Source organism: Lytechinus pictus, chromosome 7, assembly GCF_037042905.1.
Source record: "Lytechinus pictus isolate F3 Inbred chromosome 7, Lp3.0, whole genome shotgun sequence".
Lineage (NCBI taxonomy): Eukaryota > Metazoa > Echinodermata > Echinoidea > Temnopleuroida > Toxopneustidae > Lytechinus > Lytechinus pictus.
This window is the reverse complement of record NC_087251.1, coordinates 46,313,617-46,432,959: the sequence shown is the minus strand read 5'-3', so window position 1 is coordinate 46,432,959 and position 119,343 is coordinate 46,313,617. Positions and strand designations below refer to the sequence as shown.

Genomic DNA, 119,343 nt, shown 5'->3' with positions numbered 1-119,343 from the left:
ACTTTCTCAAGAGTGGTTTAAGAAGTCATTTATAAACAAGAAAGAAAGAAACTGTCTGTTTGTTTAAGGCTAGAAAATACACAGCTTCGAAAGAAACCAAGTATCTACATACAAACAAATGCACACGTGGGACTGTGATGTACTTGCCTATGTGTTTTTATGTGTATTAATTCATGTGGAAATCGGTCTTTTTGAGTCAAAAGAGAGGTCATAATTCCTCTTCTTAATACTTGCAAATAATCAGGGTACACCAGATTTTCGTAATATAGACTGTAGAATTTCATTTCATTGGTGTAAAAGGTGACTTTGACTTAGATTTTCAAAGTTCTGTGGAAGATTTCTCAGCAGCAACATTTTTTATCGCAGCTCCCTGAGTCTGAATAGGCTGAGCTAGATCTAGAGCACAGCTGTATGCAGTGGCTTCATGCAAAGCTCACGCCAGCCGGCTGGCGCGGCTGGCTGGATAATAGCTACTGTATGCTATAGCTGTAGGCCTAATATGCAAACTGTGTGTGTGTGTATTTGTGTGTAGATCAACAAAAAAGGCGCATGACGATCTGGCTTGCAATTTGAGCTGTAGAAAGTTGATAAATGTGTGCAAAATTGGGAGAAAAATTGCGCTACTTTGAAAATTATTGGTTGCCCGATTCGGGCCACCAAAACTTAACATTTTATCAATAATGGTTGCCCGAGGTGAATTTTTGGTGGCCCCGGGCCACCGGGCCACCGCTAATGTCGAGCCTTGCAATATATCTTTAAAATTGTTAGAAAATTAAATGTTTTAGAATAAATAATAATATTTCAAAGCAAGACAATGTCCAGGCCTACAATGTCAAACTAAAAAAATTAGATGAATCATCAAGCATCACACACACATAGCTACAAGTTTGCACTAATCACAAGACTTAAAACGAAAGCTGAAACAACTAGTTATGAAAACTCGATTACTTGCTCCTCCGATCACATCACCAAATCAGTAATCTGAAAATCCATTTATCTAATTCTAAAAAAATCCTGCCGATTTGTGATTATTTTGGTGGAAAAACTATTTTTCATGTGAGATTGTTCGCTCTGATTGATCGGGGATGTACAGGTCCTGCCTTCATGCCTGCCACACACAGGAGGAAGGCCCGGCCACGTGCACCAGCTATAGTACATGTTTCTATGCTGACTTTGTGTGTGTGTGTCTTTGTGTGTAGATCTAAGAAAATAGCGCAAATCGGCTCGCAATATGAATTGAGGGAAGTTGTTAACTTTGTTTTTTCTCTATCTTTTCTGTATTTTTTCTTGTGAAATATGGGAAAACTTTGTAAAATTTCATTTCACAGTGAGAATTTTGCTTGCCCGATTCGGGCAAGCAGTTTTTGTTTTTACTTCAAAACACTTGCCCGACTCTAACTTTTACTTGCCCCGGGCAATCGGGCAAGTGCTTATGTCGCACCCTGCCCTTAGATATATGCTTCAAGCTGATACATTGTTTCTCAAATAAAATCTATTTGGATTTTACTGCCATTTTTGTCAAAAATGTTCCAACTAACCCCATCTCCCCCTAGTCTTGAGGACGCAATGATGATGACTTTTTAAATAATGATATATACTTCTTCATCATTGACGTCTTGACACTCTCGTCATAGTCTCATAAGAGAAGATCCAAAACAAAGATGGATTTCCCTCGGAATCCATCTTTTTAAACATAAATGAATTTAAATTTATGAATTTTATTGATTTTTACACCTTCCAACGCCTAATGCGTAGGAAGGTTTTAAAAATTTTCACTAGAAAAGTATACAAAATTAAGGTTTCTTACCAGACTGATGTCGCGTAGACCCCTCGATCCACATGTAAACAACGCAAATACAATGGTGACGACCCTTGAACCGCTTATGTATTACGTACTTCTGATACGCAATGCCGTTTGAATAACAATTTATAGATAAAAAATATTATTTTACAAATATTAAAAAATTTTACGTGATTATAAAAAACTGACATAATACAACTAATTATTTATAATCACGTAAAAATGTTTAATATTTGTAAAATAATATTTTTTATCTATAAATTGTTATTCAAAACGGCATTGCGTATCGGAAGTACGTAATGGTACGTAATACATAAGCGGTTCAAGGGTCGTCGCCATTGTATTTGCGTTGTTTACATGTGGATCGAGGGGTCTACGCGACATCAGTCTGGTAAGAAACCTTAATTTTTTATACTTTTCTAGTGAAAATTTTTAAAACCTTCCTACGCATTAGGCGTTGGAAGGTGTAAAAATCAATAAAATTCATAAATTTAAATTCATTTATGTTTAAAAAGATGGATTTCCGAGGGAAATCCATCTTTGTTATGGGTCTTCTCTTATGAGACTATGACGAGAGTGTCAAGACGTCAATGATGAAGAAGTATATATCATTATTTAAAAAGTCATCATCATTGCGTCCTCAAGACTAATCTCCCCCCATCTTAATTTTTGGGTAATATAGCTACCAGCTGTCTAGGCCTAACCTACATTAGCTTTAGGCCCATGGGTGCATTACTGTCGCCGTGTACAGGAAAATTGAAGGCACGGCGCATGCAAAATTGCAACAAACTCCCGCGAATTTCAGGCGAGGTTTAATCAAATCAAGTGCTTCTACAAAACGATGTGGAGTCAATTCCCCCTATAGTAATATGATGAATATCCCTCAAATCACTCACACGTATTGCGAGAAAAACTCGTTTAGGGGGTGTTTGGAAATAATTTGGCCACGCGTTTGTACAGCAATTTTGCCCTCAAATAGCATAATTTAAGGGTTGATTTTTCTTCTCGTTGACAAAATTTGGACCTTGCTTCCATTTCCCAAATTGTTCGTCTAATTAGCTAAAGAGGGCGCACGATTTACCTTCATATCAAAGACATTACAAGGGAAAGACTGTAGGTCTACTACGCATTGCTAGGCACAAAAACTATTTTACACGTAAATCGATGCAAAGCGTGAGTGCTTTGTTTACAGTTTAGAACTTTAGGTCTAGGCCTACCTTCAAAAAAATGAAAGCACTTGCAGATTTTAATTGTGACTTAGGCCTAGATATACATGAAATAACGAATAATTTTTTTTGCCCTAAATAAATATTTGACATGATACAAGCAAGATTTTATCAACATCAACAATGCACGCACGTCACAGCACAGATTGTACAACAAACAAATTCGAACCATACACAAATATGAATACACTGGACTGAACAGAAGCAAAATCGTAAATTACTCACCGCTAAACTTGGATTTGACTTGGTAATATACACTACGGATGGATAAAATTGCTTCTTCTGAGCATATGCATTTCCAAGGACAGCAGCTGTAAGCGCGAAGCTGGTGACTGTTAGCATAATTCCCCTCATCTTGAATTTTTGTTAATGATCCCGGCTGCGAAATGTTTCTAATTTTATCTCTCTGTATCGCATAACATTAATATCCGTGTCGTTTCATCTCGTAAGTATACAACTCGTATAATCACGAGCCTAAACTCGAAATCCGACCAAAACAGCTCGGTACAAAATTTACCTAGGAGGGATGCCGCTATCGAAACTTGTGGTTGGGAGAAGCAGGGGAGAAGCCCGAGAAGGGATAATGACATGACCTAAATTCAAATATAATGACCATAATAATAATTTAAATTTTACATACATACAAAAAAAAATTGCGGGTTTTTTTTTGTCAGTCAACAGCGCAAATTTGGCTAGTCAGTACCGAGTGGGTGGTCTTTGTGGTCGAATTTAAAGATACCGAGATTTATTACTATTGAGTTGTATGAAATCACTCTGTTAAAGCTACGTGTACAAAATGTAGCAACTGAATGGAGCTGAGCAGAAAAAAAGCCGCCCCGCGCGCCTAGTAAATAAATTTCTAGGAATCAAATCAAAAGTCCAGACTCCAGAGGTTGACTTGTATGTTTTTTAACAATTGATTAATTGATAAACAAATAAAGTAAATGAATTGGTGAATAAATAAATGAATGAATATATAACTTTAAAAATGAATTTAACAAACAAATAATTAAGTAGCTATGAATAAATGATTGAATGTATATAAATTGCTTTATTAATTAATGAATGTTTATAAGCAATTTATGAATGAACCCAAATAAATGAATTAATGAAAATAATAAATAAGAAATAAACAATAGATAGATAGATAGATAGATAGATAGATGGATGGATGGATGGATCTGGATAGATAGATAGATAGATAGGTAGGTAGATATATAGATAGATAGATAGATAGATAGATAGATAGATAGATAGATAGATAGATAGATAGATAGATAGATAGATAGATAGATAGATAGATAGATAGATAGATAGATAGATAGATAGATAGATAGATAGATAGATAGATAGATAGATAGATAGATAGATAGATAGATAGAATAGATAGAAATAGATAGATAGACAGATGGATGATGGATAGATGAATGAATGGATGGATAAATAGATAGATAGCTATCTTATATTGTACCTACATTATTTTATATTGTTTGTATGATTAAATTTAATTTGAAAATGTCATTGTAATCATATCTGACTATTGTATTTTGTTCTGCAGAAAATGAAATAAAACAATTGAATTTGAATAGATAAAATGAGAGAGATAGATAAATAGATATATGTATACATACATACATCCATAAAAATATTTATATCTCTATTCATATTCTGTAAAACAGTTATTGTTAGAATATTGTTTTCTGGAATATGTAGTATCATTCTTTAATATCAACAGGAGACATGTGTGTATATATATATATATAAACCCCTCAAAAAAGTTTGGAAATCTGTGTTTGGACATTAATTTCTCCCAACTCCCAATTTTACACAATGCATATTTGACATCATTCAAAAGATCATTTAATTCTCTTTTAAATGGTACTATGCGTGTTATGATCATGCCATCATGAAAAGAGCAGGATTCAAAAGTGTTGGGTGAGGTCTGATTTAAAAGCTGCAAAACGAGCAAAAAAAGTTTGGAAATCTGAATTTGGCCATTCATTTCTCCCAACTCCCAATTTTACACAATGCATATTTAATATCATTCAAAAGATCATTTAATTTTCTTTAAAATGATACCATGCTTGTTATGATCATACTATCACGAAAAGAGCAGGATTCAAAAGTGTTGGGTGAGGTCTGATTTAAAAGCTGCAAAACGAGCAGAAATAGTGATGAAGGGTCAATACAGAACATGATTTTTTGTCTGTGTCAATAGAGATGAAAATCAATTCAAATCAAGTCCCTGCTTTTTCATTTTTTATGTTTTGTTGTGGTTTATGTTGTGATGGTTCTGTGAGATAACATGGTTTGAGTTGTGGTTTGAAATACCCATGCATGTTTGTTTGTTGTGTGTTTGCTTGTGCAGAGGTGTGTTTGACTCCATGTAAATGTTGCATGATGTTAAGGTGCATGAACACAATTAAAAGAAACCACTGAGAAACTCACTAAGTGACTTTCAATATTGTGTCATTTTGCAACTTTTTGAATTTTGACCTTGCCCCACATTTCAAGGCACTGCACCTCCATGTGAACCATAATCATATCATGTAGCATAGGCGGATCCAGGGGGGCCCGGGCCCCCCTATTGGCGGAGCAAAAAAATAAAAAAAAGGAAAGAAAGAAAGAAAAAGAAAAGGGGGAAAGGAGGGAAAAGAAAGGAGAAAAAGAAGAGGAGGAAGACGAGTGAATGCAATAAGATGAGGGGAAGACTTGGAAATTAAAAAGAATCTTTCATGTCACTGTATAACATTTTTCGCTCGCGCTTCGCGCTCACATTGCCTGTCAGTAGGTGATTATCATATCTTGTTCAATATGGAGTTTAAATATCAAGTTTGGAAGTCAATATACAAACATATTTCACCTCGGAAATCGAACTTTCATTATTTTGTGTGATTTACAAATTGTTTTTAAAAAGTGCCCTGTAAAAATGTCAGTTTTATGGTCTGAATAATAACATTTTCTGCTCGTGCTGCGCACTCGCAAATTTTGATTTATCAGGTACCTACCATTTTTGTGTATTCCATAAAGTTTTCAAAATATCCCTTTTCAGGTCTGATTGTCAAAACGTATCAGCTAGCGCTGCACGCTCGCATTTTGATTGGCGAGTTATGGATGTCTCAATATTGATTATACAACAAACTACTTAAACTCTACTTTTCATGGCAGTTTTTTTTTTCCAAAAAATTTGGCTCGCGATTTGCGCTCGCATAAATGGTTAAAATATATTAACTTGATTTATAATTACAAAAGTGCTTGAAATGTCCAGTTTTCAGGCCATAATATCATCAGATTTTGCGCCCTCATTAGGCATTAATGGATAAGATATTAATTTAATAATGAAATTGTCCTTTGTTTCATCTCGCACTTAGCAAGAGGAATAGGAAGATAGTCATCATTTTCATATGCATGTCCTCACTCAGGATGTCCCGGTCCTATGTTAAAACTCAAAGTAATAATAATGATTTAAAAATATCAGCTCTCTATTGAGTGCGATCCATATCCACCTCACAATTTTCCTACAAAGTGCTTGAAATATAGAGCTGAAATTGACTCTTTTTCAGATCGGAATATCAAATAGTTTAATCTCGCGCTTCGCGCTCGCTTTAATTTTCATGATAAAAGATGTATTTAGAATGCCTATAGACTCTAGGTCTAAATATGAAACACGCGCGCGCATGTTACTTTATTCAGATAGTCAACTTGTTCTCTATTTAAATCATTATCCCGTTTCAGATCACAATATCATAAATTTTCTGCTCGCACTTTGTGCTCGCATTATTAATGTAGGAAGATCCCTTATTACTCATTCTTTTCATGATTTACAAAACATGAATAGAGTGTCCCGTTTTTAGGTCTAAATCTCGATTTTTTTCCGCTCGCATCAATTGTTTAGTTATATACCTATTCTGTTCACGATTACAAAAATTGATTAAAATTTTACATCCTTTATATAGAAATGTCAATTTTTTTTCAGCTCGCGCTCGCATTATTTGATTGTTGAAATATGTAATGTCTTCATGGCTAAGTGCAAGCAGTCCTTAACAGGTACATTTTCGATCAGTTCAAAACGTATATAAAACTTTTCTGCTCGCGCTTTGCGCTCGCATTATTAATGTAAGGAAGTTCCCCAATTACTCATCCTTTTCATGATCTACAAAACTTGAATAGAGTGTCTCGTTCAGCAGGTCTAAATCTCGAAATTTACCGCTCGCGCTTCGCGCTCGCATCAATTGTTTAGTTATATACCTATTCTGTTTAAGTTACAAAAAGTGCTTAGAATTTCAATTCCTGCGGTAAAAATGTCAAAAAAATTCAGCTCGCGCTTCGCGCTCGCATTATTTGACTTTAAAAATATGTAACGTCTTCATGGCTAACTGCAAACAGTACCTTTTCCATCAGTTCGTTTCTGCTCGCGCTTCACGTTCGTAGTAATTATTAGGTTGCATACACATCTTTTTCAGGATAACAAACATTGCCCAGAATGTTCAAAATTTTAGAAAAAAATCATATGATCTCCCAAAAAATTTAGCTCGCGCTTCGCGCTCGCATTACGTGTATATAAATAAGGATTATGGTATTATATATTTATGTTAATTCATAAGAATATAAGCTAAGAAGTGACTTTTAGGACTACCCCTTCAAAGAAACCAAAAATATGGCTGAAAAAAATTCCGGGCCCCCCCCCCTATTGATGAAGGCTGGATCCGCCCCTGTGTAGGGTATCATTTTAAAGAGAATTGAATGATCTATTCATTGATATTAAATACACATTGATATTTACTAAAACCGAGGAGGGATTATCGATCAAAATCAAAAGAAACCGCTGAGAAACTCTCTCGTTACCACGGAAAAATAAACAGTGACTTTCAATATTATGTCATTTTGCAACTTTTGAATTTTGACCTTGCCCCACATTTCAAGTCACTGCACCTCCATGTGAACCATAATCATATCATGTAGGGTATCATTTTAAAGAGAATTAAATGATATATTCATTGATATTGATATTTACATTGATATTTACTAAAAAGAGGAGGGATTATCGATCGAAGTCAGATTTCCAAACTTTTTTTTGGGGAGTTTATATATACAGTGCGTCCCAGAAAAAACGAAACCGAGATTTATCGATGATTTTTCATAACTTAATCGCAAATACAATAGACAAGTGACCTACCATTGTAAAGCTTAGAATCCCCTCTTTCATCTGAAATTACTTAAATTATTTTTTCATTCACGCATGAGTGAGCATAAACAATTTGAGGGGATACCAAAAAGTCACTTGGCGGGCTGTATCTGGGTTTAAAAAAGAAAACCACATTTTTAAAAATTTCAATATCTGCTCTTTAATTTGATACCTAAATTACAGAAAATGGCCAAGAAATAACAAAGTTCTGGTTATTTGAAATAAAGCTTGAATGTCAATAATTTCATAAAATGAAGAGCTTTTACAGGCTCGCGTTCCGAGTCACTCGACACTTCGTTTTGTTGACGATCAGCCATGCATTAAGACTTGTGTTAACCGTGCGATAGCTTCTGTGGGAACCGGTGAAAACACATTTATTTTATGAAATTATTGAAATACAAGCAATGTTTCGAGGGAACAGAACTTTTTTACTTCTTGACCATTTTCTGTGATTAAGGTATCAAATTAAAGAGCAGATATTGAACTTTTAAAAATGTGGTTTTCTTTTTTAAATTCAGATACCCCCGCCAAATGAGTTTTTGGTATCCTTTCTTCAAATTGTTTTTGCTCACTCATGCGTGAATGAGGAATAATCTAAGTACATGTAATATCAGATGAAAGAGGGGATTCTAAGCTTTACGATGGTAGGTCACTTATCTACTGTATTTGTGATTAAGTTATGATAAATCATCGATAAATCTCGGTTTCGTTTTTTGTGGGACGCACTGTATATATATATATATATATATATATATATATTGTTTCTATCACTTATCTTTTTTTTTTTATTGTAATATACAGTGCGTCCCAGAAAAAACGAAACCGAGATTTAGCGATGATTTATCATAACTTAATCACAAATACAATAGACAAATGACCCACCAATGTAAAGCTTAGAATCTCCTCTTTCATCTGATATTACTTAGATGATTCCTCATTCACGCATGAGTGAGCAAAAACAATTTGAAGTAAGGATACCAAAAACTCATTTGGCGGGGGTATCTGAATTTCAAAAAGAAAACCACATGTCTTAAAAGTTCAATATCTGCTCTTTAATTTGATACCTCAATCACAGAAAATGGTCAAGAAATAACAAAGTTCTGGTTATTTGAAATAAGGCTTGAATTTCCATAATTTCATTAAATAAACTGTTTTCACTGGTTTCCCACAGAAGCTATCGCATGGTTAACAAAAGACTTAATGCATGGCTGATCGTAAACAAAACGGAGTGTCGAGTGAGTTTGAACGCTAGCCTGTAAAACCTCTTCATTTTATGAAATTATTGAAATTCAAGCCTTATTTCAAATAACCAGAACTATGTTATTTCTTGACCATTTTCTGTAATTGAGGTATCAAATTAAAGAGCAGATATTGAACTTTTTAAATATGTGGTTTTCATTTTGAAAGCCAGATACAACCAGCTAAATGACTTTTTGGTATCCCCTCTTCAAATTGTTTTTGCTCACTCATGCGTGAAGGAGAAATAATCTAAGTAATATCAGATGAAAGAGAAGATTCTAAGCTTTACATTGGTAGGTCATTTGTCTATTTTATTTGTGATTAAGTTATGATAAATCATCGCTAAATCTCGGTTTCGTTTTTTCTGGGACGCACTGTATATCTTTCTAAACAGGACCATTCAATATACTAATGGCTCTGTATCTAAATATAGTATGGCGCCAGCTAAAGTTAAAAACATTATAATGTTGTCAAAAGGAGGAAAAGAACTTTGAGTCCTTCTTCTTAATCAAAATTAAGGATGTGTTTCAGCTTGAAATCAAGCTATGCATTCAAAATTCTATACCTAGATTAATACCATGTATTTTTTTATAAACTGATGGACAAATTTTGCCTCTTCTTCAATTTTGAGCTATCATAATTTTTGTTGTTTCATGGCCATTGCGTTCCTACTTCCTGTGTATTTCCTTTGTGTAATGTGTTACTGGACTTTTAATCCCTGTTACCATTGATTTTGAAACATCACTCTTAATATATTGTTTCTTCCAAATGAATGGGAGCACTTAGTGAATCATTCTCCTTAAAATATTGACCATGTAACCCCCAAATCACTGTAACTCTAAATGAAAGCATTCGGTAAATGGCTAAAAATCATTGCCATGGGAAAGTTTCATATGAACTCTGTGACCTTTGACCTATACCCCAAATCTGATCAGATCATTGTCACTCCTATATGCAAACTATGATCCATATTTGACAGTGAGAACAAGAACAAGATATTTTCAAGTATACAATGGCCTCTCTCACCCTGAACTTTGATCTCATGATGACCCCAAACTATATCAGGGTCACATAACACAAATGTTACGAATTAATAGTACGCTGATATCCACAATTAATTTGACAATGTAGTCAATGCAATCAATCATTAAAAAATTATGTAATGATTGCTAACCTTTGTGTTATGGGCCCCATGTCATTGTGACTCCTATAAGTATACTTAAAACCAATTTTGACAAAATATGCATAATTTATATTTAGACTTAGTTCTTAGAAAAAACCCTGGATGGATTAACAACCCTCCTCCAATATGCCTCAAGCCACCACACATGGTGGACAGAATCGTACAAGCTAACCTATTTTTCATACAGAAAACACATTTTGACATACATGCTATAGGAATTTGAACATGAATAAGTCTGTAGACGAAGGAATTATACCACTCATACAAAAGGGACCATAACAACACATGTGCATGTTAATGAATTTGATTTATTGAATACCTAGGAAATATAGACCTTGTACACGAACTTCACCACTTTCATAAATATAATTCCATATCTTGATATAAACGTTCTTGATTATTTCATAATCATATAAAAATCACCCATCTATGATCTCTTCGATGAATACACAACAATGAATAAACACACATGACTCAGGCACTGCATTTCATTTCAGAATCTGTCCAAATAAAAACAAAAATAGTTGAAATAAAACTACAACATTGTTAAAATGTACTGCAACTTTGCACAAGAAGTTACATTCTGTGTCGCTAATAAAGTTTAACATCACTGTTGTACAAACCACTATGAAATAAAAGTGCAGTAAAAACTTCCCTTATACAGCAGGGTGCTATACATAACTTTTTAGAAGCACTTGCCCAGTTGGGCATGTAGATCTTTAAATAGTTGAAATATACTTACCCAAATATCTATTTCACTTGCCCGAAAAAATCCTTGAAAAAAGTTTTACCTTTTCAAAAGAAAGTTGGTCATTCTACTGTGAGAATTTTGCTTGCCCAATGCGGGCAAGTAGTTTTGGTCTTTACTTCAAAACACTTGCCCGACTCTTACTTTTACTTGCCCCGGGCAATCGGGCAAGTGCTTATGTAGCACCCTGTACACAAAAATGAATAAATGTTTACCAGTGCTAGGTAGAAAGGTGTTAGTGTTAGAGGCACACTCCGGCTAAATAGGGGCAACATATTGTTATGCAACAAAGGATCACTAATAACTTGAGTCCAATACTGAGAAAATTCTGCAAGCCTACATTGAGAGCTGCATCAATCTAATTCCTAAGTCATAATATGTCCAATGTCACTATATACATGAATATTTAACAAGGGGAATTAAAAGTGCAGACAGATGCCTTTGTCATTATTTACTACTATTCCATCTGTTGGAATAACATAAAACAGATTAAAGTTTCACATGATTTGCGAAATACTGTTTTGATGCTAGGATTTAACAATGCTCATGATCATGTGTATGAAACACACAATTGTAGATCATCAGTATACCCCAGGTCATATTTTAGCTGTGTGAGGGTGTTTATTGCACATATGTTGGAACAAACAGGCACCATACAATTACAATTCAAAAAATGAAATTTGGCTTTAAAAATGACAATGGATAACTAGTGTGGGAAAATTAAGAATTACTATGTAATCGATAACAGTCAATTTTGAATGACAGATTAGCATACTTAGATGGCAAAATTGTGTAGTAATTCAATATAGGTGCAAAACTTTACATGTGTACATACTTTCTATGATTAACTAATTTAACTTTATTTGTAATCAAAGAAGAAAAATATAAATACCTGAAAGGACAATACATATATTTCTAGCATGTTTCATTGACATATTGAGCGCATACAATAAATATTTCTTTGAACAAGAAGAATAATTTTTTTGTTAAATACCAACACAATATTTTAATTGGCTCATGGGAATATAATAATGTATTTGCATGATATATCAACTTAACCATGCAAAGTTGTGCATGTTAATGACATAAATAATACAAAGGATAAAATAAAAGTACATAAAAACTACCTACAAATGCTTGGAAAAATGAACGTGAAAGGTTAAATCAAGTCAATATAAAACATATATTTAAGCACCTATAAAACAAAAGCATTAAGATATCACAAAATTACCCTTCTGAAAATACCCTTGGAGGTGGGTGAAGGACATTGTCATGATTTTGGCACTTCAAAAACAAATGGTCTCCCACATATCCACACACCAGTATCTATAAGACAGTGATAAAGATAAATTACATGTATTTGGCATTTCTATGAGGCGCCGAATGTACCAATATTATATAGAACAATTATTTGTTATATAATCATTATTTATTAAATAATAACTATTATTTATATATAATTTACATTTTATTTGTAAATAACTACTATTATATAAAATATCATTTCTAATTATTTATATATAATTCCAAGTAATACTTCATTATTTGTAAATAATAATAGTTCGACATTCCATTATTTATAAATAATGATTATTTGTTTTTCATTATTTATAAATAATGATTATTTGTTTTTCATTATTTATAAATAATGATTATTTGTTTTTCATTATTTATAAATAATGATTATTTGTTTTTCATTATTTATAAATAATGATTATTTGTTTTTCATTATTTATAAATAATGATTATTTGTTTTTCATTATTTACAAATAATGATTATTTGTTTTTCATTATTTATAAATAATTTGTTGAGTTTTCCATTATTTATAAATAATGATTATTTGTTAAATAATGAAAACGTCTACTTCATTATTTATAAATAATTTTTTCGAGTGCACCATTATTCTCATTATTTATAAATAATCATTATTTAATGTTCGAGTTTTCCATTATTTATAAATAAAGATTATTTGTTAAATAATGAAATATCTACATTATTTATAAATAATAATTTTGTTTCAATATCCCATTATTTATAAATAATCATTATTTATAAACAATTTTTACAGTTTGCCATTATATACAAATAATCATTATTTATATACAAATAACCATTATTTATTAAATAATGCCATTATTTATTAAATAATGCCATTATTTATTAAATAATGGAAAACTCGCTATAACATGCAAATGTGGGACCGCCCATGATATGAATATTCATGATGCGATTTCCTTTTTCGTGATTTTTCTTCACAAATTTTTGTCCATTTCCTCTTCATAATGACATTTCTTGAAGCAATTTTCTAGGGATATGGTCTGATTGTAATATTCTTTATTTTCTATATAACTTCGTCTTCGTAGAAATATCAAAAAGTGTAATTTTATACGATTTTTCCTACAGTTCACAATCCCCATAGGCGCGCGTGTACGGTAGGGACAACCGGTGAATCGACGGAGTGCTCTTCATCGAAATACTACGTTGGTTGGTCCCCGGAAGTGGCGGGCGGAATTTAGCCCGAATCCTCGATGGAAGTCGATCAAGTGCATATGAGCTGAGAGAGTGAAATATCAGTGTACTTGTACTTGTACAGGCCCTTCTACTTTTTATAAATATTTCTTGTTGCTTTTTTTGTTAAGTTAATTTTTCCTGGTGTAGAGATAAGTTTCAGTTCTAATAATGCACTTCAAATACATTTTGGAGTGTCTGTTTGAGGCGTTTGGGGCGATTTCACCCTGGCCCCAAAATACTCGCAACGACAATACGGGGGCATGATGACCCCTAATTTTTTAAAAACTTATTTTTCTATTGAAAATTATTACAAAATTCACCAAAAGTGTGCACGAAAGCCTTCGTATTTCACTTTTAAAACTCCAAAAAGTGCCCAAATGACAAGCTTGGTCGCTTCGCTGTGTCGCTTTCAACTTGAGAAAGTGTACGCGTCTGCTTCCCCCCCCCCCTCCTCCGAAAGAAATTCTGTATACGGCCAAGCTCTAAAGAGCCTGGCACATTGATTTATGTATACTTCATTTTCATTATTTTTATCTCATTATCATCATGGCCTTACGCAGAATTTTTTCCGGGGGGGGGGGGGGGTGGGGGAAGCAGGACGCGCGTAAACTTTCTCATAAAAATCTTGAAAAAGCGAAGCGACCAAGCTTGTCATTTGGGCACTTTTTGGAGTTTTAAAAGTGAAATACGAAGGCTTTCGTGCACACTTTTGGTGAATTTTGTAATAATTTTCAATAGAAAAATAAGTTTTTAAAAAATTAGGGGTCATCATGCCCCCGTATTGTCGTTGCGAGTATTTTGGGGCCAGGGTGAAATCGCCCCAAACGCCTCAAACAGACACTCCAAAATGTATTTGAAGTGCATTATTAGAACTGAAACTTATCTCTACACCAGGAAAAATTAACTTAACAAAAAAAGCAACAAGAAATATTTATAAAAAGTAGAAGGGCCTGTACAAGTACAAGTACACTGATATTTCACTCTCTCAGCTCATATGCACTTGATCGACTTCCATCGAGGATTCGGGCTAAATTCCGCCCGCCACTTCCGGGGACCAACCAACGTAGTATTTCGATGAAGAGCACTCCGTCGATTCACCGGTTGTCCCTACCGTACACGCGCGCCTATGGGGATTGTGAACTGTAGGAAAAATCGTATAAAATTACACTTTTTGATATTTCTACGAAGACGAAGTTATATAGAAAATAAAGAATATTACAATCAGACCATATCCCTAGAAAATTGCTTCAAGAAATGTCATTATGAAGAGGAAATGGACAAAAATTTGTGAAGAAAAATCACGAAAAAGGAAATCGCATCATGAATATTCATATCATGGGCGGTCCCACATTTGCATGTTATAGCGAGTTTTCCATTATTTAATAAATAATGGCATTATTTAATAAATAATGGTTATTTGTATATAAATAATGATTATTTGTATATAATGGCAAACTGTAAAAATTGTTTATAAATAATGATTATTTATAAATAATGGGATATTGAAACAAAATTATTATTTATAAATAATGAAGTAGATATTTCATTATTTAACAAATAATCTTTATTTATAAATAATGGAAAACTCGAACATTAAATAATGATTATTTATAAATAATGAGAATAATGGTGCACTCGAAAAAATTATTTATAAATAATGAAGTAGACGTTTTCATTATTTAACAAATAATCATTATTTATAAATAATGGAAAACTCAACAAATTATTTATAAATAATGAAAAACAAATAATCATTATTTGTAAATAATGAAAAACAAATAATCATTATTTATAAATAATGAAAAACAAATAATCATTATTTATAAATAATGAAAAACAAATAATCATTATTTATAAATAATGAAAAACAAATAATCATTATTTATAAATAATGAAAAACAAATAATCATTATTTATAAATAATGAAAAACAAATAATCATTATTTATAAATAATGGAATGTCGAACTATTATTATTTACAAATAATGAAGTATTACTTGGAATTATATATAAATAATTAGAAATGATATTTTATATAATAGTAGTTATTTACAAATAAAATGTAAATTATATATAAATAATAGTTATTATTTAATAAATAATGATTATATAACAAATAATTGTTCTATATAATATTGGTACATTCGGCGCCTCATACATTTCAAGACAATTCCAAGCATGAAGAATGAAAAGAGAATAGTGGATATGACAGTAATCACCATAATATATAAATTAGATGGATCAAAGTGGGCGAGATTGTTTAAGGACGTTCCACATTTATGCCTGTGTGCATCATGATCTGCGCATATTTTACACTCTGCGCGCTGACGTCACAATGGATGAACATGTGACTAATCAGCTGTAGGTATAAGCTGATTTTTCTCATTATCTGCACTCTAACTGCAGATCTGATGTGTTATTTCATGAAGCTAATAAACTGGAATTATTCTATGGACCATTTTTTTATACCTTTAAAAATTTCAAAATACTTTACATTGCAGTGCTGCAAAGTACGACAAATATGACAGCGAGTTTGAATAAATGGTAGAGTGGTTTGGAATTTTCCCTTACATAGATACAAAGCATTTGGCTTGTTTTTGTATTTTAAAAAGCACTTTTGCCCTAATAAAAGTGCTAATAGTTTGAAAACAAGCAAATGAACCCCTATTTTTGCACCTCTTAGGTATACCTTCCTCTACAACTATGCAAAGTTTGGTTAAGATGACATGGGTTTTGAATAAAGTGCACAATTTTTTGTACTTCTCAAGTTTCTTATTGAAATTCCACATTTTTTTAGATTGGGTTTTTGTGATCTTTCACACCATTTTTAAGAACTGACAGTGCTGTTAGACTTGAAAGAGCAAACAAATATCAATATAAATAGATCCTCCATCTTAATGATACAATTATCAACTACATTGCGAAATTTGATGAAATTTCCATCGATTTTGACTGAGTTAATAGAGGTTTAAACTCATTGTAGTGATCTTGTGAGGTCTAAAAAGGCAAAATTCTTTTGAATGCGCATTTCTTAAGAACATCCATTTGGGTGAACTTTGAAGCTCTATAGCAAAAAAATCAAGCACATGGACCCGTGTTAATTTTTTGCATATTTGGAATATTCAGGTGCTAAAATATCTATGTGCAAAGTTTGGTGAAATGACATGGATTTCACTTTAACTGTGGAACGTCCTTAAATGTAACAATATTAACAGTAACGATATTAAAAATAATAATTAAGGAGATGACTTGAAAAAAAAATTGCATTGATGGCTACAAATAAAGAAAAAATCAAAAATCACATTATTTATCAAAAAAAGGAACCCTAATGACTTAATGCAAACATTTCAGTTTTAGTAGCTTCCATGGGTCATTCACATTAACTTTGTACAATTACGAAACATAACCAGTGTTCATTAGATAAAAAAATCAAAAGCGATACTCATCATTTTTGTGCTACTAATCTTCATGAATATTGGTATTAATCATCTGTTGGTTATAACAGATTCATATGCTGTGTGTTCATCACACATGTAAATTTGGATGATATCAGGATTTCAATAAATCATCACAACAGCGTGAAGCTTGGGGCTCCTGTAATGATTCTAAAACCCCCACAAAAATGCAAATACGATCCATTTCTTATATGTTTGTAGTCAGTGGAAATGAACTTCCTCATATTTGTGCCCTTGAGAATATCACTACGACAAGGCATCCAATCAAGATGTCACAACTCTTGCCTCATCGATGCACCGATAAATAAAATATTCTCTTGACGAGATAAAAAAAGCTTGGCAGTTCATGGAGCATAATACTACCGTCACACCAACGAAACTGACTCAAATTAAATGGTATGTCATTTGATATGATGTAACAGCTTCCGTCTGAATGGACTCGGTTTCATTGTGGCTGTGGCTGTGCCATAGGTCTAACACTTTACATTATAAAAAGAGCATCAATTGGCAACTCAAGGAGCACAATGATGCAGTCACACCAACGAAACCAACTCCAAACCGATCGCTGGTATGTCATTGGAAATGACTTAACAGCTTCCGTCAATCAGGACTTGGCTTTGCCAGTGTGACTGTCCCCTAAGTGTAACACCGTCTCTAGTCTCGATGAAGAATTTGTACATCTTTGAGCGTGGAGGCAGCAGACTGTAGCACAAAGGCAACAACTGACATGTGCTGTTTTAAGGCTTCCCAATCCTTGCTGACATCTCCGTCCGGATTGTTGATGTCGAACATGAGATCTACGATGCCTGGGAATGCATCACCTTTGTAGGCATCCTTGCTGCTAGGGGCAAAGACAACGTGCCTGGAAGGAAGAGAGTAGAAATGAAGTAGGAAGATGATGACAAGAATGTTAGGAATCATGATATCAACCACCCTATATCAAAATATAAACATCACCACAAATGCCCTTCGACTACCAACAGTAGACTCAGCCTAAACCAACCTTCCATAAATTGAATGTTTGACAATAGCATTTGTTTCATACAAGAATATGCAGACGTGTAGTTTACATCTTCACAGTCAAATTTGCCCTGGTGGAACGGAATTATGTGGTCCCAAAACATTCGGCTTAAGCATACTCACCAGCATAATCTAGCAAAGTCCTGTTTTTCCTATAAATCTCACACTGTTTTTCTGTGATATTATGACTAGAAAATCTGGAAAATTATTTCTTTATTGCAGTATAAAAACCTGGAGATAGTAATGATGAATTCTAAATTCTTTTCTATTAAAGAAAGATAGAGAGGAATACTTCATGAACCATTGTTTCAAATACCTTGTAATAAACAACATATTTTCCATTGTTATGATACGTGACCCATCAAGAAATATAGCTTGTCTTAAACCGAGACTGAACTGACCAACACTGCGTGTGGTTTCTCACTGATTATGTGTTCTGATTATGTATTATTCTTAAAATATACCATTTAAGATAACTATTAATAATAAAGTGTACAAATTAGCCCATATTTTTATTTGTCTGGAGAAACTAAAATGTTTTTTTGGAAGTGTACTTGTTTTGCTACTTTGCAACATTGGTATGAATGTGTATTGGTGGATTAGTGCATTACAATTCAAATGGGTCTAAATTATAAACACTAACTAAACTGCTAAGAATGTTGCATTATGAGTCAGGAACCTGGCCTATTATTATGCTTTTCACACTGTACTTTTTTCCTTAACCCCGGGAAATTGGTGGGGCTAAGGGGGGGCCTTAGCCCCACCAATTTCCTGGGGTTCCTTAGCCCCACCAATTTCCCGGGGTTCCTTAGCCCCACCAATTTCCCGGGGTTAAGCTTAGCCCACTTCGTTTTCACACTACGTTTTAGCAAAGTGGGCTAGCACGGTAAATAGTATGGTACTATCTGGCCCTGCAAAAAAGCAGGGTTAGCCGGCTTATTGTGGTGCTAGCACCCCAATTGCGGTGCTAAGAGATGCAGTGTGAAACGAAACTGGGCTAAGGAAAAGTGGGGCTAAGCAATAGCCAATCACAGAAGTCGAACTAGCACGTTAATCACGCTCTGTATGGGAAAATCATCAATATTCATGAACTGTGGGATAGTCCTGGTTTAAGGCATTAACCCCGGCTAAGCACATAGTATGGGGTTAAGAAAGACAGTGTGAATCCGAAAAAAGATAGTATGGGGTTAAGGATAGTCCGGGGTTAAGGATAGTATGGGGTTAAGGAAATGCAATGTGAAAAGCATATTAGATTAGCGGAGGATTTCAGGTGGTGCTTTACAGGGCTGCTGGTTCATATCGCCTTCAACAGTAACCAAAGGCAATTTAGAGAAGCATCAGCTTTGTCCTACCTTTGAAGGTTCCTCCCTGGTAAACCAAGTGGATCAATGAAAGCACGCTCAAACTGTAGAAGCTGATCATTGACACGGCGTACAGCAAAGGGACTACAAAACGAAAGAGAAATAAAATTATTTGATTGTCCTGGTCATTTTAGTCCAATTCAAAGGGCAAATTATATTACTACTAATTAACAGACTTAGAAGTGGGATTTAATATAGGAAATCTTTAAAATTGAGTGTAGAAGAGGCTTAAAAATAGTTAAACACCAAAATAAATCTTTAGGTGGCTCTATACACATCACATCAATCAATTGTTAAAAATTATGTTCACAGATACAGATATGTATTGCATCTCTTTGAACAAATTAAACTCACTCATTTTTCTCCATATTTTCCACATCGTTCTGAAAAGCTCTGGCTGCTGTAGTAAGATTACTGGATGCTGATTCAATGGTATCTGCGTAAAAAAAAAGGTTTTTTTATTTTGCATGATCCAATATCCAAACATGGAAAATAACTACAGAATATCAAACTTATGCCACCATAATCAATGAGGATAGCAGTACAAGAATCATCCAAGCATTGCCACCATAATCAATAGGATAGCAATAAAAGGAATAATATCCCACTGCTGCCACCATAATCAACTAGAGATGCTCGGCAGGTCGCGCAACCAAGCACATGTATCCCCCGAACCCACCGCGTCATCAGTCATTGCGATATAGAGCTCACACAGAAATTTGACAAATAAATACAATTATCATGGCGACAATGACCCTGCCCACATTTTGCCTGTGGGTACCAAATTTGATGACAATAATATGACGTAGCAGTGTGACTCTGCAGAACCTAAAGTATTGTCCAGTATCACCTGTTGGGGAATACAATTATAGAGTAATCTGGACATATTTTGTAAAACCTAACCCTAAGACCCCCCCACCAAAAATGATAGACATCTTCGCTTCACCTTCTAATATTGCTTCTGTATGCCAACTGTTATGACAAACTGGAAAAAAAGCAGAAGTTACAGGTTTTACCAAATTTTCCACAAAAATATGGTTACCATGGCAACCATGTCTCCATCCACTCCAAAATCATTAGGCAGCTTTGCTTTAGCATAATGAACCTTCATGACAAATTTGAAGATAATTGGAGAAGAAATCCTGCCAGTAGAGCACTCACAAGGAAATCTCTGCTTTTTCTACAAAAACTCTTGTTACCATGGCAACGATGTCTCCGCCCACACCAAAATCAATAGGCGGCTTTGCCCAATGGACCTTCATGGAAGTTCATGCCACATTTGAAGATGATCGGAGAAGAAATGCAGCTGGTAGAGCGCTCACAAGGACATCTCTGCTATTTCCGCAAAAACTCTTGTTACCATGGCAACTATGTCTCCGCCCACACCAAAATCGATAGATGGCTTTGCTATACCATACTCGACCTTCATGCTAAATTTGAAGAGGATCGGAGAAGAAATGCAGCTGATAGAGCGCTCACAAGAAATCTCTGCAGCGGCGCAACGAGGCAAAATCCATAGTATCCTCCAAACTCTGTTCGGGGGATACAATTAGGATAACAATACAGGGGGGTGTTTCACAATGATTAAGTATGACTTAAGTCGCACTTAAATGCCGATGCGTATATGATATGCAACGCGTGATCTTATTGATATATACGCATTAGTGCGCGTCCTCATGACACGATCTGACCAATGCGGTCAAGCCTTTCATACCATACGCAACTCTGTATTTAAGTGCGACTCTAAGTCATTCTTAAATCTTTGTGAAACACCCCCCTGGGATCATATCCCACTGCTACCACCATAATCAATTAGGATAACAATACAGGGATCACATCCCACTGCTGCCACCATAATCAATTAGCATAGCAATACAGGAGTTATATCCCACTGCTGCCACAATAAACAAACAAGATTTCAATACAGGAATAATATCCCACTGCTGCCATCATAAACAAATAAGATTTCAATACAGGAATAATATCCCATTTCTGCCAACATAATCAATTAGGATAGCAATACAGGAATCATCCCACTGCTGCCATCATTATCAATTAGGATAGCAATACAGGAATAACATCCCACTGGTGCCACCATAAACAATTAAGATTTAAGTACAGGAATAATATCCCACTCCTGCTACCATAATCAATTAGGATATCAATACAGGAATCATATCACACTGCTGCCACCATAATCAATTAGGATAGCAATACAGGGATCATAACCCACTGCTTGCTACCATAATCAATTAAGATTTCAAAACAGAAATCTAATCCAACTGCTACTGCCTTAATCAATTTGGATAGCATCACAGGAATCATATCCCTCTGCTGCAACCATAATCAATTAGGATAGCAAATACAGGTATCATATCCCACTGCTGCCACCATAATCACATCCTACATATGCCCCTATGATCAATTAGGATAACACTGCATAAACGCTTTTATCCTTTTGGAACTATGATCAATTAATATAACCCTGTGTAGGATAAGAAAATATAGACAATACCCTGGCAAGGTTTAATGAGTTACTATACCATTGGTAGATAGGATAAGAACACAAAATGTTATCCCATCAATACCACTTTGATCAACTGCAGGATAACAACACAGAAATCCTATCCTTTCCAAAAAAAGGCTACCATGATCAACTTTTACATTTGAATAGTTTATTTTTTTAACACACATCAAAATTCTTTTGTACAATGCTTTGATAGTTAGACCACAACAAGGTAATCGTCAAGGATACTTACCCCACGTAATGCCTTGCTCTGCCATCTGATCTTCATAGAAGCCTTTCAGAGTGGCAATGGAGCTGGTGATCTTCTCAGCGGTATCAACGACATTGATGGGCAAGATCAGACTATCGGCAAGACTACGAGCCAGCTCCGCCCACACTCTGGTGACGGCCAAGTGGTACTCAAAGGAGTGGTCCATGATCTCGCTAACAAGGAAGAATGTCTCGTACATGGAGTGGTACAGAGGGTAGCTTGATAGGCCAAGACCCTGTATTTGAAATGAGTGTGAAATCAGGATCATGGTATAACAAATTGTTTGTGAGATCTTTGTGACAATTTTATTTTGGATAGTTGCATTATTTTGCAGAAAAAATTATTTGAAATACGTAGAAAACTAAGGACATAAGTGGTGAATCATCAAATACAGGATCTCATGGTGTATTAATAAAGTAAAATCTTATCTAAAAATGATTTAAAAAGTTATGTTATTTCTTTAAGGCAATTAAAACAGAATAATGCAATTTTTTGTACAAATGAATTAAACATTTGAGCTTCATTACGTTAATTAAGCTTACCGAATCAAAGGTATATCTAAGATCCACACACGGAACACCAATCTCTCCCATAAAGGATGCATAGTCACTCCCTGAACCTACATTCCGAACACTGATAGGGAGAACAGGTAAGGAATGGATAATTAAAAAAAATTAATGAAATTACATAATCTCATAATCTGTAACATAAAGATCAATGTTACAATAATGTATTGTCATGGTCCTGCTCCACCACCCATCATGTGTATTAGGTTTTCGGTTCCTTGTTTTTATATTATAAATAAATAAATATAAAGTATACAAATGTTATCCATACAATTTTGCAGGAATTTCATACTTGTGATTGTAAAATATATTGATACACATCACATAAACTGCTCTGAGAAACATGGTGAATAATAAGGACAATATCAATTGTACATGTCACAAACATTAATATCGCTTGTCAAAGATCATCTGTGTTGGTAGAAGATATTGATGAATTAATAAAAAAACTCCAAAGTTGGTTCAATCAGCAAGAATTGAGATCTAATGAATTACAGAAAAATATATTATGACTGTAATCTATGAGTACCTACATATAAAAGTTAGAGCAACCTATATACCTTGGTTTGTCACCTCCATTTCCAGTTCGTTTCAACCACGTGTCATACACGGTACTGCTATGGCCCTCAAATGGAACATCAGGTACCTGATAATTTATAATGGAGACTGCAAAATAACTTCTCCTCCTCCTTCTTCTTCCTCCTCCTTCTTCATCATAATAATAATAATATGAATAATAATAATAACAATAATAATACATAATGATAATGATGATGATGATAATAATAAAATAATTATAATAATAATAATAAATTCACATCATGACTTTTGAAAAGTATTAAGAAAAGCTTATGACTGTAGCACATTGCAGACAAAATGGCTCTGTAAACTGAATTGAAGCAATTATTTTCTCATATACATGATTCAACATAAATGCCAATCATCCATTTTTAATACACATGAAATATATCTTTCTTGGCAGAAATCAAATGAATGAATCCCAACTTATCCTTTTAGTTGCAGAGTAAACAGCCTAACAGAGGTTTGTATGCCAATGATGCATTTTCAATATGCATGAAATATTGTTTTTCTTGGTGGAAATCTAATGAATGAATCCCACCTTATCCTTTTGCTTGCAGAAAAAACAGCCTCATAGAGATTAGGATTGATGCCAATTATGCATTTTCAAAATACATAAAATATTATTTTTCTTGGTGGAAATCAAAATGAATGAATCCCTTCTCACATTTTTTGTTGCAGAGAAAACAGCTTCGTAGAGGTTTGGTGTTGATTTAAGCCTGAAGGTATAATTCCCTTCTACAGAGATGTCAACATTGAGATAAGCCACTGTCCTGGAACCAAGGTTTTTCACAAATTCCTGCAAGGGAAACAAAGAGTGTGATCTGGATAAGTACCTTGGGGAGCATTTCATGAAACAAATAATCAGTAATTTTAACTCATTATTGTTATAAGCTACTGAAATTCTAGCATTTGATTGGCTGAAAGCAAATTAGTCAGGGGAAATCAATGACTTAACTTTTCCAGGGAAGGGTGCTAAAAATGTAGGATGATTTAAAATAATTTTCTTAGTTATTAATGAAGGGATTTTCATGATCATAAGAATTTGATGCATCAAGAATCTTTGCATATAATGGGAGAAATATGCACTTCAAATTGTAGTTTAGGCATAAACGCCAGTTGTGGTAACAATCTGAAAATGACTTTGAAAAGAAGCCAATGAAACTATCCCCAAAGTGTTTACATGTATGATTACGCAGAGTGACATTTTTGTCAATAAACTGGATTTAAATCATGATATGGAGACAATTAACCCTGATTTCAAAGACTTTCACACGAGATCATTGTTTGTGGCAGCTACTTTCCTTTAGTTTTAACTCTGATTTGCATTATGACAATGCAAATGGTCTTATTAGTAGACTAAATTGGACAGTTAATATTCCTCTCTAGTAAAGAATGACCTGAAATATCGACTAACCTCAACCCATTCTGTGGATCCAATTAAAGAGTACTCCTCTGCGGCCCAGCTGGCAAACACAATGGAACGACGAGGGCGCCATTTACCTGAATGTTAAAAAACATGAATATTTCAGATTATTCTATCTTCATCATCATCATCATCATGTTACGAGGTGAGGTAATCCTGTTGACCTCAATCTCTTCATCTGAATCTACAGTCATCCATCTCCATACGATGTGTAATTATACAAGAGCAAAATCTTGCACACGTGGAGAGTAGAGACGGTTTTGATCATTGAAGATTGAAACGCTCAGACCACCAAAACATATCGAGTCTTAATTTGAATACATCAATAGAGCCTGAGTCAATAACTTCTTGGGGGAGGCTATTCCAGTCATTCACTCCCCTGCTACTAAAAACGCATTTGCGTATGTCGAGTCTAGATTGCTCTTTGAATATCTTTAACGTATGACCTCGAAGATTTGAACTTGTTTAGGCAAGAAAAAGTGACTTGAGTCCATCTTGACCATTCCTTTCAGTATTTTAAATACCATAATGGCATCTCCTCTCCTTCTTCTATAGTACAGGAAGAATAAGTCCAATACTTTTAATATATCCGTGTAGGGGAGTTCTTTTGATCTCCTGCACCATCTGAGTATTTTCTTCAAGTTTATCTGCATCTTCTTTCCAACAAGTGTTCCACAAGATTTTGCCATACTCAAGGTGTGGTCTTACCAATGTCTTAAACAAAATTGGTAGGGTCCTTGTGTCCAGTTGAGTGAAAGTACATCTGATAATACCAAGGAGCTGATAAGCTTTGCTTAATATTTAAAGACTAAGTTATAAAATATTTTTCTCTAGACTATAAAAAAATGAGTATTTACTATAAAAAGGATACAAACTTGCAACAAATTGTAACAAGCATATGCAAGGTTTCAAAAAAATATCTCATATAACTAAGAAATGCAATAGACACTTGCCCAACAGATTTTGTACAAAGAAAGGGGCAAACAGACTAAACAGTCCCAATATAAGTGTTGAAATATCAAGAAATTGGGAATTTGAGATAAATTAGATTTTAATGAGAAAGGTAGTATGAAGGCCACTTACCATCTTTGACAAGCTTTCCCATTGCTCTGGACATTTCTAGCATGGCTGCGGTACCGCTCGAAGGATCAACTGCACCGTACACCCAGGCATCACGATGGTTACCCGCTATGATGTACCGATCTAATACAAACAGAGAGGAAATGGTACCATTTCAATACTTGGATAAGAATTCACAAAGGCTTCCTGGTTAGCCAGACAGACTAAGGCCGCATTTGGATTCTTAGCTGATATAATTATAATAATAACTTAGTCTTATATAGCGCTTTTCATGAAATCATATCATAGCGCTTTACAATGTAGATCATACGAAATATACAAACAAAAGTGAAATTAGAAATTATATAACTAAAAAAAATTTATATATATATCAGCACCATGTGCAGTTATGAACCTTGTAACATCAGTTTGGCAATCAATGATGGGCTGATTTTTATGATCAATAAATACACAGTAAATAATCAAGGCATACAATCACAGGAATCGGCCCATGATCAATCGCTAAGCTTTATGCTACAGGGCCCTGATGTAGGTTTCTCCATTAAGACAGGGTCGCGTACATTCAACCCTGGACCTGATAACATTAAGCTCTGCAGTTGATCATAAGGCTGATATCTATGATTGATCATACACAATAATCAATGCAATCAATCACAGGAAGCAGCCCTATGATCAATTGCTTAGCTTTATGCTACAGGGCCCTGGTGTAAGTGTCTCCATTAAGACAGGGTCCCGTAACTTCAACCCTGGACCCAATAACATAAAGCTGTGCAGTTGATCATAAGGCTGATATCTTTGATTGATCATACACAATAATCAATGCAATCAATCACAGGAATCAGTCCCATGATCAATCGCTAAGCTTTATGCTACAGGGCCCTGGTGTAAGTTTCTCCATAAGACAGGGTCGCGTACCTTCAACCCTGGACCCGATAACATAAAGCTTAGCGATTTATCATAAGGCTGATATCTATGATTGATCATACACAATAATCAGTGTAATCAATTATAGGAATCAGCCCCATGATCAATCGCTTAGCTTTATGTTTACAGGTCCTTAGTCAATTTGCGCTCAGGGGATGCCTACTATTAGGGAGTCCACCAATCACAAGCATATATGCCTTGTGTGTATTAGCACTTTGGTCTTTAATTCCAGGTTTATACTCTAGAATTTTCAATATTCATTTAAACTTTTTCACTTTTCACAGGCAGGAACAAGAAAAGCAGATTCCATATGACAACTGTAGAGCAGACGGCTTACTCACGTAAAAGTGTGTGTATTGATATACAATACAATAATGGTTATATCTCAAAATATATGGAAGATAGATCTTTATGCTTGTATTAAGATTGTTTCCTTATGCATTAAAATATGAACTATAAATTTCCCATAATACAACAACTGTCACTCTCAAAGCTGAATTTATTAAGTGAAACTATGGGTTTTATGTGCATACTGCATAGTAACAACAAAACACAATAAACCATAAATCTTCATTCTATCACACTGTTGATGTTGCTATCATTTGTGCCTCATCATGTGTCGAGCCGTGAGTCGATTTTAATGCAAACAAACCGGCAGGTGTTTCCTAAATATGTTCACAATTTACCAGCGAATTTACGAATCACACTCTCTTGTGGTAAATAATGCACACCAGATTTTCATTGATGTTGAATTGGTTCCCAGAAATGGATCACCAGCCATTGGTTAAGTTGAAGGTTATTTACAAAATGTTTTTTAACACACCCACTTGGCAGGTGTTTCCTAGAGTTCTCTGTGAGTTAGTTAAAGGGGATGTTCACCCTTACCAAATTTTATTACAAAAATATCAGAAAAAATAATAAAAGATATTGGTGAACTAGGTTGGAGGAAATTCCATCAAAGATTAAAAAAGATCATTAGTGACGTCGTGAATGTAGAATATAAATGAAATGTTATTTCTCAAAAAATTGTACATTGTTTTGTTTAATTGCACTTTCAGTATAGCAACAGACAAATCGTTTCACAACCTGCTCCTGAAAAAAAATATTTTCGTCATCTTTAACCATTAACAAAAACGAAATTCATACATTCAATATTACGTAACATATGGAACAGCTGCTTGTATATATAAGGCTGTCTAGCAATAAATTAAACAACATATTTTGGTCTGCACGATTTCCTTATGCAATATCAGAGCATATTGCATGATGTGCCGAAAACTGGCAAATTCCCCATAGGCTTATGTACAAAACTTGATGTGCAATATCATGCATTATTACCTGGTTCCAATGAGCCTCTGATGATGCCTATTGTGTTGTAAGTTAAACGCTCCTCGTTGCGAGTATTGACCTCTAGCTTTACAGTTCTATTTCAAAAGTAAATCATTCAGGTAAATCTTAAAAGATATTTTGCTAGTCAAGGGGAAATAAATCACTGCTAACAACCAAACAGAAATAAAAAATAAACTTTTTTTTATTGGATGGTAGATTAATGTTTTCCTTCTACACTGAGAATACGAAGACAGCTCTTTGTTCAATATGTCCAATATGTTAAGCATGCACATTAACCAACTTCAATTTCCATTTTCAGAACAATTTTTTAAATGTGATGCATTGTAAAATAAAAAATGGGCTGCCATTTTGATTGGCCTCTCGTGAATCTTTTCGATTCGCACTGTTAAAAAAATGTAGAAATGCTCTTTAAATTTTTAAGCATATTGTTCAAGCCTTTCCCTCTAACTCTAAACTTTAAAATCATTCAGGTAAATCTTAAAAGATATTTTGCTAGTCAAGGGGAATTATCACTGCTAACAACCAAACAGAAATAAAAAATAAACTTTTTTTATTGGATGGTAGATTAATTGAATTGCTTTGGTTCTAGGTTTCAAAAGATCATACATAATACATTTTCTAAATATATCAATGGAGAAACTCATAACAAGATTGTATAGAAAACAACAATATGCAAACAATAATGATCAGGGTTCCCACAGAAATTTAAAAACAGAATTCCATGACTTTTCCATGACTAAATTGCTGCTTTCCATGACTTCCTGTGATGTCCCACGAGTTAGGTAGGATGTTACAAAACTGGGAAAAATGGAAATCATGAACACCAATTAAAATAGCAGAGTATGATCATAGAGTATGAGTTGCAACACACAACAAACTGGAAAGCTGCCATAGCTAAGAGGTAAATGCAATTCCATGACTTTTCTCAAATTTTCCAAATTCCCTGTCTTTCCATGACCACAAATTTTTCCACGATTTCCATGACTGTGAGAACCCTGATAATCCTTAAATTATTTTTGGGAGTGGGGGAAAACCTTGATATTATAAACTACCAGCCAATAACATAGGTTTCTTTAGTCTTTGGTCTACCAAATTGTTTTCTAAATATTACTTCTCTATTTATATACATGTATGTATGATTCAAATCATTTTCTAAACATTACTTCTCTATTTATATACATGTATATATGATTCAAATCATCTTCCTTTTCCCGCTGAATGTAATTTCTCAACTACTTACCCTATATTTTGAAGTAAGAGAAAACAAATAAAGTCCTTTTTAATTTTAGAAAGTTAACTACTAAACCAACTTTGGGAAGAGTCTTAAAAAACAGCTATAAAAGGAAGAATTTTAAATATTTGCTAAACCAGTGTAATCTACAGAAAGCGTGCAATTTATTTAATGGACTCTGGATAGAGTGTTATTAACATTTCGGTCCAATAAACTGCCAAATGTAAAAACTTTTCTTGATTCTGATTGGCTGAGAAACAGGCTTGAGTGTCAGTGCAGGAACAAAATGCCCCCAGTAGTCAATGAATTAAGTGCTACACTATCATCGGGTGCATAAACGTCATGGGTTGACTATATATAACACTTCCTCCCTGGGTCCATAAATAAAATGAACATAGAGAACTAACTGACCAATTAGATATTATTCCTGGATGTCACTCTCCTCTTTCACCACCCTGGGACTATCTGAATCAGTAATCATTTACAATTAACTCACCTTCCTCCTGTGAAACCGGGTCCTAGCTTGTATGTCAGATTCTGAATATTCCCCTGCCAGTCAGCAGGTGCTTCCGTGCCTCCAAGTTGTCTATTAAAGAAGTATCCAAAGAAAGGGGAATTCTTCAAGTTTACACAATGGTAAAGTAATAAATGCACATGGCAGTTGATAGGTAAATGGGTACCGACAGGAAGTAATTCCTGAAAAAGCTGTGTGCACCGAATAGGTAGCCTAGTTTAGCCGGGTAATAATAGCAGGGCCCGCTGGGAGAACAGTTTTCGGAACTGAAGTGGCTACCCTGGGTAAATATACCTTTATTATTATTATTATTATTATTATACATCAAAGAAATATTTGAAGGAAATCTAATCTTAAAAATATTAAACACATGCAGTGATTTCTTCAGCCTTTTGATCACGGCAGGCTGAGGGGGTGGGGGCAGCAAGACCAATCCCATAGACTGCTGTACAAAATCTAAAAATATGAGGGGACATGTCCGCCCATTCCCTGGAATTTCTCCCATGTTTAGTAGAGAGCTTTACATTACAACAAACACAGAAAACAACAAGAATTTCCAGTACCGGTGACAAATATTCTTTTTTTAAATTCATTTTGTATGAATCGTTAATTTCAATGGGTTTTTCTTTCCCATTCGTATTAAAATGTATTATTTGGCAGTTACCTTCAAGATAATTCATGCTCTTATATCATCAACAGCACTCCACACAAGAAGTGAAATCAATATGCCTACATGTAGGTACTATGTAACAAGTTGCAACAAAATTACTAAAATGAAAAGGATGTCGTTTTAGAAATATTGCATTTCAAAATATAACACTCCTACAATAAAACAAAACAAACTATATCTATCTCTTATTATTAGTTTTTTTGCTTAATGAAAAGGATGGATTGTCATTTGACAAAGTAAAAAAGATAGTTCTAAAAAGATCTACTTGCATAACTGGTTTACCGAGCTGTACAATGGATCATTTATGATTTAAAAAAAGATGAGTACCAATATGATTACATAAAATTTCATCCACAACTCTATAAATAATGGCCTTATCTTGAAAAAGGATATTGCTATATCTTTCGCAAGATATTTTCTGCTTAAGGGCAAGGTTTAGATTGTCATTTAATGAAGTAAAAATGAAAATTTACCCAATAATTTTACACTTTTACAGAGCAACATAAGCAAAGGTTTTTCACGATTTCCAAATATATGGTGAGACCCAATGTGATAACATAAAATTACACTACAAATCTTTGTCTTATCTTGAAAAAGATTATTGCTATATCCTTCGTACATTTTCTGCTTTACGACAAGGTTTAATACTGTAAATTAACAAAGTACAAAGGGAAAAAACATCTGTTTGTCTATCTTTGAATATCTACTTATAGTAGCTCTTTGGATAAGATTGAAAGTAAAGTCTGGTTGACACTATATAGCTGGTATATGATTCCAAATTTCACGACCCATTGGAGATTATAAAACCAACATAAAAACAAAATACTTCCACTACAGAATTCTATATATACACTTGTTTATGGTAGGATATATACCAAAGATATTCAGCAGTATGTAAAAAAAACCATGTACAAATGATTACAAAACACTTTTGACCGCATGCTCCATGGGGGGGGGGGTGCTTTTATATCAGTTTGCTTTACGCTTTTGTGGAGACTCTAGATTTAAACGGTTAGCGGTAGGCCTATGTAACATGTATTCTTCACCTGGCCATGGACTTGAATGTGATAATTCACACGTTTTCCTTCTACATTAAGAATACGAAGACAGCTCTTTGTTCAATATGTCCAATATGTTAAGCATGCACATTAACCAACTTCAATTTCCATTTTCAGAACAATTTTTTTTTTGAGTGATGCATTGTAAAATAAAAAATGGGCTGCCTTTTTGATTGGCCTCCTGTGAGTCTTTTCGATTCACACTGTTAAAAAATGTAGAAATGCTCTTTAAATTTTCAAGCATATTGTTCAAGCCTTTCACTCTAACTCTAAACTTTAAAACAGGTTGTTTAAACATTAAAACAGGTTGTTTAAAATATTCAAACAATTGTTAAAAAGTTTAACAAGTCTAGCTTGAGCAATGTGCTTGGAAATTTAAACAACTAGCATTTTATATTGCAGGCATTAACAATATCCATTCTTGTTTTTTCTTTTACTTTTGCAAGTTAATGTATTTGAGTTTGATAAAGAACCTGAATCAAAATGTATACATACTCAAGAATCCTCTTGGCGTCACCATAGCCGATAGGATGAACAGGGATGGTGGGGAGGCCAGCAGCATCTTCAGGAGTCTTATATGCCGTTTCTAGAAAAATAATAATAATACAAAAATATATAACTTCGTTCTGGGGCTTGTTCCTAAAGAGTTAAAACTATTGCTACCTTGCATTATGGAAATTACCATGGTAACAGGGTGAAAAAAATCAATCACAATCAAGGTTTCCATGGTAAGTACAATAACGGTGAAAAAAAAATTTGCATATTAAAATTTAAGTATTCATTTATGTTCTTCATCCGAGACTGCTTATGAGTAGCTGCTTCCAGTATGCTTCCAGTGCTCGTATTCTTGGCTTCAAATCTTTCATTAAAACATACCTTTTTCCTCAATAATTAATTTCTCTATTTATCTTTAATGACCGATTGTGTTTATTATTTTAAATGGGATTATTATTTTTCAGACTTTGCAAGCACTATGGTACTTCTTGTTTTTGCTCATCTAATCTAATCACAATTATCATCATTATAAATCCAGGAGAGTGAATATTTCTGAGTAGCTTCAATCTGGCACCATCAACAAAATTACACAAATCATCTTTTTGTAAAGATCCCGAATTGGCAATGAAGAGAAATCTTACCTGTTGGGTCAGTTATTACTTTCTTTTATGAGGGATGCTTTTGTTATGCGTACCCTCTATTATGTTATCGGCACAAAGTTCAAATTTTGAGTTGGATTATAATGCAGTACTGTGAAGTTTTCTTACATACTGTCCATTCATTAATACATTTACAGTACTCAAAATGTTTTTAAAAAAGAGTGCAAACAAATAATTTTTGAAATACAGAGGAAAACCTCATGCCCAAATATCTTAACTCAGTCTCTTTACCAGACTCTCAATGTGGTGAACTCAAAAGGTACATAGAAAAAAAAATCATTGGATCCATCGGACTCTGTCCCAAATAGTGCTGGCAAAAACATAGGATCATCGTGATTTCTATAAGACATGTCACATCTTGGCAAAACAGAATGTTTCTTAGAGGGTAAATGCTAGCCTAATATTAAAATGACATACCATATGCAGGGTAACCAGGGGTTAAGGGATCTCCTCCTACACTCTGATAAGAGTACAGTGACCCCCTTTGTACACCTGTTTCTGGTAAATACCAGGTGTCCGGGTACACCCCTAAATCATTCTCTACGGCGTAGTCAGCAGGGTCGGAGTACAGTATCAACCCAACAGCCCCAAAGGCTGCTGCTTCCTCGGCCTATCAAGGAAACACAGAACAATTCCTGTATACTCATAGGTAAGCGAAGCGACAGATCGTGGGGGGGATGTCCATGATTGATTTGATAATTGCATATGATCAATTTAAAAAACCAGCCTCACGATCAACCGCTAAGCTTTGCATATTTCGGGGACAGGTTCTGATGAGGAATATGCTCTTTAGATTGCGTGAAAGCTATTGTAAATGAGAAGCTGCTGAAGATAGCTTTTGGGAACTGCTTAATGATAGCAAGCTTGCCTTGCACAAAGATAGACTTTCAAGATGCAATTTAGTTGAAAAATGTCCTCTTTCATAAAATGATTTTTTTTTGGGGGGGGAGGGGGGGGGGGGCCTGATGACGGCGGTGTTGGAAGGTAAAGGATGCTCACCATAAGCAGGGTATCCTGGGGAAAGGGGGTCACCCCCAAGGCCCATTGGGATGTGGAGGGAACCTCGTTGCACGCCTGAACCGGGGAGGTACCAGGTATCGGGGTACACCCCCAGGTCATTCTCAACGGCATAGTCGGCGGGATCGGAGTACAGGATGAGACCTGCCGCACCGTATTTTGTTGCATGTTCAGCCTGATAGAAAGATAGATAGAGCAGAAAGGAAAGGATGTTCAAGCAAATATTACACCTACATGCTCAACTGCACAATTCTAACAGGATGGAAAAAAAGCAGATGTAATCTATGGGTAAATAATATATGTTTCATGAAGAAGCTTACTAATCTGATAGTTGAATATCAGTGCCTTGATTGCGTCATAAAAGTGGTACAAAACAGAGCAAGTCAGGAAACAAAACTCAGCAAAAAATAAAATTAACTTTGTTTTCAATGATTCAGATTCAGATATTTTTATTGTCCATGACGCAATCAAGTACCAATGGAAAGTCAATTTGTTCCCACAAAATGAATTGGAATGTTGTATGATGCACACAAAGATTACCTGATACATATATACGTAAACATTATAGAAATCAACAATCAAAGAGTAACATTAAGATAAAAACAGGGGGGGGGGGGGTAATACTATTTCAGGTATGGCTATTAAATGTACGAATTGAAACAGGAACAAAAGAATTTACAAAGTTGTAAGGTTCTACCGAGAGGTGATCTCAGACGTTAGCCTGACCTCATCAAATTATAATATTTACCGAGAGCATAGTTCTCATGTATAAAAAATGTCCAATGCTGATGAGCGCTTTTGCCACAGTGCGCCAAATTGACGCCTGTTACCGTGGTTAGATACGCTATTTTATTCCTGAGTCCACTGTTTAAAGAGAGGACTCATTAATTCAAAACAGTGGACTCATGAATAAAATAGCGTGGATAACCACGGCAACAGGCTTTAATTTGGTGCACTGTGACAAAAGCACGCATCAGCATTGGACATTTTTTAATATACGCGGTAAAATAAGCGTAATTTATTCATGAAATCTGCATAAACCATGGACTAAACCGTGGGTTTTCAAAACTACCTTTGTGAATTCGGGCCAATAAGTTTATTTGAAATACTATAGAAAAGAAGTTGCATTGCTTCTATAAAAACATGGCATCATACAAATTTTGTGAATAATACATGTAGTTAAAATTTTATCAGAACTTTATTAATACAATTTAGAAAATCTCCGTGCAGTGATAAAGTTTTTTAATAATATTCTATAGTTCCAACAAGGAGATGTTTGTGAAATCACATGACTTCAAAGCGAAGTGCCAAAACGTAGACAAACTTTTCCTTACATTTTGAAGTACAGTACAACTGCACTCTTAATAATAAAATTTGGGGAAATAATCAAATAACCTTCTTTTCACTTTGATATTTGTTAAAAGTATTACTATTACAAAATTTCACCATAATCAAACTTATTCTTAATGACGTATTTAATCATTTGTAAAGTAAAGTTTCATGAATGATCTTAGAACACACCACTCTATGCAAATTTTAACTACATAACACAAAAAAAATTGTATTTAAAAAAACTCAAAATGATAAATATTTATCAAAGAAAACCCCATTTCTTTCATAGCCCCAGGGTCCAGACCAAAGTCTGCACATTAATTTCACAACAAAACTAAATGAACTGGCCAATACTTCTGCATCCCCACATTTTCAATATATCAGTTGAATCATAAATTTACAGGGTTGTTTTATTCGTAACTTTGCTTTTATTTCATATGTAACAATTGTTACAATCTACTGCGGCTTATATTAAACATAATCAAAGAAATAACCATGTTCAGCAAATGAGCATATATACACAATGTAAAACATATGGTACAGATATCTGAGATGAAGGACAGAAAGGTGAAATGAATTGGTATATAGCTTACATTATGTGATGCTAGAGTGAATTATATCACAGTGTAATATGAAATTGAAAAAGGGTATTTATATCATAATCATATCATGTAAATGAAATAATTAGGTCATATTGAATATTAGACAAATAAAACAAAATATTCATATGATATAGTGAACTATGCAACCAACACTAAGTAGTATTTAAAGCCCAGCATAAGTTGAAAAGAGGTCTTATAAATACAATTAAAGTATTTATATAAACAAACATCGGCTACTACACTATGGATTATATTACAATATTCAAGTCATATAGCCCAATATCAGATTCAAGACGAAACAAAGGAGTCTTTATTGCTGCTTAAATCTAAAAGAGGTCTTATACATATACATGTAAGTGGTGCTAAAGAGTTGGTGAGGGATGAACACACCAGAAAATGAACATTTTTAAAAGTATTCAGGTTCTGCCATGTCTTGGATATCTAATTGTGAAGTCAGGTGATAGAATAGTTTGTTTCTCTGGGCTCGCCAGACAATGTAGTGTTGTTGTCTACATCAACACTCAGCATGAAGGAGTGCATTTTCTGGTGGGGTTCACTATCTTTTTGGCACCCCTGTAAAAGTGGAATGACTCAGGAAGGATAACAAAGCTCAACCACATCAAGTCCAAGGTCCATATCATCATATAAAGTAATCAGATAGTATGCATACTCCCCATGGATGAGCTGTTTCTGTTCTGATACCGCTATCAGAGCTAAAATCAAATTTACACAATCCCTAATAGGCCTACTATATTATGTACATATGGGAGTCGTTGGCAGAGATGTTTACAGACTGAAATATTTATAATACAATTTCTTGGTTGGGTTAATTTTACATCTCCTGTTTATATTAGAATATGCTTACATGGATATACTTATTGTCACTATTTTGGCTTTTCTTAACTGGTCCGCCTTCATTAAAACTACTTCTGAAGATAGATAAAATCTTAGTTCATGTTATATTGCAGATTTACATTCAATTATTTCCAAAGGACAGGTGATTTGATTGATGGTTCGAAATATTATCATTAAGAGACTAGTGCTCATTGCTCTGAAATTTAATAAACGTACTAGTTTCCTAGCAATTTCTGTGTATATTTCTATATCAAACCTAAAATCATCATCACAATAATAAAATTATATGCATGTTACTTACTTTGTCTCCTCTGAATATTTTTCCATATCTCGCTATGGCTATCTTTCCAGTCAAGTCAATACCCAGTTCTCCAGTCAGTTGCTGGAAGTCTTCAATCCTTCCATAATTTACATAAACTAGATCTCCCTATAAATGAAATATGAGGACAAGAAGTTATTAAAAATTATTCTATTCATAATCATTAAAATTACCAACACAATTATTACCACCATAAACATTGGCAGCAGCAGGGGAAAAAATACACTGGGGCTTGGGGCCATTTTGTCCCCAAAATGCTTAATACAATCCTGTAAAATACAAAAAGAACCCCATAATTCGCCATTCACTACAATGTTAAAGCTTAACCAATGTTGCAGATTTAGGCATTCGGTTGTGAAAAGGAGCCACTGAAAACAAAAATAAATAACTTTTGTCCTGGGCACAGCAACAGACAAAAGAATACAAATTGCATTTCAACTTACCAGAAGATATTTCTATTGGATAAATGATGGCAAAAAGGCAAACAGAATTATCAGATGTGGCACTTTAATTTACACAAGTAGAGGGTTTGACTTTGATGAGAATTTCGTGTGACAAAGTTTGCACCTCTTGCCGTTACGAATACAATATGAGTATTGATACTCATTCACTCAACTTGTAGCTAGTGACTTGATGGTCTGAATCAAAGCATTATGTTAACCAAATACCACAATCTCTGAGTCATGGGCTCCATCTTACAAAGAGTGCAAATCGATCTCATCAACCTCAACTATATCGAAATCCATCGATGTCATAACTTTTTTCTACACGAATGTGGTACAATGTCGTTGGTAAACAAAGAGAAGTGCATTGATTTTTAAGAAAACAGTGAATGTATAAGCATACATCAGATCTACAAAATATATTGAACAAACATGCATTTAGATGTTGAGATTACTGGCTTTCAATAGTTGTGATTGATCTGATTCTGATCAATCGTAACTCTTTGTAAGATGCAACCCAGTTCTCGTAGTACAACACCAGCTTACTTATGGTGGCAGCGGTGGGATAAAGGCACATCACCTCTTCTCCACACTATCCAGCATCTAACGGATTGGCTGTCTTCCCACGTAAGAAAGACAAAAATGACCATCAGCCATGGCTCATCTGTTTGGGTGGCACTTATTGAGGAATACATTATCATTGGCTTTGATACTTACCATAACAGTGCCATTAGCAGAATAAGCATTGAACGGAGGGACCGTACCATCCTTTAAATCACCTTGTTCCAAAGGGGCTTCTTCTCTTGCTGACTGGAAATACACTGAACCATTGCTATTCAATATGTAGACCTTGACAAAGCAAAAATAATTAATTGAAAATAATGTATAATATATTGGTACAAGGCATAAAGCCGGTTAATTACTATAAAAGGCAATCAATAAATTATTTTAGTGAGGCAAAAAAAAATAAACACACCAAACAACCCACATAAGAACGGAATTTAGTAAAGTTTGAAATTAATTGCGGAAGCAATTAATAAGTAGTCTGTGGCTGTTTGGAAAATGTGGACGCTACATAGACATATATAGATGTACATCTAGCAAATTTGTGGGTAGATGTGACACAGAGTAAGAACAAGTGTTTTATAATGAATATCATCACTTTGGAAATACTTGAAAGATTCATTTCCCTCATGGCTGTAACCAGATGTAAATCACAGAGAGTATAACATTATACATGAAGCTATTCCTAAAAGAAAAAAAAATCATTTTGAATAAACATTTTGAGACAACAGAAGTTTAATAAGTGATTTTGTGAACAAGGGCATTAGTAGCATAGATGTGCTTGTAGATGCTGTCAGCCATCAAGGCACATTATCAATATTCCATCTTGGACCTATCTTTTGAAATAAAATATTTCCCCCTAAAACTTGCTATTTCTTCATCTTCTTTTAACATATTTTTTTCTTCTCATTTTTATCAAGACATACAAAACTACAAACGATAATGATCTGAATATTCTTTTTTTAAACAAAATATATTCTCTAACAAGTGGAGCGCCTCTGACAGTCTCACCTACATTGCGCAATTCAATATAGAAGCAGTGCTGACTTTGAAAATGACTATAAAATAATTATTCACAAAAAACTCCATTCATATAATATGCTACTACATGTACATGTATGTTCATTGACCCCAAATGACATTTGACCTTGATCAAATGACCTACCACTTGTGCAAGATGAGCAATGATACTGGATTACGCCTAAACCGCATGTCATTTTCCATAAACTTTCAAAGTTATGATGGTAATTCAATATATGCCCCCAATATGACCAAAGTTCATTGACCCTAAATGACCTTTGACCATGGTCATGTGACCTGAAACTCGCACAGGATGTTCAGCGATACTTGATTACTCTTATGTCCAAGTTTTATGAACTAGGTACATATACTTTCTAAGTTATGAAGATTTCGATATTGATTCCCCCAACATGGTCTAAGTTCATTGACCCTAAATGACCTTTCACCTTGGTCATGTGACCTGAAACCAAGGCAAGATGTTCAGTAATACTTGATTACCAATATGTCCAAGTTTCATGAACTAGGTACATATACTTTCTAAGTTATGATGTCATTTCAAAAACTTAACCTTCGGTTAAGATTTGATGGTGACGCTGTCGCCGCCGTTAGAAGAGCGGCGCCAATAGTCTCGCTCTGCTACGCAGGCGAGACAATAAAACCTTATATCAAGGGATGTGGCAGTATCCTTTCTAGTTCATCAAAAATTATTCATTAATTCCCTAAAATATACAGAATAAACTATTTTGCACATATCAATTATACTTATATTTGATACTATCATATAAATCAAACATAAACACAGCCTCCCTGTACTATCAACATGGATTTCACGATTAGAAAGAAATAATTCACTAGAGCATTTTCCAAAGGTATAGACAAACTACCTTTGTACAAAATATATTGACACATCAAGAAAAACATATTTTTATGCCCTAGGGAAAGTAAGTAAAAAAAAAAACCCAGACAAATAGACTTGCATTGCCATGTGGGGTTATAATTAGGGGGCGTTGGCCCGCCACTGATTTCATCTAGTCTGTCTTTCCAGACCTTATATAAATTTTTACAAACATTTCTACCATGTCAATGTACTACAGATAAATGACAAAAAATATTGTAAAGGCCTAAGAATATGGAAATGTCATCATTCCTTATTTCTATCATAATTTTAAAATAAAAACAAAAACATAAAAAGTCAATGTACTCAGATAAACCGGATAAAAACAGGTTAGAAGCCAAAAGCAGGAGTCACTGGACACCTGTTGAACATACACTTGTTATCTTACATTCACCTGCACTTAGCATATCCTTGACTTTGACGATGAAACTACCTTACTCACTATATTGAAAGGAAACAGATGGCATGTCTGTCATATTCCGCAACAGGTAGGGACTCAACTGAACTCATGCCAGTATCAAAAGAGACAGGTCCAATCATGCGAGCAGGTAGCATTTACAGAGAACATTTGTCAAATAGTAAACCTAATTCCCCCACAGGTACCCTGGAAGGGACAAGGTGCTTTCATGACCTGGGACACTGTTTCATAAAAGACCTGTTATGATAAAAATGCACAATTTCTACAACAACTTTACTATCAGCCAATCAAATCAGATGATTTCAGTAGCTTTAAACTGTTATTGCAAATTGTTCATTTTAACAAGTTTTATGACACAGTCCCTAATAAGTACATTCACACCAAAGAAACAGACTCTACACCAACCGATGTCATATTGGTAATAACATAATAGATTGGGTCAGTCTGGGGTCGTTTCACGGGTGTGACTGTGGCGTCACTGTTTAATTTCATTGTGCAAAAGCAGTTCTTTGATAAAGATTGATGTCGGATGGCATAGAAGTATTTGGGTGGTCTTAACTTGATCATGACTGCTTTTATTTCCACACAAGTAGATGAAATAAAAGTTAAAAGATCAGTGCAAGCACTTGCAAAGATGATGAAGTATAATCACAAAATGGTTAGAGCGTGACCATATTTAGTTCAATTACTCTCTAGTTCATGATTAATTATTACGGGTCATGGGTTCAAATCCCAGCCATGGCGTAATTTCCTTCAGGAAGAAATTTATCCACATTGTGCTGCATTATACCCAAGTGATCGAGGTAAATAGGTACCTGGCAGGAATTTATTCCTTGAAATGCTTGTGTGCTGTATGGCCGCCAAGCGAAAGCCAGGATAATAATATCCAAGTCCTCTGGAAGCGCATAGAGACATTATAATCATAATATGATATGTACTATACAAGAAATATTTATTATCATCATTACTGTTAAATCATATAATGCTTAACACATCACCTGGGAACTGGGTGACACCAATAAAGATATGCTGTGATATGACTTTTGTGAAAATTGAAAACATTATTTTTTTTTCTGATGTAATAGGATTAGGCCACAACCAAAACAATCTTGAAAATTTAACCTCAAACATTGACCCCAAAGTGTTTGGGGTCAGCTTCATGTTTGACTCCACATGCAGCGTTTATGGGAGTAACAACCAAACAAACCAATAATGGAAACAAGTATTCAATATTTGTAGTAAATAGTGATTTGACCTGCTACCTAGATCAGCCTGTGGGGGGGGGGGGGGTTGTAAGAATATGTTTGCAATCAATTGCAAAGCTCGGATGCAAATTTACAAGTGATAGATCAATTTTAACCAAAGCAAATCAATTTATATTTGTTGATGCAAGAAGGAGACCATCAATCAATCGTAAATTTGAAATGAAATGTGTGTCTTTAAGTTGATTTTGGGACCAGAAATTGACTTGTGAAATTGCGATTTGTTGCATCTTTCTTGTAACACCTCATAAGGAAAAGCAAATTACAATTCCAGGAGTGTTGCGTTATTAATGGCTAATTTGTTCTATAAAGTGTTAGTGGTTACTAACTAAATCCACTAATTCCTGCATTATCTCATTTTCCCATTCCTATAAAGCAAATACTGGAAACAATTTGATTTCTGTAGGCAGATGGTCAAATTGATATAGACGTGAAGGGAAAGCTGATCATAGCTGTAACCTGCTTTTAGAGAAAGCGGACAAAAATCATTATCAATTCAATGTGATTTGGATAATAATGGATCTTTGGATCCATCCATTCCTTTCAGTTTTTCTCAAAACACAATATAGAAAAAATAATTAGAATGATCTCAGCAATTAATGAGCAAAATTGCTCTATTTGAAATGATAATGAATCTCAAATGTTCCATTGATTTGTAGTGAACTATATTCTTTTCTTTCTCTTGCTGGGACTAAAATAAACTGAATGTCTGAAAAACAAATTACTTACATAATTAGGCTCGTCAACGCTGGGGTAGCTTAGTAGTACTTTGTAAGGTATAACATTGGCTGAATCTAACCCATCTTCTATCCAACGATCCCTGACCCACTCAGCGTTTTCCTTGTCCGCTGGTGTCCCAGCAAGATGAGGTCGTGAGGTCAAGTACCTGGTCATATAAATAAACAAACAAAATTGAATTTGCCACTTATACTATCTAATATCTAATGATATATTATTTATCAGATGTTCTCATATCTAATGTTTAAAACCAATTCTCAAATCTAATTTTTGAAAATCATATAGAGCCTATACTGTATGTATTTTAATTGTAAATCATCTGTTTTAAACTTTTCTCTCTGATATTCTGGTCATTTAATTACATTTAAGAAAAAAAAGCTTCATTATCTGCAGTGCCACTAAACATTTCAATTTTAACGAAACACATTTCATTATGTTTTGCACAGTAAATCTACTCGAGTAGGAATTCAATAAAAAATAATGCCATCATAATTTAAATAATCATCTCATCTATTAATTTTCCATTCAATTGAGACTACAAAGAAAAGCCTAAATGAGTATCATAATTATTTCAGTCCATAACATGTCTTGCCTTGGAAGACTGAATGAAATAATATTAACAATATTTCTAAACACAAAGTAAGACAATCAATCAATTGAAGAATTGTTGAAGAAAAAAATACAATCTTCATTTTCAAACCCTATCCAAAGAAAATAAAATAGTGCTATATAGTAGGCTATGCAAAAGGCAGCTTTATGCCTGAACTAAATGAATAGGATTGGAAGTATTTCAGCATTGAAGATATCAATATAACAAAGAAAAAGGAAATATGATAAAACAAGAACTTTTTTTTGACACTGTGCTTATATCAAACATTTTCATTTTTCTTGTTTTTATTGATCATGATCAATATTTAAAGGCAGGCCTATGTTTAGGTGAAAACTCCCCCCCCCCCCATAAAAAAAGAGTTTGCCAAACTTTCACAACCCCCCAAAAATCCTGACATATTTCAAGGCTAAATCCTATTCTGTATGTACTTTAAAGAAAAAATATTATGTTACACAGAGTGAGCAATGCAGGTATCATTCATCTAAAAAATATTTTATTAATGAATAAAAAAATAAAAATTCTAAAATGTCATATAAGATCAGATTACCTGAGATTTTCCTTGATATTGTCTGCATTGAGTTCATCAATGAGAAGTTTTGATATCCTGTCAGCATCCTCTTCTGTAAGAGCTTGTTGCCAAAGTTTATATGCCTTTTCATCGGGAAACTTGGCCTGGGATGCGAACCACCCGATGAGTACCCCTACCCCAACCCCCACACACAGCCCAACTATCCAGATCAGAATCAGGTGGGATCTACTGCTGTGACCCATCGTGCCTCCCTCCAGCTTGCTCTTTCGGAAAGTGAGCACCGAGTCCTCGGCACCCAGCGACTCGTACGCCGCCCCTGATGGGCTCTCCTCCAGACTCATCCTGATTGGTTGGTTGCCTCGCCACTGGTTGGTGTGATTAGGAAGAGTTTATGCTGTGTGCATTGATATGAAAGATAGAACTGTTTGCTCTCTTGGCGGGTGGTGAAGGCCGCTGGGCCAGGAAGCCAGAAGCTCTTTCAATACGTCAACGACCCCTGTCCTTACCAACCTCTACAATCAGATGTCATGTTAGCCAACCTGGGACCTAACTTCGGAATGAACTTGATGGAAGGAAGAGTTCAGATAATCTGTATAAAAGAAGAAAAAAGTAAACATGTACACATAGTATTGCATGGAAAGGTGATGTCAAATACACAATAAAAGGTTAATTGTCTCCCATTTGGTGAGAGAGGGAAAACATCGTTATACTTTAGTTGTTTCAACATGACTGTATGCCACAAATGTACAAAACTATAGGCCTTCAATTTAATCATGTATTCATTTTCTACAGGTAGTTAATAATTAGAGAATTTTGTACATTTTACTATGAAATAGAAAACATATGAATACATGAATGAATTGCATGATTTCTTTAGCAACAGATCAAACTCCTTACAGGCCAGAATGTCCAATAAAATGGTTCAATATCAAAAGCAAATTTACATTAAGTTACAAAAAGAAACTGAAAATATTTGTGTATAGATACTTCAGTCAATAGAATCTTCTCTAAGAGATCAAATAATTTCAACCAAAAGACTTTGAACCCAATATAATATAAACAAAACTTTGAAAGTCTAATTTTAACTTTTTGATGAAAATAAAAAAAATCAAATACCCAAATAATGATAATAAATTAAAGCTAGTATTGAAGAGGTGTTGTGGTCTCGTAGATCCCATGGTAAATGTCTAATCAGTTTTCACGATCAATATAGACAGGCTTTTTAACTGCTATACCCTGTAGTACAATATATTAATAAATAACCTGTATACATGGTTGTACGCTGCGGGGGGGGGGGGGGGGGGGGGGGGTCAGGGGGCAGTTCCCCCCCCCTCATAAATTTTGAAAACTTTTGGAACTTGGAGCAATACTCAAATAACCAATTATCAAATCAATTATCTTTCCCTGACATCAATATGCAGTTCTATGCCTGCCAAATATAAAACATACGTACATAAGTTTTAAAAAATATCAGTTAATCATAAAAAATAACAGTTAAACAGGTGTCGCCAAGCAAAGCGAGAATCTACCTGTAATAGAAACATAGTATCTATTACTGCAACAAAAGTCAATATTCCATAAAGTTTGTAGTGATCACTGATAATGCAGATGTCTGAGTACTGCAAAGCAAACAAGTACAATAATCATTATGGGGCTCTAAAGTTTCAAGTTCAAGTTTCAATTTATTCATTTTCAAATAATCCACATAAAAACAAACATAATAGTGGAAGCATTGTGGTCTCGTGGTTATGTTATGACTCGTCTCTCGTCTTTCTTTTCAATCGTGAGGAACGTGGTTTCGATCCCAGCCATGTCGTGTTTTTCTTCTGCAAGAAATTTATCCACATTGTGCTGCACTCGACCCAGGTGGGTGAATGGGTACCTTGTAGGATTAATTCCTTGAATGCACTGAGCGCCGGTAATGGAAGCTAAAGCTAAAGCCGGAGTAATGATAGCAGCACATTGTATCCTCAGGAAAAAAGCGATTATAAATCCTGCTATTATTATTATTATCATTATATACAAAACATAATAAAATCATAAGAAATACTGCAGTTATAAATAATAACAGAGTAGAATGATCAATAAATAAATAAATAAATCGTTGTTTCAATACATTTGGATAATTAAACAAATAAACAGTAATAATTAGCATATGAAAATGAAAATAGGACACTTATCCCCCAAATTGAGCAATTCAAAGAAAACTTAAAAAACCCACCTCTTTCAGAATGTTTAATTAAGTTAGGTTCAATATGAGTTAAATATTCTATGTTTATAATGCATATTAAATGCTTAATTTTCAGTCTACGATTCAAACCATATTTCCTGCTTTTCCTCATGCATAAAGAACCGCAAGTGTTATGCATCTATATATCAGAACAATAATATTATCATCATTTAGAACTAAAAAGCAAAGCTTGTATTTAGTAAGCCCATCTGGACTAAATTGTAGTAATATTACTAGGTCAATATGATCATACATGAAGAAGAGTGTTCATTTCGATATTACAATATTGCTGTTCCAAAATTTCAACTGTGTCTATCTGTAGGAAACTATTACCGTTTTAACTAAGTAAATAAATCTATAATTGAGTAAAACCTATGATGACTTTTCACAGGGGACATGTTTTAAAATGCTGCTTAGTTTACATGTCAACGCCACTATAAATAGCAAAAACTGTGCGCGAACAGCTAATCTGATTCACAAGCTATGATTTTCAAAGTTTCCTTCACAAGTTAAGTTATATAATAATTAATCAACTACTTTAATATATTTTACATATATTGCATTGTCATATTTCAAATGTAATCTAAATAATAATCAGAAAGATTTTGAGAATAAAAATAAAAGATTTTTAAGAAAAAAAAAGAGAAAAGGATGGCAAGGAGAACAAGAGTGTCGCTAAGGCGAGCACATAATACGCCCACCTGTAACGCAGAAATTGAGTTATTGGTCAAGTAAGAAAAGTGGAAGGTGGCGACTTTACCTTTGACCTTCTGACCTCAAAATCGATAGAATTGCTGGGATCTATGCTAGAATCATACACACCAAATTATACGAGCCTAGGTTAATTCAAACTAAAGCTATCGTGTTTACAAGGACTGCAGAAGGGCAAGATGAAAACATGTCACTGTGACCTTGACCATTGACCTTTTGACCTCAAAATCAATAGGCTTCCTGGGATCCATGCTAGTATCATACACACCAAATTATATGAGCCTAGGTTAAGTCAAACTGAAGTTATCGTGTTTACAAGAAAAAGTTAACGGACGGACAGACAGACACCGAGCGTGATACCATAATACGACCCGTCTAGGACGGGGGTATAAAAAGAAATAAAAAGAAAGGGAAAGGGTAAGGTATATATTTTCTGACATATTTGTCAAAATCTATCACAAAAGCAGACTTTAATTTTTAAAAGTCAAAGTTTTTGCTTGCCCGCTTTGCTCGCTCGCAGTATTGTACTCTCTCAAATTTGGGGGCTCATATCATACCACTGATTCATAACCTAGTTTACACTAATTTTGATTATCTAAAACAAAACCAAATCGAAGTTAACATCCATTTAATTTCAAATCATCCAGTTTGCTTCCAAACATTTTCCTTCGTAATGGAATAGCATGAAGAAATACAATTTTAACCGAGACATAAGGATTTTTGTTTCATACCTCTAGTGTATGAATATTATAACTTCTTTGAGAATCAATATAGTACAAGACAAAAACAATCAGCTCTACTCTTGCCAAGGGTGAGGAAAGAACATGGCAAAACTTCAATCTGATTTATGGGTTCACAAATCTGGAATAGCCTTCCTGATGAAGTAAAACGTCTTAAATCTGTAAATTACTTCCGCAGAGCACTTAAAAACATTTTCATACAAGAATATTCATGAGTTCGTCAATCATATTATAAAAATGTTTTAATTCATTTGTATGCAATCCTTGCTTTTACCCTATTGTGCTAGACCTATTCATTTATGTTATTTGCCGAAGAGCATAATTTGTGAACTTACTATTCAAATGTTATTTCATGCTATTAATTATGATCATGTATATTGTAGGATAGGGGCTCCATGTCTCACTAGCAGTACTTGCTATTTCTGTGGAGTCCTTTTACCAATGAAGTATATATGACAATTTACCCTGTATCATTGTATTTTGACATTATTTGGTAATAAATTCAGTTCAGTTCAGTTCAGTTCAGGTCTAGGGTTTCTTTTTTCACACAGCGAGTACACATTAACTTGACATAGATTCCGATGAGCCTGAGCGAAGGCAACGATGAGAGCAGAGCGTGCAGACCATTATATGGGTGATTAGGCCCCGTTATGCTTACTTGGCTGGTTGACACCAAACCATCAGCATTCATCAAAATCATGCCGACGATTCAATCGGCTCATTTTCCAGGTATGAACACGAACCTATGATGACTCTGGAAGCATTATGTAGTGTGTTTGTGTGTAGATTTGTGTCACGACATCCCCATGAAAATAACTATTGCCATATTTTTGGACGGTTGCAAATATGAAGGCAAATCGCCAAACTGATGACTTTGTTTTCTTGGCTCTTTAAAAACAACTTGTTAATATTGCCAGCAAATTACTAAACAGATCCATCGATCACCCCCGATAAAAAAAATGGAATATCCCTTGATGCCGCCTCTTGTGTGATCCATTTCTGCAGGGCCATGCATGAGCTGAGCTTCTCTTGAACTCTTGGCTCTACATCTGCCAATCACCAAACAGCTGGTGCAAATGGTCTTAAAGGGGTATTCCAGGCTTAAAATAATATGATGTGAACAAATAATGAAAAATCAGAAAAAAACACTGACAAATTTATCCAAATCGATCATGAAATAACAAAGTTGTGAGAGTTCAAATATTTGCATTATTCTGGTAAAACAGTTCTATATCTTCATGAATATTCAATGAGCAATCTGATGATGACATATAATTCCCACTTGTCCTTTTGTATTTTATTACATGAAATGATGTTTATTCAAATTTTGTCCTCCAAGAACTAACAAACTTTGATTGACAACTAATTTAATGCATTAGATATTCATTGCTGCAACTTATATATTAAACACACATGTATGGGAATATGAAAATATGGATACATGTAATTATGATTTTACTAGTTTAGTGGTTGTGGCTGCAGAATTAATATTTTAAAAGTTTTATTCATGTTTAAATGTTTTTCTTTATATTTTTGGGGCCACCAAACTTTTATATCGGGCCACCAAAACATATTATATGAAAGAACAAGAGTGTCGCTAAGGCGAGCACATAATACGCCCGCCTGTAACGCGGAAAATGGAGCTATTGGTCAAGCAAGAAAAGTGGAAGATGGCGACTTCACCTTTGACCTTCTGACCTCAAAATCAATAGATTTGCTAGGATCTATGCTAGTATCATAAACACCACACTATATGAGCCTAGGTTAAGTTCAACTAAAGTTATCGCGTTAACAAGGACTTCAGAAGGGTAAGATGAAAACATGTCACTGTGACCTTGACCTTTTGACCTCAAAATCGATAGGCTTCCTGGGATCTATGCTAGTATCATACACACCAAATTATATGAGCCTAGGTTAAGTTCAACTGAAGTTATCACGTTTACAAGGACTTCAAAAGGGTAAGATGTAAACATGTCACTGTGATCTTGACCTTTGACCTTTTGACCTCAAAATCAATAGGCTTGCTGGGATCCTTGCTAGTATCATACACACCAAATTATATGAGCCTAGGTTAAGTTAAACTGAAGTTATCACGTTTACAAGGACTGCAGAAGGGTAAAATGAAAACATGTCACTGTGACCTTGACCTTTAACCTTTTGACCTCAAAATCGACAGGCTTCCTGGGATCTATGCTAATATCATACACACTAAATTATATGAGCCTAGGTTAAGTTAAACTGAAGTTATCATGTTTACAAGGACTGCAGAAGGGTAAGATGAAAACATGTCACTGTGACCTTGACCTTTGACCTTTTGACCTCAAAATCGATAGGCTTCCTGGGATCTATGCTAGTATCATACACACCAAATTATATCAGTCTAGGTTAAGTTCAACTGAAGTTATCACGTTTACAAGGACTGCAGAAGGGTAAGATGAAAACATGTCACTGTGACCTTGACCTTTTGACCTCAAAATCGATAGGCTTCCTGGGATCTATGCTAGTATCATACACACCAAATTATATGAGCCTAGGTTAAGTTCAACTGAAGTTATCACGTTTACAAGGACTTCAGAAGGGTAAGATGAAAACATGTCACTGTGACCTTGACCTTTGACCTTTTGACCTCAAAATCGATAGGCTTCCTGGGATCTATGCTAGTATCATACACACCAAATTATATCAGCCTAGGTTAAGTTCAACTGAAGTTATTACGTTTACAAGGACTTCAGAAGGGTAAGATGAAAACATGTCACTGTGATCTTGACCTTTGACCTTTTGACCTCAAAATCAATAGGCTTGCTGGGACTTATGCTAGTATCATACACACCAAATTATACGAGCCTAGGTTAAGTTCAACTGAAGTTATCACGTTTACAAGGACTACAGAAGGGTACGATGAAAATATGTCACTGTGACCTTTACCTTTGACCTTTTGACGTCAAAATCAATAGGCTTCCTGGGATCCATGCTAGTATCATACACACCAAATCATACGAGCCTAGGTTAAGTTCAACTGAAGTTATCAAGTTTACAAGGACTGCAGAAGGGTACGAAGAAAATACGTGACTGTGACCTTGACCTTTTGACCTCAAAATCAATAGGCTTCCTGGGATCCACGCTAATATCATACACAGCAAATAATATAAGCCTATGTTAAGTTCAACTGAAGTTATCACGTTTACAAGGACTGCAGAAGGGTAAGATGAAAACATGTCACTGTGACCTTGACCTTTTGACCTCAAAATCGATAGGCTTCCTGGGATCTATGCTAGTATCATACACACCAAATTATATGAGCCTAGGTTAAGTTCAACTGAAGTTATCACGTTTACAAGGACTTCAGAAGGGTAAGATGAAAACATGTCACTGTGACCTTGATCTTTTGACCTCAAAATCGATAGGCTTCCTGGGATCTATGCTAGTATCATACACACCAAATTATATGAGCCTAGGTTAAGTTCAACTGAAGTTATCACGTTTACAAGGACTTCAGAAGGGTAAGATGAAAACATGTCACTGTGACCTTGACCTTTGACCTTTTGACCTCAAAATCGATAGGCTTCCTGGGATCTATGCTAGTATCATACACACCAAATCATATCAGTCTAGGTTAAGTTCAACTGAAGTTATCACATTTACAAGGACTGCAGAAGGGTAAGATGAAAACATGTCACTGTGACCTTGATCTTTTGACCTCAAAATCGATAGGCTTCCTGGGATCTATGCTAGTATCATACACACCAAATTATATCAGCCTAGGTTAAGTTCAACTGAAGTTATCACGTTTACAAGGACTTCAGAAGGGTAAGATGAAAACATGTCACTGTGATCTTGACCTTTGACCTTTTGACCTCAAAATCGAGAGGCTTGCTGGGACTTATGCTAGTATCATACACACCAAATTATACGAGCCTAGGTTAAGTTCAACTGAAGTTATCACGTTTACAAGGACTGCAGAAGGGTACGATGAAAATATGTCACTGTGACCTTGACCTTTGACCTTTTGACGTCAAAATCAATAGGCTTCCTGGGATCCATGCTAGTATCATACACACCAAATCATACGAGCCTAGGTTAAGTTCAACTGAAGTTATCAAGTTTACAAGGACTGCAGAAGGGTACGAAGAAAATACGTGACTGTGACCTTGACCTTTTGACCTCAAAATCAATAGGCTTCCTGGGATCCACGCTAATATCATACACAGCAAATAATATAAGCCTATGTTAAGTTAATAAACTGAAGTTATCGCGTTTACAAGGAAAAGTTAACAGACGGACGGACAGATGGAAGGACGGACACCGAGCGTGATACCATAATACGTCCCGTCGAGACGGGCGTATAAAAAGTAAATGTGGAGCATTGTAGTATGAAATAACATTTAACAAAAAGAAAAGTGGGGATGTGAAATCATCAGCCCATCTAATGAATATTCATGACCACGTGCACAAAAAATTATGGTACTTAACTTTATAATTAAAAACCCTCATTATTTGTTATCAGATTTTGATGAAAATTTCAGCATTTTACTCTATTAATTTGGATAAAATTATTTTCAGCACAGAGTACCCCTTTAAATGAAATAATTTTGCAGGTTACCAAGCCCTTGTCAGTCATTGCACAAAAGGAACTTTTGCAGCCTGAACATTAGGGAGCTAACTACCACCGAGCTGAACTCATTTTGTTTGAACTTGATGTATTATGCACAAATGAACAAAGCCAACATTAACAGCTTGTTATGCTGAAGGTTTGAATTTATAACCCAATAGCCCAATATGTTGTAGGTTCACAAGTCCAAACTCCAAAAGTTCCTTATTATAATTATCCAAATGCATGATGCTTGCCTTGATTGATTTTTTACATTCATTTTCTGATGAAAATATTTTGTTGAATTTTTGAACAATGAAATTGGACCCTTTGGACCCTACAGACATTTTTTAAAATTTGTGCCTACTCTCCATTTAGAAATTTGAAATAACATCACCAATGCTTAAATTAATCACAGGTAATAAATTGTACAAATCATTACAACCAATAACTTCAAACAATTATACGTATATTATTCAACAATATTGAAACAAACCATGTCATACAGAATTAGATATTATAAAGAACTTACAAAATAAGAGAGAAAACCAATGAATAATTAAATTAGTTCATTATCACAATACTCCATAAAGTAATAGATTTTAACATTCAAAGTTTAAAACACAGATTTTATTCCTTTAAAGGTCAAGTCCACCCCAGAAAAATTTTGATTTGAACATATAGAGAAAAATCAAACTAGAATAACCCTGAAAATTTCATCAAAATCAGATGTAAAATAAGAAAGTTATGACATTTTAAAGTTTCGCTTATTTTTCATAAAACAGTAATATGCACAACTGAGTGACATGCAAATGAGATGGTTGATGATATCCCTCACTCACTATTTCTTTTATTTTCTATTGTTTGAATTATGAAATATTTCATTTTTTACAGATTTGACAATAAGGACCAACTTGACTGAACCATATGATATTAAACAATGCTAAGTCCACATGTTCATGGAGGAATTAATCGTTGTTTTACTGGACAATGAGGAGAAAATTATAATATTTTATATTTCATATAATGAAATACAAAAGAAATAGTGAGTGGATGATGTCATTAGTCCCCTCATTCGCATAATAACCAGGATGTGCATATAACTGTTTTGTGAAATTAAGCGAAACTTAAAAATGTCATAGCTTTCTTATTTTACATCTGATTTTCAGTGTTATGCTTGTTGGATTTTTCTCTTTTTATTCAAATAAAGTTTTTGTTGGGGTGGACTTGTCCTTTAATATTAGAACTCAATTTACATAATTGCTCTTGCATTTAGAGTAATCTTTCTGAAGAAAGATTTAAACGACAACAATATCATAAATAGAAATGAGAATGAATTATTATTATTTTCACTTGGGTCATTTGGCAAGGCATTTACATGTATCTACATTTGCCACTCTCCACCCAAGTGCAGGAACTACGTACTTCTCACAAGTTTTAGTTTTCACTTGGGTCATTTGGCAAGGCATTTATCTACATTTGCCACTCTCCACCCAAGTGTAGGAACTACGTACTTCTCACAATTTTTAGTTTTCACTTGGGTCATTTGGCAAGGCATTTATCTACATTTGCCACTCTCCACCCAAGTGTAGGAACTACGTACTTCTCACAATTTTATCAACAAATTTCATGATTGAACCAAACTCTCTGTCTCTGCAGAATATGCAAAATGTATAGTCGAGATGAATTTCTGAGAGTGAAAATCATTCATACTGCAAACTGCAATTGGGAGATGGATCCCTTTAAAATATGGGAAGAACATTTTGGAAACTAGCAAAATGTAAAAAGCAAAATTTAATGAGGTCTAGTACATGTATTGCTTAAAGAGAAATGCCAGTATAGTTGCAGTAAACACTGATTTCATGAGAAAGTCTGTAAACCAGGCTTAATTGTCAGTATATCATCGAGGATCTAGATCTGGTACAGTTACATAAACTGAACTTCGTGAAATCTACGCTGAAAAATGTTTACACTGAAGATCACCAACACAGATAAGCGCAAGTGGGACAGTGTATTATTATTGCCTTGAATGTCGGCCCGACGCTTGACCCAAATCCTGTGCTTATTTGCTGATTTCTCAGCAATTACAAAATTTCTTCCAGAATTCTTTGGCACATATGTTTTATTTATACAAACAGACACTTTGGTGGTCATTTCACTGGATTCTGTACGAACTCATTTTGATATCGTTACCACAACTGGCATTTACCTTTAAGGTAAGAAAATTGAAGGACTATTCACCTATACTGAATCCAACTCATATTCAAACTTACTTGACAAGCAACTGAAGCAAGTTTTCTTAAAAATGCTCTTTTGGTTTAAACTCAATTATCACCATGTTTACACGTGATCGGCATTTGGTTCAGAACCAAACGGCTTTTGGTTTATCTTGCACTGCGTTTACACGCTGTTCCAGCTCGCAGTGCAAAATCGGCTCGCGTGGCAAAAACCTGAAAAGATCGGCCAACAACAATACACGTCATAATAAAGACAACGCTGGATCCTTGTACGTCATAATGGTAAAGTGAATGAAATACGCGCCAATTGCCGATGCAGAATCGGCTTTCTGTTTACACGTAGAAAAAAAGCCGATCCTGCATCGGCTCGCAGTTCTGAACCTTCTACTTTGGTGGTGCAAAATTGCCGATTCTGAACCGAGAGCCGATGCAAGTTAATCGCGTTTACATGTAACAAAAAAGCCGATTCTGCATCGGCTTTTTTTATGCAGCGTGTAAACACGGTAAATATAACTCATTTAGAGGGAAAGTACTTAAAGGGAAATTCACATTGACAAAAAGTTTATTGTACAAAAAATATTTAAAATATTTCTGAAGCCAAGATTTGAGAAAATCCATCAAAAAATAAAAAAGTTATTAAAAGTTTAATTTGTGACGTCAAATGTAAGCAGCTTTCCTACATATCGTTTGGTAAAAAATCAATGAAATGTAATTTTCTAAGAAAATTGAATATATGGTCTTCACTGTACCTTCAGTATATCAATGGACAAATCATTTCACACATGTTCCTACAAAGAAAACAAAAATAAGTCATCACGAACCATTAAAAAAATGAAATTGATGCATTTTACATATAACATATGGGGCAGAGCTCTGCTCGTTTATGATGTCACAAATCCAAAACTTAAGATTCTAATAACTTCCTTAATCTATCCTTATGTTCCTCAAAACCTTCACCAATACTTTTTATTATTTTTTCTGCTATTTTCACAACAAACTTTTCTTCAGGGTAAACTTCCCCTTTAACATTTCTTTTATTCAGAAAGCTAATTGACCACTGAAGAGAGGGGTGTGGATCTAGCATTCTTTTAATGGCATTTTGAGGCACAAAACTTGTCTCTCACTCCCCAAAACAAAAAAAGTAAAAACACACACACACGTAAGACTGTCCCGAGTTTTCCCAGGGGGCACTTTTCCGCCTGGAAAACAGTGGCCATGTTTGATCTCAATGTCCATAAAAAGAAAATTAGTAAATACATCAGAACAAAGAAAAAGGAAATACCCTACAATCAGACCTACACAAATCATTCTTTATCATCATCAATATTATTATTATTATTATCATTATTATTATTACTTTATTATACTTAAGTATATACTGTGCATTTTTATGCAAATAAAGACTTTGAATTGAATTGATTATTATATAATTAATTACTATTATCATTATTATATTATCATTATTATTACCGGTATTATTAAATATTATTTGGAAAATATAAATCACAATAGAAATACAATATAACAAACATGAATTTACTCAAATGAAATCAACATAGTGATTAGCAGAACAATCAAAATGCAACATAGCTTTAAAGGAATAGGTAATTATGAGGTTTGTATGGGATACATTTTATGAATACCAAAGAAAATTTGAACTTTTTTAATCTTATCAATATTGGCTGCATGTTTACAATTTTCAAATAAAATATCAGCTCATTTGCTAAAAAAAAAACAGGACCATCAAAACCAGATTTTACAACCATTGTTTAACTGCATCAATCTTTGTAATCCGTAATTATTAATTTCTTAAACATTTCATTCAATTCAAACTCACATAACTACACAGTTGTGAGTTATTTGTTAAAATAACTGCATGCAATGGTGATGTTCTTTGGATGATCAAGTAAAATAATCAAAGGGATTATCATTTTCAATAATATAAAAAAATTATGAAAAATAAATATAATGCAGACCCTGTTTTTACATTAGGAAATGAGCAAAGCACAAGAAAGTTGAACAGAAAAAGGCTTTTGCATTTACTCATTCACTATAATCACTGTACTTTAGCTTTCATTAATTGTCACAAATTACAAATTAGAGGACCTTTTCTTTTGTCATAATATTGATGTATGTATTGATTGATTTGATCATTATTATATGTATTATTGTACCTTTTTAATGGATGTGAATAAATTGAATTTGAAATGAAAATTAGAGAAGTGAATGCAGGTCATTAGCATTTTCTGTACAGTAGACCTATTTCTAAAATTCTCGGAACAGATCAATGAAGGAATATATGGTTAGGGGGATATACTTTGTCAATGAACCATTACACAAAGTCATAAAGGGTGGATCCGGTAAGGGGGGGGGGGGGGGCACACATCACATCGGCCCATGCCCCCCCCCTTTGAGAGCCATAATCGAAATTGTTAATGTATATATGCCGTTCTTACACAAGTGAGCCCGCCCTCCTTTTAAAAGTCACAGCATGTATTTCTATTATGGGAATGTGTCATTGCATACTCAAGACACAAGTGAGGACCTTTTATTTTTTTGGCTTGCCAAATAGACAAAATGACCTTCAATTTTGGGTGAAAACCCTTGTTTTTTTTTTGCTTGTCAAATTTTTTCTCTGGGAAAATGTGCCCCCCCCCTTAGAATCCTGGATCCGCCCCTGAAAGCCATAATATGTCCAATATAAATTCTTACTTTTACTTAACTTGTCCAAGATTGCTTGTAGCTATAGCTATACTAATTACTATGCCTGTTCATCGATTAATGGAAATACACTGTATGTTCCAGACTGATCAGTTGCAATACTCAATTTGAAAGAATTTTCTTAAAAATCAAGCCTTGCAATGTTGCATGATATGTCCTGACTCACTGCCCCGGGGGGGCCACTTACATTGACGAGTGGATACCATGCGCGACCAAAAAACACGTAAAAAGGATGTCCTTTTCAAGATAGGGCACGTTACGTACGTAACGTGATAAGGGTGTCAAAAACACAAAAATATTTAAAAAAGGGTATCTATTTCGCTCGGAAAAATATACGTGTTTAGGGTCAAATATGCGGGGATGATAAAACAAAATCAAAATGTTTTATAAAGGATGTCCTTTTTGCCCCAACACTCCGTGTTTAGAGTCCGATTTGCGCGAGGTGTGAAAGGTGGGGCCGTACTAAACCAAAATAATGGTGTGTAAAGGTAAAACCGACGACCTACGGACCCGTGACATAACAATAAAATATCGCTGTACTTGTTTAGGGGTTCATTTCAGGAAATACTTGCCAAGAGTATCGTTTTGTTTCTAATACTTGTTAGGTGCATTTTCAGAATATGGAAAATACATCGCTCAATTCTGGGAATACTTGCCAATAGTATTTGTTTCCAATACGTGTTAAGGGTAGGGTTACACACGCCAATACTTGTTAAGGGGTGCATTTTCAGAATATGGAAAATACGTGTTTAGGGCGCTTTTCAAGACCCCGTGGTCGCGCATGGTATCCACTCGTCAATGGAAGTAGCCCCCCCGGGCTCACTGCCAAATACCAAATAATCAACAGGCAGATTAATGCTGGAGTCAAAGATTTAATACATATGTAGATTACCTTTGAATTATTACATTCTTGATTTTGCCACCTAATTGCAACAAAAGCATCATCTCGCTTCTTGATACCAACAGATAACTTGTGCCTGCATGCATTATATGAACACCTGCAATGCAAGGTCGCACACACACACACCTGAACCAATAGTACTACCACTACCATCACTACTCACACTATATTGCGTTGGCACACATGCACCGGCAGGCATCGACGCCGCTTTTTTTTTTTTTTTGTGTGTTCATCGAAATTGAAAACAAAACAACATGCAACACAATGAAAATCCCATAATTTTACTTACATCAATTAGACGATAGGAAACAGTGTTTACGATCCTAAAACAGATGCAGCATCCTTCCAAAAATCTCCCACGATATATCCGCTCCAATCTTACCAGTTCACAATTGCGGAGGAGCGGTCGGGATGCACTCACTCCACGATCATTGGAGGCCGACCATGCAGGAAATCGATGGAATCTTGGCCTTGGGTTTCGCTCATGATATGACTGAGACACGACCCGCGCCATCGAAACGAAAATTGCTAAAGATGTACGTACTATCTTCCGTGTTCCAAAAGATCGACGACCGTATTAACACGTGTACTGGTATCTTGTCTTGTCTTTCCGTTAATGCCCACAATCATTATAAAAATATAATTTATATTGATTATTATGGCATATGAACGTCAAGATTGACTATCCCGACTGGTATACCATTCACTTTGTCTTTACACCGATACCGGTGTCCACCACTAGTATGAGGGGAGGGGCCGGAAGGGGGGGGGGGGGAGGGGCTGATCGATAAGATCCACACCCAAGGAAAAGGAGAACCGGAGATAAAAAAGGGGTGGGATATAGACAGGCACGGATCCGGGGGGGGGGGGGGGGCACGTGCCCCCCTTCTTTTGAGAAGCAAAATTAAAATTTGTAATGTAAAATGCCATTAAAGCAGAGGTGTGCCCCCTGTTTTGAAATTGAAGACTTTTTTGCTTGTCAATTTTTTTTCCTGCGTCCTCCCTAAAATTGTTGTGGTCCTCCCTAAAATTTGTAATTACATTGTAAATACTTATTTTCAATACCGGTAAATACATATATAAAAAAAATGTATCTGCCTTCAGTATTTCCTTTCATTTGTCATTCAAATTCACACCCATTAAATGTTTTCTTTCATTTGCCCTTCAAGTTCACACCAATTTCACTTTTCTTTCCTTTGCCCTTCAAATTCACACCCATTTAAACTTTTCTTTCATTTGCCATTCAAATCCACACCCATTTAGTTTTTTTTCTTTCATTTCCCCTTCAAATTCACATCCTTTTAGTCTTTTCTTTCATTTGCCATTTCATATCCATTCAGCCGCCATTCAATTCACACCCCCTTCATACTATTCACCATCTCTCTCTCTTTTCAGTCAACCAATTATGAACCAACTCTTGTTGGTATGTCCACTTCGTCAGTTTGACATTTAGTCTCTTCCCACATTGGTCTAACCATAGCATGTCTACAACTGCAACCATTTCCTAATTAGATGAAATTATCATTAGACAAAGTTAATGTTAGACCAAATGTGTACACCAACTACTAACAGACCACATGAATAACCCCCCATCCCTACCCTCAGTCACATTTTCTCAGTAAATAACATTATTTTTAATCATTACTAGATCAAAACAACATAATATTATAGTTCTTTGGTCATAACATTGATAAAACAAGATATATTTTTCCAGTGCTGACACTTTCAGCTTTTATTGAACTGCAATGCATTCTACCTCTCGCATAGAGATTATTTATGGCATTCACAATACATGAATATTTATATCAAAATAATAGTACAAAACAAACGGCACATCATGCATAAGATATAATATTAAATTACAAAAGGGAAATAGTTTACAATCAACCACTCATACGTGGCCTTTACATTCAAGATCTTGTGTACTGGGAAAGTTTGTGTCAACAAAATGCTTTAAAAAGGGTAGTAGAGATGAGCATTCCGAGATTTCTCCTGAGCTTGCTCATTTTAAGAAGCTTTCACTTGACAAGTCAAGCAAAGTGTATAATGCTTTAAGACTGTCATTTCAAGGTAGTTTGATAGTTTCATTTAGGAGATTTTAAAACAGAAACTCTTTGGAATTTCAACTTTTTGCTCACTTAATGCATCCTTTTTATCATAAACAGGCGAGTCTGCCCTTGTCATCAAAGAAATCTGTTTGACTGGGGCGAAATTTGACTCTGAGGAAATAAACAACATGTAAATGCTTTGCATAACCTGGTCTGAAAAATTGCTTTAACAACTAAAAGGTCTACTTGTGCAGACTTGACTTTTATCTATTGTATCCAGTGTTCCTCCTGAAAAAAATCTTACAAAAAACTAACCATTCACTTGGGTGTTCAGTGACTGGAACACAATAACATTGTCATAGAGCTTTCATTTTAAAGTGTAGTACAGGTGAAAGAAAAGAGTGGTCTGCAATAATCGCAATTTCATATTTGCAGAACATCAAATTCTTCAAATATTTCAAGGGAGCAAAGAATGCAGTCTCCTGCCAACATTCCTTGAGGTTCAATAATTATTCAAATTATTCCAAATTTGAATTAACACTTTCCAATATTTAAGATTTTTAATGATGCTGACCACTTAGACCCACTACCAGTAGGACACTCATATGAGATGGGCAATTCCACATTCAATTACCAATATTTTCAGAGTTAATGTGCCTGTTTGAATCTTGCCATTCTTTTTTCTTGTGTCATGCAAGAAATGTTTGTTCTAACACCTAACTCTTTCATCAAAATGATTTCTACTCAAGCTTATATTGCTCTCAGATGATAAGACCATGATGCTTTCACAAAAGGAATGTCAGTAGATTCACTCGTTTGTTCCTTCAAAACATATTTTACTGTTCTAAATCTCCTCGGTTTATGGCGTGGTTCATGAACCCTAGGGGAGCATTTCATGAAACAAACAATCAGAGATTTTCACCAACAAATTTGCTCTGAGCCAATCAGATGCAAGGATTTCGGTAGCTTATAACAAGTCAGTGAAGTCACTGCACAGACCCTATTTTTTCATGAAATGGTCCGCTGGATCAGTCATCTATTTGATGGAAAGGGATTCCGAGTTTGCTCAAAACATGGAGCATAAACGTGTTAAGTATATATTTATTTAAACAGTGCTGTAACAAGACTCCACTCAGCAACATTCACATAGATACTGGTTCACAAACTACTGTACTGCCAGAGGTTATCGAGCATTGACCTGATGAAAAGACAGAAAGAGAAAGAGACAATTCAATGACTTGGGGTTACACACTTCTAAGTTGACTATGCACATCAATAATAATAATAATGGCCTAAAGTGCTTTACAGCATATTATTACTCCGGTCATCGGAACCTTGCATGCCCGCATACAATGTATGCACCTTCTCCACTCCCTGGGGAGCATTCCAACAAGAGTTCCAAGACTCAATTGCTAGGAATACTACATAGGCTTTCGCATCCTACCGGGTACCCATTCGCAGTGGGAATCGAACACACGACCCTCTGTTTTCAAGAACCACTACACCACGGCTCTTCCACATTCATAGACGCAATGGTTTAGTGGATCATCTGGGGAGCGTTTCATCAACATTTTCATCCGACAAGTTGTCAGATCTGACATCTTTCCTTGATTCTGATTTGCTGAGAGGTACTGTTACTATGGTAATTGTCGGATAAAACAGAACTTGTCGGACAAAGTCCCTTCATGAAACGCTCCCCAGATCATCATCACTCATATGCAAATATAAAATCAACTCAGACAAGTTTGAAGTTAACTCTCAATTTTTAATTTTTTTTTACTTTTGAAGAAAATGTGATATTTTCAAGTTTATGCCCATCCTTTGACCCCAAAATCTGATAAGATCTTTGTCTCTCAAATATGCATGCATGAACTAATTTGATCCCTCAGTGGTTCTTCATTATCGCGAGAACACAATATTTCAATATATGCACTGACCTCTGTGACCTTTTACCTCATGAACCTTAACCCTATATAAACTGGGCATTTCAGACCGGGAAAATATACAGGGGGTCAATTTGACCCCTCCCCTCAGATCTCGACCGCTGATTGCGCTATCGCCAAAGAAAATTTGCACGCGTGTAGAGCTGGATGTATACTGGAAGAATATTGTAAAATTTTGAAATTTTTTTTTCTTCATATATTTGAATTAATTAATTATGCGAATAAGCGTATTAAATTTGCCCTGAATTTGGCTTTTTGTGTATGTTTTTGCCTTTAACTCAATTTACATAACTAGTAGAATGCTAATTTTTGGTGTGAGAGTATCAATTTTTACATTTCTAACAAATATCGATAAAGGATTGCCAAAATGTAATTATTTCTTATGAATTTTATTGTTTTTTTTAAATTGTTATGATTTCTTTGTTTGTTTTAAACCTTTGTTTTTTCCGATGAACTTTGGTGGGGACCTTTTTGCAATCATAAATAGCGTAAAATAAATCAATTTTTAGGTTGAAAAACAAAATTTGCATTGACTTTGTACACAGAATCACGTTTTTGAGCAATTTTGGGTCTGACATGCGCTTAACAAATGTTGCATAATTTCGGAACCGCGTACCCGGGGGGTCGCAAATTTGGTCTCAAAAGATGCGCAAGGCTTTAAGGTAAAAAGTCAGCGAGCAGTGCAGTAAAAAAAATTGCGCCATGGCGTAGTGACAAATTTTGTCGATGGGGGGGGGGGTCAATTTGATAGATAAGGGTTAATCATTTTCAGATCATTGTCCACCCTATATGCATATATGAACTGAGTTTGAAGTCGATCCTTCAAATGGTTCTTCAGTTATCGTTAGAACAAGATATTTCAATATATGCAATGACCTCTGTGACCTTTAATCTCATGACCCCAACATCTACTCGGATCATTGTCACTTCCATATTCATACATAGCCATTTCTGAAGTTCAACCCTAAACTGTCAGGTACATAATGACCTCTCATCTTGTTACCCTCAAAACTGATCAGATCATTGTCACTCCTATATGTATAGTTTGAAATTGACCAATCAAATGGTTCTTTAGTTTATGGATGGCTGGACGACCAAAAACGCATAATGCCTCCAGTAACCTCCCACGGTAAGCAGATGCATTAAAACAGATTTGTCTAAGAATTTGTGTTATCATGTTTCAATACATGTCACCGAAGAATATGAAATTCCTATTTTAGAACAAGGAAAACTGGAGACTTTTCAGTTCAGGCTTTTTATACTTACAATGTCATCAATCTTCATGATACTCCTCACTGTCTCTGAAGCCAGCTGGATTGCACTGGTTGATACAAGCAGAGGCTGGATTACATTCTCCTCAAGGATATTAGTGATGGCACCCTAAGACAAAAAAAATTAACAAATGTCTAATTAGTGAGTCGTTACAGGTTTGTGAAGTGAACAATTTGCAAAGGAAAAGTAAATAAAATATTTTAGTAAGACATTGGCTCCTGGCACAAATGCTCCTTTTCAGTTGAGCACCGAGGTTTTGATGATGACCAAAAGAACCTGAGGAGCAAATAGTATGGTAATTGTGAAGATGAGATCTTCAGACAGCAGTAACTTGTTGATATATTTCACCAAGCGAGGGCCTAGCGAACGGTTTTGGTAGTGCCAAGTTTCTGTTTAGGCCGTTTTTGTTGGGTTTCATTCAAACAATAAAAAACAAAAGAAATAGTGAGTGATGAGGTTGTATGTTCTATGTTCATGGAGTCTCAATAAATATAAAGCTGTATTGTCATAACACAGGGGGAGCACTTCCTGAACAAAAAGTGATTTTTGCTTTGAAACAATCAGATGTAAGCGTTTAAGCAGCTTATAACAAGAGTCACTATTTGTTTCATGAAATACTGCCCAGTCTTCAGCATACTACAAACTATTAGGTTTAAACAGTTGGCACCCCTTGTTGCAAGAAGTAGATTAGTATCAGTTGCAAATTCTCCATCATCTGCAAGACCTGATTGGCTTGGGGACTCCAAATAGATTTGCAACTGATCGCAAGTTCCTTGCAACGCCTCGTACGTGAGATACCTATATGTACCTTTCTGACATTGATACCAGCAGTCTTTTCTCCCTGGGCATGCCTGTTCCTCAGCTCGGTCACGACACTGATGGGATTCAGCCCGGCATTCTCAGCCAGCGTAGACGGGATGACCTCCATGGCCTCGGCGAAGGCTCGGAAGCAATAAGCCTCCATGCCACTCAGGCTGTTGCTGTACTCCGTCATGCGGTGAGAGATCTCGATCTCGGGGGCCCCTCCGCCAGCTATCAGAGCCCTGTTTGAAGAGAAAATAATGAGGCGTGAGAGGAAATATGGGATGTGACAGTGTACGTCGACCTAGAATGCAACAATATCTTATCGGCACAGGTACTACAGCACAATAAATTCAAGCAAGAAAATTTGAGATGTCCTGATTGGTAATAGAAATGTAATCTCATGTCCATAATGCCACTTGTTTGAATGTAATCTTGTACCATATGAAACTTTTTGGAAATTTAGTTCTTATACTGGTCCATTTTCAAAATCTTTGAGATAGAGAATTTCTTTACTTCATTGGTCCACTGGTGACCTGCAGCTTTGGTTAGGCACTGAGTCAACCAGTCAGGTCGACTAAGGTCTAGACCGTCTAGAACAGACCTCCAAAAAGTGAAAATAAAATATTGCATGGCTTCGAAGTGTGAAGATGCTGGCATAGGTCTGCATCATATAACTGATGATGGAATAATAGTAACATATAGAGAGCGCACTTAGAAACACATGTATCAAGCACTATGCAAATGTAACTATGATTATAATTATCCTTTTATTTTTAGAGTGTGAGAATGCTGGCATAGGTCAGCATCTGATGACAGGTGAGGGAAGCAAGACAATATTCACTACCATTTTGCTCAGATATAGCTCTTTTTCAAATCACTGTTGGACTCATAGGTGTCCTAAGTAAAGCTACGTCATCATGGCAAGGGATTGTATAAATCATTAAAAAAATAACCTAAAGATTTCAAGATTTATTAAAAACATGTGATCGCAGCTTAAAAGCTGAATTGACAGATGTTTTACAATAAAAAAAAACAATGAACTTAACAAATATAACAAAACAATCAAGAAATTTACAGAAATTTTACAATATAAATTCAAAATATCATGATATTTTCAAGGTAATAGCGGCAATGTAAGATAATAATTGAAAATCTATGAGAAGATGCATATTAACTAAAGATTTGAAAGACCGTCTGAAAAGGTTGAGCAGAACTTAGATAAGAAATTATAATGATGCCAAATGTATATAAAAAAAAAAAATGAATAAACGAAATATTGTTTGAACCTGTCTATTAGAACATTAGCGTTGTAAAACTTTGAAAAGGTGACATCAGTTAACTGGCTAGTTTGAGAGCAACTTACATGACTTAGGATAATGAATCACAAGAAATCAAATGTGAATATACTCAATATGCAAAAATTAATGGTATTGTAACTATGAATTAAATTAATGGTACTGTAACTATGAATTAGAGTTTAAAGTTTGCTCATGCCTTGGATTACATGAATCTATACAAATAATGTATGAGCGATTCTCGATATTTGAGACCTTCCTGAAATTATTTGTCATTTTTTTTATTGCTTTGAAAACTTTTAATGCTCTCAAATGATTATGACTTGAGCAGTTCATGAAGTGAAGTGAGAATTGAGAAAAATGCTGGTGAAAATGTTCAAAAAGGTTATTATATGGAAATACTAATGCATTGTTCGCACTGTCATGCGATCCATTGGGAACACCACGATTGGCCTTTCGTAGCAGATCGCAAAAATTTGTGAACTGTCTAAAATCTGATACGATTACTCCACGTTCAACGGTTTCGATCGTGACTGTGGGAACTGGGTAGAACAAGCAACTGCAATGTAGACTCACAGCATAGCAGCACTACACTGTTGCACAAAACATTATGTATACATGGCAATGGAAATCATTATAGCAATATAAATCGAGTGGAATAGTAGGGTGGTATACCTTTTTTTTACAAGACACCTGATGACACAGAGAGCATCATGGATAGAGCGTTCTGCCTCTTCTAGGACAAGCTTGTTGGATCCCCTAACCAGGACAGTCATAGTCTTACCAGGATTAGCTGCACCGGTGATCTAACAATGACAAGATAGGATAAGGAATAAGAATGAAGGCAAGTCATTCCTACATTAAGGTGGAAGTATGCTATTACGAGACTCTTTCTTAGGACACACCTAGGGTCTTAGCTCTAAACTCCAAACCGAATGATGATATTATATGCCATTAGGAATAAGAGAACAGCTTTCATCTCTCTAGGGTCGGTTTCGATGGTGCTCTAAACTCCAAACCGACCGATGATATTATATGCCATTAGGAATAAGAGAACAGCTTTCATCTCTCTAGGGTCGGTTTCGATGGTGCTCTAAACTCCAAACCGACCGATGATATTATATGCCATTAGGAATAAGAGAACAGCTTTCATCTCTCTAGGGTCAGTTTCGATGGTGCTCTAAACTCCAAACCGACCGATGATATTATATGCCATTGGGAATAAGAGAACAGCTTTCATCTCTCTAGGGTCGGTTTCGATGATGTGACCCCTAGCATTAGATAGAACTTTTTGTTGTTGGAAGACCATTCAATAGAAAAAACAGAGAAAAAGTAAAAATAGTTTTAAAAATGCTTAAAATCATGGCTATCTGCAGAAATATCTTTTAAGAAATGTGTCAATGTGCATTTTTTTTTAGAAAGAGGAGGTGCAATGAGCAAACTGGAGTAGAGTTCGTGAAAATGACAATTTTCTTTTATTTATCTATAGTAAGTTTCCAATGGGTGGCTCTCAAATCATAAAGGGGGTGTGCGTCCCTTGCCGCCTCCATCTAAATCCGCCAATGGAGTCTTCTGTGACCTTCATGATTCTCTGCAGTAAACCAATGTGATCTTGACTTACCTTGACAACCTTGCTGGTACCTGTAACGACTTCCTCCACCAGGTCAGCTGATGCCAGGTATTCAGGTGTGAAGTGGTCAATGCTTGCAATGGGTTTGCACCCAATGGCCTGGAATCATAGAGGAAATGAAAAATACAATGTTGCATGGCTTTGTTGTGGTTTAGTGGTTCAGTCACTTGAACCTTAATGTTAAGGGCTGAGGGTTCAAATCCCACCAGGTGCAAAATGTCCAACTGAAATCACTTATTCATGTTTATCACTCTCCACCCAGGTTTTAAATGGGTACCAGGTAGGATGCGAACATCAATGTGATTTTGCATGTGTGCATTGGTTAAAATATGCTTCCCAGAGAGTGGAGATGGTGCACTCTTATGTGTGGAAACTGCGATGGATCCAATGACTAGAGTAATAATAGTAACATATAGAGAGCTCGCTTAGAAACACATGTATCAAGCACTATGCAAATGTAACTATGATTATAATTATCCTTTTATATCAGAGTGTGAGGATGCTGGCATAAGTCAGCATCCGATGACAGGTGAGGGATGCAAGACAATAATCACTGTAGTTTTGCTCAGATATAGCTCTTTTTCAAATCACTGTAGGGCTCATAGGTGTCCTAAGTAAAGCTACATCATCATGGCAAGGGATCGTAGAAATCAGACCTGACATTTAATAGCATGTTAAACTTTAAAGGGGCCCAACTTACATCATGTGTAATTTGGTATGGTTGAAAAGTTATCACCTATCGAAAGGCAGCATGTGTGTGTGCATATGTATCTTTATATTAAGAATGAAAGTTTTTGATACACAATCTACTGATCGCACCTTGCATACAAACTCTACATCTTCCCTCTCCACATCCTTTATCACCATAATCTTCATCTTCTGTAGGAAGTGAAGGGCTAGATCACTCAAGCCATCCCTATAATAGAGAAGGAAAAAAATAGTGACCGAGTCCAAGAACAACATTTGATAAGTAATGTGCAATCTGCCATTTGCAAAAAAAGAAGAAATTGTTTGATTTGCTCAGATACAGCCTTTTTAAAATCAACGTTGGACTCATAGGTGTCCTAAGTAAAAGCCAAGTCATCATCGCAAATTAACCTTCTGATATTTGCTTATGATTTTACATATATATCATATTTTCCAGAGCTGTTTTTGAAAAAAAAAATGTAATGGATTTTTATAATAACATCAATCATTGGCATAATTAAATTGTATTCCAGTAAAAACATAGTCAAAGAAAATTATCAAAAAATACAAATTATATGAAAATGAAAACAACTCCATGTAGTTGAAATCATAAGAAAATATTTACCACAACCGGTTTAAATACATTTCTATGCGCTTTTCAGTAAAACTCAATTTTTCTTTATTAATTCATGTAAAGATACAAGCAAACATTCATACTTACGGAATATTAATACGCTTTGAAACACAGAACAAAATATTGTTGAAAATTGACAAAAACAAATAAATCTGTTAATATGTTTTCCTCCATATCCTCATTCATACAAAGTCATTCATTCCTTTATTTCACTATTATAGCAGAGTTTTTTTTTTACCTGAGAATTGACTTTTGAATAAGGAGTACATTACAGCCAGCCTTCTTGATCTGTTTAACTAGGTTGAGGATGTAAGCCCTTTCCTCTCTTAGCACACGATCCATCTGGGTATAATCTGAGACCACCACCTGGTTGTCCATCTGAAATAGCAATTACCAAATGTTATCAAGTACTTGTGATTTTCACTGACTACTTTGTCGCCTTCTCGCCCATAGGCCGTTAGCAGTCGCATTCCCGCACATAGGCCGTTAGCGCGCACTGTTCACTTCACGCTACCGGCCTCTCTGCGAGAAGGCGACATGCAGTGCACGCTAACGGCCTTTGTGCGGGAAGGCGACTCGCTAACAGCCTTTGCGCAGGAAGGTGAAGATTTGTTATAAGCTACTGCAAATCCTTGTATCTGATTGGCTCAGATAATTTTGTCAGAGAAAATCACTGACAAAATTTTTCATGAAATGTTGCCGTTACTGGGTAACTAGTGAAGCTAAGGTAGGACATTATAGGATATATCTTTTCTTATGATATCTATACTAAAAAAAGAACAAAAAACAAAACAAAGCTCGAACTTTATTAACACAATACTCATCAATGTAACAGGCACAACAATCTTTGAAAAACCACAGTATAATCAACCACATATACACAATGAGCAACTTCCCGTTTTGTAGACATTTGCTTTTCAATAGCTTTAGAGGTCTGCATGCGAAGACTGATGAGAAAAACAACTCATTACAATTTTGCTCAGATATAGCTCCTTTTCAAATCACTGTTGGACTCATAGGTGTCCTAAGTAAAGCTACGTCATCATGGCAAGGGATTCTACAAATCAGACATTACCCTAAAAGGCCCGAGGGGGGGGGGGGGGGGCAGATTTTTCGCGATTAATCCGCTGCGCGAAATTTTTCGACCGCGCCGCTCGCTGACTTTTTACTTTCAAATCTCGCGCAACTTTTGAGACCAAATTTGCGATGCCCAGGTACGCGGTTACGAAATTACGCAACATTATGTAAGTGCATGTCAGACCCAAAATTGCTCAAAAACGTGAATTCATGTACAAATCCAATGCAAATTATGTATTAAGCCAAAATTCATAAATGTATCATTATTTCTACTTTTACTGATTAAAATTAATTAATTATGCCTTGTTTATGATCAGAATTAAGTCTGCAACAATTTCCATCAAAAAAACAATAAAAAACAAAAAGTAAAAGAACAAAGAAATACATAAGAAATTTAAAAAGTAATAAAATACATAAGAAAAAAATTGCGATACCAAATTTTTTTTAATGTACATTTGATCAGAATCCTACAAAGAGTCTGAATAAAAAATTAGCAATTTTAATAAGTTAATTAGAGCAAATGTTTTATTTCATGCATAAATTAGCATAATTAATTCATTTAAAAAAAATCTTATTTTTTCAGAAAAATTAATCATACAGACTTGTAGATTTTTATCGCACACTACCACTGTGCAAATTTTTGCGGTGCTTGTGCGATCGACGGCCGAGATCTCAGGGGGGGGTGGATTCCACCCCCCCCCCATCCCTCGGCTATGAGATGGGTCCAAATAACCCGGCTCTTTTAGGGTAAATAGTAAGCTTTTTCGGTATACCGGTATTAGTAATACCGTTCGGTATGAATGTCATACCGGTATGGATACCGCCGTTAAAATTTCAATACCGAAATACCGTCATACCAAAAGTTGAAAATATCATACCGGTATTTTCTTCTGTATTGTCGTCTATGGGTATTTTTACAGTAAAATTAAGCCAAAACAATAAGTTGTTTGGCTCTCTCAACGTATTTAATGAAATCAGAATCCGATAATCTAACCTCGAAATGAATACATCGCCCCTGAACTAATGTCTGAGCTCCGCTAGCCGCTGCATAAGGCCTCGGCCCCACCGCTACGTAGGCCTAGCCTAGCCTACATGGGGTGCATGTCGGCTCCGTGCACTTGTGCACACAGCTACAGAAAACCAACGAAGCCGATCGAGATGGGGAGCATTTCATGAAGATTTTTTTCAGTGATTCAACAACAGATTTGCTTTCCGCCAATCACATGCGAGGGTTTGTCATAGCTTGTAACATCCCTCTATAAACAAACAAAATCACCGACAAAACTCTTTTTGAAACACTCCCCAGCCTGCCTTTTGACCACGTGGTGTCTTCAACAGAGTATCAACCTTGGGGCGTTGACTGACAAACCACAGGGATTAACACTTGTTTTTCTTTATGCAAGTTTTTTTTTTCTCGGACTGCTCTTAACTTGTTTCAATGGTATTTCTTGAGTTTTTTTTTTTTGGGGGGGGGAGAGAAAGGGGGTGCTGGGCATCGACAGACAAACCACAGGGATTAACACTTTTTTTTTCTTAGTGCAAGTTTTTTTCTCGGACTGCTCTTAACTTGTTTCAATTATGACAAGTTTACTTTTATACAGCCTGCTACACAAGTCGTTTGACACCCCCCCCCCCCCCAAAAAAAAAATACATACATAAATATAAAAAATAATAAAAAAAAAAAGAAAAAAAAAGAAAAAAAAAAAAAAAAAAAAAAGGAAAAAAAAATTTGACAACAGGAAAAAAATGTTATGCCATTCCTCTTGGTTTATTTTGAAAATGATCTGTGAAGTGATCGTGAATGGAAGGAAGAAAATGGCTGGAATATTTGTGTGATTTGTGATGGGTGCTGTATCCTTTTTGTGCATGTGCGGTCATGAATAAAATGAAATAAACTATTGGATTGATTGTAATTTAAATTTATGATGGACTGGGGGCGTGATAAGATGATGATCAACTCAATTTTGGCATGTGTGAAAGATAGAATTGACATTATTAAAATGAAAAAGTATAATTGATGACCAGGACTTGGGGGGGGGGGGGCGAGAGAAGAGAGAAATAGAAAAAAAGGGGGAAGATCGAGACTCGGAGAAGAGGAGGATGTTGATTGTGGTAAGAGAGGGGTGGTGACGGGGACAGGATGGGCCAATGGGAAAGAGAGAGTGAGGAATTAAGGGGCTGGGGAGATAAAGAAAAACACAATCAAGAAAAAAGAGTGAGAAAGAGGCGGCCGCGGAATAAGAAGTCAAGGGGGAGGTTTTTACTTTTTAGACAACATGTGGAGATTCACAAGAGGGAGAAAACATGGCCTGAAGTTAGCTAAGAGGGGGGGGGGGGGGGGTTCAACACAATAGACATAAGAAAAGTTCTTTACGAGACGTCAAAATTTGAGGTCAACAAACTTTGAACCTTCGACGAACACGTGTTGATGTGAGTGGTAAAAAAAGGGGCGAATCTGAATGTGAATGAGTGGGGCCAAATCGGTGAAGGGAGAATCACGCAAATCTCCTTGACTGTTTCAGCAGGGAATTTGGTGCTTGGAACTTGGGGCATGTACACACGTTTAGCAAAGTAGCAGTGAGTAGGTGCGGTATAGCATTTGGTAACTTGGCTACATCTAATTCATTTTAGCATGGAGATATGATTAATTGTACCACGTGCTTGCTGAGATAATTTCGCGCACGTGCACAGGTAACTCCCTCTCGCCGTCTCGGTGGGGCCGGGAGAGAGCATGATCGTATAACTTTTTGCTCAGGTCTTTAATAGTTGGGACTTGAAATACGATAATTTCTTATTTTCTAATCTCTCTTTAATAAACAAATCATGATTATTTCCATTTGAAAATCTAAGGTTAGTGGTGACTTGCAAGGCTCAAGACAAGTCTCAACTTCGTCATATTTAAATTTTTTCAATCTATGAAAATATGTTTGAGAAAGTTTCTGTCAATGAGAACGGACCAGGCTGAGCATTCCTCAGCTGACCGCAAGCATCCACTCTTTATCCGAGGCCATATCAGGGCTAAACAAACATTGGACACTGTTTGCACAATAAATTGGGAATTTACACCGGTATTAGTCGGTATACCGGTATTGAAGCAATTAGTAATACCGGTATTGAAAATATCAATACCGAAAAAGCTTAGTTAATAGCAAATTGTAGCCCTTCTCTAAATCGGCACAAAAACAGTGAAGTTTGTCCATTTAGATCCTCAATAGGGATATAAAATTGCTACAAAATGGCAAATTTTGTCAATTTTGCACAGCTTGGCTAACTTTATTACTTACCACCTATAGTCAAAACTCTCTTTAGTGGCCATCAAAATTGTCTCCGTTCGAAAAGAATGTGTTATAGAAACTGTCTACAAAGGTCATATGTATCCAGTGTATCTCTTAGATGGACTTTATAGACAAGTTGGACTGTAATTAGTTGCATATGAAGTATCTTAAATTATAAAATGAAAAGAAAAAGCCCATTGAAAATGAAGTATGTATTTTGTATTATTTTCATGTTAATATGGGCCATCTGCAAAGTCCTGATGAGGTTTTTATTGGTCCAACACTATTACCTGTCTGTCTATCTGTTTTTGTAAATTTCTTTGTATACATTTTAATCTAATGGAAAACCAATGAAATGAAAAGAAAACAAGACACTAAACTTACATCTGTCTTGGGAGCTGAAAGGCAGAACTGGATAAGACCAATTTTGGCCTTTTCTACTTTGTGTGGGCCAGAAGAGCCTGCTGCCTTTTGACTGAAAACAAGTCCTCTCACTAATTCAGTATCTTCAATGGTACCCCTATGGAGTGTATAAAATGTAGAAATGGAATAGAGACAAGTAGTTAGGCGTGATGAAGCCACAACTGGGAGGCAACTTAGCTTTGATATCAACTATTTTGTTTCACCCTATATAGCTTGGGCTATTTTGAAATTGCATAACCCATTGAATTTGTAATAACATTGAGCATTTTATTTAAGTTTGTGTTTAGAAAAAAAAATGCAATACCCCTCTCCCACCCACCTCACCCTTAAACAAACAAACTTCCACACCAATGGTTAATGTATTACTGACAACAAAACCATTACCAAATGTTTGTAACTGTTGCCCCCTTCCCCCTCCCCCCAAACAGAAAGTACTTACCCTAATTTCTGGATACATTTGATGTCAGTTAGGTCAACATTGGTGGCTGTTGATGGGTCTATGACTTGTAAGATTGCATCAACTGCAATAGGAGCAAGGAGATTTGAGAACTGGGATACAACCTGGAATTAAAAAAAAAAAGAATAAGTCGACACACTCTATTTATTTCAGGTTGATCCTTTTCTGTATATTTTGCAATTTAAATGCAGAAAAAAACCTAAGTTGTTTTCAATCTTTGCTATGTGGTGTCAGAATGTAAAAAAATAATTTTGCTCAGATATAGCTCTGTCTAAAATCACTGTTAGACTCATAGGTGTCCTAAGTAAAGCTACGTCATCATGGCAATGGGAAAAACAAAAAGGAAATGAAAGAAACCCAAGGGTGTGTTCCGAAAACTGTATTTTCTAGTGCTGTTATGGATAAACTCTTTATCGCTAGTCCCGTCAATAAACGCATGTTTTTGCCAATTAGCGATATATCAATAACCTTTCTCTCATTGTAGACAATACCTGCTATTATGTAGAACAGTAAAGTTCCTTCACATTCACACTTTTCGCAGTAGCAGTCTGTATTATTTTGTTCATAAAACACCGCCGCTGGCCCACTGTGGCATGCACGCTTGCAAAGTCACGAGTCTGACTCTAATAAAGTAATAGATCTAGACAATAACAGTTTAAAAAATCAGTTTAGACATCGAAAGATTTGAAACTGTTACAGCCTCACAGGTAAATTTCTTTCTGTTTAGTTCGTATGGGTGTTATTCATTTCTTCATGTTCATAACTTCAGAAAGTATTTAACAAGTTGGACTGACACTGACAGTGCACAATCTGCGTCGCCGGTTATGCTGTCGGCCTCGCCCAAGCCTAGCCTAAAGCTACTGCACTGACGTGGACAGGATGCGGCCTTGTCTAAACTGCCGTGGCACATTCAATTTTACCTCAAACCAGCCTATTAATAAAATGTTCTTTTGTCGATAGTTGTCGATGTCAGTAAGTGTTTTTACCAATATATCGACAGAGAATTTCTTACTGATAACAGCACTAGTAATTTCCAATATCAGAAAGAGTTCACTGGCATTTAACAAATTATACAGACTGCAAATTCCATTTGTAATTAAAACTTGCTATAGTGTTGCTAAAACTTGCTATAGTGTTGCTAACACTGTGTCGGTCTAACATTTAAGGAAATACTCCCCCTAAATTGTCCTGAATCCTTAGGACCCCTTAGATCTGTTATTCCAAGAGACTTTGCATGGTTGGCACATGTCAAGGGGTTTAATATGCCATCAGGGTTTTTTTTTCATAAAGCTTCATAAAGCTGACTAGTGACCCTTTCTTGAAGTTAATGATATACCCGAGATATTAAATGGCTCCCAAGAATGCATATCAGTTAATCATAAAGCTCTTCGTAAAGTAGTTATTAATTTATAAACAGCCGAACATGTTTATGAAACACTCACCAGGAACTCCCTGGAAACTTAGAGGAACAGGACAGACATACCTTAGAGTTGAGTGATGTAGTGGCGCTTTGAAGAAGAGCCTCTCTCTCGTTGAGGTTCACAGGGACAGACATATCAGCCAGGATCTCGCAGGCTTTGTCTGCTGCACTTTGGAAGGACTCGGATATAATGGTTGGATGAATACCTGGCAAGCATGGAAAACAAATAATATGATAGAATTTGAGTGTGTTTTTGTAACATACCTACCAACCCTGAAAACAAAGATATACAAGTAGAAACAATCTTTTAAGAAACAGTCCTGAATTTCAATGATGTCAGACATACTTGTACAAAAAGGGAATATGAGATTCTTTTCTTTTCTTCAAATTAGGAATATTTCTTGTTAATAATATGAAAAGTTGGCAGGTAAAGTTGACAGATTGAAAACTTGACTCGGTGTGAAATAAAAACATCATGTAAACCAAGTTAGGCTTCCAAGTAGCAGGACTACAGGTGAAAAATAAAGCGCCTAATGATATCATTATTATCCGTAAAAAACAAGTACATCCATTGAGGTGGCGAGATGAATCCAAACGACCTGCATTTTTTCAAGGTAAAGGTGATCATGATAAACCCAACAAAACCTTTATAAAATCTGTTATCCTAGTGGGATATGACCATTGAAAAATATTCTTTAAAACCTCTAAAATAATAAATTATTCCATTTACTAACAATTCATTGCGGACAGTAGGGCAACATGTATCTTCCTGTTTACCTACTAAAATAAAAAGTGCAATGTGCATCCTGTAATGGAATAGGATGGCCACTTTTTTTGTAATACAACATGTTCTGTTTGTTGTTGCTCTATTTACCTTTGTCCAATAACCTTGCAGTTGCCTCCAAAAGGCTCCCAGCAATTACCACAACAGACGTTGTTCCATCACCAGCCTCTACATCTTGAGCCTTTGAAAGCTCTACCAGCTAACCAGGAAAACAAACAAGAAATGAAACATAGGGTTGTTAGCAGAGCAGCAAATGGATTTTTGAAAGTTTTCAATTAAAATATTTGTCAATTCCAGTTTACACAACACTATATGAACTGGCTTATAATTATAAAAAAAACATCAACATTATCATCACTCCTACAACTATTAAAAGCAAGAAATCATAGGCAGTATTCTGAAAAAGTTCTTATCTGAAATATGTTCTCATCTACGTCACGATCTCAAATTGGTAATCTGAAAACGTTCTTTATCTTTTACTGATTTAAAAGCTGTACTGGGTGTATAAATCTATAACTTGCGCTTGCAATACTAATAGGGGCAGTCCTTACAGAGATAAAAAAAACGTGTTAAGATTTTCAGAACACCGATTTGCAATGATTTAACGTCTTCCTCTCTCTATGAGTTGAGTCAAACGACAAGAACGGAGATAATAACGTTTTTCAGAATGCCACCCCAAACTACTTTGATACAAACCATTTTGGCTGCTGGATGAAGGACTTGCATCTGCTTCAAGATGGTGGCACCATCATTGGTAATTGTTACGTCTCCCCTGGCATCTTGAATCTGCAACAGACGGACAGAAATATCATCAAAAGTGACTATTATATACTGGTGAAAACAATTCACACAGGTCCATATTCAGATTAAAAATTCAAACTATTACTAATTAGATGATCAGTTTCCCTCCCCCTTCTGAATTTCTGAATATACAATACATACACTCTGAATATAATATTGTGTTTTTCCACTTCAAGCATGACTAAGGGTTACATGTATACATAAATGTCTACTATTTTCCATATTTAAGTAAGCTAACTATAAGCCTTTGGCTTTGTGACCGTAAAATATAATCGGATTGTCCTCAATCCAGCAAATATTCCTTTGTGATGCATACCTGTACTTAAGTAAAGTTTAAAGTTGATCCACCATATGATTACTGAATTGTTGTGAGAACGAAAAAAGTAAGACGGACACCCATAATACATCAAGCACACACATAAATTTGATGGAGGCATAAAAGGAAAAAAAAACCAAGAGTAGAATCTAGTTAAATACATGTTATACTGACCATCTTATCCATGCCCCTTGGGCCCAAACTTGTACGGACAGCATCTGCAACAGCTGAAATCAAATAAACAAAATCGAAAAAAGAATGAGCAACAGAAAAAAAAAAGATTACACAAATATACAATTTGTAGAAATTTGGCGCGAGCATTGCTTATCACTTGTCAGGAGTTACATGGGCGATTCCACGGGTCAAAATCTTATGAATTAGCGTCGATATGGCATCATCATGTTCGCTGGAGTTTTTAGAGTCTATCGCAACATGTACAGAGTCAATTGATTTCCGGGTTTCGGAGCGTCGCGTGAATATGCATGAAATTGCAGAGTCTCGATAATTTTCGATTGATACTGGAGCGATCCGATCACAAACCAAGACCATTTCCCGCGTAGACAATGTGACCGGATATCGTTATCACTATCGATACTTTCGCACGCAGTCCGATTACCAGCATACCTCATCACCAATAGTACTGTTCCCAAATGCCATGACAAGTCTCTCTGTCACATTTCGAGGTCAATATACCCACCTCTTTTCCAAATATCGCGATCGGGAACGGCTGTATTTCAGCTTTGATCTCGTTGTTCGAATCCTCAGACATCACTTCACGGATCGCTTGGATTCGCCGTAATGTCGATATGGACTGAAGTTAGCAACCAAATCATGCGAACATGTGGCGAACTGCCAGCATGCTGCAGGCGAATATTTTGGTCGCATATCAACATAAAGGCGCACGGCCCGGCGAATCCAAGCGATCCGCGAAGTGATGACTGAGGATTCGAACAACGACATCGAGATCAAAGCTGAAATACAGCCGTTCCCGATATTTGAAAAAGAGGTGGGCAGTAGAGGCGCTGGTCCAGAATGCAGAAATTGAGATTGTCCCAGAAAACAAGGATATCCTCATAAACCAAGACAAATCATGTCTTGATAAATTGAGACTGTCCTTGTTTAAGGCAATTTTTTTTTTTAAGGGGACGTTTTTTTTTCACTTTCCCTGCGGGACAAAGACAGTAATTACGGAAATTGAGAGTGCTAAAAATAGATTCAGTGACCTCAATTTCCCCCAGTTCACCGTCTATATTTCATGACTTGCCGTCTTCAACCAATAATCTTGTTATGAAACCTGATAAGTGATATTTAGTTTACAAGTCATTGACTAGCGCACTTGATTGGTGTCGGCACTTGACAGGTGAATGAACTTTCTAGTATCATTTCTTGTGTGGAGAAATCTTTGAAAACTGAGACAGTCCCTGTACTGGCTGTAAACTGGGATGATCCCAGTTTTCTGACCAACGCCTCTACTGCCAGTGCCACTGGTGGGTAGGTATATTGACAGTCGAAATGTGACTGAGAAGTGAGAGACTTGTCATGATGACATTTGTGATTTGGGAACAACTTCACGAACAAGTAGAAGTATTGCCTTGGTGATGAGGTATGCTGGTAATCGGCCGGTGCGAAACTGCATTAGCGCCAGGAGTTCCTGGCTTCGTTGAGAGCAGGCATACGTTAGTAAATGAGTTTAACTCTCTAGAACTTAGAAGCCAGCTGGCTACCCTGGCTAGCAAGGATCGGGATCAAGGAGCTAGAGTAGAGAGTAGAGGAGCGTTAGTTACCTTTCGCAGCAGTGATGTTACTTCGTCTAATCTCAGCCGGTTTTTCACGATCAACATAAGCCGATTGACTCGGCCCATGAGTTGGTGCCTTACCAGATGGCATGTTAATTAATTTAGGTATCCAGAAATGATAATCTGTAAGTAAAATACACCAGGTTGCTACGGATATTTAACGATTTTATTCAGCTACAAAGTGAGGTCTTCTCCACTGAAATCATGTCCATAGGTCCTGTACCTTCGCAATGGGCCATACGGTACAACATTTTTTAAGATTAGACTCAATATCCAGTTGTTACGTTAATCTGTATGGTTTCGGTCCATGGATTCGGTGCACGCGAATCGTAAAAAAATCCTGTTGTGTTTTCACACAATGCATGACGAATCTGTTGCAGCGCGTGGGTGATATCTCGCGTTCTCGAAGCATCTGGCCCATCGGCTAGTCTGCAAGCACTAAAATTTGACACTAACAAATATGTCTCAGTTGGTGCGTGGACACAATATTCCAAACCTTGTGTTTATGTCAAATTTAGTAGAAGCAGCCACAGTGCATGAGTGCGTGTATCTAGTCCCTAGATCTACTTTGGATTATGCACTTGTGAAAACCAAAGGTCTGTACCTGCAGACTACCCATGAGCAGGATTTTTTTTTTTTTTTTTGGGGGGGGGGCAGTAAATGCGCCTATACAGTAATATAGATCAGGATATCGAGTCAGCTATTCTCAGGACCTCCCAACTAGAACAGTAAAAATAGGACTAATTAAGGAGCTAGACAAATAATTTTTTGTCCCTAAAACAGTGCATTTTGATGATATTGAGAAATATGCACCTCAAAAATATACGAATATAGGCGGTGTAATTAACAGACATGGGGGGGGGGGGCAATATAAACTACCCCCCTGGTGGATTTAATTCACCGGGAAAATAAATGAAAAAACAGGAAAAAGAGAAAAGGGATCAAGGGGAAGGGAAACTCGGAAAGAGAAAAAGTGAAATAGGAAATTAAAGAAAAAAATTTAGACAAATTCGAAGTCATTTCCAGTTACCCAACTGGTTCCAGTTAGGATTTCCAGTTGCCCAACTGGTTCCAGTTAGAAATCATTTCCAATTGGAAGTCATTTCCAGTTACCCAACTGGTTCCAGTTAGGATTTCCAGTTGCCCAACTGGTTCCAGTTGGGATTTCCAGTTACTCAACTGGTTCCAGTAAGAAATCATTTCCAGTTGGAAGTCATTTCCAGTTACCCAACTGGTTCCAGTTAGGATTTCCAGTTGCCCAACTGGTTCCAGTTAGAAATCATTTCCAATTGGAAGTCATTTCCAGTTACCCAACTGGTTCCAGTTAGGATTTCCAGTTGCCCAACTGGTTCCAGTTGGGATTTCCAGTTACTCAACTGGTTCCAGTAAGAAATCATTTCCAATTGGAAGTCATTTCCAGTTACCCAACTGGTTCCAGTTAGGATTTCCAGTTGCCCAACTGGTTCCAGTTGGGATTTCCAGTTACTCAACTGGTTCCAGTTAGAAATCATTCCCAATTGGAAGTCATTTCCAGTTACCCAACTGGTTCCAGTTAGGATTTCCAGTTGCCCAACTGGTTTCAATTGGTTTCAACTGGAAATTGTTAAATTCCAGTTAAAACCAATTGAAACCAGTTGAAACCAATTGAAACCAATTGAAACCAGTTGGAAATCCAACTGGTTTCAATTGGATTTTGGTCCTGGGAATGATAGGGAAATTGAACTGAAGGAAATCTGGAAAAGGATCGAAGGAAAGAAGAAAATGTGAGGAAGTACAAAATATCCTTAAAATACTATGATTGCATATATGGCAAGAGAGGGTATATATGACTCAATGGCACGGGGAAAATGGGGAAAAGAGGCAACAAGAAACGGGAAATGAAGGTATATAGAGCCAAAAGCTAAATTGGAAAATCAGAAAATGGACATGAAACAAATATATATATATATAACCAGTGGCGTAGACAGGTTCGTACACCTGGGGGGGATGATTGGGCTGCCAACGCTAGTGAGGGCGCGAAGCGCCCGAGCGAGGAAGCGAAGCGACCGAGCGGGGGGAGGGTGTGGGAGGGGGGTGTCCCCCCTCCCACGGTAGGGAGCTTTTGCAATTTTGAACTTGAAATCGTGCAATCTGATGCATACTTAATGAGGTAAAATAACACACACAAGCGCGCACGCACACACACACACACGGGTGCGCGCACCACACACATACTACGCCTTGAATGGACAGACATACATCGACAAGATCTACACAACGTGGCATACGAATACAGAATGGACTGACACATAGTATTGCATATTGAACCACACTACGTATTTATTTATCTCTGTGAATTTTTCTGTTACACCTCTTCAGAAAAAAAAACCAATGTCAACTGTGTACACGCAGGTATAGTCTTTGTTGTCTTGATATGGGTATGTGGTTATGAATGAAAACAGCCTCTGTGGCCATTTGTGAATAGAACACATAAACAACAAACAAATAACAATATGTCTGTTCATTATAAAGCATAATGAATACGTACATACTATGCTTTTTTTTACCTCAAAGAAACAGGCATAGTATCCATAGATGGATATTGGCTGGCGGCTCATTAACATACAGATACAAAAAACATAAACAGTATCACTATGATCCATGGAGTAACAATACTGCGAGATTGCTCTTGTGGTTTCCAAACCACAAGATAACCACAAAATACTTGTAAGATTTTCTTTTTTTTACCGTCTGAATTGGCTTTCACCGTGTGAATGCGGCTAATAACAATAAACACAATTACAATAATGATGAGGATTATTATTATCATCATCATAATTATTATTATTATTATTATTATAATTGTTATCATTATTATTATTACTATAATTATCATCATTATGACTTATTAAGTAACCAAATATCATTCCCCAAAACCTGGGGGGGATGATTGTACATGCCATCCCCCCCACCTTGTGAGTTGGGGGGGATGCATCCCCCTCATCCCCCCCGTTGTCTACGCCCCTGTATATAACACGACCGGGCTGCCAAGGATTTAAGAAATAAAGAACGGGAATTCGAAAGGTGGATATGGCGTTTATAATAGCTTGCTATTAAATTTTATGCAATAATGGTCGACCATTGGCAAAGGATTTTTTTCTGATTGCGCGATCGCAATCAGGAAAAATCCTGAACCAATTTAGGGCTATTATACCCTCCTAACTAACCCATCAAAGCTTTGCTATATTTACATTGTCTAGATAAAAGACTCTTAAATTTCCAAAGCTACAATGACGGTCTCTTATAAAATCTGAACTCATTTTAAGTCCCTTTTCTTTTGAATGAAAAAAAATATTGTCCGCTTCATGTGACTTTCCTCTATTTAAAAAAAATTATAAATATCATTTTGATATCAAACAAGGGATTGAGAAACGCGAGAGTATGCCCTATACAGACATTTTGAAAAACTCGAATGTCACCCATTAGGGTTGAGTCTGTCTGTTCTCATCGTGTAAGAGATCTTTAATTTGCTCAATGATAACTTCCTTGTAGCGTGTATTTTTAAAAGCAGAAAAATACTCCTGAACATATATGTTCAAAATAGTACTACTTTTCCAAAAGTGGCTCCTGGGCAGACTTATTTGCTCAATCAAAATTACTCCATGTTTCTCTCTCAGTCTCTCTCTTTTGTTTATGAATTCATACACACTTGCAAAACCTTCAAATGAATAGAGCAGAAGTTCTGAACAGATACAAGGGAGTAGATAAATTTTGACCTAATCAATACAAATATGTTTTAAAATAGATTTCAACATAAATTTTAGAAAATAGTATATTTTAATCTTTCCTTTCCTTTTTTTCTTCTCATACACCAGTGCATGCTGTGAATTAGAACTTCATTTCGGCAAGGTGCCACCATGCACTGTCATCATCACCACCATTATCATCATCATTCCATCACATCACTATTCACTGGTATATTTACATCAAAATCATCATCACGATTATTGCTATCATCATAAACATCATCATCACCACTTCCATCATCATCATCATCAATTCATCATCATCGATCACCACTTCCATTATCATCATCACCACCATTTCCATCATCATCATCATCATCACCACCACTTCCATCATCATTATCATCACCACCACTTCCATCATCATCATCATCATCACCACCACTTCCATCATCATCATCACCACCACTTCCATCATCGTCATCATCATCACCACCACTTCCATCATCATCATCATCATCACCACCACTTCCATCATCATCATTATCATCATTTCCATCATCATCATCACCACCACTTCAATCATCATCATTATCATCATCACCACCATTTCCATCATCATCATTATCATCATCACCACCACTTCCATCATCATCATCACCACCATTTCCATCATCATCATCACCACCACTTCAATCATCATCATCACCACCACTCCCATCACCATAATCCTCCTCTTCATCACCACTTCCATCATCATCATCATCATCACCACCACTTCCATCATCATCATCATCATCATCACCACCACTTCCATCATCATCATCATCACCACCACTTCCATCATCATTATCATCCTCATCGATCATCAGAACCATCATCCCCTTCCAAAAATGAATGAATCAAACTTTCATAATCATTGCATTTCTAACATACTCCTTTTAATGGTATTTGCTATAAAGGGTAAATAGGACACGCAATTAAGGAATGATAATTTGGTTCCTATATACATTTATTACAAATGTTTCTAAGCACTGCATACTATCACCCAGCATTAGCACGGCTACCCCGATCGGGCGCTCGAGCATCCAAGAAATTTCTTCCTACCGGGTACCCATTTACTACACCTGGGTGAAGAGTGGCAAATGTAGAAACGCCTTGCAAAGGACGCGAGTAATACAATGGCCTGAATTCACAAAGGTGGTTCTTTAAAGGGGAATGAAACGTTTGAAAAAAATAGACTTGTGACAAAACAGAAAAATCAAAGAATAAGAAGAAAGAAAGTTATGAGCATTTGAATATTGCAATCACTAATGCCATGGAGATCCTCCCATTGGCAATGCAACAAGGATGTGGTGACGTCACATGTGAACAACTTTCCCTTTGATGGACTATAAAATTTTATTGCATTGCCAATGTGAGGATCTCTATAGCATTAGTGATCGCAATATTCAAATGCTCATAACTTTCTCATTATTTGACCGATTTTTCTCAAACTTTTGTTGATCTATTTCTTTGATTTTTCTGTTTTCACACAAGCTATCCTGTTCCAAAGGTTTTATTCTCCTTTAAAGCATGATTTGAAAACATGTTTCTGGACATTTTATGCATCCATTATCTTTAACTCTTTGTACGCTGGGCCACGAACCCAATTGGGCTGATTTTCATGGAGGGAAACAATAAAATGTTTGAGTGTGAAATGAGAAGTTTGCGCGACACTGAGAGGGCATATTGGTGTGAGGTATGCATGTACAGGGTTAAAAGAGAAACGCTGTGATTAATGCATCGTGTTGAGAACACTGCGTTGACCAAATCTTTCAGGATTAACGAGTAAGAATGACATCACAACAACAATGCAACTTTTGTGCATATATTACGAAACATACAAATTATTTTAAAAAATTCTTTGAAAATGGTGCCACTCTTTACAAAAACGATATATAAAAAATATGTAAACGATAATGATGCGAAAGCTTGGGTTGAGGAATATGTGGATATAATCGGAATGATGATGACCAAATCTTTACAATGTATATTTAAAGCCCTTTATCTTTTTTTTCTACAAGGAAACTTTGACAAATTGATGAAAGAGAAGTGAGAAAGCCCACAGGAGAACATCAGAAATACATCATTTCTCACATATGAAATTATTATAATATAAAAAGATAATGAAAGTTATAAAAATGGAGTAGACATGAAATTACAGAATATCAAGGAAGACCATTTGTTGCATAAACAGTATATAGTGGTATGCACATAAAGCCCGGCTCACACTATGCGATTCGTTGCAACGTTATTTTTCAAGAAATTGCATTTTGCATTAAATATGAAAGTTCCAAGAAGTAAAATTATTTCATCTAAAGTTTGGCATAATGTAAGGAATACTAAAGTCATGTTTTACTTTCCGGCAAGCCCTGTGGTCGGAGTAAAGTCCAAGTTGGCTTCAAGTCGCAGCCGATGATGACGTCATTACGATTTGAATTTGTTTTTATTCTTTCAGGGAGGCTCGAAATGGACGAATTTCGATTTCAGTAGTCCTACCACTATTCTGAACTCTGATTCGTAAGATTTTATTAGTTGGAATATCCACTTCAAATGTTATCACAATTTCTTTGAAATTCGAATCGCATCGAATCGCATAGTGTGAGCCGAGCTTAACAGAAAACCTCTTGATAATGGCAAAATTGTGCTCCAACAACAATATATAAAATAGATGTTGAATTCATTACCTAAAGAACAATTGTCTGCATCTCAGAAAACTAACCAGGCCAGCTTCGTACGACAGCTGATTAAATGATACTATGGTCTATAATTCAATTGAAATGTACATTTCATAATTCTCCAGATAACACATATATATATATATATTATTTACAAAGAACCAGGGCCCCATTGCATAAAAGTTACCATTATGGTAACTTTGCCATTCAATGGTAACTTGCATGGAATCATTGATTTTGATTGGCCGTTGATCAGCGTTACCATGGTAGTTACCATTCATTAGATGTCAAAGTTAGAATAATAGTAACTTTTCTGCAACGGGTCCCAGGGTTTGTTTCACAAGGAGTAAAGTGTGACTTAAGAGTCATGCGTAGGTACCAACTCGCACATGATATGTAAGGCACGACTATTTGGACTAATATGCAGTTGTACGCATCCCCTAACCATGATTTGTCCAATGTGGTGATACCTTTTATACCGCAAGCAACTTGGAATTTAAGTGCGACTCTGAGGCCCGAATTCACAAAGGTGGTTTTGAAAACCCACAGTTGAATCCATGGTTTATGCAGATTTCCTGTATACATTACGCTTAATTTAGCGTGTATTGGGCGCCGTGTATAAGAAATGTCCAATGCTGATGCGCTTCACTGTCACAGTGCGCTAAATTGACGCCTGTTACCATGGTTAGATACGCTATTTTATTCATGAGTCCACTGTTTGAAGAGCGGACTCATGAATAATAACAGCGTAGATAACCACGGCAACAGCAGCCAATTTGGGGCACTGTGACAATAAAGCGCATCAGCATCGGACATTTCTTATACACGCGCCCGATACGCGCTAAATTAAGCGTAATTTATATAGGAAATCTGCATAAACCATGGACTCAATCGTGGGTTTTCAAAACCACCTTTGTGAATTCGGGCCAATGTCATACTTAAACACCCCCTCCCAGTTCCAATCAGATACTGAGAAATATATAGATATTTTTTTACAGAAGTCCTTGCAAAACCATTATCCAGAAAGGTTAGAAGTCATTCATCTCCAAATCATGCCCATCAAACAATAAAAAAGGATGAGACTATGTAATGTTGCCTTGAAATATTTTGTTTTACCTTTATTTCCTTCAGATACCATGGGTATATTTACTTTTCTCAGGAATTATATGAATGCACACAAAATTAAAAATTTGCAATAATAATAATACATAAGTGAGTGCAAATCAAGTTTTTAAATGGTAATTCATGAATATTGGTAAAAATCATATTAAGAAGAAACAAATTTACAAATACTGTACACAAATATTGTTAAATAGATGCATGTATATTTACAATTCTGAAAATCGCAAACATTATTTACACACAGCTTAACATATACACAGAAAAGTGTATCAATGGAACTCAAATGAGCAAATAATGTACAATGAATTTATATCTTTCAAGAACATTCAAATCCATTTTGCTATACATGTAGGTAATAAAGTGAACCATTTAAGTATTTTCACAGCACATATCTACACCTTCCAATTGGTGATTCAGGTAATAATTTCAGCCTTTAAGCCTGGCTCGTACATTTGCGTTTTAAGCTGCATGTTGCTACTAGCCGGAAAAAAAGCAGTACGCAGCCTAATGCAGTATACTAGGCAGCATAATATTTGGTTGCAATTGCACTTTTGTGTACGTGCTTGTACAAAATTGCATGCAGTAAAGCGAGGTGATGCGAGTTAAAACGCTGCATTAATGCCTGCGTTAACTGCTCGCTGTCGGTCATTGTTGCTCGTTCTTGCACGTCCTTGCTCGCATTTGCTCGTTGCCACTCGTTGATTGCGTTCTGTTGCGGATGATATAAAATATTCAAAACATCCATGCTAGAATGAAGGGCCTCTGCTTTGTGTTGCGTTTGACTGCATTTGTCTGCATTAAGGCAAATTCGCAGCTGAACAGGAGCCCAAAATGCAAAGGTGTGAGCCAGGCTTGAAGGAATGTCACCTTGACACTTGAGCCAGCATATGGCGATGTACTGTATATGTCGCCAGCTGTTTTCTAATTTGGTCCTATTTCTCGATATTAAACAATTTATTCTTGACATCAGGAATTGCATTTTAATAACACAAAATATCAAATTCTGTATATGAAGACTCATTTGTGTAAAAAAAATGAAATTCTTGATAGCGCGAAATGGGACTAATATAACGGCTTGGCACAGCCTACGTTAGCCGTCATACACTGGCAAAAACAGGTGCGAAAGCCCCTTTTGGAACGTCATCACTCAATAAATATATTTTATCTTATGATCATAAGGGGACCGAAAATGATTGTGAGTATACTTTCTTCAAGTTTTAATCTTATGTTACTAAAATAAAAAAGAAAGAAATTACTTTGAACATCAGCAGGCAACAAAAAGGGCAAGACTCTTTCATTCATTCTGAGCTGGGAAGCAAAAGAGAACAAGGTTCCTCTTGGGCTAGGTACAAGGTAAAATTATATTCCCCATTTATGTTTGATTATTAAACTAAGCCATTCTAAACAAGTTTTGGTCAAAGGGTGGGGGGGGGGGGGATCTACCAAAACTTAAAATAGGCTTCAATCCTTCTTGTGTTTCTGTCCCGAGTGGCTTTCCTCTTCGTCAGACCAATAGTAGTCGGCTTCCTCTTCCTCGGAGTCTACATCCTGTACGGGATCCACCTGTAATGCTTCTGAGATGGTTGGAGTGGTCGGCATGATCATCTCGCTTCTAAACTTTCTGGATTTAGCCTATGCGGACAATAAAAAAAGGAAATAATTTGCTGTTATCATGTAATCATAGAGATGAAACTAGTAATAATAATGCATTCATTCTGTATGAGAACTACACGTAATGCTTCCGACGTGGAGGGAGTAAAGGGCATGATGATTTCACTTCTAAACTGCCTGGATTTAGCCTACAGGGGGCAATAAAAAAGGAAATATTATACAGATATTGCCTACCTAGAGTTTGAATACAACATTTCCTCTCCCCGACGGAGTTATATTTTTCCCAAGGGATTAAATTTTGCCCGAAGCGCGCAGCGCTGAGGGAAAATATTCTCCCGAGGGAAAAATATAGCTTCGGAGGGGAGTTGAAATGTTATTTATTAAAACGATAGACCAGGCAATATCTGTTATATTATATAGTCTATGTGGATTCGCCATCAGAGATTACATTCATCATCTTGCTCCAACCCGAAATTCTTGCTACAGCTCTGATCCATCTACATCATAATAGAAAATATTTTTAAAATACATCAAGCGACGCATCAAATACATCAATCGACGCGTCAACACTAGCGCGTACATCAAACTACCTGATTACGCAACTTGTAAGCAGCGAGTGACGTCATCTTAGTGAATATAACACCGCAATTGACAATACAACGCAGTTATAACGCTGTTATATCTACTGAGGTGACGTCAAAACCCAGAATATAGCAAATGCGATCCTCGCAGCTATGGTCACGTGATGGCGTATTGACCTATCACTGATTCGAATCTACATAACCTATGTAATATATTTTGCTGTTATCATGATGTATTTAGAAGATTAATATATTTACCTTAGGGTGCAACTAGAGTGCATGTATTATGAAACACACAATTTCAAAGGTGAAAAAGAAGAGCTCTTGTAGGGATATTTTTTCTTGAAAATGGTCTAAAAAAGGACTGTAAATATATAGATTTAGAGAGACTTGAATCATGAGTTCAAGTGAAAAGACTTCCGGGTAGCCTAACATCCCTATCAGGAGCTACACAGGAAATTTTTTAGTCTTCTATGCATTCATTTAAAGCAGATACGAACCAATAGCGCCATCTTGAGTCCTTAAAGGTCAAGTCCACCTCGGAAAAATGTTGATTTGAATCAATAGAGAAAAATCAGACAAGCACAATGCTGAAAATTTCATCAAAATCGGATGTAAAATAAGAAAGTTATGACATTTCAAAGTTTCGCTTATTTTTAACAAAATAGTTATGTGAACGAGCCAGTTACATCCAAATGAGGGAGTCGATGATGTCACTCACTCACTATTTCTTTTGTTTTTTATTGTTTGAATTATACAATATTTCAATTTTTACGAATTTGAAGATTAGGACCTCCTTGCCTGAACCACAAAATGTTAAAATAATGGAATTCCACGTGTTCAGGGAGGAATGAAACTTCATTTCACATGACAATGACGAGAAAATCAAAATATTTCATATTTCATATAATAAAATACAAAAGAAATAGTGAGTGAGTGATGTCATCAGTTCCCTCATTTGCATACTGACCGAGATGTGCATATAACTGTTTTGTGAAATGAAGCAAAACTTTAAAATGTCATAACTTTCTTATTTCACATCCGATTTTGATGAATTTTTCAGCGTTATGTTTGTTGAATTTTTCTCTTTTTATTCAAATCAAGTTTTTGTTGGGGTGGACTTGTCCTTTAACTTCTCATACCTGGCCAGTTTCCTGACCCATAATGTTAGTGCAGTCTAGTAATATAGACCCACTTGAATGATAACATGCTAATTAACTACTTAATACATTTATACCACGATAATTATGTTACCAAGTAGCAAAACAATTACTTTTCCTCTCAAAACATTTTTCTATACAAATACAATTATAGGTCAATTTATTCTCTTTGGTATTAGTAGATATCTGAAAACGTATATTTCAAGACTATGCATTTGTAACACACAGTCAATGAGAGACCACACACAGTTTACTCCCCCTTTAATTTCATCCATAGTAATGATGGATGCATTACACATTCTTGTGCAAACTTCATGATCTTCATTCTTTTTCTCCCCTTAGAATAAACTTGCCTTGACGGGTGAACGGATTTCAGGTATTGTTGCTGGCACCTTCTTCATCCGTCGACTGGCTCGTTTCTTCTGCATCCCAAAGATATACTGATCTATGTGTTTCCTAGTACAAAAAAAAGGTAAGGTACATTAAGCACCAAAAGATATAACGGCCTGCTAACATGCATCAAAACTATATAAAAAGATTTGCTCAATATTACGCACTATAACAGAGCACTATACTATCTGTTTTCACATGGATAAGGTTAACCGGTCAATGACACTGCAAGCCCACATACAATTGTTATGAAATCTACCATGAACTATTTATCCCCAAAACCCAAGTTGATGAGATCCTGCTGATGCCAAGCCCCCTCCCCCCGAAAAAAAAGGACCCCAACAAGATTTTTTAGCTACGTGAAGCCAGAATTATGTCTTCACCACTGCCAGTTCAGACATATATTACACACCTAACTTCTTAATTAATACCCCTTTCATAAACCCATCCTCCAATTATCCGCCTAAGAGTAATGCGGATAATTCAATAAAAATTGCATTCACAAACTCCGAAAATAATCCGCACTATTTTTTACGAGCGCCCGACCTGAAAAAGGCGGATAATTGTCATGGCAACTGCACACACCCCCTCCGATGGGGTTGTGTTGGAAAAGGGTGACCTTGTGACTGCACCATGGCAATTATCCGCATTACTTTGGAAATGCGTTCATAAAGTCAAAATCTGGTCCCGATGCCGCTATTATGCGGATAATTGCAGCATCGAAATAATGCTGATAACTCTGGTCCCGCTCCGATTTTACGACCAAATTATGCAGATATTATCCGCATAATTGGGTTTATGAAAGGGGTATAAAACAACCACAAAATTTTGTGACCTTTGACCATATGACCCCGAAACCTAATCAGATGATTGACCCTCCACTATGCATACTTGGATCAAGTTTGATGTTGATCTATGTCAACATGTCTTCTGTTATAGTGGAATTAACAAAAGTAAGGTTATTCTTCTATTTCATTAAGTTTTTATGAATATTTCCCACACAGAAACACGTATGTGATTCAAATGACTGGGGGTGACGTGAGAAGAGGATTCAATATCATGATTTCCATGTCTGACGAGTTAAAGTTACAATGCAACACAAAATACAACAATCACACATCACCAAAACTTAAAGGACAAGTCCACCCCAACAAAAAGTTTATTTAAAATAAAAAGAGAAAATTCCAACAAACATAACACTGAAAATTTCATCAAAATTGGATGTAAAATAAGAAAGTTATGACATTTTAAAGTTTCGCTTAATTTCACAAAACAGTTATATGCACATCCTGGTCTGTATGCAAATGAGGAGACTGATGACATCATCCACTCACTATTTCTTTTGTATTTTATTATATGAAATATGAAATATTCTTATTTTCTCCTCATTGCCAAGTGAAACAACAATAATTCTTCCCTGAACATAAGGAATTAGCATTGTTGAATACTATATGGTTCAGTCAAGTTGGTCCATATTGTCAAATTTGTAAAAAATGAAATATTGTATAATTCAAATAATAAAAAACAAAAGAAATAGTGAGTGAGGGACATCATCGACTGTCTCATTTGCATGTCACTGAGTTGTGCATATCACTGTTTTTTGAAAAATAGGCGAAACTTTAAAATGTCATAACTTTTTTATTTTACATCCGATTTTGATGAAATTTTCAGCATTATGCTAGTTTGATTTTTCTCTTTTTATTACAATCAACATTTTCCTTTGGTGGACTTGACCTTTAAGTAAGCCCATACACTCCAAAACATTTATAAATCTAATTCTCCGAATTAGAAACATATTCACTCTTGCAATCTCAGTAATAAGGAGCTAAATAATGACAGAGACTTCCAAAAGTTTACAACCCAAATGACAAACTTGAAATAATAGTTTTTTGTATAAATAGGTATTTCTTAGACTGAAGGGCACACATATTCAAAAACAAAATTCAAATTAGACTTTAAAAACAACCGAGCACTCACACAGCCTACACTTAATATATGAATGAAATTAACTTTTGAAACAATATCTTCCTGACAAGACTGTATGATAATGACTTAATGGCCTTAACAATTCTGCAAAATATTTCAAGCACATGAGTCTAATTATTTTATCAATACTTCTTGTCACTCCTAATGTTCTTGATATTGAAACACACTCTGAGATAGAAAACTTACGTTTCAACAGAACTCAAGAGGCCTGGGCTTATTGCAAATGAATGAGGAGTCTTCTTCCCAGAAAGAGGTGCAAGGAGGTTGTGGAATCGTGTACTGGGCGTCTTCAAGCGGGCCGAGCCCGGGGTCTTCGACATCGTCCCGTCGTCATCGTCATCCAATTTCTCTTCTCCAAGATCAAGATTTAACAAGGGCTGGCGGATAGAGAAGTAGTCAGGATCAAATGCATAAATGCTTGTGTCACATCCATCAAGTATTTGCATACAACTACAGCACGTTAAAATGGTAAGGTAATGCACTATATAAATGTTCAGTTCAGTTTGGTTTATTTTCATATCTCACAAAATATAATACAGTATAACATTCAACAAGAAAGGACGAAACAATAATGATAAAATAGTACATTACAATAATTCAATATAAATAAGATGGTGGTACAGCCCGACCTCTCTCATCCGGCCTCCCCTTATCCGGATCTCTCTATTATCCGGGCGCACACTTGCCAAGATTTTTTTTTCCAATTCTATCTATAGTACGTGGGGAAATGAGATTTCAATCCTATACGCAAACTCACTTTGATTACATATATTTTCCAATATAGTCTACCTACAACAACATTATTTTTCATGAAAATATCTCACCCAAATCACCGAAAGAACTTAGACAGGATAATTTTCCAGTAAATCAGGGCGCAGCGCAAACATTTCATCACATTCTCTTTTTCTTTCCCGGGGAAAAACAACACGTCTCGCTCGCTAGCGCTAGGCCTCAATACGGACAGCGCCATTTATCATATGTGAGCCTACAGTCAGTATAACAATGGCTGACAATGTGAAGCTGCGATGATCTAACTGTTAAATTTAGTTTCATCGAGTCATTCTCTTTCTTTCGAGGTATGCTTGATGTATACCTCAATCATTTTAGCAGGTAAATTATCCAGGAGTTTTGGCCATCGATCGATTTCATTTCCGTAAAAATACTGCCCATAATTTACACTAACACTGCAGTGAATACTGTCTGTATGCCCACTACAATAGATCACGTGTAGCTACCGCCGTTGGGGAGGCAGCTGCGTTTATTTGATATTGGGTCTCCCAGATCCGGATAAATCCATTATCCAGATTGGTGCTGGTCCCAACATGTCCGGATAAGAGAGGTCGGACTGTAATAACATTTGAGAATGCCAGATTGGAGACAAATATATAAAGATGAGAACATGAAAGGTTAAATAATAAAAGCAGAGCTTTCAATTTATAATTACAATTTATGTAACTTTCATGGAGGCAGAACCCAGTACCCCCCCCCCCATCCCCCCAAAGTTTTTTAATATGAGGCCTTTCAATTTGGCTGATATTATTTGCATATATTACAAAATAAAAAGAGCCTACAAATTTAACATAATTTATGAAATGTAAATAGTTTAGATTATTTTCCATTTGTTTCCATCACAAAGACTAACGTACTAAAAATGATGTGAGCCACTCATTGAAAGTTACTGCTCTAGACTTACAGGGTGTTCCAAGAAAATTGCAATTGATCATAAGTCAATTTCAGGTCCTAAAAACGATTGAAAGTCATGCATTTCATTGCAAATTGGCAACTGATGGTCTGCTCCTTACATCAACAAATATAAATTGCTGTGCTTTAGTTGAAAGTAATCAAACACTTGTAAATTTACATATGAAATTTGCAATTGACTGCAAATATTTTCTTGCAACACCCCCCTACGGATCTGTCACGTGGGACCTATACCTTCATCTTCTTCCTCTGTTTCTTGAATGGAGTAGAATCAAACAGATCTTCTTCCGAGGCCTGGTTGTGCTGCTGGATCAGTTCTCGAAGCTGCCTCTTCCGTTTCATAGTACCCTTCGCAGCAGTTAGGGCAACAGGCTCTATGAGACATCAAGATAAAATTATTTTTAAAAAAGAACATAGTAATTAAGAAATATCATGAATTTGTCAATATAATCTTGGCCTCAAAAGGCACAGTGCATAAGCTTTCCTTTTAGCTTCCGAAAAAGGACTGGGGGGGGGGCCATGATGCCCCCCCTCAACGCTTTGCGTGATATTTCCGGAACGCAAAAAGATAGAGCCACAAAATTTACGAATTTTTTCTTTGAAGTCTTGCGCAACTTTTGAGACCAAATTCGTGACGTAGGAATGCGAAGAAACATGTCTTTTTATGAGACAATGCAATGCCGAAAATGGCTCATTTTTATTATTTGTGCACAGAGTCTGTGGGAGATGAAATTCATAAAAGGGTGATTATTTTTCATTCTATTTGGTCTGCTTAATTGATTTAGGGTTTAACATAGGTGTTAAATGGTCTGTAATAATTTCCATAAAAAAAAAGAAAAATAGAAGATTAAGAAACAAAAAATGTTGGATAAGCTTTAACCCTTATTAAACCCTTATCAATTTGACCCCCCCCCTCGACAAATTTCGTCAATACGCCGTCACGCCAAATTTTTTTACCCCACCGCTCGCTGACTTTTTACTTTCAAGTCTTGCGCATCTTTTGAGACCAAATTGGCGACGCCCGGGTACGTTGTTCCGAAATTACGCAACATTTTGTAAGTGCATGTCAAACCCGAAATTGCTCAAAAACGTGATTCCATGTACAAAGTCAATGCAAATTGTGTTTTTCAACCAAAAATCATAAATGTAGGGCTATTCTGAGTATTTCAGTGGCGAAATCGCCCCGAGACCCTGTTTACTTTTTTCTTCTTCCCCCCCTGGAATGAGGTCCTTGTGATGAAATTCCAGAAGAGACACTGGTGGGGAAAAATGCAGGAAAATAACAAATTTTCTAGCATATATGAGCTCATATAAGCCCAGTCATCCCCCCTGGGGACTTAAACACAAAGGCCCGTATTCTGAAGCCAGGTTTAACTTGGACCATGGGTTAACTCTGTGCTAAAATTATGGGAAGCCAAATGTGTCAACATTTTTTTTGCTTTAAATGCTTCTGTTTGCTGTTCTCTTTCCTAATTCTTTAACGGTGAATACAACTATCTTATTCATCCTTCCCAGACAATTAATGTTTTTGGAGTCATATGAGCTGATAAACTGAACCTTTATTGTTAAAGATTTATGTCACAACTGGCTTTCTATAGTTAAACCACAACTTTACACCAGAGTTTAAATTAAACCAGAATACGGGCCAAAGAGTTTAATGCAATTCAAAGTCATCTACACACACATGGTATTCAATGGGTAACCTCATAGAGTACCATGCAATACTTAGAGCACATCCCCTACACTTGTTCTTGCCTATATGGTGATGTCTTATATACTGCATGCAACTCAGAATTTCAGTGACCTGTATGAGTGATCCTGATTTGATATGGTTTTAATAATACATAGCATTTATGAGGTGCCGATTATCTAGTTGCCTATTCAGTGGTGCACTATATATTACCCCGGCTTTAGCTCCAGCTGCTAAAGGCGCTTGGTGCATTCAAGGAATAAATCCTGCCGAGAACCCATTCACCTCACCTGGGTTGAGTGCAGCACAATATGGGTGAATGTTTTGCTGAAGGAAAACACGCTATGGCTTGGAATCGAACCCATGTCCTTCAGATTGAAAGACGAGAGTTGTAACCACTAGACCACAACGCCCTCCAGCTGTTTGCTGGTCTGTATTCAGTGAGCAAGCACCTCAAAGGGGAAGTTCAGCCTGAAGAAAAGTTTGTTGTAAAAATAGCAGAAAAAATACTGGTAAAGGTCTGATGAAAATCAATCAAAGATTATAAGAGTTATTAGAATTTTAAGCTTTGGATTTTTGAAGTCATTTTTAAAAATTTATTTCATTTTTCTATATACTTTTTGCCAGGGTGAACTTCCCATTTAATGATGTGAATATAACAAAGGAAATTGGTACCTTTTGCACGTTGGTCCTTAGCTTCTTTGTCTTTAGTGGGTTCCTTGGTGTTCTTGGACTGGTTGGATTTCCTGGTAGTCTCCTCAAGCTTTGCCTGATGCTGCTGCTGACACTCCCATTCTGTCCTGGTGCCCACAGTAGCGGCCACTCTGTGCCAGAACTGACTGGAACTCGGTTGAATCGTGTTCAGAGCACTGCACAAAGTGAATTGTCACACATCAAGAAAGGATGATAATTAGTTCCGTAGCTGAAAAGGTACTATTTTCCACCACAGAAAAATAAAAATCTGCAAAGCTACATGTATCATGCAACGTTTTGTTATGGTTTGGTTTGTGCATATACCTGTCATTATCTGAAAGGAGATAAATGCAATGATATACAAATAAAGCACTTGTGCGAGTGTTTAGTGGCAGTACAGTGCTCTTGAGAGGATTTCGTACATATTATGACATCAGAGGCATTAATCCAGCATACCTGCCTGACTAGCGCAAGATGGTAAAGCATAACCATGTTAGGCCGCATGCACACTTTGGCTACAGTGCGCTTGTTGCCAAAACACTTAACAAACAATCTTAACTGCCAGAAATACTTGCTACCTGTACAGTCAAACCTGTGTCAGTGGCCACCTCTTTATAGCAGCCACCTGTCTATAGTGATCACTAAAACTGATTCCCATGGAGGCATGTTATGTATATAAGAACCTGACTATAGCAGTCACCTGTCCACAAAGGCCACATTTTGTGTTTTCCTTGGGCGATTACTAAAGACAGGTTTCACGTTATTTTAAACTAGATTGAATTCAGAAGATTGTGACAAATTGCTTCATAAAACGTGTCTGCGTCTGATGAGGATGGGCTTAAGAGGAAATGATAAGATCAAATTGTCTAACCTGTGAAGACGCTGAAGTTCATCAGGCATCCAGTTCCCATTTGTCTCGTGGATCCTCTGTGACCTACGAGACTCTGGCGGTGCTTGTTTCGTCTTCTTGCTCTTAGCTTGTTTTTTAACTTTGTCTTGTTTTTGAGATTGGGCGCTACTCTTGCTTTTCCCCTTTGTATTTGTGTCATTGTCTTCCCATTTCTCCAAAACAACAGACGGAAGCATATTTGAACCAAGCAACACTCTCTCATTAGTTCTTGAAGATGTTCTCCTTCTATTCTTCGAGGAAGCTTTGCTTTTTGAGCTTGCTGCAGATGAGTCTTTCCTGGAAAAGGAGGTATTCTTTCCTTCCCCTTCACTAGCAAAAGCAGATTCTTCCTTCGCAAAGTCTTCATCGTCACTTATATTGAAGTTCTCCTCCCCTTGGGAGCGCTCTGCTGCCGATGAGGAACTCAGATTACCTTGCGACCATCTCCTGCTCTGATTTGATAACCTTTGTTGCTTGTTCTCCTTCAAGACTCCCATCACCTCACCGTATAGGTCATAGGGCTGGTTGTGTCTCGTGGTAGCATGATCTCCATTCACTCTGGAACCTGGAGATACCGTGTCTGAAGCAGCTGTTAGACTTGCCAATCTAGGATTGCTCAGTGATCTTTGATGGTTAGACGATTCTGAAGACATCCTTCTAGAGCTCTGAAGACTATCCTTTTCAGATTTTGCTTCATGGCTGCAATCTTTGTCATCTTCTTTTGTCTTAGAGGTGTCCAGATTTCTCTTGTTTTTGGACACGATAGTTTTCTTTTGTATCCTCTCTGACTGGCTATTCTTGCTCTCCATGATGATACCTTTTCTTTTTGATGTTGTGGACTTCACTGCTTGTACCCTGCCCGTTGGGGTCTCCTTCTGGATACACCGCCTTCTTGATCTCTGAAGGACAAAAAAGTATTGCATTTAATTCAAGAATAAAACTAAGTGGCATCATCATTTTCATTTCAGTGTAAGAACATATATTACAACAAGCAGGCAAAAATTAAAATATTCATTTTTGGGGCTACATGTACTTTCACAACCTTCTCCCTGTATTTGCATCACTGGATAAGCTTTAATATGGCAGTGAATGGGGTTTTTTCTTTGCCCTTTTTAAAATCATTTTCCAGGGCTCTTCGATCATTTGGTGGGGGGATTGTCTCTGACAAAAAAAGGCTCTCTTAGGGTGTGTTGCAAGAAAATATTTGCGTTCAATTGCAAATATTCTGTTGCAATTTTACAACGGATAGATCAATGTTAGCTGTAGCAAATCAGATTAAACTTCTTGTTTCAAGGATCAGATTAGCAATCAATCACTAATTTGCAATTAACTGCAAGACATTTGATTGATTTAGACTTGAAATTGATCGCAAGTTTCTTGCAACACCCCATAAATGTTAGTCTGGGCTTTGAAAAATTATTATCAGTGCAGTAGGTCTATTAATTCATATGAAAGTTACTATACAGAAGAGAAGTGTGATCATGTACAGGACTTGCCAATAGCCTATCATCTATATTCTTGAACTGCTTTCCCTTACCAGTTAAGGAATCCAGTTAAGAAGATCGCTTCGCTTAGGTATTCTACACGCAGTGCGTGCTGAGAAGAGTGCCAAACATACATGCACTCACTTTCTTGCAAAGATGGCTTTAAAGGTCAAGTCCACCCCAGAAAATGTTGATTTGAATAAATATAGAAAAATCAAACTAGCATAATGCTGAAAAATTCATCAAAATCGGATGTAAAATAAGAAAGTTGTGACATTTAAAGTTTCGCTTATTTTTCATGAAACAATGATATGCACATCTCAGTGACATGCAAATGAGACAGTCGATGATGTCCATCACTCACTATTTCTTTTGTTTTTTATTGTTTGAATTATACAATATTTCATTTTTTACATATTTGACAATAAGGACCAACTTGACTGAACCATATTTTATTAAACAATGCTAATTCCACATGTTCAGGGAGGAATTAATCGTTGTTTCACTTGACAATGAGGAGAAAATTAGAATGATTCATATTTCACGTAATAAAATACAAAAGAAATAGTGAGTGGATGATGTCATCAGTCTCCTCATTTGCATACCGACCAGATGTGTGTATAACTGTTTTGTAAAATTAAGCGAAACTTTGAAATGTCATAACTTTCTTATTTTACATCCGATTTTGATGAAATTTTCAGTGTTATGCTAGTTGGATTTTTCTCTTTTTATTCAAATCAACTTTTTGTTGAGGTGGACTTGTCCTTTAATACCGAAGAAAGGTTGTGTCCTCACCTACGCACCACTTTAAACGAGGCAAAGCGGTCTTGAAAATCACATTCTGATTTGGTTTTCGAAGCTGGTTTTGAAGACCACTTTAATAAGATCGCTTCCAAGGCCACTGCGAGCAATCCCATCACACCTTTAACTGATTTCCACTTAACTTATTCAAACTAAACTAGTTCAAGAAAATAGAATGAGCACTACTAAGTACTGATAATGGAAATGTTTACAGCACATAGCAATTCAAGAAGAAACTATGCGCACTTTACATGTGCTTACATATGATATATCATCTCAAATAAAAAACACAGAAACCCTACATTATTTCATACAAATCAGAGCATTGTGGAAGAGCCGTGGTGTAGTGGTTCTGACTCTCGCCTTGTAAACAGAGGGTTGTGTGTTTGAATCCCACCGCGGTCTACTGTCCTTTGGCAAGGCGTTAATCCACACTTTGCCACTCTCGACCCAGGGGCTAAATGGGTTCCCGGTAGGAAGCGAAAGTTATTGTATGTTTGAATTTGCCAGCGCCATAATGAGGCTGCGATGAATGCAAGGAATGCTCCCCAGGCAGTGGAAATTGTGCACTTTTCTTGCGGGATTGCAATGAATCCAATGACTGGGGTAATGATATGCTGTAAAGCACTTTGAGCCGTTATGGCAAAAATCGCTATGGAAAAACTAGGGGCCCGTTTGCCATTATGGCAACTACCATTGAAACCTTTATTTTGATTGGCTGCTGAGTGCTGATGCCATGGTAATTGCCATAATGGCAAAGTTACAACAGCTGTAACTCTTTATGAAACGGGCCTAGGTATTATTATTATAGTCATCTGGGTACCTGTGATATGTCAATCGAACCTGTAACACTAAGACTGGTAGCTGATACAGGTGTATAGTCAACAGATCCTTCAAGGAGTTCTGCAGCCCCATCCATGTAGAGAAGCGTCCGTTGCCTCTGGCCCCTCCAGTACTGAAGGGGAGGGAGGACCTTCCGGCCGCTCTTGGTAGTTCTCACCTTTTCCACGCTGACGCACGAGGGCGTGACAACTGAAGCTGGATTTGGAGAAAACAAATCAATACGCAACCACACTTTAGTCTATTTATCATTTTGCTGTCTAAAGCTACGGTGTACAATGATTATTTACTGTTTTGTATATCAAGACCTACTCAATTATTTCATAGTTCCCTTTTTTGTAAATATCTATTATTCTTAAATGACTGATCGGGATTACTATTGTAAGTGTGGGGTCATGTACTGTACGCGCTATGATAGTTTTTGTTTTAAATGATTCTACATATTCATATTCATAATAATAATAATAATAATAATATAAAATAATAATAATAGTAATAATAATAATAATAATAATAATATTAATTATAATAATAATAACAATAATAATAATAATAGGCATTTAGATAACGCCATCTATCTAAAAATATTCTATTCCGAAGCGCACAAGAAAAGAAAGAATGAGAAAGTTTGGATGAGTGTCAAAGTGCCAATAACTAATACTGTTAAAAAAGATAAGACTTCATTTTAGATTTGAAGGTCTAAATTCAACGGCAAATTATTCCAGAGAAAAGGTGCTGAGGCAGAGAAAGCTTGCGCACCATATGCTACACGTGTCTTGGGAGTCTTAAGAAGTTGCTGGTGTGCTGATCTTAGGCTACGAGCTGGTGTTATAAGGCATGACAAGGTCTTGTAGATATTATGGTGCCCTTCCATTTAACACTTTCCAAGTAAGAAGAAGTATTTTAAATTCTTTTCGCTTCCGGATTGGCAATGATTAAAAATTATTACTATATTAATAATCATGCAACAAGGCCAAGAACATGCGTTCCTTACCCTCTTTCTTTCTTGACACAGGAGTCGTTTCCTGCACACTGGACGCAGCTTTAGTGACTGCAGATTTTTTGTCTTTCTTCACAGTACTCTGTTTTGGGGGTCTTGAAAGACTGGTGTCGCACGTTCTGGATGTCTTGGCTGTCTCCGCATCCCTACACTCTGACACACCCCCTTCAGCTTTCCTGCACCATTCCCAATAAGAAATGGTTATCAGATTAATAATCACATTTACAAAGTTTAAAAAAAGAAATAAACATTTAAAAGGGCAGAAAATAAGATTACATCAAATAACCTGCGCCAAACAGTACCTGTGTAACCTTATAAAAATCAGGGTTCATATACACGAACATCAGTTAAAATCATAATAAGTTATCAGCGATATGGCAAAATCAATAGGGCATATAACAGATAGTCTTGATATTGCTCTCTGGCCAATACCTCAGAATTGCCCATTTTGCTTAAAAAAAAGGACTTCATACTGAATTACCAGATATGTGCTTACGCATTAGTTAACATAATAAGGATGACATTTAGAGTATTTCCTTAGTCTCAATGAATAACTGTAAATATTGTAATTTGATCTGATTCTTAATAAAAACATAAATACAAAAAAAAAGATTATCAGATTTAATGCAACAAATATGTGACCAACCACTGCCAAACCAACAATAATTCGCCAAAAGTTAATTCTAAAATTTTCATTGAGCTTGAAGAAACACATCCTTAGTTTTAAAATGATATATATATCTTGTCAAAATTGATAAACAATAACCTTCAAAAGTACTTGATTGAAAACAGAAGAAATTCAGCAAGAGCTTCAAACAAATAAGGAGAAAAACAAGGTTTTCAAGTTCATTCAAACAAGAACTGTGCACATTGTGCATTCTTGGTGAAACTTTTGAGCAGTTCGCCAAATATGGTGTCAAAGAAACTCTTTTATTTTCCATTCTATCAAATGTTACTACTTCAACTTTTGACAGTATTAAGAAGAAGAATTACTCTATCAGATAAGCAGATTTTCTAATATTTGTATTTTGAAGACCAAATTACTATTTTGGCTATTTACAAGAGATCTTTCCTTTGCGACTTATTGCCGGTCATATATGTTCATTATCAGGCCCATTGCATGGCAGTTACATTTACATTCTTATGTGTAACTATGTGTGCTTGTGTACATATTCTGTTTCACATAAATGTTTCTTCATTAATGACAGATGTTTTCATCTGATATGTTCATGTATTTTTTTTTATAATTTCCATAAAAAGTCATAAATAAAATACATGAAAATCATAAAAATATTTTCAATGGAGGATAGCCCATTTCAGTGATATTTACAAAATATCACTTCTTCCATGGGCCCTAATTAATAATAATAATAATAATAATAATGGATATTTAGAGGCACTGAAAACAAAAAGTACCATAGCGCTTACAATGTATGAATGATGATTTAACATTTGCAATAATAACCACAATATTCAAGATAAAAAGGGAAATTAATTATTGAGGAAAAGGGTATGTCTTAAGTGAAAATTTGAAGCCAAGAATACTGGAAGCATTTCTTATTAGAAGAGGGATGGCATTCCAAGTCTTGGCAGCTGCTACAGCAAAACGTTTTCCAGCAGAGGAGAGTTTAGACAAGGGAATGCAAAGTCTGCACGTGTCAGTGATTGAACGAAGACTACGAGAGGGTGTGTATACTTTGATGGTATTATTAAGATATTCAGGTGCCAATCGATTTAGAGTTTTGTATACATATAAACAGACTTTAAACTGAATACGTTGGAATAGAGGTAGCCAGTGGAGTTCCTTAAGAAGGGGAGTAGTATTAAACGAAAATAACTCAAAAAGATATAAGATTGGAAAATAAAACAAAGCATGAAACACAAAACAATAATTGAATTAGTAGTGAACAAAAATAAGATAAATAAAAGAAAACCTAGCTAACTCAAAATCATGTATAATGCAACCAATAATCAAGATTGATAGAGATAACTTCGAACGTTTGATATAAAGGACTGTATTGTTAAAGAAAGATTGATAATATGGGATGGTAGTTTGTTTGTTGTACAATGAAGCCCCCCCATATAGAAATGTCCTTTTACAACTATTTGTTTTTGGTTTTGGAAGACAGGTTAGTGTAGAAGTACAAAGAGAATATTGATGAGATTTAATAGGTATTGATATTTTCATGTATTCCGGAGCAAGATTACATAAAACTTTATACATCATTATATACATATGCTTACGATGACGAATCTCTATTTTTTCCATTTCAAAATTTTGTGAATATGAGAAGTAGAAACATGCAAATAAGGATTAATTCTTAAGATCATTCTGCCAGCACGGTTCTGTAGTAGACCCAGATGTTTCTGAGATGCAGACTGCCATATAACATCTGCATAGTCAAAATGTGGGAGGATGACGGAGGAATAAATAATTTTCAGACTGGATCGATTTACAAAATGCCTTAACCATCCAAGATAGCTTATCATTTTGCCTATTTTCTTTACCGTAAAATCCAAATGAGTATTCCATATAAGTTCTTGATAAATATAAACTCCTAAATATTTGAAATTCTCAAAATTTTGAACATTCTCCTTACCAGGGGTGATATTCACTCTTGAAAAAAAAATAGACATACTTAAGCGAGGGAGCGGAGCGACCGAGGGGGGGAGGGTGTTGGAGGGGGGTATCCCCCCTCCCAAGGAAGGGACTTTAAATGGTGCAATTTTGTGCATAGCTGGAGGGGAAATTTGGGCATCTAGAGTCTATAACAAAAAAATCACAGGATCTAGATCTAGACTATAGTATAACAAAAAATCACAGATCCAACAGAGAGAGATTCACAGTCCGTCCGCAAGCCCCTGTGTTAATGAGCAAATGAGCAAGATTTATCCAAGTCCTCTCGTGGCTGAATTCATGTCCCTGCAAAATCTCGTGAATTGTGAGACTTTCTTTCTCAAAGAATTTAACCACTTTCTCCTTGAGTAATATTGATTATTTTTGTACCATGGGCAAGAGTAAATGTTACTCATTTATATTGGTCATTTCTTTTGAATGAAATATTTTGATAAATAAGTGAATTTTTTACCTGAAAAGATGCATCAAACAGAATTTTCTTCCTCTGTTTTCACTTGCAAATTGTGCAACATTTTGTGTTTTAGGCACCAACATTATTTATATCATCAGAAAGCTCAAGCTCTATACTTTCTTACAATGTCACTCTTGATATGTGGCATCTTTTAGATGGGTCAGCAGCCAGCTTTTTCCATCAAGATGCAAGACAAGATTTCTGAAATTTCTGAGTAACATAAAATCAAGAGTTCTGATTGGCTGAATACTATTTTCAATACAAACAGGCGCGGGTAATTTGAAGAGATTACCACATGGTGAGTGTGACCTCGCAGAGGCCCAGTGTGGGGAACATTGGAATTTGCGTAGGTGTGTGGTCTCTATGACCAATCAGAGCGCAGTATTCTTGTTTTTGAGCTGCAAAATGTACTTGGCCTATGAAAAGCTGGCTGCTGACCCATCTAAAATACATCTTCTTATAAAAATCATATCATATTAAAGCTTAGACCTTCAGCTTTATCATGATCTAAAAATCATTTGTGCCCAAACAGAAATTAAGTGTGAAAACAAAAACTTTTGTTGCATGAAAAAAATATTTTGTTTCATGTTTTAGATCAAAAGTTTTTCCTATATTACAACATTTTTCTAAAAATCCAAACACATGACCTGAAAGAATGATTCTTCTTCTTTATAAAGATACCAAAAACATGAAATTTGGTCAATATTTAGAGCAGCAATGGCCGAATAAAAAGAGGTGTTTTGGTTCGCACCAAGCTCATTAACTATGCAAAAACCCTCTAGTCATGAATATCACTTGGATAAAAGAAGCTACTTTTTCAGGGCTTGCGGACTGACTGTTCACTGTAGATCTATCCAATTTGGCGAAATAATAATCCAAAAAGAAAATTAGTGCTGAAGAAATCCAGAACAAAAAGTCCATCAATGAGGTGAATTCTGTCACAAGTTGGTAACAGTCATGACAATTTGCATGATCCTCCTTTGTAAGTGTTCGTGAATACGAAGACGATGCTAAAATTAAAAGTAAAAAATAACTCGCGAAGGTCAAAGCTCAGCTAGCTCAGTCGTCGTAAACAAGAGTACAATTCATTTGAATGTCAATATCCATGACCCAGATCACAATAAATAAGGAAAGTTTGATGCCTGCAACTGCCCAAATTCCCCTTGAAAGAAAACTCACAAGGTTACCAATCAACAATATTCGTATCGCGACCCGCGAACGAACATTTGTACACACCAAGATGCTAGCTGCGCTATACACGCCCGCTAGAGCCCGGCAACAGCGGCCCGGGTATGCAGCTAGCTCAGCTCAGGGGTCCGGTCGGAATCATTGCGGTGCTGAAATTACCAATTATTAGAGCCACGCGGTGCAATATGTATGTTAGCGCTAAAAATACCAAATCAGAGAAAAAATCTGAAAAAAGCTTGGATTTTCAAAATTGGGCAAAAATGAAGGAAAAAATCATATGCCTAGCTGGAAAAAAAAATCGGAAATTCGATTTAAATCGTAGGAATATCACCCCTGCATTACAAAGATTTATATTTATCAATTGTCGTAGTTTGTAGGCTTCTAATTTTTCAAGAGTATAGTTTTTGTTGTCTTCCAACTACTTGTTGACACAGTGAATAAAAACCAAAGAAATGCCTGCTACAATGACACTATATTGAAAATAGGCATTTATATAGCACCATCTATCTAGAAATAATCGATTCCAAGGTGCACTACTACTACTACTACTACCCCTGGCTTTAGCTCGAGCTGCCTTCCAGCGCTCAGTGCATTCAAGGAATTAATCCTGCTGGGTACCCATTCACCCGACCTGATTTGAGTGCAGCACAATGTGGGTAAATTTCTTGATGACGGAAAACATGCCATGACTTGGATTTGAACCCATGTCCCTCTGATTCATAACCACTAGACTAGTGCTTCTCAACCTTTTTTTACTCGAGGACCACTTTGACGCTCAGATTTTTTTCGAGGCCCGCCTAGCAAACTTAAAAAAAAAGGATATGACTAATTGTCTCGACTCAAAGATTGTCTCGACAATTATAAAGAGCATATTAGTGCGTAACTTTATGATCTTCTGCTGCAGTGGCGTAATGAGCCAAATAATTGAGGGGGCTTGATATTGCGTACAATTGATAAAATGTTGCGAGCGAGCATTGCAAGCAAGCAAGCAAAAATTTCGACATTTTTATTACCAAAATCCAAGTTTGTGATAGATTTTAACACATTATTAAAAAAATTAATATAATATTTCTCCCTTATCCCTTTTCTTTTCTTTTCTTTCCTATTCTCTTTTTTTTTCTTGGTCATGAAATATTTGGGGCCAAGAGCCCCCCCTCTCTGTACGCAAGTGTTCTGCTGTGAATTAAATCTAGCCTTTTTCCTCTCGAAACACTCTTTTGACTTTCCTGCACTCTTTGGATGTTTTATGTTTAGGTGTCTCTGAAGCTCTGACGGTTTAAGCGCCTTTTTCTTATTTGACAAAACTTCAGCACATTCGACACACATTGCTTTTGGTTTTGCATCACTGCGCAGAATATGATAAATCCAAATTTAATGTATTCAGGGTCATATTTTCTTAGTTACCTTCTGAGACCTTTCAACAGTAGATTTGTTTCCTCCCTCACCCTTTCGCTTTAAAACACGGTTCATTTTGATGAAAGCATGTTTCGTGAAATTTGAAAATAAAGCTCTTAAGCACATTCGAAGCAATCAGTTTGAGAAATAAATGCATTTGCAAAGGTCCGGTGAATGGGCGATAATTAACTACACACACAGTATGCATGCAAATGAGGCCTGATGTTCACATCAAAGTTAAATCGAAACCATCATACAATGTGTATGTATCAGGGATGCCACTAGGTGTCCTCCAAAAATACTGAAACTTATCGCGGGCCGGGATAGTGTCCAAGAATTTTTTTTTTTAGGGGGGTCAACCTTTAATTTTGGGATGGACACATGTCACAGGTAAAAAATTGGACAAGCAAAAAAAAAAAAAAAAAAATTAGGAGGGGGGGGTCCGCCCCCACCTCAAATTTAGGGGAGGGGGGGGGACCAAGTGGCTTCTTACCTTGTTGTGATCGATGACTGAAGTCAATTAGGTTTGAAAAACTGACGGTAGTTAGTTGTGTGTTTCTCATAGAACGCTAGACCAAAAGCTTCAGTCTCTGTATTTTGGTTGTTCAGCTGAACCGCGTTGGCTCCACTCACCAATACATAGACTGAAGAGTTGTTGGCCCGTACATAAAGACAACCTATCAGCTAACCCAGGGAGCTCCGGCCCGCTTTCCGGGCCCGAGCTCCCTGGGTTCCGTATCAGCATGCAGCAGTAATGTTAGATCTAACATTCGGCGGAAACCCGATTTTCGGATCGTTTTTGGTACATAAAATGTAACATTATAAAAAAATAATTACATCCAAACTTACGAGAAAATATATAAAATTCAGAAACATCGTACCTTAGACCGCAGTTACCGCTAATTCCTTTCAAATGATGATCAAAACTTAGTCATCCTCGATTCCTTCGTTGGTCATCGTAAGTTGCCATCTTGGATGACGTCATCATCTGTACAGACGTATTTACCAGTCGCTAATATAACGCGATTCATGCCGCTACTTTGCGCTTGTCTATGTGCATGCGTTCGGAACTTGTCGCTCGCATTGATTGGCCAGGATATCGATAATTCTAATCAGAAAGCCTTGATAAAAGCATAACTCAATGAACGTAGTAGGCAGTGCGCGCGTTTATAAATTATGTACTGTATAAAAGCAAATATCTCGGGGAAATATCTCTCACTCGGTCTATCGACATGCATCGCAATCGGGAGAGATAGGGCGAAAAAAAGGAGGACTTTCCGTTTTTTTTAATACACAGAAAACGGAAATACGGAAATAAGACAGATAGCAGGAAAAAAGCCGGAATTCCGTATAAATACGGAAAAGTGGCATCTCTGATGTATATCACAACATGCTACCTCTAGGCGTGCCTTTAGCTTTGTTTGACCCATGGAGACCGATCAAACATACCATTTTTGGACATTAAATAGAACATGTTAAATATACCATGATTCCCCCCCTATTTTTTTTCTTCTCTTGAACTTCTCGCGGCCCACCTGAGAGAGCTTCGCGGCCCACCGGTTGAGAAGCACTGCACTAGACCACGATGTGGGGCATCGTGGGGTTGCGATTGACACTCACCCTCCTGACTGCTCCAATGCTTCTTGCTTTAAACAGGCTTTCCAATGTCCTGGGAATCCTTTCCGAAAACGATGAACTAACTTCTTGGAAAATCCTACATTTGACAGTGAGGGAAACAGATGCCCTTCATGATCTTTATCTTACTATAAACAGTTGGTGAGCTTCAAATACCACTCTATAAATTTAATAAAAAGCTCAGAGGAAGGAGGGGGCATATTGCAATCCATGTACAAACTTACTGATTGAAAGAAAATTAACTTTAAATATATAATATCCATTTTAAAAAAAAAACTTTTGAGACAGTAAAAGTTAATGCCAAAATTTATTTTGATAAGTAGGTAAAATCAAATGAATGCAACAGTGAAAATTTATTTGAAATTACAAGAAAAATAAGAGCATTCTATAGTTTTTCCAAATTTCATAAAAAGATATATATCTATATATATATATAAAACAAAGGCGGTAGAAAAAGGGTGATCCGATGCTATCATGGAGGTAGAAAATGTTCACTATTCATTAGGTATTTCCTTGATGGAAATGGAATTTCAAAATATTTCAATATTTATAGATCTATTTCAGCAAAATAACTTTAAACAAATGGTGATTTTAAGGAGAGATAACTCTAATTTACATTAATGGAGACTGCATTTGAACTTTCACTGCTTGTCACAATTTATTCATTCCATTTATTCAAATAAATACAATATTGGAATAAACTACAGTAGAGTATAAATTTGTAGGAAAAAAAAATGGCAGAAAAACTACCTTGATCCAATGCTAAGAGTTTATTGAAGTTTCCATGGAGACGGTATTGTGATCCTGAGGACGTTTCCACAAGGCAGGGGGAAACCCGTTTCACGATAGCTGTACTGTGCCAAAATGAGCCTTCTGGGTCCTCTCTGTGTCATGAAAGAGAAGGGGAATCATTTATTGAATTTTCTTTTTTCAGCATAAGAATGATACACAAATTAAAAATAACCATTGAAAACTTGTGAGAAGCAGTTCCCAGAAAATAAAGATAAAACACATAATAGCATTTGGAATATTTCACCTTTCCAGTCGAACTGTTGGACTCTTTTTATTGGTTGTTATGCTATTTCAGAGACAGAGACCTCACTGTGTAGTCCCCGCCGGGGTTAATGTTTAACTTTTAAAAGAAAGTTAAAATCTTTCTTACTGAAATCCTATAATCACGTCTAAAAAATACATCACAGATTTTTAATCTTTATTCACCGTTCCTTTTCACTCATGCGCTACTTTGCTTCTGTTTGTCTACACTCCTCTCTCTGTAGTTCATATGCAGTTCTCACATTCATTCCTCACCCCCCTTCCTCCCTCTCTCTCATTCATCCGCTTTCTTTCTATACTGTTTCTCATTCCTGAGTTTTTTGCGTAATTTTCGTATATAATGGTTATTTAATATTTTCTTTTAATGATGTCTCCTGTTGGTAATCATGGTTTATATTTTGATTTGTATATATAAAATTTATTTCTCGCTTGTCATATTTTGAGGAGCCCACAATAAACAAGCTTTGCTTTTTAGTGGGATCCTCCATTTTCACAAATTATAAATCACAAATCCCTTAATTAAACATGATTATTTTGTATGTAACTTTCTTATAACATGTCTTTTTCAAGTTGATTTTATGACCTTGGTATATCTTTTTATGATGTTGACTTGTTATGATTGTATTTATTTGATTTATATTTTGTTGAAAATGAAATGAAATGAAAAAATGTTTAGGATTATGAACAATCTTGAAACTGGTGCTACTCACAATCTATGCCCTTCAACTGCTATATGCTTGAATCCTGACCCAATCCATTTTATGATCCACTGGTCAAGGTCTGTAACTGACTTCTGATCACAATATCAAAGGGGAAGAAGAAAAAGAACATGTGCACATATTCAAACATTATAGGTCAACTTCAACACAGGTTTTGATATTGTAGAAGATAAACAACGTTGATTTTCAATACATACAGCTTCTGTCAAGTGGAATCAAAGGCGAAGAATGCAACTGGCACAGCGCAGTTTGGCATGGACAAGGATGTAGGCTGACACATTGACGATATAGAATCAGTTTTCATATCACTGTTAAGTTTAGTCAACCCTTTTCAAATGTTTTTCTGCAGAAACATCTGTCAACACACCACATTTTTCCCACACATTTCAGGTTTGTGATTTGAAACATTTTACTTTCACTTTTGACTAAACGCAACCGTGTTTCTGCAGAAACGTCTTTCAAAGACACGTTTTCAATCCTGATTCTACGGTGAAAAAGTGCCCCTGTGCTGCCCTCATGAGTCCCCTATTACTAACAGTTTTTCTACAGCAATATTTCAACAACAACAACAACAAATGCCTTGCACTTCTGAGGGATATCGTCAGGACTGTTGCAGACAAAATAAATCCAGTGATTCTGGAAGACGTCTGAGGTTAATCTCTCTTGAAATGGTCACAAATCTCAGATAAGGAAAATATGAATACATGAAGAGATTCGGTCACAACAAGAACCACAATGTACATGTACAAGTGTGGCTGGATGCTGGCTGTGAGGATGGCAACACCCTTTCTTGTAATGTGTGAATCTCTTTCATATTTGCGCAGAGATTTGTCATCATTGATTATGTGACCAAAGTAATATAATTTAAAGCAATCTATCCCATAAGTATTTCCCACTCTCCACAAGTATCGGCCACACAGAAACATTGTTAGCCCTAGCAATGCCCTCACAACTGGCAATGTTACAGCAATACTCATGTCACAACTGTGCATTATTGGATAAATGTTTGACATCACAATCCAAAAGATGTGACTGGGCCTACTGGTTGGGCTCTGCTAGCGCTAACAGCATTTTTGTGCAGCCGGTATAGGGTTTTAAGTGTCAATTCTTATAGTTTTCTCTATAGATATTCCAAAATAGAGGTATACTGTAAGTATATTACGATCAATATATCAGGCTTTCAGAAACAATCCAAAGCTTACTTATGTGGGAATGTTGTGGTCTAGTGGTTTTGATCTTTGTCTTTCAAAATGTTTTTCATTCAGCATGACAATTACCCACATTGTGCTGCACTCAACCCAGGTGAGGTGAAAGGGTACCAGGCAAGATTAGTTCGTTGAAGTTGAATACAGACTTGGAAATGGCAGCTCCAGCTAAAGCTGGGTGTAGTAATAGATGGCGCTATATATTATCATCATCATTATAATTATCATTATTACTCACTTTGCCTTTCCTGACTACATCATCACAGCTACCACTGTTACTATGCTCGACATCACTGCTAGACTTGTCAGTTTTGTCTTTAATCCTCTGTGATTTTCTCCTTTCTCCTGGGTTTGAGATGCTTTTCGCTTCAATGACTTGTTTATCGCATGAATCTGAAAAGGAAGACAGATCATAAATAAGCATTACTTTTTTAAATTGCTTTTCAAGCTAGAAATTTTTAATTTTCAATTCAGTGATTTTGAAACTGCCTCCAAACAAACCTAGCTCAAATTCTTTAATCCCCAGTGATTTTCTCCTTTCTCTTGAATTTGAGATGGGCCTGTTCCAGTGACAGGTTCATCGCATGAGTGTGAGGAGGACTGGAGAGTACAAATATATATGTAAATTCTAAAATGCATGATAGTCATACTACGATCTGATTTTCAATTCTATGATTATGAAATCGCCCCCCAAATATCAATGCACCGTATTATATACCCAGGCATTTCATTTAAGAGTACTCTACTGGTCTGTGCAATAACCACATCTTATCTCTATTGAAGGGTGCGATGACATTTCCTTAAATTCATAGAACTCTAATGCTATTACATCTTTTTTTTGCAGATACTTCATTGACCAATGACATATGGCCATGTGTCTTGAACTCGCCCCACAAAAAGGTGGTTTTGATTTGGTTTTAACATACGATGTCTCAGTTGAATAGAAAGATAATGTCATGAAGCTGGTATCATTTTACAGCTAAATATATACTATATCATGTCTGAAAAAATGAGCGCAATAGCGCATACATTCACGACACCGCGAATGTCATATAATATAAGGGGCCTGTTGCAGAATGAGTTGGGTTTAAATGCAATTCACAATAGCATGCTATTATTGGTTTAGAATCTAGTTTTGTATGATTTTTGGAGTTGTGTTTAATTGCAATCTTTCTGCAGTGAGCCCTAGATCTCACTCATTTTCTACTTGATTGTTACTACAATGCCTTTTTTTACCCCGAAGGGTTATGAACATTTGGACTTTGAACTGGGCCACAAATCCAAGTGCAGATCTATTTACAGCACCACTTACCCAAGCCTTTCATTTCAGTATCATCTTCTTCTCCCATCTGTTCAGTCCTTTTTTCATTGTTTTCACTCTCATGAAGTGAAACGTTCTCCTCTTCATCATCGGCTCCTGGCGATGGCACCCCTGCTTCAAGCTCTGCAGGAGACTCTACTTCCTGAAAACATTCAGGCTGCAAAGAAAACAAAAACAAAACAGACAAATTTATAAGGAGGTTCAGGGCCATTTTACCCCCCCCCCCCCCCGAAATGTTCAAAACTCAAAAGAGCCCTGGAAAATCCCTTTTCACTGCGGGTTGGGAAGTAGGTTCCAAACCCCCCCCCCAAAAAAAAAATATATATATATAAAAATACAAACAAACACAGGTAGACTAGACCACGCAAAAAAATTATTCTAAATAATTCCGGGGATAAACTATTAGGGCTCCGAAAAATAGGGCTCCCTCTTGAGACAACTACAAATTTCCAAAGAAAAAAAATATATCGCTTCTGTCAACATAAACAAATCTTGACAAATGTTTGCCTATTTTTGCTAACCAAAATAAATATATATTCCAGTAATTACAAACTTACAAAGCAGTTTACAGTTGACTCTGGAAATTTCCAGGGGCTCCTTTTTAGTTTTCCAGGGGACTGTAGCAGAAAAAGTTGTGTTTAAACGCAACTAAAACATCAAATACAAGTCCCTAATATAACAGACCCTTGGGCTGTTAGGGGCATTTCAGGGGCCAATTAGCCCTGAGCCCCTGTGAAAATTTTACACTGGAGTAGACAATGACAACTTGGACACTTTTCATTACCAACATATTCCAACAAATAAATATATTGGCCAAAAAGGAAAATTTTGGAGAGATATACTTTAAACAATTTTGAAAGCTTGACAACAATAGATACACACAAGTCAGCAACTTCAATGGTAAAGAAATTAAGCAAAGAGCAAAGCGAACTTCATCTTAGAAAAGAAAACGCTAACAATAAAATATGTGAACATTACACACCTGGGGTAAACCACTCTTTTCCAAGTCATGCTGCTCTCCAACCTGAATACGGTCAGAATCAGAAGACAATCGCTTCTCAATAGGACTGGCAGTTTCATGCCTTTTCTTGCATTGCGAGACCCCAGCCGTCGACTGCATCTGTTGGACAAGCTGCGCGACAGGAGACATGACAAAAGCACCCACCGACACCGGAACCGGCTTCTTGATCTTGTACACGGGGGACGTCAACGGAACCTTGAAGGACCCAGGTGCGCTGCCCGAGAAGGAACTGTCGGCGTTGCGTTTTGAAGGAACAGAAGAGGCATTTTGGTCAATCACCTGGCGTGCCGAAAGAAAAGTGAGAAAGCACAGGATCCATGAACAGAACACAACAAATGATTTTGAACTTTCCTAATTCTATGAAAATATGAACTTCATTAATAAGAAATTTGCAAAAAAATTGTATTTTTCAGACATCAGTTTACTTAGGTAAAATTGAGTAAAAATAAGATGCTTGATAAAATGACACAAATCGATCTAAATCTATAAGTGAAACTGAAATACCTACAGGTACGTTTCTTCCTGCTTGCATAGAAACATAGAGGGCATTGTTTATGGAAATAGGACTTTCACCTACCTTTGCAAGAGGGCTTTGCCTGTAGAGTTCCTCAAAGTGATCAATGTAATGCTGATACTTGGGTACAGGTCGCCTGATGCCGCTATTACAAAAATAAAAGGTAATAAAACATGAATGAAGATCCTGTTTGCTACAAAAAAATCAACATGCTTGATATTTTCTTGTCTTGGACTTAGGTGTATCAAGAGCAGTTCACACACGAGAACGAATGGGAAGCAAAATAGTTACTGATGTACCCTAACAGTATTGTGCAAATGTGGCAAAAAAAGTATTAGAAATCAACAAGGAGTCATCAAATTACCGGTATTACAACAAAGTTGGCATACTAAGTAGGCACATCCTGCTCATGACTATAAAGAAGAGCTAATAAATCCAGCTGTTAAACAAGCATCACAAACTCATCATTTTACAAGCAAATATAAAGGAGAAGTTCACCGACATAACTTTATTGTAAAAAATAGAAGAAAAATAAAAAATATTGGCGAAGGTTTGAGAAAATAATCCATCAAAGAATAAAAAGTTATTAGAATTTTAAGTATTTGATTTGTGACATCATATGCAAGCAGCTTTCCTACATAATCATATGGTTAAAAAATCATGAAATATGATATTTGTTGGCCAATGCAAGCATTTTACGATTCATGATATTTGTCGGCCGATGGAAGTTATTTCTGTCAATTTAAATTGGCACTGCTCATGATATTGTTGCCCTCTCTTATACGCGTCTTGTAGCTAGGCTACGATAACAAAGATGGCAAGATGGCGACAATAATATCTGTGAGTATCTGCTCATCTTCTTACATGTACATGATTTTTCTTAATTTTTATATTATTTTTCATGTAAAAAGAAGTTTATTAGTTCTTAATGGGAGGAAATAAAGTTGTTTTCCATTTACATAAGTTTGTGATAAGTTAAAGAAATCAAGTATTTTGGAGCAACATTGTTGTCTCCAAAATACTCGGTGTGTGTGGGCCTATGGCCATCCCGTCCCAGGCTTCATGGAGAGTAAGCCTATGTCAGTAAAACTACTCTCCAGAAGCCTCCAGGCTACTGTAGCTCCTTGGAGATTAAGCACGTCAGTGACACTAATCTCCAGCTCCAGGAGACTCCTGTCTGGCTACTCGCGCCGCTCGGCCCGGTAAACAAAATTTTGGCTTACAATTGTGCAAATTCTACCTCAAGCGATGTTCATGCAGGCTCTACTCCACTTCACTACCGCTACACTACGCTCCACCTACCCGAACATCGAGCCCGTGAACTCGCTCTGATATTCCGAGTGACAAAGGTGGGATTTTATGGGGGGAAAATATAAAATTCATGCAACATCACGATCTTTAAGAATGATTAAAACTAATATTCTTAATTTACACAAAGTTTCAGGAATAACCGTCGTTTCTGGAGATTTCCTTAACAATTTCTGACATTTCACTATAATCCCCATTCACCGACGGTAGTACGTTAGTGTGAGCTCGCATGTGTTATCACGGTCATCAATTCGGTCGACTAGTACTATCCAGACTTCAATATTTTTTTTAAAATCAAATTTACAGTCTTAAGGATTTAGATACTACCTAAATAATGTCTTGAGAATGTGAAGAATCAAGAAATTTGAAAAAATAGATTAAAATGAGATAAAATAGTACTTAACCGATGTTTACTTGTCTTGGTCTCAAGAATCACCCCCAAAATGGCAGCCAAAATATGAAGTATTTACCAACGAACGGAGAGGGCATCAATAATTTACGAATGTGATATCTATTTCGCTTTCAATATCATACGATCTGCTCCACATGCGAGCTAAACCGCTACGATCACAGGTAGCAGACGACATTCGATATACTGGAAATGACCCCCTCATCCTCTTTCCCTCACACTCCCTGCCCTCCTCCTCTGCTTCCTCTCTGACATGTCACTGCCTAAGATACATCTTAAAAATCCACCTATGTCGACAGCACCATCAAGAAAGGACCTGAACTCTGCGGCTTGCCGCCGATCTCCGAAGACCGGAGGAAGGAAATATACAAGTACAAGTATATCGAGACATTAAAAAGTTAATAAGGATAATGACGTCATTCAAGATGGCGACTTGCAAGAAAAGCCGTCAGCTTAGGTGAAAATGTCTTAGATGAAAGATTTCTCAATCATCCAGAGGATTTTTTTTCAATTACTCCGGTCCAAGGTACGCAATAAGTCTTAAATTATTTATATTTCCCTGCTAATGGAAACCATGAAACTGTAAATTTCGCTTAAAAAGACAGTCTTAAATTGCAACCTATAAAACGTTAGTTCACTATAACTATACGTTGTCTATAGGTACGGGCCAACAACTCTTCAGTCTATGTATTCGTGAGTGGAGCCAACGTAGTTTAGCGCAGCGTACCTCGGGGGAAGTTCGTGCAGGCTCCACTCCACTTCACTACCGCTACACTACGCTCCACCTACCTGAACTTCAGGACGCGTCGGACGGTGAACTCGATCGGATATTCCGAGTGACAAAGGTGGGATGGAAATGTTATTTATTGTAAAAATTATAGAAAAAAATATAACGAGAAAGTAAAATAGCTTAATTTCTTACTCTTCACCCGTATTTCACTCTGTGTCCATCTTCCGGTTATCCTCAAAATTGGTGATTTGTATCTTTTTCCTCACACGTATTATTATTCACCGTCCCGAAGTTCGGGCAAGTCTCTTCCGTCTTTTCACAATATTTTTCTAATTTTTTTGATGAATTCTTGTTTAAAAATAACAACGAGAGCGTAGAAATGTCGGAAATGAAGTTTTATCCCATGACCATGACCCATGTCCATGATGTAGGATGGGGGATCGGGTGTCCGGACACTTTATATTTTTGAAGCCTTCTTTTTTGTCGTAAGATTAGGCCTAGGCCTACACTAAAAATATGAATTCAATAGTTGTTTTGTAATCATCTTATATTTTGTTCTCTATAATATTTCCTTACATTTTGTACTAAAAATTGATGACACTTCGCTTGTAATTTTTTCCAAATGACTTTCTAAAATTGATCGTCCGGACACACAACCTGTCCGGACACACAACAACTGGGTAGGCCTAGGCCGGGCCTAGGCTATACATTTTTTTTAGAGCTAGATGATCTTTTACTTTTTAGAAGTAGAAATCTCGGGGGTGAAAGTTTCAGGTTTTGGGGTCCTTCGTGTAGGTGAATTAATAGGAAGGACTCCCTGGCTTCATTGAGAGTAAGCCTACGTTAGTAAATGATTTTTACTCTCAAGAAGCCGCCTGGCTACCCAGCCCCGGCCCCAGGGAGCTCCGGCCCGCGAAGCGAAGAGGGCCGGAGCTACCTTTGGTTAGAACATCGCTTGAGGTACCGGTACCGTACCGGGTACCGGTATGCAAATTCATGATTGAATGTGTGAACTGAAGAAAATGAGATCATGCTTACCATTCTTTGCGACCGTCCACAACTTTTTCAGAGTCCTGTGTTGGGTTCATTTTCTCAACTACATATCAGTCAACTTTTGGCATTTGCGCTGACTGAACCAAACACCTTCGGCTAGGAAAAAAACGTTCAATCTTCTTCTCAACCTTTTAGGTTTTTATTCGTTGAATATTATCACGTCCATTTTTTTTTTCAAATTGTACGCGCGATGTGTACGGTATGGTGGCTTTGAACGTCTCCGGTAAAAGAAAAATGCTTTGCTCGGCCGGCCGGCGCATGGCAGCGATCCTGGAGACGGGGTTACTTACTAATGACCCTGCAGGAAGCGGGGTGCTGGGGGCGGGAGAAAGAAAGCTAGAGGAACGAAGTGGGGGATGAATAAATTATTGTTTATTGTATTGTATTATGTTATATTATTATTATTATTATATTAGAAATATTTCTTTCATAACTTTATGAAACATAATTTGCTTAGGGCCTATATCATATATGTGTTAACCAATCATCATGAGATATAATCCTGTTGTATTATCCCGTTTTCAAGTCAATATACACCAAATATTATTTCCTCGCACTTAGAGTTATTATTGTTTCATATAGTGACATTATATGCCTCGTTTTCATGACATAGGGAAAAGTGTGGTAAAACAGATTGGGTAAGACGAACCCACCCCATATCTCCGTGAATCGCCGGCCCCACTGTGGCGCCAATGAGTGGCTCACTAATTTATTCATCATCCCAGTATGAGTTGCCAAAGGGATTTCTACATCAAGTATCATGTATCAAGTGCCTAAATGACATCATTGCGTAATTCGTCTTTAAAAAAGATGGATCTGACAAAAATTTCATCTTTAAGAGAGAAAATATGTCGTTTGTATAGTGAAAAACGCAAAATGAGGGGTACTTGAAGTTATTTTAGAGTCTATATATAGAACTGATAAGGGTTATTTTTTTGAAGAATTTGCCATCATCCCCTTTAAAGATTTTTGGTGATTATGTTATAAAGCATGAATGTATTGAGTGATGTATGAATTTGTGTATGTTTCGTTAGGGGTCACTGGCGCGTGTCATATCCAAAATGTACCAGTGGGGTATAAGAAGGACTTTGGTCTCGTGGCAAAACGGACCCATGGTAAAAACATACCATATGGGTCCGTTTTGCCCCTGTAATAGAATTAACAAGTGGAATGCCTCTGGCCGTCTCACCTGCATCACGCGATTCAATATAGCAGCAGTGCTGATTTTGAAAACTACTATAACTCGCACAAGATGTTCAGTGATACTTGGTTACTCTTATTTCCACGTTTTATGAACTAGACCAATACACTTATAGAGATATGATGGCAATTCAACAAATACCCCCAACGTGGCCAAAGTTCTTTGACCTTACATGACCTTTGACCTTGATCATGTGACCTGAACTCGCATAGGATGTTCAGTGATACTTGATTACTATTATGTCCAAGTTTTATGAACTAGACCAACACACTTTCAAATTTATGGCTGTAATTCAACAAATACCCCAATTTGGCCAAAGTTCATTGACCCTAAATGACCTTTGACCTTGATCATGTGACCTGAAACTTGCACAGGATGTTCAGTAATACTTGATTACTATTACGTCCAATTTTCATGAATCAGATCCATAAACTTTCAAAGTTGTGATGGTAATTCATTTCATTTCATTTCATTTCATTTATTTTTCCATTTCCAACAATCATTTACAATCATTTACAATAAGTTTTGTTACATACATCTTGATATAATCAATCAAATAAAGAAACTTATTATATGTAATAATTAAGATAACAGGTCGGAAACGGAGGAGGCTGCTAAAAAAGCGAAGCTTGTAGAATGCAGCCTCCTATTACATA

The 119,343-nt window shown here is 36.1% G+C and overlaps 3 protein-coding genes across 4 annotated transcripts; all 3 read right to left on the bottom strand.

Annotated features, from left to right (window-relative positions):
• Positions 1-16,081: 16,081 nt before the first annotated feature.
• LOC129264136 (N-acetylated-alpha-linked acidic dipeptidase 2-like) lies at positions 16,082-58,528 on the bottom strand. The gene is made up of 18 exons (XM_064102913.1): positions 58,081-58,528; positions 43,682-44,252; positions 42,516-42,672; positions 38,345-38,476; positions 37,167-37,292; positions 34,059-34,251; positions 32,401-32,491; positions 30,160-30,249; positions 28,421-28,506; positions 26,162-26,281; positions 25,070-25,155; positions 24,320-24,451; positions 23,634-23,719; positions 23,050-23,140; positions 22,490-22,742; positions 20,085-20,166; positions 19,722-19,814; positions 16,082-18,211 (listed from the first exon to the last, which is right to left on the bottom strand). Exons 2-18 carry the CDS (start codon positions 44,002-44,004, stop codon positions 18,004-18,006), a joined length of 2,349 nt encoding a protein of 782 aa, XP_063958983.1. The 5' UTR covers positions 44,005-44,252; positions 58,081-58,528; the 3' UTR covers positions 16,082-18,003.
• A 966-nt stretch (positions 58,529-59,494) lies between these two features.
• Positions 59,495-79,097, bottom strand: LOC129264319 (T-complex protein 1 subunit delta-like). 2 transcript variants are annotated; one of them, XR_010294251.1, is made up of 14 exons: positions 78,442-78,690; positions 76,832-76,884; positions 76,237-76,326; positions 75,631-75,739; positions 74,820-74,962; positions 73,319-73,440; positions 72,841-72,976; positions 68,343-68,482; positions 67,603-67,699; positions 66,775-66,882; positions 65,829-65,959; positions 63,863-64,097; positions 62,238-63,162; positions 59,495-61,388 (listed from the first exon to the last, which is right to left on the bottom strand). XR_010294251.1 is itself a non-coding variant. In XM_054902177.2 (14 exons), exons 1-14 carry the CDS (start codon positions 78,542-78,544, stop codon positions 61,023-61,025), a joined length of 1,596 nt encoding a protein of 531 aa, XP_054758152.1. In that variant the 5' UTR covers positions 78,545-79,097; the 3' UTR covers positions 59,495-61,022. The 2 variants fall into 2 exon arrangements, 1 of the variants encoding a protein (XP_054758152.1); XM_054902177.2 differs by having other exon boundaries at positions 59,495-61,037; positions 63,049-63,162; positions 78,442-79,097.
• Positions 79,098-85,990: 6,893 nt separating this feature from the next.
• LOC129264138 (uncharacterized) lies at positions 85,991-117,707 on the bottom strand. The gene is made up of 16 exons (XM_064102912.1): positions 117,472-117,707; positions 114,050-114,131; positions 113,434-113,751; positions 112,443-112,608; positions 111,369-111,523; positions 109,917-109,999; positions 108,904-109,037; positions 108,139-108,232; positions 100,841-101,022; positions 99,830-100,044; positions 96,704-97,620; positions 95,815-96,008; positions 93,684-93,823; positions 91,935-92,125; positions 89,726-89,828; positions 85,991-87,652 (listed from the first exon to the last, which is right to left on the bottom strand). Exons 1-16 carry the CDS (start codon positions 117,519-117,521, stop codon positions 87,482-87,484), a joined length of 3,195 nt encoding a protein of 1,064 aa, XP_063958982.1. The 5' UTR covers positions 117,522-117,707; the 3' UTR covers positions 85,991-87,481.
• Positions 117,708-119,343: the final 1,636 nt, after the last annotated feature.

Bases quoted from the DNA above. Each gene is read 5' to 3' on its own strand.
- LOC129264138 (XM_064102912.1), bottom strand. From the start codon at position 117,521: ATGAACCCAACACAGGACTCTGAAAAAGTTGTGGACGGTCGCAAAGAA. The intron at 111,524-112,442 runs GTAAGTGGTGCT...CTTCCTTTTCAG, and splicing joins TACTGAAATGAAAGGCTTGG to ATTCATGCGATAAACAAGTC. The intron at 87,653-89,725 runs GCAAGTTTATTC...TTGTCCGCATAG, and splicing joins AAATCCGTTCACCCGTCAAG to GCTAAATCCAGAAAGTTTAG.
- LOC129264136 (XM_064102913.1), bottom strand. From the start codon at position 44,004: ATGAGTCTGGAGGAGAGCCCATCAGGGGCGGCGTACGAGTCGCTGGGT. The intron at 42,673-43,681 runs GTAATCTGATCT...TTATATGACCAG, and splicing joins AATATCAAGGAAAATCTCAG to GTACTTGACCTCACGACCTC. The intron at 25,156-26,161 runs GTAAGTGGCCTT...TTTAACATTCAG, and splicing joins GGGAAAGCTTGTCAAAGATG to GTAAATGGCGCCCTCGTCGT.
- LOC129264319 (XM_054902177.2), bottom strand. From the start codon at position 78,544: ATGCCATCTGGTAAGGCACCAACTCATGGGCCGAGTCAATCGGCTTAT. The intron at 74,963-75,630 runs GTAAATAGAGCA...CATGCTTGCCAG, and splicing joins TGCAAGGTTATTGGACAAAG to GTATTCATCCAACCATTATA. The intron at 73,441-74,819 runs GTATGTCTGTCC...TTTTAATTCCAG, and splicing joins CTACATCACTCAACTCTAAG to GTTGTATCCCAGTTCTCAAA.